At 36.9% G+C, this 130,287-nt stretch overlaps 3 protein-coding genes across 15 annotated transcripts; 2 read left to right on the top strand and 1 right to left on the bottom strand.

The window, feature by feature from the left end:
* The first annotated feature begins 31,408 nt into the window (after window positions 1–31,408).
* On the top strand, window positions 31,409–54,429 carry POLI (DNA polymerase iota). 7 transcript variants are annotated; one of them, XM_032882464.1, is made up of 10 exons: window positions 31,409–31,607; window positions 32,973–33,083; window positions 35,010–35,174; window positions 37,944–38,096; window positions 40,133–40,369; window positions 42,726–42,904; window positions 44,035–44,126; window positions 46,747–46,877; window positions 47,289–47,319; window positions 51,558–51,701. In XM_032882464.1, exons 1-10 carry the CDS (start codon window positions 31,460–31,462, stop codon window positions 51,586–51,588), a joined length of 1,278 nt encoding a protein of 425 aa, XP_032738355.1. In that variant the 5' UTR covers window positions 31,409–31,459; the 3' UTR covers window positions 51,589–51,701. The 7 variants fall into 7 exon arrangements, with proteins under 7 accessions (XP_032738355.1, XP_032738349.1, XP_032738348.1 ...); XM_032882458.1 differs by lacking the exon at window positions 47,289–47,319 and adding an exon at window positions 53,344–54,429 and having other exon boundaries at window positions 31,411–31,568; window positions 51,558–51,763; XM_032882457.1 differs by lacking the exon at window positions 47,289–47,319 and adding an exon at window positions 53,344–54,429 and having other exon boundaries at window positions 31,411–31,607; window positions 51,558–51,763.
* Window positions 54,430–58,385: 3,956 nt separating this feature from the next.
* STARD6 (StAR related lipid transfer domain containing 6) lies at window positions 58,386–94,904 on the bottom strand. 5 transcript variants are annotated; one of them, XM_032882468.1, is made up of 9 exons: window positions 93,460–93,989; window positions 92,547–92,630; window positions 90,842–90,935; window positions 90,606–90,655; window positions 84,523–84,649; window positions 81,479–81,596; window positions 78,447–78,540; window positions 74,236–74,482; window positions 58,386–58,444 (listed from the first exon to the last, which is right to left on the bottom strand). In XM_032882468.1, exons 3-8 carry the CDS (start codon window positions 90,929–90,931, stop codon window positions 74,281–74,283), a joined length of 681 nt encoding a protein of 226 aa, XP_032738359.1. In that variant the 5' UTR covers window positions 90,932–90,935; window positions 92,547–92,630; window positions 93,460–93,989; the 3' UTR covers window positions 58,386–58,444; window positions 74,236–74,280. The 5 variants fall into 5 exon arrangements, with proteins under 5 accessions (XP_032738359.1, XP_032738362.1, XP_032738363.1 ...); XM_032882471.1 differs by lacking the exon at window positions 58,386–58,444 and adding an exon at window positions 94,889–94,904 and having other exon boundaries at window positions 74,107–74,482; window positions 93,460–93,752; XM_032882472.1 differs by lacking the exon at window positions 58,386–58,444 and adding an exon at window positions 94,329–94,418 and having other exon boundaries at window positions 74,107–74,482; window positions 93,460–93,519.
* On the top strand, window positions 94,354–116,560 carry CUNH18orf54 (chromosome unknown C18orf54 homolog). 3 transcript variants are annotated; one of them, XM_032882467.1, is made up of 9 exons: window positions 94,354–94,533; window positions 95,217–95,283; window positions 97,302–97,627; window positions 98,661–98,966; window positions 99,783–99,933; window positions 103,042–103,144; window positions 108,390–108,521; window positions 110,408–110,478; window positions 115,866–116,560. In XM_032882467.1, the coding sequence occupies exons 3-9, from the start codon at window positions 97,345–97,347 to the stop codon at window positions 115,936–115,938; spliced, it is 1,119 nt and encodes a 372-aa protein (XP_032738358.1). In that variant the 5' UTR covers window positions 94,354–94,533; window positions 95,217–95,283; window positions 97,302–97,344; the 3' UTR covers window positions 115,939–116,560. The 3 variants fall into 3 exon arrangements, with proteins under 3 accessions (XP_032738358.1, XP_032738356.1, XP_032738357.1); XM_032882465.1 differs by having other exon boundaries at window positions 98,661–99,452; XM_032882466.1 differs by lacking the exons at window positions 94,354–94,533; window positions 95,217–95,283 and adding an exon at window positions 96,499–96,624 and having other exon boundaries at window positions 98,661–99,452.
* Window positions 116,561–130,287: the final 13,727 nt, after the last annotated feature.

Below are 130,287 nucleotides of genomic sequence, written 5' to 3'. Positions count from 1 at the left end.
CTGTTCCTCATGTTCACCATGGCATCCCCATGCAGAGTAATAACAGCTGTTCTGTCAGAAAATATGATTCGGTTTCCACGTCCCAAGAGATATTTAACAATAAATTTGACTTAATTAAAGGTGAGGGTTAAATTCACTTTATAAACATGTTTGATGATAAGAAAGTTATATCATTTTCTTTACAGTAGTCTCTTCTACATGAATTGAAAGTAATTTTATTCATTGGTTCCTCAAAAAGTTTGTGGGATGTGTACCGTAAAAGATTTAATCACAAAATGAGAATTTACATCTAAACAACCATTTCTGAATTTGTGTATTTCTCTACATTTATGTTTCTGCTCTTTGACTACAAATAAGTTGATTCTTAATATTCTCTAAAATAATGTACACACACATCTATTTCGATGTCTTTTGTTTATTGTGGAATCTTTTACAAAGTTTTCCTCTGAGTATTTTCATTTTGGCTTTGCTAATTTCTAAATTACCCCTAGTCTATGTTTTTAGCATAGCTTAAAAAAAAAAAAAACTAATAGATAACCCATGATTTGGCCTAACGATCCCATTCTGAATTACTTTCAGACTTTACATCCCAACCCTTCATCTACCTCAAGACTTCCTAACAAGTTTATCACAACTGTACAGTTATTATATAATATACAGGATATGTATTATATAACATATCATATTGCTTATTTCCAAGCATCTATTATTATTTATGTCACATATTCATCTTCATAGCTTGGAAGTCCCTCTGCTGAGGTGGAAGATGGGAAGAGCAGTGAGCGGGCAACTTTCTCTGTCACCATCTGTGAGAGACATATTGCTTAGTCTAGTCCAGCACCCACTACCAACCTCACTATAGAAGCGAGGAAATCTAAATACTCACCCTCCCAGGCTGTCTTAGGTGAGAACAGGGGCGCGCGGGGAGTGATTCTGAAGAAAGTTTTTATTTCTCTATTAAAACAAGACAAAATAAAAGAGAGGGTTGATAGGGTTGGCTCTATCCTCTTCCCTTTGTTCCTCCCTTAAATATGGACATGATTTCTTGAGCCATGACAGCCATCCTACAACTACAACGTTTGATTAGTGGAAAATCAAAATTTTCCATTAATTTCCAAAATTATCATGTTTTACTCTTTAATACAGGCAGCCTAGAATCTCTAAAAAAAAAAAAAAAAAAAGCAAGGAACACAAAGATAAAAGGCAAGCACCATAAGAATAGGAGAGCCAAAGGATAGAGAATTTGAAGAAACTTCCTGAACAGCTGAACTAAGTCTTGCAACTATTTATCTCTGAGCTACTGTATTACATGAGAAACTAGACCATTTTTGGATTAAGCCCCTGTTGGGTTCTTAGACAACTGCAGCAGAAAACATTTTTTACTGAGGTAAAATTCCTCCCCTCAATGGGTATATCTTGCTGAAAAATCAGGCAGCTCCCAAGCTTAAAACCCCTGGGTAAGAGATTGCAAAGAGTGAAGGAGAGAGTCAGAGAGAAGGGAAGAGAGCAAAAGCGTAAAGGAGAAAAGTTGGTCAACCGGGCCCCTGGCAGTAGCAAAACAAGAACAATCTGTTGGGGCACCTGGGTGGCTCAGTGGGTTAAAGCCTCTGCCTTCGGTTTGGGTCATGATCCCAGGGTCCTGGGATCGAGCCCCGCATTGGGCTCTCTTGCTCCTTGGAGAGCCTTCTTCCTCCTCTCTCTCTCTGCCTGCCTCTCTGCCTACTTGTAATCTCTGTCTGTCAAATAAAATAAATAAAATCTTAAAAAAAAAAAAAAGAACAATCTGTCTCTCATACCCTGCTGGAAGGAAAAGCACTCCAAGGGACCACCTATAACTCAGCTCTAATTTTTCTTGTCTTCTCATTCAACATGCTCTCCCCTGGCAATGGCATCTACTCGACAGTTTTAGCCACAGGAATTGAACCCTATGCTTGATGCCTAGCATGGCTTAGGCAGCACTGGCAAGATCATCCTATTATGTAGTTCTTCACATGAAAAAGAGAATCACACTTGTTGGCTACCTTTGAGGTCTGAAGGATCCAAACTTGGCACCCCATCAATCATTCGTGAGTAGAGAATCTAATCAAGAAATAAGGGAATAACCAGGGTCCTGAGATCGAGCCCCGCATCAGGCTCTCTGCTCAGCAGGGGGCCTGCTTCCTTCTCTCTCTCTGCCTGCCTCTCTGACTGCTTGTAATCTCTGTCCGTCAAATAAATAAATAAAATCTTTAAAAAAAAAAATAAAAGAAAGAAAGAAAGAAGGCAATAAGAAAGGCGATGCCCCCCTCCAAAAAAAACTCCTTTCTCACTGAGAAAGATTAGGTTCGAGGACACATCATCATATGAGAGGTGAATGGGCTTTTTACTGAACCCAAAATTCAATATACTAACCTGTGAGCTTAGGACCAGACTATGTGGTCTCTCCATCTACTCTCTAGGGGTCCAGGCTTTACTGTTCATCTTTATAACATGACCAGAAATAATCAAGAATAAATGGGCTGGGCAGGCAACAAAATGCCAGAGAAAAAGAGAGAGCAGTGGCCGAGCTGCAAAGATTCTATTCCTTTTCACATTCCTCATTCATTCTATCTCTTCAGAGAATTAAAGCAAGAGACCAGAGTGCTTAGGAAAAACAAAACAAAAACATCTCTCTGTTTAAAAACTAAAGAGGCATTTCCTTCTAACAGTAGTATCATTTGTAAATGCTGAAAATTGTCCCTTTCAGTATTACATTTCAAAACCATACTTTTTTTTCTGAGGAGTTTGGAAAATATTCAAATGAGTTTATCCTAAACTTAGAATAACTACATTACAACATCTGAATGGTCTAATAAGATAGAAGGACAAAATACTGCCATAATATTTCTGTAAAGGGAAGCAAGTTTTGGTGTTTCGCTGGGGTATGTATTGCAAGGGCAGGGGGAATGCAAGGAAAGAAATGTAATTTTATTCAGGTATAGCTTTTGCCTAGTCTTGCTTTATCATGGAATGGATGAGATAAGGTAATAATCTCTGAACATACTTTGAAATGTAAGCCTCTTGTGACCAGCAAGAGAAGGTGAATTTTCTTTGCCAGAGAAATATCATTTTGGAGTATATGCTATTTAATCATTCAAAGATCACATGAATGGGGGTGGGGAAGAGGGGGAGTTGCAGGTAGAATTTTTGCATGTCCCTTGCTGAAATAATTGGATTACTGAATATAGAGGGATAATCAGAATACCAAATGTTACTATTCCTTTTACTCTATTCCTACTTTGGGGTTAGTCTTGTCTTCCAAACCAGAGGCAGACCATGTCATATGTCATTTCCACCCCTGTAGAAGCAGTACAACGACCAGATACTGACTTTTCTTTCTTGCACTAAGGTTATAATATTATCACTGGATTCTTCAGCATAACAGCCTATCCTTAACTCACTTCCAAATGTTTTTTCTCTCAGTATCATTTTGACCAGACCACCCCATTCTTAGGTTCTTATGGTTCTTTTTTTTTTAAAGATTTTATTTATTTATTTGACAGAGAGAGAGATCACAAGTAGGCAGAGAGGCAGGCAGAGAGAGGGAGGGAAGCAGGCTCCCTGCTGAGCAGAGAGCCCGATGCAGGACTCGATCCCAGGACCCTGGGATCATGACCTGAGCCGAAGGCAGCGGCTTAACCCACTGAGCCACCCAGGCGCCCAGTTCTTATGGTTCTTTCTCACTGCATCTAATCAGGTAAAACCCTTCAACTGATTACATTTCAACTGTTCTGTGAGGTTGGTCTAAGCCCCAACCTGTTTTCTGCCTATCCTATTTCTTCTCAAAAGATTCTATTTAACTGTTCAGCACTTCTTTCCAAGTCGTCTTCCAGGTATATAAATGTCCTATTTTCTGTGTATTATAGTATTTCTTTTTTTTTTTTTTTAAGATTTTATTTATTTATTTGACAGACAGAGATCACAAATAGGCAGAGAGGTTGGGGGCGGGGGAGGCAGGCTCCTTGCCGAGCAGAGAGCCCCACCGGGGCTCTAGATCCCAGGAGCTGGGATCATGACCCAAGCTGAAGGCAGAGGCTTTAACCCACTGAGCCACCCAGGTGCGCCTATTATACTATTTCTTTATTCTATCAGGACAGTCTTAAAATCTTTCCTGTCCATGAGCATAGAACTTCCAAATAGCATTCTCATGTTTTACTCTTTAATACAGGCAGCCTAGAATATCTAGACACTTGAAGAAAGCCCTTAACAGAGAAAAAAGGTGGAGAAAATAATTTTGGAAGAAACACGCAATAAAATTAATTGAATAATCTTTTTTTAAAAATCTAATTAATATACTAATGTTTCAGGATAAACAAGATGATATTAAAGAGAAAAAATCAGAGAACCAAGAATGAGCTCTTAGAAATGTGACTGTGATTACAGAATGTTTTAAGAATTCAATAGAAGTACTGAAAAATTAAGTTAAGAAACTCTTCCAGAAAAATATTGAAAAAAATGAAACTAAGAGGTCCAATATCTGAACAATAAGAATTTTAGAAATTAAGATTTAAGAAAAGCAAAGAGGTGCAAATAATCAAAATGTATACATTTAAGAACATTCCTTGGTCATGAACCTCCAGACTGATAGGCCCCAGTACAATAAAGAAAAACATAAACTCATCTCTACATAGAGCATTATGAAATTTCAGAACACCATAGGTAAAAGAGAGGTCCTAAAAACTCCCAGAGAATAGAAAATTTACATACAAAGCACTGAGAATAAGAATACCATTGAAATTCTCAATAGAAAGCTACAAGGGGAAAAAAAAAAATGCCTTAAATTTTTTTTTAATTATTTTCAAATGTGGAGAGAGCCAAGATGTCCATCAACAGATGAATGGATAAAGAAGATGATTGTAATCACATCTTCTTTATGTGATTGTAATCACATCTTCTTTATATATATAAATATGTGTGTTTATACATATACACACATATATATACATACACACATACATATATGTGTGTATACATATACACACACATACACACACACACACATACATACATACAATGGAATATTACTCAGCCATCAGAAAGGATGGATACTTATCATTTACATCGATGTTGATAGAACTGGAGGTTATTATGCCTAATGAAACAAGTCAATCAGAGAAAGACAGTTATCATATGGTTTCACTCATATGTGGAATATAAGAAACAGAACAGAGGATCATTGGGAAAGGGAAGTAATGAATGGGAAGTAATCAGAGAGGGAGACAAACCATGAGAGATTCAGCTATAGGAAACAAACTGAGGGTTCCTGGAGGGGAGGTGGGTGGAAGGATGGGGTAATTGGCTGATAGGCATTAGGCATTAGGGAGGGCAAGGAATGCGATGAGCACTGGGTGTTATATGCAACTGACGAATCACTGAACTCTACATCTGCAACTAATGGTGGACTATGCGTTGGCAAATTGAATTTAAATTTAAAAAAAAATTTCAAACTACAATTCTATATCCAGTCAAAGACCATTTTTCAGAACTGCAATATGGGTATCAAAACATGAATTTCCTAAGGGGTCTTTCCCAGGAAGCCACTGAAGGATGCACTCTAGCAGAATAAGAAAGATAAACAAGACTGAGAAAGATGAGCCAGGGAAGGATTTCAGTGAAACAGGAGAGAAGCCAAAGAATCTCCAGGATGATGGGAAAGGAGCTCCTAAGAACTGTACAAGTGCCCAGAGAGCAATATTCCAGGTTAGAGGGAGAAGACAGAGGTTATAAGGAGGCACATCTCTGGTTGGGGAGGGGGGTAGTGGGCACGGAAAGAGGATTGGTTATCTATGCTGTTGCCTAGGCAGAAATTATATTAAAAATCTCTTGGAGACTGTGGAGGGAAATTCAGTGGAAATTACACAGAATATAGAGAAGAAAAGGAATAGAATCATCATTATAATATTATGATACTATGTAATTTATAGTAACTTTTGTATAGTAACTTTATAGTAATTTATAGTAACTACCAATTGGGGAGGTGAACTATATAAGAGGAAGCCCCTAAGAAAGCAGAAAATTGTTGCCTCTGAGGAGTGGGACTGAGGAACAGAGAGAGATGAGAGTAGTCCTGCATGTTTTCTTTTCATACTTCTTAGTATTTAATTTTTTGAACCACGTGCTTGTATGATTTTGTAAAAATATAACCATTTTTTAAAAAATTATATTGTTGCTGCTTTTTAGTACCTCACTCACAACCTCATTGACATAAGGGATAATTACCATTTTTTTCCTGGATAATTTACCATTTTCCCCTCCAATTTATAGATGAAGAAACTAAGCCACTCAAAGGATAAATTACTCATCAGAGTTTACCTAACTGGTAAATAATAAAGCAATTCTAAAACCTGGACTCTTTCATTTACACATTGTGGTGAACTACAGCTTCACCTTTGTGAACATATAATTTTAAGTTTTTCACATGGTGATTAATGATTCCTGGTGAGGGCTTTATGCATGTGCGGGTCAGTGTTGTGCATTATACTGTCATTCTTTAAGTTGACATGTTCAGCATGTAGCTTACTTACCTTCCTCAGGCTCCTAGTATATAATTTTGACTAACTCTTCATATGTTTCTTTGTTAGCTGATCTGAGTTTCAGAGATTACTCTCAGCTCTAACTCTGAGCTTAAAGATATTTTTAGGACAGAATGATAGACCCGAACTGTTCAGTGTCAGTTTTCCAATATGACTGCTTGGTAAAGTATTAGTTGAAGGTGAGGTGTTTCTTGAAAATCAGAGTTTCTATAGGCTCCCTGTCTAAAGGATCAAATATTATAGTGGCAGCCTCAGGAGAAAGAGTAAAGCTTGCTCTCTTGATGTCATTTCTTTCCCTTAGTCATCTCTATCTCTTAGTCAGGGAATAATTATTCCAACGTAGAGGGTATCATTAGAGTAAAAATGTATGAAAGTATTAAAGAAATGTTAAAAAATTAATGGGAAATATTTTTCTTTGAAAGATGTATAAACATGAAAATGTTTATAAACTTTTCTGTGCACATAACTTGTCTCTAGTAATTATATATGAAGAAGGTATTTCTTGGAATCTAATTAAGAATAAAAGGAATTTTGTATTGATTTTTTTGCATCTACACCTATGTCAAAATGAAATGGTTTTCCAACTATATTTTTTGTGGTTTACACTAAAATAACATTGGAATATGTACAATAGAGTTGCTATTAGCCACCACAACTGCAGAATTCTATAAATAACTGGTCCTGAATAATAAATAGCGCTGGAAGAAACATAAAGAAAATATCCCAAACTACATTACATTTTACAGAGAAGTGGAGAACTAGTGCATGAAAACATAACAAGAATTTTTTTTTAACATTTATTTATTGTAGAAAGAAAAAGAAAGGGAAGGGGCAAAGGAAGAGGGAGAGAGAATTTTAGGCAGACTCCATGCTGAGTGCAGAGCCCAACTCGGGCCTCAATCTCACAACAGTGAGATCATGACCTGAGCCAAAATCAAGAGTTGGGCACTTAACTGACGGAGCCACCCAAGTACCCCAAGAGAAATTTGTTTTCATTCCAGCAAATACCTCCTGCAAATTTTTCAAAGCTTATGATTATACAAATCATGATCTATTACAAAGGGGGAAAATATTAAGCAATTAGCAAAACCACAGAAGAGAAAATTGACAAATCTTTCATTTTTTTGTAATAAATAGGAAAAATTGTATGGTTGCCAGGTAGTTTAGTGATAGTTTTAGTTAATATTGCATCCATTTTGGACAAAAAAAATAACAGATTTTTAAAAATCAGAACTCCATGAGAAGCACAAGGATTCCCCAAATGCATACTTTCTTAAAGGTCCAAGTATATAGTTTTCTGTGTACCTCTTATTTTAAAACAATCTCAAACTACCAGAAAAATTGTAAGAATATTTGTTTCCTCACTATTTGGAAGTAAATTGCTAACATAATGTTCTATAGCCCCAAATATTTTAATGTGTAATTCTAATAAACAAGGACATTCTCCTTTATGATAACCACAATAAAACCAGCAAATCAAGAAATTAGCATTGACAGACAACCATGATCCTCAGACAGCATTCAAGTTCTGCCAGCTTTTCCAATAATGTCCTCTATAGCAGAAGGATCTAGTCCAGAGTCACACAGCACATTTGGTTGTCATTTGAAGATTTCAGGTTGGTTATTTTGTAGAATGTCCTTCAGTTTGGGTTTGTCTGATGTTTCTTCATGATTAAACTCGGAATGTGCATCTTTGGTAGGAACGTCACAGAAATGACACTATGTTCTTTCTTCTCCTTACAACTTATCAGCTGACACAGGATTTCTTTTTGTCCCATTACTGGTGGGTATTCACTTTGATCACTTGACTAAGGTGGCATCTGGAAATCTTCAACATGAAGTTACATTTTTTAACCTTTGTAATTTATACATATTTAAGTATGTAAATTAAACTTTTAAAAATGATAATAAAACACATTTGATGGTAGGGAGACAAACCATAAGAGATTCTTAATCTCTCAAAACAAACTGAGGGTTGGGGGGGGTAGTTAGGGAGAAAGTGGTTGGGTTATGGACACTGGGGAGGGTATGTGCTATGGTGAGTGCTGTGAAGTATGTAAACCTGGTGCTTCACAGACCTGTACCCCTGGGGCTAATAATACATTATATGTTGATAAAAAATTTAAAAATTTTAAAAAATACATTTGAATATGTTTTAAAACAACTTTTAATTCATTGGAGGCCATTTCAACTTGGTGGCTTAGCTCATTTTGCCCAGAGCTCAGAACATTGCTTACTAGTTCCCTTAGGTTCCTACCATATAATTTTGAATGCCTCTTCATATTGATTTTTTTTTTTTAGTTGATCTGAGTTTTCCGAGCTGACAGAGATTATTCTCAACTATACTTCTGAGCTTAAAGAATGTTTACACCAAATGATAGCTCTGAAATATTCATAGTATTTATAGTATAGTATAGTATTTATTTGCCTGGGATTAAAGCATCTGCATTTGATTTCTATTGTGGGATAACAAATTACCACAAGTTTTGCATCTTAACACACATTTATGACCACATAGTTTCCATGGATCAGGAGTCTGGGCACAATTTAGCTGGGTCGTCTGCTCTAAGGGGATACGGAAGGCATTGACTGGGACCAGCGTCTCAATTTGAGGCTTAGGTCCTTCTCCAAGCTCACTTGGTTGCAGTATTCCTTCGTTGTAACTCAGGGAGGCCTATGCCTTCAAATACAACAGAAGAGTCTCTGATTTCTGCTTCTGATCTCTAGACCCTCTTTTAATGGGTTCAGTGGGTTAAGTCAAGCCTATCAATTATAATATCTCTTTTGATTAACTCAAAATAAACTAATCAGGGATATTCATTACATTTGCAAAAGCCCTTCACATTTGCCATCTGAATTAGATACTTGAACTTCTGTTATTTCAGTGGCTATTGGCTTTGTTACTCAGTTCTGACTCACCTTTTTCTTTTTTCAGTTTTAATGTAGAGTTTCACATGTCTGAACACATAAAACTGTACAAGTAAAAACACTGTTGCAACATTGTGAAATACCAGGTGAGACTTGAAAGTGTCTGCTCTATGTGTGCTCACCACAGAATAAAAGTTGTACAATAATAAATGCACAGCACACTGAGTTGTGATACTTTCATAGTAAATAATTTTAACACTTATTGTAAATTATTGTGAATTTTTAGTGCTTCTTGCCTGGTTTTTTTTGGTAAGGAATGAAATCAGGTGTCAGATACTATTGGGGGTTCCATTTAGAGGTAAACATTTATTAACATCCTCTCTAGTTTCTGGATCAGTTCAACTGAAGAGCGTACTCAGTTTACAATGGGCACTGATCAAAAATATATATACCATTTGAAATTGCTTATCTATACGATTCTGGAATTTCTGAAAACTCTGTGATCCAAACCAGATAAAGAAATAGGTGCTGAGGTCGATATATGAACATCACTCACAAACCTAAATGGCAAATCTATGGTTACCATTTTTTAGTTACTTATTGGTAAGAATTTAAAAACACAACCTTATAAAATAGAGTCATAAGATTCTACTTTATTCTACAGCAGAGACAATGATTGAGGTGGGTGTTTCGGGTGAAATTTTACTTGATTAAAGAGTCTATTGCTCTAAGATTATTTATTTACTTATTTATTTATTACAGAAAGAGATAGTGAGAGAGGGAACACAAGCACTGGAGAGCTGGAAAGGGAGAAGCAGGTTCCCTGCTGAGCAGGGAGCCCGATATGGAGCTCGATCCCAGGAGGCCAGGATCATGACCTGAGCCGAAGGCAGAGGCTTAATGACTGAGCCATCCACGTGCCCCCAAGAGTCTATTGCTTTAAAAGAAAATTTGAAAGTCACAAAAAAGTTTGAACAGAATAGTAAAGGGAAAGTTGGATCTACAGTTAGTGAATGAATCCAGGAAATTCAGAGCTTAATTAATTAATACTTTAATTCAATTATTTCTTGCCCCTTGGTAATCCCTCCCTAACTTTACCCCTTTCCACAGAAAGCCACTGATCTGCTTTGTGTCATTATGGATTAACATTTTCCGGAATTTTATATATATGTTATCATCCAATTGCTCTTTTTTTTTGCCTGGCTTCTTTTACTCAACTATTCATTTTAAGATTCACCCATGTTGTGATGAATGTCAATTGTCCATTCCTTTTTACTACTGAGTAATGTTCCATTCTATGGATGTATCCCTTTTATCTGTTCATTACAGATGGACATTTGGGTCGTTTGCAGTTTCAACTCTTTCAAACGAACCTGGTAAAAACTTCCATGTACAAGTCTTTGTGTGGGCATCTGTTTTCACTTCTCTAAGTCAAATAGTTAGGAATTGAATGACATATGGCAATGCTATGTTTAACTTTTTAAGAAACTGCCACACGGCTTTCCAAAGTTATCACATCGTTTTGAACAGTGTATGAGAGTTTCAGTTGCTCCACATCCTCATCGACACGTGGGATAGTCCATTTTTCTTGAGTTTTCTCAATGGGTCTGCACTGGTTTTAAGTTACATTTCTCCAATGACTCATGATGTTAAGCCTCTGTGAAGTGTCTGTTCAAATTTTTTGCCCATTTTCTTGCTAGGTTGTCCAGTGTATTTTTAATGAATATGTCTGGAAAAGACTTGGGCTTTAAATAACCCATTTCCATATGTTGGCTCTGGAAATGATACATCAACCGTTTTGATTTCCAGCAACTTCGAAGCAACTGCTACTTTCCTCTCCTATAATAGATCTGTTCCTGCTGCAAGAATCTGTTCTATGCTGCTTGACACCTAGTATATCAGATGTCCTCTACCTCTATATTTTTATCTTTCATACCCTGTGGCAGATAATATTTTTGGAGATATGAGTACTAGAATTGGTACAGAAGCTATTAAAAGCCTCCTTACGATCAATGTAGAATGGGAGAAGGGTTTTGTGTCTTGATTTATGATTATCCTTCCAGGGAGAGCATGCCAACTTAAATGGAAAACTTTTCTCTAGTTATCTCAATAAATACATGAGATATTGCCAGTAGAAATCTAAGGGAAGCCTTATTTTATTTACCCTTAGACTTAGCATTCCCTATTTAAAACAAGAGAGGTTGATTGAAAAAATTAGTTAAGCTCTCTTTGCTCACTACTATCCCAGGGGAGATATTTTGGATTCTATAGGCAGTGATTGATACCACTTTACTCTAAATCTTGAATAGTTGTCTCCAAAGGAAGCTGTGTGCATAACTGGACTTTGAAATCAATATTGTCTGATCAAACAAAATACAGATAAAAGAATGAAGTCACACCCAAAATAATCATGGTCATCTCTTTTTCCAACTGTTGTCGACAATGGGGGGAGGGTGTTAAACATTTGCTCTTAATATTTTAATAATGAAAAGGACCTCTGCTCTACTCCCCCAGAGGCAATGTATTTACTTTCTCTCTCTCTCTTTTTCTTTCTTCATCCTCTCTTTGCTCTTCCCCCAGGCCAGAATAGGTATTTATTTAATTAGTGAGGAGGAGGGTCTGACAATCATAAGGCCAGGTGGGGTTAACGTGCTGTGGCTCAGCCTTCAGAATCCCTCCTGGCTCGCCCCCGAGGAGGCATTGCTGGCGTGCGGTGCTTCCAGGTTCTAACCAGGCATCCGGCAGGTGAGTTGGGCCTCCTGCGTGCCCGGACAGGCCTCTGCTGTCTTAAATCTAGCTTCTTACCCTGTTACTGGGTGGGAAAGTCAGATTGGCTATTCACATGGGACTATTTATCTTCAATTCATGGTGGGGAGGGCGATGAGGTAGAGGGGGAAAAAAAAACTTTTCCCTTCAAACCTAGTTTTGTGGGGGCACATGGGTGGCTCAGTCAGCTAAGTATCTGCCTTCGGCTCGGGGGTTCTGGGATCAAGCCCCATGTCAGGCTCCCTGCTCAGCAGGGGAGCCTGCTTCTCCCTCTCCTCCTGGCTATGCTGTCTCTCAAATAAACAAATGAAATCTTTTTTTTTTTTTTTAAGATTTTATTTATTTGTCACAAGTAGACAGAGAGAGAGAGAGTGAGAGAGAGAGGAGGAAGCAGGCTTCTGCTGAACAGAGACCCTGATGCAGGTCTCGATCCCAGGACCCTGGGATCATGACCCAAGCTGAAGGCAGAGGCTTTAACCTACAGAGCCACCCAGGCACCCCTAAACAAATGAAATCTTAAAAAAAAACCCACAAAAAACAAACCTACTTTTGCCACTAATAAAGTTGAGAATGAAAACATCGTCTGTGTCCTTGGGTCTATTTCTGAGTTAGTAGATTTGGAGGGGATGAGCTATGGGCTGTGAGATTTAAAAAAAAAAAAACAAAAAACTTGAACTGACTTATATAAATGTGTGACTCGATTCAGTTCCTTTCATGGAAGCATTGCCCAATTCAAAGGACGTGTGCATGATGCCGTTTGTGGTGAACTCTGTTTTTTTGCTCCACACTCTGTACATTTCTTCAAGACTAAGCTCCCTTCTCCCAGCTACTCCTAAAGTATTGAGATAATTTGTAAAAAAAAAAAAAAAAAAAAAAAAGGGTGTGTGTTACACAAACATTTACTGAGATTTGCAAAAAACAAAGGAAATCTTAAGTAAAAAAGTGTAAGTAAAAGAATTTTCAAGGTAGAAAGAGCTGATTCAAAAGCATTAAATACAGTTACAGTCTGATAACACAATGTTAATGTGAGAATCTGCCTCAGCAATTTTTCCCGAACCGTGGTTAAAGGTGACACAGGGCAAGGGTGACCCCACTGGAGAAGGTATTCAATGCCAGCAAGTCTGGCTTGTTGCTGAAGCAGATGCATTCTACTTTATTGAATTAAACACATACATAATATTTTTATGGCATGCATTTTCTCCTCACCCTCTGTGTTCTTTGTGATTGGGGTTGTAGCAATACTTTAGTAAATGGCCTGATCAAAATTAATGGGCTTTCAAATTCTATTATGTCTTAAAATTTGCCTTAGATATAGAAAAACAGATAATAGCAACGTAAAGCTGATTTTATCTTTCTCACATTTAGTGAGCCAGCTAGAGGCACAGACTCCAATGAGACCATCAGAGAACTCTACAATTTTCATTTTTATTATGAATTTATTATCTATAAAAATATGTATACAATCCTGAATCTGGCCATTAAAACTTCAGTGAGGATAGTGGAATAATGCTGGTGGATGAGATTATAGAAGCTCACCTCTAATAAAAATTTGGGAGGCCTTCTCAGTTCTAATATCCTAGGACAATTATCCTAAACTTTGTCCACTGAAGTCTTTTCTCTAATTTAACACCTAATAATACTTCCTAATCCACTTGAATAAAAAGTTTGAATTAAATAGGTTATACAGAGAAGATTTTTGTGATCAGAACAGTTCAAAAATTTGAGATACATGAATTTGGAGGCTTGCCAGCTATATCTTTCTTAAATTCTATGAGCAAAATTTTGTCCGAAGGTACAGAGAATGAACTCAACCCGATGTCCAAGAAAGTATTCTTCCAAAATTCAACACTGTAAACAAATTAATCTGTTGCCTATTTCATCTAAAAATTATGTCAGTATCCTCTTCAATAATTCCAAATCTAAATTTTTACATCAATTTGAATTAAACTTTAGGCAGAACCATTCCACAATTAACCTGTTACTCCACGATAGCGTTTGTGTAATGAAATCATTTGAAAATGGTGATTATTGACAGCATATGTTATCCATTTGTTGACCCTGAAGCAAGGGCTAATCTGTTTAAGCTTAATGTAAATCCTTGTTATTGAAGCTTTTAAATAACCGCCACCTCAGTGAGCAAGAATCATTTCCAGACAGATATTTCAAATAATGTCAAATAAAATTCCAAGTCATCTATAATCCTTGTGCATTTATCTTTAAATTGTCCTGCTCTTTGTAAGCTTGTATATTTAATTATACTCCGCAGACCTGGCACTTGAAAAGTATTTGGCTGGGTTGCCTGGGTGACTCCATTGGTTAAGCGACAGCCTGATCCCAGGGTCCTGGGACAGAGCCCCACAGCAAAGAGCCTGATTCTCCCCCTTCTATGCCCTCTGCTTGTGCTTGCTCTCTCTCTTTGACAAATAAATAAATAAATATGATATTTAAAAATAACATAAGAATAAAAGTATTTGGCTCTTGAGATTGTGCTTTTCACATCATCAAAGCATACAGCTGAACGACCTGAGAGGTACACGCTCTACCTAGGAAGAGTATGCTGAGATAAAAAAAAGCACTGGTTTAGGAACCAGGAAACCTGCTCTGCTCAATGACGACAAGCAAGTTATTTAATCTTTCTGGGTTTTACTTTCCTCCTCTGTAAAATGACCCAGTTGGACTCCATAATTTCTATGATCTCTTCTAACTCTGAATGTTCAAGTGAATACGGTTTTAAAATATTTTGGCATTCATTTGCAAAGACGTAGATGGAACTAGAGGGTATTATGCTAAGCAAAATAAGTCCATCAGAGAAAGGCAATTATCATATGATCTCACACATATGTGGAATTTAAGAAAAAAAACAGAGGAGGGGCATCTGGGAGGCTCAGTGAGTTAAAGCCTCTGCCTTCAGCTCAGGTCGTGATCCCAGGGTTCTGGGATCGAGCCCCACATTGGGCTCTCTGCTCAAGCAGGGAGCCTGCTTCCTCCTCTGTCCCTGCCTGCCTCTCTGCCTACTTGTGATCTCTGTCTGTAAAAAACAAAAACAACAACAACAAAAAAACCCAGAGGATTACAGGGGAAGAGAGGGAAAGATAAAATAAGACAAAATCAGAAAGGGGACAAACTATAAGAGACTCTTAATCATAGGAAACAAACTGAGGGTTGCTAGAAGGAAGGAGGATGGAGGGATGGGGTAACTCGGTGATGGACATTAAGGAAGGCACGTGATGTAATGAGCCCTGGGTATTATATAAGACTATTGAATCACTGAACTCTACCTCTGAAACTAATAACACATTATATGTTAATTAATTGAATTTAAGTTTAAAAGATTTTGAAAGATAAATAAGAGAAGAAGCAAAGATGAAAGGGGGGAAAGCCAGAAATAAAACCAGTAAGTGTTGGCGCCTGGGTGGCTCAGTGGGTTAAAACCTCTGCCTTCAGCTCTGGTCATGATTCCAGGGTCTTGGGATCGAGCCCCGCATCATAAAATCTTTAAAAAACAAACAAACAGTAAGTGTTGCTCCTTGTATCTAAAATAAAAAAGAATAAAATAAAATATTCTGGCATTTGGTATAAAGCCCCTTCACATATACTTTAGCATTTATCCTCAAACGAATCCCTAAAGTAGACAAAGCAGGTCTTTAGAGGATAGAGGAGTGGGTATCATTTTATTTATTTATTTAAAGGTTTTATTTGTCAGAGAGAGAGAGAGAGAGAGAGAATAAGCAGAAGAGGGGCAGAGGGAGAAGCACCCTCCCCACTAAGCAAGAAGCCCAACACGGGACTCGATGTCCAGGACCCTGAGATCATGACCTGAGCCGAAGGCAGATTTTTTTGTTTTTTTTTAAGATTTTATTTATTTATTTGACAGACAGAGATCACAAGTAGGCAGAGAAGCAGGCAGAGAGAGAGAGAGGAGGAAGCAGGCTCCCCGCTAAGCAGAGAGCCCGATGTGGGGCTCGATCCCAGGACCCTGGGATCATGACCTGAGCCGAAGGCAGAGGCTTTAACCCACTGAGCCACCCAGGTGCCCCCCGAAGGCAGATTCTTAACTGACTGAGCCACCCAGGCTTCCCGGGAGTGGGTATCATTGTAGGTGAGGTGACTAAGGTTGTGAGAAGTTTGGTGATCAGAGATTACCTGTGTGAGAGATTACCTGTGTGACAAATAGCAGGACTAGAACACGAGCTCAGGTCTTCCAGTTTCCACAAATTTCTGTGTAGGCCACAAAAAGACGTAAGAGAAAGCCTAACTGTTTGGAATCCCTAATTATATGCATGAGTTACTTCTACGATCCATACTGACTTTAGTTACTAAGACCATGCTAAGCTCAAAGTAAAGGTAAATAACAGAAAAAAAAAAAAGTAACAAAATTACCAGTGCTCTGTTGTGATAGGAATATGGGGGTAATTACAAGAGATGGAGAGATAGCAGCTGTGCTCTGGGTGGGTAAGTTTGAGACGGCAGTGTAGAGCGAAGTTATGATTCAGTTATGGCCACTCCTTCCCAGAAATGTAGAGATAAGCCACAGGAGGCGGTAGGGGAACAAAGCAATGAGCAAAGACAAGGAATTGGGAAACCCTCACTAGTCAGCTGGTTAAAATGCAATATGAGTCTAAAGAAAACTCATAGACTAAAAGTATTTGAACAGCAAAAGCATATGAGAAACACAAAATATGTACCATGTTGCAAGGAATTAAAATTAGGAAAGGATATATATTCAATGGTTATATTGCAATAAAAAAGATTTGTGAATACAAAATTATATGTCAATATGAGTTATAGGATTTAGGAAATAGATGCTGGAATATTAAGAGGTAAAGGACGTGATGTATGGTTCCCCCCTTCTTCAATACAAAAGTTTTCTCCCAAAGCTGCCAAACCCGCTGATCTTTAAGGATGATCTCAATTATGAATTGATGGAGTTCAACTCTTTGAGGGTAGTGCATTGTATTAGCTTTACAATGAGGACCCATGCACCAAATACAGCCTACAGAGGGCTTTGGTAGGACCAAGAGCTAAGAATGGTTTTGACATTTTAAAATGGTTTTTAAAAAAAAGAATATTTTAAGGGGCGCCTGGGTGGCTCAGTGGGTTAAGCCTCTGCCTTCGGCTCAAGTCATGGTCTCGGGGTCCTGGGATCGAGTCCCGCATTGGGCTCTCTGCTCAGCAGGGAGCCTGCGTCCCTTTCTCTCTTGCTCTTCCTGCCTCTCTGCCTACTTGTGATCTCTGTCTGTCAAATAAATAAAATCTTTTAAAAAATAATAAAAAAGAATACTTTATGACACAAAAATTATGAAATTCTGGGGGGCCTGGGTGGCTCAGTCGGTTAAGTGTCTCCCTTGGGATTGGGTTGTGATCCTCCAAGTTGGGGTCCCTGCTCATGGCGAGTCTGCTTTTCTCTCTCCCTCTCCTTCTCCCCCCTCATTCATGCGGGCTCTCTCTTTCGCTCGCTTGCTCTGCATTTTCTCTCTCTCTCAAATAAATAAAATCTTTTAAAAAGTATGAAATTCAAATTTCAGTGCTCATAGATAAAGTTTCGATTACAGCTATGCCCACTGTTGATGTATTGTCTCTGGCTGCTTACACTTACAAAGGCAGAGCTGAATATTTGTAATGGACACCAGAGAACTTATGCCTAAGAAACTTAGATATTTACTACTTGGCCTTACAGGAAAAGTTTGCCAACCTCTGTGTTATATAAAAACCAGTATATATTATAAAGTTCAGAAAACTCGGTGACTTTTGTGAAAGAAACTCAGTGACTTCTATGCAGATATTCAGTTCAAAAGGAAAGTAGTCTTTTAGAACAGCTAGATTAACTGGGGCAAGCCCTTTAATTCACTCAGGAGGTGACAATAAACTGCACTTACTCCTTTCCTGCATTATAAGTATCATTTTTAAGTTGGTTTTAATTGGACAGTTGATCTTTGCCCCTTCCCACAAGTCTTTGCCTTTTCCCATACAAACACGCAAAGGAAATTCTACTGTCAACTCTATAACTGCCCCAAGGGATATGTGCACTGCACAAAGGGCTCTTCCAGAACCCTTTTCCAGGGTGGGAATTTCAGGCACTTTGGTAGTACCCTGGAGGTGTGAGAAGGTATGATGCCCTTAGGTAGCGCCCTTCAGATCTCACCATTTCCATATAAAGAAGGTCTTAGGTCCATCTCTCCTTTGATTTGCCAGACAGCCAATCTCTGTACAAACCAGAATAGATATGTTCAGCTTTCTGTTGCTATCTGACACAATCATTCCTGACTGGGGGGGCATGGAGTGGGGAATCCTACCCAGTTCCATAAGGATTTGGGATGTCAGCAGGGCTTATAGACAGAATGTATTAGCAATGTTCTTGCTACTTGATCACATACTTGAAGGTAATATACTAAGCTCCTGTGTGGTTCAAGGTTTCTGTGAAGATCAAAGAATTAACAAATAAGAAAGTATTTTGTAATGATAATGAAATAATACACATGAAAGCATTCCTGAACTGTGCCATGCAATTTGACTATAATAGTTACTAGTTATAATAGACGTAGTTGTTATTCAGCTAAAAGCAAGCCAAGGTTAAACTGAAAAAAGAAAATATCAGAAGTCTTGTTGTTTTACATTATAAGCACATTATAGACAGTTTAGTGGCCCTAATCCTGACAAATACAACATCCCTTGCTGTTTGCTCTTCCCAGTGACTCATGAGGTATGTTAATTTGCTAGAGCTGTTGCAACAAAGTGTCACGAACTGGGTAGCTTAAACAATAGAAATGTATTGTCTCACAGTTCTTAAGGCTAGAAGCCCCAAATCAAAGTGTTACCAGAGTTTGTTTCTTCCAGGCCTTTCTCCTTGGCTTGATGGATGGCCATCTCCTCCCCATGTCATTTCACAGTCTTCCCTCTGTGAGTGTCTGTGTCTAAATTCCCTCTTCTAAAAAGGACACTGGTCATATTGGATTAGGATTCACCCTAGCGACCTCATTTTAACATGATTACCTCTGTAAAAACTGCATCTCTAAGTCACATCCTGAAGGTTGGGACTTCATCATATGAATTTGGGGACGATATAATTCAACCTCTACTATGAAGGATGGTTTATTTGGTGAATTTAGGTACAAAATCCTTTTTGTTGAAGACCTAATCCTTTGGTGACCCCTTGATCTTAGTGAAAGATGTTCTCCCTTACTTTCTCGATTTTGAGACATGTCTCATTTTCCCTGCTAATCTATCCAACCAGAATGGAAAAGAGCAGATAAGCTTGCCCTCCACAACACTGCAAAGGATGGGTAGTGAGTTCCAAGACCTACATGTGGAATTCAGGCATACTCAACTTGGTGTTCGGTCTTTCAATATACAGATTTTTTCCCCCCAAGAATTTAGGAATGACAGGTTAAGAGTGAATCTACCACCCTCTGCAGAGGGTAGAAAATGAGGGGTGTGGTTGTGGTTGAAGTCAGTCTGCTGGCTTAGCTACAGAGTATCGTGTAAGCAGAAGCCACTCAGGATTCTGTGTCATTCATCTGTGTCAAAGGGAAAAATCCAAAAGACTATTTTTATGAGAACATAGGAGTGATAGGACCCTAACAAAGACCAGACTTCAATACTTCAATACGTTCTGTTGGGGAGCAAACTCATTAAGAAACAAGAGGCATTGAAGAAGACTTTCTTTTTGTGCCTTGGGTATCTATGAATCTGAAAATTAGCCTATTTATTTTTAAACATTAAACTAAGTTTATTTGAAGTTTTAATGGAAGCATTTCAGCTAAAATGTTCATTGTCGCAGCTGGCCTTTTCCATTGTTCCCTGAGTGCACTCCCGATGTTTAAAATATAGTCTTCATTTTCATTGTCATGTACTAACATGTGCTGCTGCACATTTAATGCAGGCAATTACCGAAAATGTCTTTGATGCAGTAAGACAGGTTCTACCTAGTTCTCCTCCTCTGACATTGCAGGCTTCAGTGATGAATCTGGAAGAGGGGGGAAAAAAAAGGAAGCCCCAAAACCCTTTTATGAAACCTTATGAAAATTTATAAATAAATTTTTATTTAAGCAGCAGTTTAAACATTAACTATAGGTCTCCCCTGCTACCAATAGTTGCTAAATGTTAACAGAAGTTGAGAAGGAAGCTCCCACTGAGACACGTGGAGAGGCTTTGAAATAATCCTTAGAAGAGACTGTAAAATGACTGTTGTCAGCTACATGCTTGGGGGAGTGTGAAGGAGCAAAGGCAGAAATCCTCAGACTTAACCTTTTGTGGTAGCCTGGTTTCCAGCCCATGCATTTGTTTACGTATGGACCCCTTTCCACGGTGCAGGAGAGAGAAGGGTACCTTCTGGGCTGAAACCAGCAATAAGAAATGGTGGTGACAGTCACTGAGCTCCAGCTGAACTGGATTATTGGTACAACGACTATAATGAGGAGGAAAGAATCTAGCATTTCCTGAACACTCAGTGACTAGGTCAGCGTTTCAACGACATTAATGTGCCTATGAATCATCCAAGACACCCTCTTAACAAGCACGTTCAGAAATTAGTGGGTCTGGGGCAGAGCTTGACATTCTGCATTTTTAACAAGTTCTCAGTGACTTCTAGCTGCTGATCCTCAGACCAGAGAGCCTGGAGCCTGAGCAAGAGCCTGGATCCTTCATATTTAATACTTATTATAAATTTAAGAGATAAATATTATCATTACCTTTTACAATGGGCATTGAAGGATAGGTTAAAAAAAATTCATAAATGAGGAAAACTGAAATTTGACAGATAGCTGAGTTCTACTGTCTCCAAAATTCCAATAATACCCCATAGGAGCACCAGATGTTTTATTTTATTTTTAAAATTTGTGTCTCAAATATGCCTCATCATCTGTGACATTCGTCTAAAATTCAGAACCTTAGGCTCCACTACAATCTATAAAGTTAGAATTTCTAGGGGCGCCTGGGTGGCTCAGTCATTAAGCGTCTGCCTTCAGTTCAGGTCATGATCCCAGTTACGATGCCAGGGTCCTGGGATCGAGCCCTGCATGAGCCCTACATGAGCCCCACATGGGGCTCCCTGCTCAGCGGGAAGCCTTCTTCTCCCTCTTCCACTCCCCCTGCTTGTGTTCCCTCTCTCGCTGTGTCTCTTTCTGTCAAATGAATAAATAAATTCTTTAAAAAAAAAAAAAAAAAGAGAAATTAGAATTTCTAGAGAACATGCCTGGGAAAAGGTTTTTTAAGTTGGCATCTAGATTATTCTTGTGCTCAGGAAAGTTGAGGAAACAATGATCATGCAGCTCACACTGTAGTTCTGAAAACTCAGGTAAGGAATGCTGGTGTTGTTTATTACATCCCTTGGAGGGAACATTGTCTGGTCTGGCAAGGAGGATCTCAGAACCCCTTTACTGCATTTTGACTTCACTGAGAAGGGTTGCTGATGTGCAGAGAATGAAACTTGTTGGGTTTTGTGATGTAAGGGATAGGTTTAAACCTGTATCTTATAACAGGGAGCAAAAGTATAGTATCTAATTATGTCGCTTTAATTGTAAGGTGAAAGGGGAAATAGGCACAACGTTTTCCTTCTTTATCAAGTAAATGATCTTTTGTCTACCAGTTCAATTACAGAGCATCTGTATTCTAAAATAAAAGCTCAACTGAATAATGTTTCCCATGTCCAAAGTCCATAATTAAAATTTTTAGTTGGAACTGTCAGTGAGATCAGTGTAAGATTGGTTATTTATCTTTGCTTTGAAAGAGTGACTTTGTACTGAGGAGATTACCCATAAATTTTTCACTATGCTTCTGAATGATAAATAAAGGGCCAAAGAAGTAGACTTTTCAAAGTGAACATCGAGTTACTTCTTTTAGATCACTGACTTCTTTTCTGGCTTTAAAAAAAACACATTTATTATACTGCAATACTCTACATTATGAAAAAGCATTCTAGGATCTTGATATAGTTAAGTTAATGTACTTATGAAATACATAATGTATTAGCTTAATATATTCCATTACTAATAGAACCTATAACTTAATAACTAGAAGATGCTGGATTTTCTCATATATTTCTACATACTGAAGGAAATATAATTATATAAGACCATTTTCAAGTATCACATCTCCTCTTAAAATCAGCAGACTATTCAAACAAGTCATAGGACTTGTATTACCGAAATCTCACTATGACATAACTTCACTGAGGGTAGAATTTGTTGCAGGCTAGTCCAACCCATACAAATAATGAGACATTTAAAGATAGTCCAATCTGAGGTCAAAGCCTAGAGTGGGCCAGTTGCTTAACTCTTCTGAGCCTCCATTTCCCCTCCTCTGTAAAATAGAGACGTTTCCTTCTTGAGTTATGTATTAGATAGACCAGAGAGAGACCAATGGGTAAGCACGTGGTAGGTGATTACTGAATAGTAATTATAAAACGATATTGTTGCTGAAGTGCCAAAAGAACTTACTTTTAATGATTATCATTTACAAGATGATCTCAAAGAGTGAACTCCCCCAGCACTCAGATAGCAAAATTCGTGGGTACTTACTTCCTCCAATGGACCACAGTGAAGTCACATGATATCTACATTTTATTTATTCAAATTCAACTATATGCACTTGACAAGAAAGAAAAAAAAAATGGAAAGAGGAAAAAAGTTCCCCCAATTTTAAATTATCTAGGCATTTTAGCCCAATAGCTCACTCAGTGAACCAACACTCTGGCATAAACACAAGTTGAGAAATATGGATCTTTCTATCAGTTGGTCTTGTCTCCGATGGGCCTCTCAAAGTACAGACATTTCATGGTGCAAAGTATAATTTTGGCATCTTGAAACGTGTATTTCTGTACAAAATATTCCTAAAGCACACATCAATAATCGTACTTTATCTGCTGCTCAAATAAAGAAACAATGCTCTGTTTCAAAGCTGGAGGGAAAACCAGCTCTATTGGAACTATTGAGAAACAGTATGTTTCCCTCTGAAATAACAACTTCCTGAGGAATTTTCCAATGCAATTACAAAAAAACCTTTTTATTTTGCAATTATTATAGACTTAAAAATATTGGAAAGAAAGTTGCTAAAATAATTCAGAAAGTTGTTTTCTCCCTTTTACTCAGTTTCTCTGTCAACAATGTACGTAACCATAATCAAATTATCAAAAGCAGGAGACAAACATTGGTGCAAAACTGTGGACTGCACAGCTGATTCAAATTTGCCTGTTTTTTTTTCCCCCAACGTCCTTTTTCCGTCCCAGGATGCGATCCAGGATCCTAGCTCTCATTTATTTGTTTTGTTTTCTCAGTCTCCTCCCATCTGTGATATTTCCTCATCTTTCTTAGTTTTTCCTGATTCTGATCTGTGCCTTCATGAAGGGAAAGAAAGAAAGTCAACATTTTATAAACGTCCCAAGTAAGGATCGATTTCTTAGGTAATGCTGTATAAATCCCAAACCAGAATCTTTTCTGATTTTGTATTAAATTAAATTCAAAATCAGAATCTTTCCCCTTCAGTGGATTACTTATTGGTTTGTCATTATACAAGGGAATGTAACAGATGCCATTATCTGAATGAAGATAACAGCCTGAGTGAGAACAAAAGTAACAAAGTGCTTTTGCTCTTGCATAGTTACTACCTTGTAGGAGGAACGATTTCAGACCCCAGCCGAAGAATCTGTTGGTAATGCTCCGTGTCCCATCACCTCAGGTGGGTTGCATACTGAACAACTCTGACTTCGGGTTCTCATTACCACTGATTTCTTGATAATCTTTCTGGCTTTTACTCAAAAGAAAAATAACTAAAACTTATAGACAAGTAAGAATCATCTCATGTGGAAACTCTTTTTATGGAGTGATGATTTTAACAGCAGTAATTATCTGTCCGGTGCCAGTATGTTCAAAAATATCCTTCAATTATAAAAATTAAATGGGCATTAACTGCACAGATAGCATCTTTTAAGGAATTTTACAGTATGGTAATAGAAATGGAAAACAATAGTTGAGACCTAGGAAGTTCAAACATTTTGTAAACATGATTCAGAAGATGGTAGTTATCAATTTATACACGTTAACTAATAAAAAGGCAAAATGGTCATTGCACTTTTGGATATCAGCAGCAACTATGTAAGTTTTTTCCCCCAGCTTTATTGAGGTATAATTACAAATAAAATTATATATATTTAGGGTATGCAACATGATGATTTAATATACATACACATTGTGAAATGATTACTACAATCAAGTTAATTAACACAGCCATCACCTCACAGAGTTAGTTCCCTTTGTGTGTGTGTGTGTGTGTGTGTGTGTGTGTGTGAGTGATGAGTCTAGAGGACTCTCTTTTTCATTTTTGTATTCTTTTATTTGTAAAGATGTGAAAATAAAACATTAAGGTTTATTTAGGTTCTAGTTTGTGATTATTTTTTTAAAATAAGCATTGTATTAAATAAATAAATAAATAAAATCTTTAAAAAATAAATAAAAATAAGCATTGTATTTTGGAATAAATTGACACTTAGAGAAAAGTTGCAAAGATAATGAAGAGAGGTCTCTCTCAGCCCTCACCAGTTTCCTCAGGTGTTTGCATCTCACATTACCATGGTACTTTGGTCAAAACTAAGAAACCAGGGACACCTGGGTGGCTTAGTCGTGAAGCATCAGCCTTCGGCTCAGGTAATGATTTTGGCATTTTGGGATTGAGCCCTGCATGGGGCTCTCTGCTCAGTGAGCAGTCTCCTTCTCCTTCTGCCTCTATCCCCCACCCACTTGTGCTCTCTCTGTCCCTCAACTAAATAAATAAAATCTTAAAAAAATTTAAGAAACCAACATTGATGTATTTCTACAAACTTGAGATTTTATTTGGGTTTCACCAGTTTTCCCCATAAATGTTCTCTTTCTGTTCTGGAATTCGATCTACATTGTGTTTAGATGTCAGGTCTTAGTCTCTTCTAACCTGTAACACTTCCTTTTACCTTGCTTTTTGTGACGTTGCTGCTTTTGATGACTACTAATCAATAGTTTTGTAAAGTCCCTCAGTTGTCTGAGGTTTTCTTATGATTACATTGAGGTTCTATGTTTTGGGCAAGATTTCCACAGATGTGATATTATGCCCTTCAGAATGCATCTTACCAGTGGTTTATGATACCTATATGATCATTTGATTGAGTCAGTGACTGCCAGCCTTCTCCACTGTAAATTCGCTATTCCTCTCTTTCCATCCTCTATGCTTTGTAGTCCACCTATAAAAGGAAGAGATTAAGCTCCACCTCCTGGAGGAGCTTATCTACATATAATATTTAGAATTCTTCTATAAGGAAGTACTATATTAGTTTATATAGTACTTAAAAATCTAACATTATTAAGTTAGCCAACTGATGTTGAAATAGTGCCATTCATTTACTGTACATATGTTTTTGGTAGCTGTTAAAGTATAAGGCATACTAGGTCCCTGCCCTAATACAGTTTACATTCTAGTAGGAGAGAGAGATTAAAAACAAGTAAACAGCAAATAAACAGTTACATATTTGGTGTTATAAACAATACTTGGTATGTCAAGAGAGAATCTGATTCTGGGGGAGGCCATCTGAGAGAGTGTGGTTTGGAAAAATCCGTTGGAGGTGTTGACATTTGAACTGCGAACTGGAAAAAAAGAGCAAGCCAGTTAATATGAAAAAACTTTCAAATGATTGAGTGGTCTAGAGGCTGGAAGGTCCTGTGGTAATTTAATTCATCAATTTGACTGGGCCACAGGGTGCCCATATATTGGTTAAACATTATTCTGGGTATGTCTATGAGAATGTTTCTGGATGAGATTAACATTCACATTGGTAGAATGAGTGAAGTAGAGTGCCTTCCCCAATGTGGATAGCCTCATCCACTTCTGTTGAAGTCCTAAATACTGCCAAAAAAAGTAAGTGAGAATTTGTTTTTCTTTTCTACCTGTCATAGAGTTGAGACGTTGGTCTTCTGCTTTCAGAGCTGGACTCAAACTGGAATTTACACCATTGGCTCTCCTGGTTGTCAGGCCTTTAGGTTCAGACTGGAACTATATCACCAGCTCTCCTAGGTCTCCAGCTAGCTGATTGCAGATTACTATACACCCCCAGAATAGTAAGGGGGCTGGTGTGGCACAGGTGCAAGGAAGAAATGATAAACCGTTATGAGAAGAAGTAAGGAAGAAAGGTCAAGTGTGCCCTAGTGGTGCCGTGAAGACTATGGCAAGAAAGGCGTTTGATTTTTACTCTAAACGTTGTGGGAAGCCTTTAAAAGGTTCTTAACAGGAAAATGAAATGATAGATCATTAAAAGATCATTCTAGGGCCCACAGATGGTAAAACGCAGATGTATGTCGCCTGGACATGAGGTGTATCAGTTGCAAATTCAGAGGAGTGGAGAGTTTTGAGAGCATGTCCAGAAGCAGAACTGACAGGCCTTGTGTATGTATCACGGTATGTTTTCACATGGTGTTTTCTTAATATAAAAAGATAAAGATAACATTCTTACTAGACTTTTAGGTTAGATTTGTGTTAGGAAAGGGTGGATTTGAATTCCTAAAGAAGGGCAAAGATGTATGTACAGGGATGTTTATTACAGTAGAAAATAAGTGATAAGTGCCTATCAATATGGAATTGTAAAATAATGCAACCACTAAGAAGAATACAGTACATTTTTTTAAGGATTTTATTTATTTATTTGACAGACAGAGATCACAAGTAGGTAGAGAGGCAGGCAGAGAGAGAGAGGGGGAAGCAGTCTCCCCGCTGAGCAGAGAGCCCGATGTGGGGCTCGATCCCAGGACCCTGGGATCATGACCCGAGCTGAAGGCAGAGGCTTTAACCCACTGAGCTACCCAGGCGCCCCAAGAATGCAGTACATTTTTGTACATGGAAAATAAATGTTCAAGAGACACTAATTGAAAAAACATAGTGCAGAAAGTCTGTATGGTATAAGCCCACTCATCTAAATTAGAAATGATTATCACTATGTCTACCTTATACTAAGCATTATAAGAAAAGGTCTGATGTAGTATATCTATATATTGTTAATAGTGGTTAACTCTGTTAACAGTGGTTGTATCAAAGTGCAGCATGGTTATAGAAGATTTTCACATTATAGTCTTTATTTTTTGTCTTGCTAGAAAATCTTAAACAATGGATAAGAAGAAAAATAATTTTTAAAAATATCAGGGACACAAGCAGTACTTCTAGGATTAACAGGAACTTTAATGAAGTCTTTGAACCAGCTTTAAAACCTAAGTCCTATACATATAAATATTATTTCCTTTTTGAGTTTATAGTAAATTCAAATCAGGGACATGGAGATTATTGATTAAACTGAAATTATTAACATCTCCAAGATGATGCTGAAACCATATTTATTCATTTCCTCTGTATTAACATCAAAAGCAAGTAAATGTATAAAGGTTTTTCGATGTCATTTGTTCTGACAATGCATCTCACAATGGTTTTTGCGGTTTGGTAAAGAAATAGATGTGGAAATATATTTGTGAAATAAAAAAAAACCCTAAGTTGTGTTTTATGAAAAGACTATTAAAGTATGGTTATTTCTGAGCACCTGAATTATGGATTATTATGGATTATTTCCATTTTCTTCTTCCTTCCTTCCTATATTTTCCCAATTCTCCATAATAATCACGAAATTGCCTTTGCAATCAGAAAAAGAGTTCCCTTTTTAAAAAAATTGTTACATTAAAGTTAGGTGCCTATAAATGTAACAAAATAAACCCGATCTATTTCAGTTTGCTTGCACTTTCTATATGACATCCAGTAGTTCTCCTTCCCTCAGTGGCTGAAGTTTGCAGACCGTATTTAAAAGCTGGGACCTAATGACTTGTATTGTGATCACATTGGTCCCCATTTCTCTAAAATGACAAAGAAAGGTTCATTGAGCGCAACCTGACGAGCCATGTTTTAAATGTCATTACTAAAACAACTATGCAGGCTTTTCATCAGACTTCTACAGAACCACAAAGAAAGGTCAGAGCAAACAGAAGCTTACACCTTCTCATAGCCGCAGTCACATGGTTTGAAGCAAATATTTTTAGGTAACACGGAGAAAATTTGAAACTGCAACTTTGGTGTGCATTGGGATGTGCAAAGAGAGACAGAGAGGGAAGAGGTTTTCTTCATGATGATTAAAGTTTTTGCACAAAGGGTTTGAGATCCTTGGATGAAAGCTGTTAAGTAAATACTGCATGATATGCATATTGCATGACAGTGTGTCATAATTATAGTTTGCTTTCAACCATCTGAAGCCTTTCTGTGTTTTCTGGTTTTCACTTCTAAACCTTATAAATTATTTCTGAGTCATCAGCCTTTCACCCTTGGGGCAACTCACAAAATCCATAAAAATGTGGCTATTTTCTTAAATCTCTTTTCTAGCAAATGCGTTCCTCTTTAGCCTCAGAATGTAAATTCCCACAAAGAAAAGCAACTAAATAATACTTCTCTCCCTCTCTTATATCCTCCCTTCTCTAAAAATGTCCATTTTTAATTAAAAGCCCACATACGAAGATCAGTTCTTCATTCCAATTGGGGACCTGAATCTAATGAGAAGAGAGAGAGATGGTAAAATGGAGGAAAGGATGGTAAAAATGCTACTGCAAGGTCGAAGTGCCCAACCTCTGGTCAGCCCACCTGACACTTTGGGCTAGATAATTCTTTATTGTGAAAGGCTGTCCTGTGCATTATAAGATGTTCAGCAATATCCTTGGCCTCTACACACAAGACTACTAATTGGCTTTTGCCAATTCAGATTTTTCCTTTGACCTCAGAGTCAACCTCTACCTACCTAGCTACCTACCAACATAAAATACAGACACTCACAAACACCTTCACACTTTTCATGTTAAAGCCCTTGAACACTGTCTAGAGTTTCTCCTCTGAGCCATATGTGGCCAATTTGACTAGGAGGAGAGAAGCACCGGTAACTTTCCCACACTTCACTGATGTGTTTGTTCATACTTTTAATGTTCATGGTGTTTTTAAGTGACATGGTTGTGTCTTTTAATATTCATGGTGTCTTGACAACTGAAGCTTGTAAATGTCTGCATTTTTTAAAATATGCTAGTCACACGGCAACCCCATGCTCTCCCATGAATATTGGTTCAACCATAATTTTATTTAATTAAATATGTTTATATACCATCTAATTAAAACCAAGAAAGAGATGTATAGAATTAAAAAAGCACTTCCTAATTCATTCCACAACAAAGCAACACGTTACTCATATAAACTGTATTTTTATGCCTCTTATCATATTCAAATAGTGTTTATTCTTCCTACTTCAAGTTGTCTGATGTTTGAAGCACGAAGGAAAATGGGCAGATGGAGTGATTTCCTCTATGGAAGAAACATTATTAATAAATTCTTCTCTATGAAAAACCCTGACAAGTGGATTTACCATTACTAGATTCATAATCGTGAATAAGCACCTTAGTCTCTGCTGGCCAGTTTCATTTTTGGTAAAATGAAAATGATAATCCCTACCTTCTAGGGCATGTTGAATGAGATCATCTGTTTTAAGCTTTTAGCCCTGTGCCTGACATATAGGTGTTTTATTAATATCATTTCTGTGGTACTTCCCTCCTTTGTTCCTAGCACCAGCTAAATAATTTGTGAGATTCAGTGCAAAATAAAAATGAGTGCTCCCCTTGCTCAAAATTAAGAATATCAAGATGACAACAGCAAAACATTAACCCAGTGAGGGGCCCTTCCAAGCATGGGGCTCTCTCGGTGTTACTGCATCAGCTATATGCTCATAAACCCAGCCCTGCTTGCTCCCCTAGTGTTTTCAAGGTTCCATTTGTCTATTCTACTACATTAAAAGTCCCTCTTCAATTTGACAATTGACAGGTAAATAAATGTAACTAACCACGGAGGGCTTGACTGTGTGTTTTGGTTTTCAATGCTGGCTCACTTTTACTCAAGTTGTTGAGTGTTAGTGGGCCTAGAGCTATTATAAAGGAGCTATTTCACTCTGCCATGGCATTTCAGAGGTTTGTATCATTCTCAGCATGGAGGAATTAAAAAAAAAATACCTTAGTTTTCGATAAGAAATTGAATGCTTGGTGATAGCTCAAGAGGCACTTAGTGGCCAAAAAGGCACTTAATTGAAAAGTTCTTTATCCAGAGTAATCAAACAACATTCACAAAGAAACAGCATAGCTTTAATTATTTTAAATCCTAGATTGGAGACCTGGTTCAGAAGTCTAGAGCAAAATACCCAAAGAGGAAGACTTGGTCTCCAAACTGAGCCCCAGTATTACAGGTTACTCCTTCTTAAGGATGCATCAGCATGTTCTTTAAAGGGCTTGTCAAGGTTCTCAGATCCCACTTTTAAGAAGAGAATCCTGTAAAAAAGCAAAATATGTGTGTGAATGTGTACAAATACAAAGATACACAGAGAAATGTCCAAATTTCCTCTACTGGAACACACACACACACACACACACACACACACAAGCATACAAGCATCTTAACAGAAGGCAAAGAGAATTAACATTTATTGACCACCTTCTACATGGCAGGTGTTTTACATACATGGGAATACTAAGGTATATGTTAGTTTTCATTTGTTCATTCAATCTCAAGACACTGAAAACAACTTTTTTCTTTTTTTTTTAAAACAGCCTTGAAACTGAAGCTCAGAGCAGTTAGGCAAGCTGCCCAAAGTCACTCAGTTAGAAAGTTGGACTCTGCGATGGAAATTGCATCTGATTCCAAAACGCATATAATCACAACCCTATTGACATGATTAAGAATTCAGGAGTCTAATCTGCCACAGTGTCTTTGAATCAAACAACAAACAAAATGCAACAAACTTTAGCATACTTGCTAATCATATTAGTTTACGTGGCCGCCTTGCTCTGACCGTAATTCCCTCCCTTTCTCCCACTCTCCGCCACCACAAATCGTTCAGTGTCTAAGGGTTACCAATTGTGCTAACAGTTACCGGGAGAACAGGCTGGCATTTTTGCAAAGCTAAAAAGTTAAAATTTGTGGTATGGGACTAACTCCAAAGATCTAAAAAAAAAGTACAAAAACAAAACAAAACAAAACAAAAACTGCTGTTTGGGACTGCAATCCCTCACTTCCGGCCTCGACTGGGCGAGATGGAACCTCAGCACGTGGCACGACACGATTCCCAGCACGCGCGCCCCTTCGGGCAACTGCTCGGTCGGCCCGGACTGCGCAGGCGTAAAAACCTAAGCGGCTGGGGGCGGTCGGCTCGCGGTTTCCCTGGAGACCGGGCGGAAGCGGCCGGAAGCTGCGCTGCGGTTGGCCGCGACGGGATGGAGCAGCTAGGGGTGGAGCCCGAGGAGGAAGCGGGCCGAGACGAGGAAGAGGACGCGGCTCAGGCCATGGAGCGGGCGGAGGCGGGGGAGGCAGGCGGCTCGCCCGGTGCGCCCGGGCCTGAGGAGCCCGGCGGCCTCACTTGGTGTAAATAAGAAGGGCGGGGCGGGCGGAGGCCAAGGGGCGGCGGCGGCCGTTGGGGTGCGACGATCCCCGCCTCGCTCTGGTCCTTTCGTTTTCTCGGCTTGATGGAAAGAGCTGTTCTCCGCTACCTGGTGTTTTACGGCCAAGATCCCGAAAGGATGGCTTCGCCTAATAGGACTAGGGTGGGCGTGTCAATTATGATAGTCGAGGTTGCACTTGTGATCCCCCAAACCGCCTGGTGAAAGGCCTAAGAGGTGCCCGGAAGGTGTAACGTTGCAGAAGTAGAGAACCTTGTCGCGCACGTGGCAGAGGCTGGGGCTCAGGCTGGGCTCGGAACCGAAGATGGGGCACATCTGCAGTGGCCGTCTCTCCGTGACCCACTTCCAGCCTCTGGGCTCTACCTTGTACTGCCCAACCCCAGGGCCTGGGGCCAAGGCTCTACTTCCCGGCCTCCGCTTCCCCTTTTAACTTTTAAATTTAGGAATAATGTTAAACTTAAAGGAGTTGCAGAAGTGCCTTTCCCTAATGTTAATGTCTTCTATGACTGTAGTACGTGTGTCAAAACTGAGAAATGAACACTGGCATAATGCTCTTGACTAAAGTACAAACGTACCAGTTTTTTCCATTAAAGTTTTTGTGCCATATTCAGACCAGAATACCACATTGCACTTAGCCTGCCTTGTTTTTAACTGGGTAAAAGCTGGAATCTCCTCTCTTATCCCCCATCCCTTCCCCACCCCATGACATGAGGTACTTTTTAAAATTCGAGAAATATTTATTCCTTCTTTTAATTTAGCGAGTATTTATCGGTAGTCTGTTCTATACCAGGCACTCTTCCAGGTATTTGGGATTCAGCACTGAACTAGATAATCCTGCTATCATATGGGCACTAAATAGAGTCCGTTGGAACCCATAGGTCTGGCTTCTGCCCTTTTGTATTTATGATTTTTTTTTTTAATTTAAGAGCATTGCCACTTAGAATAATTTTTAGTTGGTTGAAATCAGTGTTTAAACTTCTTCCCCTTATGATTTATTCTGAATGTTGTTAGAAACTTGCAAGTGATAGGATTACCTCTTGCTTCTATTATTGATCAAGATTTTTTGCCTCAGAGTTATTTCTAGCCTGAGAAAAATGGAGTGCACAAAGAAATAGTAAACAGGACTGAAGACGCTACTGTAGATGGGAGTTTCTCTCGTGTCTATAATTTTTAGATGCTTTGATACATGAATCCAGGATAAAACTTAAAATCATTCTGCATTCTTTCTCAGTTACCATGTTTTAAGGAACTGCCAATTGCTCAGAGATGATAAGCAGCCTGAATATATTTTTCTGTTTCTTTGCATATTGTGCATTGGTTCATGATCAAGTGGTGCCAGAAGGAAGTTCTTCATCCAGAGTCATAGTACATGTGGATCTGGATTGCTTTTACGCACAAGTAGAAATGATTTCAAATCCAGAACTGAAGGGCAAACCTTTAGGTAATTTTGGACATTAATAATAATTTTCGTTTTGTATTAGAGTATTATTTATTTATGTTGATTATATTCTGATTGATTAACCATATTAAAGATTTTGGAAGCAATTCCTAAGGTCCTTTATAGACAGTAAACTTTCCTTCACTACAAGGTATAAAACTTACAAACCTTATTTAATAAATGGTGAATTTTATACAAGTAGTATAGCCAACTGAACATGTGAACAGAAAGACTATAATGAACTTTTAGTTTTGTTCTCAGTGGTTGAAACTTTATAATCTCTTATCTCAAAAAAAGCCATCACATTCTAATGGACATTTTCATTTATCCTCTCCAGTTTTGAAATTAACTCTTAGATTGTTTAACATGACAAAAAAGTTGGATTTTGAACAGGCCCTAAATACTTAAGGGGTATAGAGTCTAAGTTTTCCATAAAAATGCAAGAATCTTTTTAAATAAAAGGCAAAGAGAAACTTTACGTTGAAGATTTACTTATTAATATGTTGGCTTATTTTAACATTTCTATTACATGTGTATCTTAAATTGGAAAAGTCATTTAAATTTCCAAAGATTTCTTTTATGCATGTAGTAAGAATTTATCTTTTAGTATAAGCGTAAAGAGCAATTCTGATTCACCTGCTGCTAACCTTTGTGCCTCGATTGGTTTTGATAAATCCCAGTTCAGCACAGCTTAGTTGATTTACAAAAGAAGAGCAAAGGGAAGACTAGTTTTTGGTATGCCAGTATCAGTCTAGGATCTTTAAACTTTCCCAGGATGTCAAGGAGTTAGGATTAGAGGATGTAAGTTTTCTCCTAAAGGCATTTGTAATTAGTAGCAGTTTAACACAAGATGCTATGTAGATAATGCTCAATAAAAAAGTATTGTGTAATTAAGACACAGGAATAAATTATTATCGAAGTGAGAAATGTGATGTTGAAAGTTTCTGGGAGAAAGCAAAAGTAGTCTTTCAGTTATGCTCAACAAATGCAAATGTGTGACTATTTAACTTGGGCTGGTGACATAGTGGTGAGTCCATATAATTTAATTCTGTATTAAAAGACTGGTTTTTTAGTTGAAGAAGTTACCAATCCTATTTTTTTATACAGTTCACTGATGAATCTTTAATTATGACTTTTGATGCAGAGATTCTATTTTGGGGCATAATCTGATATATCACAAATCTTTATGTGAAATAATGTTTCTTTTCCTTGTTTATAATATCAACATTTTAGAAACATATGTCTTACATTGGTGAAATGGACATAACCTTTTTTTTTCTACTACATGTTTATATTTTACATATGTTAGATGAACATTACTTTTACAATGATAAACAAATGGTCAACTTCTGTAAAGAGAAAATTAATTTCAGTAATCTTAAGCCACCACTAGTAAACTAGAGTTTTTATAATCTGTAGATGATCATAATTTAATCATTATTGATAAGGAGGGGGCCCATTAATGATGGCTTGCTGTCTAATATTTTCTGCAAATTACTATGAAGAACAGTTCAATAATTACATTTATTGGGAGGAGATCTTTAATGATTATAGGTTAGCAATTGTAACAGAACATTGCTTTATATTCATTGGAAAGTTTTTCTAGCAGAAACCAGTAATTAATTGTACTCAGTTATTTTCATCTGCTTTATTTTTCTGGTAAAACATGGCCTAGACTTTATATAGAGAGTTAATTTAATAGAAATTAATCTGGTTTGTATTGTCTGAAAAAAAAAGTCCTAGAAGGATTTTATTGGTATTTTTTTTCCTGAAAACTCCAGAGAGTATATTGATTAATGATAATTTTTGTTAAATTTTACTTCATAGAACCTTGATGAATGGAGGCTATGCTTTTTAAATGAATAGAGCTTTTTATTCTTAATCAAAATAGATTGCATTATAGTTTAAAGTTATATTTGCTTTTTATAGGAGTTCAGCAGAAATATTTGGTGGTTACCTGCAACTATGAAGCTAGGAAACTTGGAGTTAAGAAACTTATGAATGTCAGAGATGCAAAAGAAAAATGTCCACAGCTGGTATTAGTTAATGGAGAAGACTTGACTCGGTACAGAGAGATGTCATATAAAGTTACAGGTATGTTGAGCATTAATTTGTATATAGTATGCTCATTCACTACATGAAATCTTTTAATTAGTAAAATGCCATAAATCACTTTCTTTTTGCTAATAACTTTTATTTTGGGTCTTACCTGCTTTTAAAAACATTTTATGTAAGAGGATGACTTTATATGAGTAATGTTGACCAAAAAACATATAATTGGAAGACATTTAAAGTCTCTTGTAACTGGTATTTATATGAATGTGAGAAAAAATGTAAAACAAAATTTGGAAGGAATAAAATGGAAAGATATATAAAAGATACATGAAAAAAATAAAACATTTTTTATTTTAAGTTTAAATACCAAATTTAAATGAATTAGGAAATATCTGTACTCTGATGCACTAATAGATGCACTAATAGTTAGGCTTCTGTAATGTTTGATTAACATAATTAAAAATTAGATTTGTTGAGAACTGTCAGCAGTTTACACACACACTGAATATGATAGTATAGATAAACTCTTCCCTATTAAGGTTTGGGTTTGAATCGAGTTTTAGTAAATTATAGGAAAAATGAAAACACATTTGTACTGGTATATTGCAATTATATATATAATTTAAAAATGTGTAAGAATCAACTGTTTATCTTTTCTGCTGTTGTTTTTGCTTGTTCTTTTATAAATTGTAGCAGTTTTCAGATGAAAGTGTTAACTGTAATATCCAAAGCCCTTACAAGTTTATAAGAAAAAGATACTTAAGAAAAATGGATGAGGGCGCCTGGGTGGCTTAGTGGGCTAAGCCGCTGCCTTCAGTTCAGGTCATGACCTCAGGGTCCTGGGATTAACTCCTGGCATTAGGCTCTCTGCTCAGCAGGGGGCCTGCTTCCCCCTCTCTCTGCCTGCCTGTCTGCCTACTTGTGATTTCTGTCAAGTAAATAAATAAAATCTTAAAAAAAAAAAAAAAAGAAAAATGGATGAAAGGTATGAATAGGCAGTTGACAAAAAGAATAAACCCAATGTCCACAATTCTGTGGAAAAAGAATACTCAAATTAATTAGTAGCTAAGGAAATTTGAATTAGTGAGGTATTATTTTATGTCCATCATACTTCAAAAAAATGTGAAAGTAGAAACAAAATAGTATACATTTACAAAAAGTAATATAGAAACATTTTTTTGAAATTAGAGATACTATTTAACCCTGTGATACTACTGCTAGGAATTTATTCAATAGAAATAAGGTCATGAGAACATATGTACAAAAATATTTCTTGTAGCATGGTTCATAATTGGTAAAAATATGGAATAAAAACAAATGCTCATCAGGATGAGGATGGCTAAATTACGACTTCTCTATGATGGAAAATGAAATAGCAATTAAAAAGAATACACTGGTGTTATGCAGTTTGACTCAGAGATATGTTTGCCTTGTTGAGTAAAAGGCAAGATGCAAAAACGTGTCATATTGTTCCTTATGTGTAGAACAATGGCCCAAACCCTTCCCTTTACACATACATATATGTCTGTATATAAACAGGAAGGGAAACATGAAAGGATGTCTACTAGGTTTTTAACATTAACTTCTGGAGAGAACATGGCAATGGTGAAATGGGAGAAGGGGAAAGAAGGGCTAGCCAAGCAAGGATAAGACTCTATTCTGAAAATATCACTTGTGCATCCATGCAAAATTGGATGTCTCAATATTAAGAAGTTAATCTTTTCTTTTTCTTGTTTATTCATCTTGAAAGAAGTTAATCTTTACATAGAAGAGGTTGTACATACAGTTGTGCCTCCTAGTGATCTTTCATATCCTTCATAGCTCTTCCTCATTCTTTTTAATGACTGCATAGTACTACATTGTATTTGATTCCATACGCATTTAACCAATCCTTTAGTGATATGAAAACAGTGTGTCCCACTTTATGCCTATTATCCCTACATAATTATTAAAGCACTCCTTTTCATTCAAAACGTGTCTTATGTTGGATGATAAATTACATGGTTTCCCGACAGTGATGGATTTATTTGGCTGTTACCAATTTTTTGCTCTTCCAAATATATGCTTCAGTAGACATTTTCATATAGAAATTTTGGCATATTTTTATGAAGATATCCATGAGGTGAGTTCTTAGAGGTTAATTTCTAGGTCAAACTGACTTTTCTTTGTGATTCAGTAATAATTGGAAGTTTTATTTATTTGAAAGAGACCGTGTGCACACACACTAGTTAGGGGAAGGGCAGGGGGAAGAGGCAGACTAGACTCCCTGTTGAACGTAGAGTGTGACGCTGGATCCCAGAACCCTGAGGTCACGACCAGAACCGGAGACACACGCTTAATCACTGAGCCGCCCAGATGCCCCTCAAAGTTTTACATTTTATTGCTTTTGTCTTTTTAAGACTTGTGGAAAATACAGCTAGAGTATGTTACGACTTGTCTCTGCTTTCCTAGGCTGACTGTATTCTTTGGAACCACTATTTCAAGATCATAATGAACTGTAAGCATTGATAGTTAATGTACTACAGGTATAGAAATTGTACATGTAGGAGATTGAGCTAAATATACTGGTGTAAGCATCTGTCCAGGGAATGTAATTTTGGACTTATTTTGTTGCAAAATATTGCCTTTACTCAAAATGTGGTATAGGAAAAAAATCCAGTTAATGGAGGACTTTATTTAAGATATTGTGGAAGTATGAATATATGTTAAACCTTTAGCATATTTGAAATATTTTTAAGCATAGACTAGTTAAATCCATTTTAGTTACGACTTTAGTTAACATCTGTGCACCAATATTATTCAATTTAGAGTTGTTGGAAGAATTTAGTCCAGTTGTTGAGAGACTCGGATTTGATGAAAATTTTGTGGATCTAACAGAAATGGTTGAAAAGAGACTACAGCAGCTTCAAAGTGATGAACTTTCAGCACTGACTGTGTCGGGTCATGTATATAATAATCAGTGTAAGTGGATTCTTACTGTATTTCGTCACTCAAAATACTTAACATCTTAATGTTCACTGAGTTCAATAAGTTCAATGAGTCGACTATCTTTCTGAAATTGTTATAGCTTTTGTTGGAGGTATAGCCTTATATCAGTGATCTGTCTCAAATGACTAAAATTAGGTGTTGGTGTTCCATATTAAGTAGGGAGAAAGTAAGATTTTGACGACATGTGTAGCTCAGTGCTCCATGCATTTTTCATTTCTGTGACACAGTTTGTGTGTAACCATTTTTAAGAGCCCTACCCCCTTAAGTCATTCTTCAGTTACAAGGGTTTCCTTAATGATACACTTTTTAGAATAATTTTTGCTTCTCCTGAAACTGTCTTTAAGCAAAATTTTGAGGTAAACTAAATTTGTGTTTTGTTGCCTCTTTTGCTTATTCCCTTCTGTTCCCCCCAGGCATCAAACATTCATGTTGCTGTCTGAGTTCCTGACTTACCCTGTGGAAGCTTTCTAGGCCTACCTGCCATCTTTTGCAAGCTGATATCCAATCAGTTTGATTATCTTTGCCAACTCTTAGCAAGAAAACAAAATAGTCCATCTCTTTCACATATTTAAGTATAAATGACTGATGGTATTTCCAGAGATATTTGCCTTTGGAAATAAGCTTCAGTAAGCCCCAGTGAATATCTGTTAGAGTTTAAAACATCTTGTAACTCTGTTGGTGACTTCCGTATCATATCACATGGAAGACATGCTACTCTGCTTTTGTATAAGACTTGCCCTGACCTTCCTGGCCTAGGTCTCAGCATATGTGTCCTCTTATCGCCCTTTTTTGAGAGCTGGTCATCGGTCTCCAGTCTAGTTCTCTGCCATCCTGATACTAAAGAAGAAAACGGGTAGAGCTACAGTTCTCTTCTAGAAGAGGACAGGAAGCTTTTCATATGTCTTCTGAACCTGCTCTTTTGTCACTTATAAGGACTGAATAGAAGAAGTTTCTAAGTATGTTTCTTTATAATTTTCAAAGCAAATCCAGCATTTGTTAGAACATATTACAGAGAGCTAGGTTTTTTATCCTAAAAAGAAAATGTCTGATTCTTCATGAATCCTTCCTCACAAGATTCTGTTAAAAATTTTTTTCAGGGGCACCTGGGTGGCTCCGTGGGTTGGGCTTCTGCCTTTGGCTCAGGTCATGGTCTCAGGGTCCTGGGATTGAGCCCCTTATCCGGCTCTCTGTTCAGTGGGGAGCCTGCTTCCCCCCACCTCTCTCTGCCTGCCTCTCTGCCTCCTTGTGATTTCTGCCTGTCAAATAAATAAATAAAATCTTTAAAAAAAATTTTTTTTTCAAACCCAGAGAAATTTGATTGAGTAGTACAGTGAGAACACTTTTTATTCCCTTCCTTGTAGATACACCCATTGTTTTTTCCTACATTTACTTTATCTTGCTCCCTCTTTATTGATTGGTTGGTTGATCGATCAGCCATTTAAAAGTAAATTGCATGACACTTCATCTGTAAATACTCCTGAGGATAAGGACAGTCTCCTATAATTCTTACACCATTTTCACCCCTAAGAAAATTTGTTTCTGTGTATTTTCCCTATACTTTTCATAAAAGATGCCTTAAACTATGTACAGATTTGGAATTGTTTTCAGTAGCACAATCAGCTAGTATGTATAAAGTTTAGATTCAGATCTTTAAAGCTGTAATGTTAGCTCTGTAATGTTAGAAGTGTAATACTTCTGCTTTTATGCTTGCTTACAGTTAAACATGAGTAAAAGTTTTACTAATATCAGTAGGAAATTTTTTATGAGATCAGTTTTCATAATCTGTTAATCATTAAGCACTCCCAGGATGCAGTCACTATCACAGGCACTTGGAATTCACTTGTGGAAGTTACTTACTTTACAGGATTCCCATGAAGAATGAGAGAGATGAGTTAAGTGGGTGACAGTATGGTGGTGGGGTTGGGGGGACGGTTGGGTTTTTTTAAACTCATTTGTAAAAAAGAAAAATTTTTTTTGGTGACTTCTAATGATATTGGCTGTTCTTATAGGTATAAACCTGCATGACATCATGCACATCAGACTGCTTGTTGGATCTCAGATTGCAGCAGAGATGCGGGAAGCCATGTGTAATCAACTGGGTCTCACTGGCTGTGCTGGTGTGGCTTCTAATAAGTTACTAGCAAAATTAGTTTCTGGTGTTTTTAAACCAAATCAACAAACAGTGTTACTACCTCAGAGTTCTCAAGTTCTTATTCAGAGTTTGAGTCATGTAAAGGAAATGCCTGGTAAGACATTTATATTGAAAAATATCCATTAGTTTTCTTGCATTTCTTTAATTTTAAAAATTAGAGATACAAGTTATTAATTCTTAGAGTCTGAATACTTAGCTCTTGGAGAAAACTCCAAACCCTGATGCGTCCTCTAGAGGGAATATGAAAGTACTTTTCTTTCTTTCTTTTTTTTTATTATTTTTTATTAACATATAATGTATTACTAGCCCCAGGGGTACAGCTCTGTGAATTGCCAGGTTTACACACTTCACAGCACTCACCATAGCATATACCCTCCCCAGTGTCCATCACCCAACCACCCTCTCCCTACCCCTCTTCCTCCAGCAACCCTCAGTTTGTTTTGTGAGATCAAGCATATCTTATGGTTTGTCTCCCTCCCGAGCCCATCTTGTTTCATTTTTTCCCTCCCTACCCCCTAAACCCATGTTGCCTCTCAAATTCCTCATATCAGGGAGATCATATGATAATTGTCTTTCTCTGATTGACTTATTTGCTCAGTGTAATACCCTCTAGTTCCATCCACATCATGAAAGTACTTTTCTAGTTTCACTTACTTTCTGTATAGTTTGAATATGATCATGAAAGTTATAACCTAGAATCACGTTCTTTTATTTCCAGTCCCTGCTTCATATTCTTACACCGCACACTGCATCCAGAGATGGGCATTGGCCTTTTTACTAACTCTACTTTGGGATTATATAGAAAATATTAGAGCTATGAGGGACCTTCCAAAGCAGTTAGGCCAAGTTCTTATTTTAAAGATGAGGAAACTAGTTTTCTTGAGGGGAGTAGTGACTAATTCAGGTCATGGGACAAATTTTTGTCTTTGAAGATCAAATATGGTTTTATAGACTATTAATAAGGGATATGTTAAGCTTCATTTTTATGGCATTGCTGGGGAATAAGATATTAGAATTCTGTAGAAGTGAATTTCTAAGTCAGCTGAACCTTTAGATGTCATAACTTTGTGTTTGTTTTTTAAGATTTTATTTATTTATTTGACAGATCACAAGTAGGCAGAGAGAGAGGGAGGGAAGCAGGCTCCCAGCTGAGCAGAAAGCCTGATGTGGGACTTGATCCCAGGACGCTGAGATCATGACCTGAGCCTAAAGCAGCAGCTTAACCCACTGAGCCACCCAGGCACCCATAACTTCTTATTTTTAACCCATGTTTGTGTGATTACAAAATGTTTTGTACACTGCCTTGCCTTCATTAATACAATATAAGTGTAGAAGTTTTCTGGATGACTCTGAGTCTCTGTTCTGAAGACAGTCACTATGTCAGGTTGTAATAAATTGAGGACTGTCTACTGATCATATAACATTACTACTTGGCTTTACTTTTTGAGTTCTTATATTTCTTTCTTTATTTACAGGTTTTCTCTTAGGGTTAGGGTTATGGCACCTCTCTTTTATTTCTGCTATGAAAATAACTGACACACTACTTTAGTAATTGCCCTCCCCGGGGTGGCTCAGTTAAGCCTCTGGCTCTTGATTTTCAGCTCAGGTCATGATCTTAGGGTCATGAGATCGAGCCCCGCATGGGGCTTCATGCTCAGCATGGAGTCTGCTTGAGATTCTCATCCTCTCTCCTTCTGCCTTTCCTGCTTGTGTTCTTTTTCTCTCTCTCAAATAAATAAATAAATCTTTAAAAAAAATTTCTCCTCCGTATCCATTGCCTTTGATTTACTTCTTTTACTGTGCAGGGAAATCAAAATACTATAGAATTCTTTTTTTTTTTTTTTTTTAATGAGAACAATAAAGGGGGTACTAAATTCCCTCAGCATCCCAGGTAAGGTGATAAAGTATAACTGAGTTTTAGTGCAAGAACTTTGGTAGTTTTGCTAATGGGTAGATTTTTTTTCTTTACTTTCTGGCTCTTATATTTGGGATAGTAAATATTGCCAGATAAGACTTGTGGATAAATGTGTGATATTATGTGTAGGAATCAGGTCAGCTGATTAGCACATGCTAATTAATTTTGTTGCTGTAATGAAGTCTCTCTTTGCATGAATCGTAACTATTATTCTTGAATACTTCCAAAGTATTATGTAACAGGTGGTTATTCTTGAATACTTCCAAAGTGTTATGTAACAGGTGGTAAACATTTCATTTTATCAAGATAGCATGTATTGGTTGTCTCCACATTCATTATGTTGTACTAGGGTTGTGAGGTTTTCAAAGTGGTTCATTTAAGATGCCCTGCGCAGAAGGAGGACAGCCTAATTTTCAGTAAAATTTAATCCTAGCAAAATATTCATTATGGAATTTAAAGATGTGTTTGTTATATACTGTAGTAGTTTTATCTTAAGGAGAAAAACTACTGTAATACAATAATTCTTTTTGTCTAGGTATTGGTTATAAAACTGCCAAACGTCTTGAAGCGCTGGGTATCAGTAGTGTGCATGATCTTCAAACCTTTTCACCCAAAATACTACAAAAGGAGTTAGGAATTTCAGTTGCTCAGCGTATCCAGAAGCTCAGTTTTGGAGAGGATACTTCTCCTGTGATGCCGTCAGGACCACCTCAGGTATAAGATAATGATACTTATTTTAATTGAATACTGTTTGTCACACTTGAGATAAAGATTTCTGGTTTTAGTACTATGTTCTTACTATTCTAATTTGCTTACTGGGTTAGTATATGATCTCTTTCCTATGAGAAGGTTAATTTATTAAGTTAGTAAAATTTTTTTAAGTAGGCTCTCTGCTGGAGCTTGAACTCATGACCCTGAAATCAAGACCTGAGCTGAAATCAAGAGTTGGATGCTTAACTGACCGAGCCATCCAGCTGCCCCTAGATTAGTAAATATTTTTAAATTTAATCTAAGAATTAATATTTGTCTCAAGTTGGCTACCTTGATTAAATATCACTTAATTTTAACAACCTATATTGCATACATTTGGCAAAATATTTTCATTTTTAAGAAATCTTATTTTCCGATTAGTCTAATGATTTAGGAAATGGAGACCGTATAATCACCTAGTTAACACTGATTTTTTTTTCCTATGTCATAGGCACTTTACTAAGTGTTTTATGTACCTTAGCCATTTAATATTCATAACAAAGCTTCAAGGTAGGTAGTATTATTATTTGTTCATACCCTTTTTCCTCTCTCCCTTTTGTTAAAGATGAGGATACTGTACTTTAGAAAGGTTAAATAACATGTCCAAGGTTAAACTCAATCTCAAGTGCTAGGAAATTAAGAGCCTCACTGTAATTGTAAGAATAAAGCTTGGAGTTGGTACTAGAGCTTTATAATTTTCTTGACTTTCTAGTGGAGTACAGTAACTTGGAGATAAAAAGAGTTATTGTAAAAGTGAACTAAATGGCTCAAATTAAGCATGAGAGGGAAGTTAGTAAAGAATGTGCTGAATATATACGTTAGTAAAAATAAGTAATAATAATTAAAAAAAGAGGAGCACCTGGGTGGCACAGTGCCTTCAACTCAGGTCATGATCCCAGGGTCCCAGGATGGAGCCCCATGTTGGGCTCCCTGCTCACTGGGAAGTCTGCTTCTCCCAATGCCCTACCCTGTTCATGCTTGCTCTCAAATAAATAAATTTAAAAAAAAAATGTCCTGAATATTTGGCACGCATCCACATAACTGGATATGCTTATTTAGGTTTACAATAATCCCTATTTGTGCTTGTCTGATAGTCCTTTAGTGAAGAAGATTCATTTAAAAAATGTTCATCAGAAGTCGAAGCTAAAAATAAGATTGAAGAACTACTTGCCAGTCTTTTGAACAGGTGATTTTCCATTTTGCCATATCATTCTATATATTCTGTACAAAGTATATGGAAAATACAGTTGATATTCTGTCTTGGAACTTATATATTAACTGGAGACTGAACAGTGTAAAGAGAGATCATTTATCTTTGAATTTCTCTACATTATAAACTATTGCAAAGATAGTAACAGGCGCCCTTAACTAAATTTAATTAATTTGTTTCCGTTAGTCTTGATTTTAGTAACACTGTGTTTATACTGTGGTTCTTAAGGTGCCTGTAGTTACTTAAGAGGGTTTTATGGGGGGGCGCCTGGGTGGCTCAGTGGGTTAAAGCCTCTGCCTTCGGCTCAGGTCATGATCCCAGTGTCCTGGGATCAAGCCCCACATCGGGCTCTTTGCTCCGCGGGGAGCCTGCTTCCTCCTCTCTCTCCTCTGCCTGCCTCTCTCTGCCTACTTGTGATCTCTGTCTGTCAAATGAATAAATAAAATCTTAAAAAAAAAAAAAAAAGAGGGTTTATGGGTACCTTGCATCTCGACACCTATAAGAGCACCAGTGATGGAGAAAGCAGAAGAACCCTCATTATCTTCTTTGCCTCAGACTATGTGAAAGAAAATGGACTCAGACAAAAAAATAACTCAGTGGGGCTATGTGTGAGCAGTCAGTGTGGTGAGTGCAGGGCACTGGTCTGTAAGTTTGCGGGGATTATGAGTGTATGAATAGCACAGCATAAACGAAGCAAGATGTTTAGTTTTCTGATGCTCCTTTACTATCATATATCTCTCAGTGTTCCTAGAAGAATATTATCTCTTTTCCTCCCATCTCTTTGATTTCTCAAAGTGTCAGGGGTCTAGCAGTTTTGAATAGCTATGCTTCTGTAAATGAGGGTAGGATAGCTAACTATGCCTGAGAAAAAGATTTCTAGATGACTCTAAATCTCAGTAAACTGGTGAGGTAAAATTTCCTACAGCTTTGGTCTCACATGCTACGTGGTTCTCGTGTCTTGAGTCGAGCTGTGCAGCTCATCATTTGCTGCATGCAACTGGGGCTGCTGAATGACCCAGCTCCAGTGATACAATGCAGGTCGGGCCTGTGAGTGTGCTTCTGAAACTGGGTCATCTGCTCTGCTTCAGCTAAATGTGAGACTACTGTGAAATGCCTGGCCATTGGAAAGAGTTCTGCATGTAGAGAAACCACAACAATTTTATAGGCTCTCATATTTGAAGCATCAACTCAGAGATGAGGCTAGGTGCTCTAAACCTGTAAATTACCAACTATGAACCATTTATCCTCACCTCTGCTTTCTACTCCCTTTCTACACCGTGGCCCCTGATTACGGTGACTGAGGTATAATACCATCGAAGTTACTGGCAAAAAAAGAATTGTGTTTGTGTGAATGTATTTGCCCTCTAGTTTAAGCTTGCTTAGAATATAACCTTTTCCTAATATGTCTTCATTAGTTATAGGAACCAAGTAACACTCTTTAAATTGTATAATGACTTAAGAGAAAAAGTTTAACTAGAAGATATTTAAACTAGTAACGTGTTTACAGGATATCACACATTATGTAAGATATCTTGTTATCTTAGTAAGGCAGGAATCAAGATGTTTTGTAATAAAGCCGTAAAGAAAAATTACTTATTATGGAAAATCTAAATTTTCCAGTTCAGAATCTTCAATTTGAGTGTGTTTAACAAGGTACAATATTTGTATTTTGTTTGTGATTTTTTTTTTAATGCATTGCCGTACATATAAGAAGGATAATATTATTTTTTTAAGATTTTAATTATTTATTTGAGAGAAAGAGAGAGAATGAGAGGCAGAGAGCATGAGAGGAGACAGGTCAGCTGGAGATAAGCAGACTGTCCCGCTGAGCAGGGAGCCCCACATGGGACTCGATCCCGGAACTCTAGGATCATGACCTGAGCTGGAGGCAGTCACTTAACCAACTGAGCCACTCAGGTGCCTAGGTGGAAAATACTATTTTTAAGGACATTTATTTTAGTAATTAGATTTTATGCTTCTTAAGTGAATTTCCTATCTCATTAAAACTTTTCAACACTAAAATTAAGACCATTTGAATAGAACACATTTTTAGATGCATGTACAGGTACTACTTAAATATTATATGTTGTTGATCTTTTAAGTTATTGCTCTTATTTGCCATATAATGGTGATATTACTGTTCCTTGGGTCTATTCAGGGAGTGCTCTTTGACAAAAGTTATCTCATTTAAAATTTTTTTCTTTTTGTAATTTTTTTTTTCCCTGTGTAAAAAAAAAAAAATCTGTCATTTCTCATGTATTTGCCTTCACCAGTGAATAAATGCATTATTTTCTTAATTTCCTGCTGATTTTAATAAGTTGCTTTTAATTTTTTGTGACTTTGGATCGTAAAATGGTTTGTTACAATTGTATCTTATTTCTCTTCTTTTCCTGATTGCACTCGATTCTGAATGAGTCCTGAGAGCCTTACACTTAAGATTTGTTTGGGCTATTCAGAAACTTGTATTGCTTACTGCCTAGGTATCAACCATATTTATAATTCTTTCAGTTACTAAATCTGATACCTCTAGAGATTAAAAAAAATCTTTAGGTAATACTTTTCTAATTCCCTGTTTCTGCTTGCTCTTTCCTTTTAGAGTATGCCAAGATGGAAGGAAGCCACATACAATCAGATTAACAATCCGTCGGTATTCATCTGAGAATCATTGTAGCCGTGAGAGTCGTCAGTGCCCTATTCCATCGCATGTAATTCAGAAGTTAGGGACAGGTATGGGCTAATTTTCTAATAATTTAATTGCAGGTTGAGCTCCTAAAAAAACAAACTTTGTATTAGAATTATGATCCAAAGATGGAGAGTCTTCATAGGGAGTTAGGAACTATTAAGTACCTTCGTTCTATCAGGAATTTTTACAGGAAAACTTTTTTGTTGTTTTTAAATAGATAATAAAAATAAAAATGCAGTTAACAGGGTTTCCCAAGTTCAGAGAAGATAAAATTACGATAATGTGTTATATTATCACACAAGATAAGTTATCTTGTTATCAAGATAAGAAGTTATAACAGGATAACTTCTTTATGGACACTTGTTTCCATTTTTTGCCTCTTATGAAAAACGGTGCTATGAGTATTTGCATGCAAGTCATTGGGCAGATTATATGTTTTTGTTTATCTTGAATAGATTACCAAGAGTGGAATTGCTGGGTTATATGATAAGTTGAACTTTAAGAAACTGCAATACTTTTTCCCAAAGTGGGTATACAATTTCCATTCTTACCAAGAATGTATGAGGGTTCCAGGCTTTCACATTCTCTCTCACATTTAGTATTGTCAGTTTACTTTATTATAGTCATTCTTGTGGCCTTGTAGTCGTATGGCATTGTAGTGGTATTTCATTTTTCTCTTTTATGGATAATGCTTTTGGTGCCCTATCTAAAAATTCTTTGCCTAACCCAGAGTTACAGATATTTCCTCCTGTGTTTTCTTTTGGAAATTTATAGTTTTAAGCTTTACACTTAGATCTACTTTGAGTAAATTTTTGAGTATGGTGTAATATAAGAGGCTTGTTCATTCTTTTGTATGTGGATATCCAGTTGTTTGAACAGAATTTGTTAAACAGATTATTCTTTCTTGAATTGTCATGGCATCTTTGTCAAAAACTAATTGACTCTAAAGAAGTTTATTTCTTGATTTTCTTATTTCATTGATTTATGTGGTTATTGTTATACCAGTTCCACCCTATCTGATACTTTGTTATAAGTTTTGAAATTAAATAGTGTAAATTCTTCAGCTTTGTTCTATTTTTAAATTGTTTTGGCTGTTCAGGATCCTGGGCTTTTGTGGAAAGATTTTAAAATGGGAAATTGATTTTTTTTTACTTATTGTAAGTTTATTCAGACTTTCTATTTATTTTGAGTCAGTTTTGGTAACTTTTATCTTCTAGGAATGTATCCATTTCATTCAAGTTGTCTAGTTTGTTGGCATGAAGTTGTCAATATTCCCGTATTATCTGTCTAATTTTTGTAGGATCTATAGTGATGTCTCTTCTTTCAGTCCTGATTTTGCTGTTGCATGTATTCTCCTTTTTTCTTTATCATTCTAGTAGAGGTTTATCTGAGTGAGACCTCACTCAAAGGTTTAATTGATCTTCTGAGATCCAACTTTTGTGTCATTGATTTCTCTGTTGTTTTTCTACTTTCTATTTAACTTATTTCTGCCCTGTGTTAGTTTAATTTGTGTTAGTTTAATTTGCCTTCTTCCCTCTGATTTCTTAAGATGGAAGCTTACATTATTTGTTTTATACTTACCTGATTTTCTAATAATTCAAGTTTAAGTTTTATATTTCCTTTTAGTGCTTTAGCTGCATTCCATAACATTTGTTATATTTCCTTTTCATTAAGGTCAAAATTGTTTCTAATATCCCTGGTGATTTCTTCTTTGACCCCTAAGCTTATTTAGAAATTTGTTGTTTAATTTCCAAATATTTGATGATTTCCCAAATTTCATTCTGTTGTTGATTTCTGCTTTAATTTCGTGTTGATCATAGAACATATTTTGAGTCATTTTGGCCTGTCTAGATTTATTGAAAGTAATTTTATTACCTAGCATATGGTCTATCCTAGAAAATGCATCATTTATGTTTGAAAAGAAAAATTGAGCATCACTATCAAACCATTCTACCTAACTAAAATTTTTGGAAGACTCCACCAAGATAACATTTTTGAGTGGCAATTTGTTTGTGTGTAGAATTCTTGACTGTTTCTCTTTCCATGGTTTTAATGTACGATTCTGTTATCTTCCAGTTTCCATTTTTTTTTTTGGGGGGGGGGTCCATTATTTTTTGACGAGGAGTCAGCTCTTAATAGTTTTATCAATCTCCTTCCAATTGGGAGAGAATAACCACACAAAAATTTGAATAGAGAAAGTTTCACAGAATTATTAAACTGTATTAGGGAAGTGACTATAAAGGTATAAAGAAGACTCTTTAGAGGTATTCAAGGGCTGTGGAAAAGTACCTGAAGAAGGACAACTTAAAAAAGAGAGTCCCTCTATCCCTTAAGGAGAGGGTATGGTTATAGAACATTTGATGGTAGAGAAATCCTTTGAATTACCTGGCCCAGAGATGATCCATAGTTATTAGACAAAGAGAAAGCCATCCTTTGATCTGTGGATGAGCTGAGGCTGGTTGGTGGGCACACAGAAGGAGTTGGGATGTTGGGAACTTGCTCATTGGTAAGGCAGTGAATAATTTGGAGCATTCAGTGTTTGTGTTAGGAGGATTTTTGTTAATAGCCCTTTAGAATGCAGGCAAGCTGAAGCTGGTGGGTGGTTGTGGTAAAGGCATCTGTATTCAGCTAGTTCAAAGGTGGAAGGTATGGTGCCTGCATAGGAAGACCTGGAGGAAACAACCCTCTGAGACAGAGGCAAGTCATTAGGTAGGTGTGCAGAATGAGTGGGGGCACTGCTGTGGTATGTACGGCATTTGAGTTGGTAGTGCCATGGTACATAGTCACTAAGCTCAGGCTGGGGTTTGAGGTTGCTGAGGGACTGAGTGTTCCACATGTGTGTGATGGAAAGCACTATTAGGTGTCCCCACACATATGTACTACAAATAAACCAGGTAATGGGAGAAAGAAAAATTAAATGACCGTACATTGGAAATTAGTGGAACCAGGTTCCTGGAACCAGGAAGAGAAAGGTGGTTTCTCTTCCTTCTTCTCTAATGACAAGGTGTAATGTCATATTCAATGTGAAAAATTTTAGAGTCTAGTGCGTTATCACAGAGCAGGTACTGATGGGTGAATTTGGAGCTGAGTTGTACTGCACTATAATGATAGTTGTACTGTTTGTATTGTTATTCTCCTTTATGGGATGAGTCTCTTTGTCTTTTATCAATTTGACCATGATGTGTTTTCTTCTTGTGGGCTTTTTTTCCCCTTTTCCTTTTCTAACTTCTTTGAACTTAAGCTGCAGAATCTACCTCCCCTGTGATGTGTGGCCTCTGATTTCTTTACTTAGCTTTCCTTTCTTTTCTTTTTTAATTTTAATTTAAATTTTTTATTTTGGCTTCCTAGGTTACCTCTATGTCTGCATAGTTTAGTGGTTAGCCAATAACTGGTCAAAGCTTTTGGGCAGATGCAAGAGCCTGAAAGGCTTATGCCTACTGTAAATGGATAAGTGCATGGGTTGGAGAGTGCTTTAAAAATTTAGGCCATTTTCGGGGCGCCTGGGTGGCTCAGTGGTTTAAAGCCTCTGCCTTCAGCTCAGGTCATGATCTCAGGTTCCTGGGATCGATTCCCGCATCGGGCTCTCTGCTCGGCAGTGAGCCTGCTTCCTCCTCTCTCCCTCTCTGCCTACTTGTGATCTCTGTGTGTCAAATAAATAAATAAAATATTAAAAAAAAAATTTTAGGCCATTTTCAACTCTGCCTTGGCTTTTATTTTCTGTAGCCTTCTTGCATCTTCCATGTATGCTTGTTGCCATTTCCGCCAGTGATGTGTAGAGAACTTGGGCCCTTTCTTCCCTCCCTCCCATGTGCATGCAGTCTCCCAGTCAGCTGGGGTTGTGAGGAGAGCTTATCCAGTCCCTCTGTGGTTCTCTCATTTCTACATCTCCTAGTTAAATTTATGGCTCATCCACTGATTTTTCACTCAACTCCAGCCACAATTGCAACCTCAGGCTAGAGAGAGCTGTGCGATTTCCCCTGTTGTTTCCTAAAGTTTATTCTCTTTACTGGAAGTACTGCTGGGAATGGGCTTTTGCCCTCTGCCTCAAATCAAATCTGTCCTTTCTGGCAGCAAAGCTACTGGCTCTCATAGCCAGCCTCACCATGGCAGGACTACTGCTAGAGGAAGATACAAACAACCCCAGCCAGTAAGGCTGCAGTTTCATCCTTTCTTATCTAAGTTCTACTGGCTTTTATTTATTTTATTTTTTAGATTTTTATTTATTTATTTGTCAGGTGGGTGGAGACAGCACAAGCAGGGGGAGCAGCAGGCTGAAGGAGAAACAGACTCCCCACTGAGCAAGGAGCCCGATGTAGGACTCAATCTCAGGTCTCTGGGATCATGCCCTGAGCAGAAGGCAGACAATTACCCAACTGAGCCACCCAGGCATCCTTCTACTAGCTATTATAAATCGGTGCTTCTCAGTTTATTTGCTTTTGGCCCACTTTCAGATCCTCAGTTTTGTCCAGTTTTATTATAGTTTTATGGGGAAAGCTTACTCCTATAACCAGAAGTCCCATATTTCAAATCATTTGAAAACTTTAACTCATTTGGCATTTAGTATTAGTGTTGAGATAATCCCAGGGTGGTATATAATGTCGGGTTGTCCCAGTGATATCTGTTTAGGATTTTAACTTCTTAATCTAAGCAACATGAATTAGATTAAGCTTTTAATATAAATTATGATATAATGTGCTTATAGTCTTCTCAAACATTTTGTTTAGGAAATTGCGATGTGATGACCCCAATGGTTGATATACTTATGAAACTTTTTCGAAATATGGTGAATGTGAAGATGCCATTTCATCTTACCCTTTTAAGTGTGTGCCTCTGCAACCTTAAAGTATTAAATACTGCTAAGAAAGGGACTATTGATTATTATTTAACACCATCGTTATCAACAACTTCACGGTCTGGCAAGCGCAGTTTTGTAAGTACACTCTTATTGAATTTGTGTGGTTAAATTACAAATCTAAGTTTCTGTTCCATTGATACAATTTAGAGATTCTTTTGGATTATATTATTTGAATGCCTTACTTGTGTATAGTACCTCTCATATTATGGTTGCTAGCCATAAGTGTACTGTACTGTGATCTGAAAAGAAAACAAAAGAATCACTGGATAAAAGAGAAAACTGTTATGGAGGTTCCTTGTTTTGTTAAAACAAGTGTTAAAACATTTTTTAGCAACAAAAATATGATTAGCTAATAAGTATGAAAATATTTCTAGATACCAGAAATAAAATCTTTGTCTATTAATTGTAAACTACCAGCATTCCCCCAATGTTTTTGTTAAAGTATTTAACTTTTCTTGGCTTTGAAATTACATTGAATTTTGATAGCAAGATTGATGTAGTATGAGTACTCATTCTACAATTGTAGAAATTAAGAGTGTGGCAGTAGAGAAACAGAGGCCAGTCATATTTTCCAGTGACTAAAATAAAACCTTGTATACGTGGCCATTTAGCAAATGTCTAGTAAATATGGGATGCTTTAAAAAATAATCATATTTTACTAAATTGTGCTTGCCTACAATTAACTCTTAATTACAGTATTTTTATTATTTTCTTTGTTTTAATGTTTGATCAGTATAATTTCAGTAGTATTTTCATTTACATTTCAGTTTAAAATGAGAACAGAGTATTGTTACAGAAGTAGTGAATCAGGACCCTCTTCAAAGTACTTTTTCCTGTGGCCCTTTTTATTCCCTTTATTAACTGAAATTTAAAAATGAGTTTACTTTTTGCCTTTAATTTATAGTGGTATTAGTGAGGTAAACATAAGCAAAAGTACCTTGTACAGGTCTGGCATACAGTATATATAGTGTCCCAAATCTCTTTTCCTTTTACTTTTTTTTTTCAGTTACTGTTGTGTTGATGTTTCCTGAGTTATATTTGATTGGGTATACATTTTCCTGGTGCTTAAAACCAGAGGGAAAATTTAAGTGAAAAATTTACGTAGAAAAATTATGAAAATTAGAACTGAAAGTACCTTTAAATTTTTATTTTATGTAAATATAAACAGTGTTATAGCTTCATATTGATGTTGGATTTTACCATAGAAATATTTTTTTTTGTCTGTTAACTGTTACACTTCAGAATAAGGATTTTGAGAAAACCAGCCCTTGATGATCTATGCATATATATTTTTTAGATAGTCATAGGCGAATCATTTACTTTTCTAGGCTACCTTTCCTTTATTTACAGAATTGTGAATTTGAAAACACCGTTGTTAAGGTGCTTTCCAAGTTTCCAAACAAATAACTATCTTCTGGCTCAGTGCTATCTAGGAAGGAAACCTCTCCCTAGAATAGTGACTAAAGATGCACACAATAGTGTGACTAATTTTGGTGGATTTATTATCTCTAGTAGTTTGGAACTGGCCAAAAGGAATGAAATTACTGAGTAGATTAGAAACATGTTAGTCAGAAAATGGCTATAGTACTCTTCAGCGGCATGAATATTTCAAAGATATCAGATATCTTAATTACTCTGTTATTCTTGTGTTCTAGAAAATGAAAGATAGTCATATGGAGGATTTTTCCAAAGAAAAAGAAACAAATTGGAATTTTCTACCATCCGGAAGAATTGAAAGTACAAGAACTGGGGAGGCTCCACTAGATCCTAATTTTTCCAAAGAAAAAGACAGTGATGAATCCCCACTCTGCTCACTTCCCGAAGGTATTGACCAAGAAGTCTTTAAGCAGCTTCCAGTAGATATTCAAGAAGAAATCCGTTCTGGAAAATCTGGAGAAAAAGTTCAAGGCAAAGGAAGCTTAAGTTGTCCATTACATGCCTCTAGAGGAGTATTATCTTTCTTTTCTACCAAACAAATGCAAAGTAGTCCCTTAAATCCTACAGATCATTTATCCAGTAGTAAACAGATACCTGTATCTCCCTGTGAACCAGGAACATCAGGTTTAAATAGCGGTAGTTCCTCTTCTCCATGTAGCCAAAAGGATTATTCACATTATATAGACAGTAGATTAAAAGATGAACGAATGAGTCAAGGACCTAAAGAATCTCAAGGATTTCATTTTTCAAATACAAACCCTGCTGTATCTATTTTCCATTCATTTCCCAATTTGCAGAGTGAGCAACTATTCTCCAAAAACCGCACTACAGATAGCCATAAGGAATCAGTAGTGACAGTTTCTCATCATGAGAGACTTACAGAAAATAAAGAGCAAGATTCTAGTGATGAGAAAATTACCTTTCCTTCTGACATTGATCCTGAAGTTTTCTATGAACTACCAGAAGAGGTACAAAAAGAGCTGTTAGCAGACTGGAAGAGAGCAGCATCAGATTTCCCCTTTGTACATAAATAAGCATGTTCAGAAAAAAGGTCTAGAAAGCAAAGGAAAGGCCATTGTTCTCAGATTTAGTAGTTTATTAAGCTCCTCTAAGTTAAACACTAATAGATATTCAATAATGTAGAAATCCAATATATAATGTTCTAGATAAAAGCAAGTGTAGTTATGGGAAGTAAATTCTGGCACAAAGCATAAAAATACTCATACCAAGAAATAATGTAAAATTATCCTCTTATTTCTAAAGTTATTTTATATTGCTTTTCAATAAAAAGAATATCATGGTTAGTACATTTCCCATAAATGGGGGAGAGGGGATACACCTGTATGTAGAAACAAATAGACTAGCCAAATCATTGCTATGACATAGCAAAGAGTCATGTTTTTTCTGTGAAATATGGAATGTCTCAAGAAATTCAGCCCATTAGGGGACGCCTGGGTGGCTCAGTTGGTTAAGCAGCTGCCTTCAGCTCAGGTCATGATCCCGGCGTCCTGGGATCGAGTCCCACATCGGGCTCCTTGCTCTGCAGGGAGCCTGCTTCTCCCTTTGCCTCTGCCTGCCATTCTGTCTGCCTGTGCTCGCTCTCTCTCTCTCTCTCTCTCTCATAAATAAATAAAATCTTAAAAAAAAAAAAAAAAATTCAGCCCATTAGGAAACTTCCAAATAAGAAATTCTGCCGCCAGCTACTAAAAACACAGAAGTACTCTTGTTGAAGTACTGTGTGCCATTTAATACGTTTTTTAAAAAATACCAAAGCAGTGTATGTCCTATTAATGCTTTTGAGTACACCAGAGCCTACTGCAGTGCCTAGTACGTGGAAAGCACTCTGTGATTATTGAATGAATGGTGTGGCAGGGGCCAGGTGGGAGGTTGGGCAGGGGAGTGTACATGTTGTAGAGAACTAGAAGGAACTCTCCATCCAGGTAGATTAAGGGAAGGATGGACACTAGAAAGGCAACGTGATAGGTTTTATAAGAAGGCTGGGTAGTTGGGTGCCCGGGCGGCTCAGTGGGTTAAGCGGCTGCCTGCGGCTCAGGTCATGGTCCCAGAGTCCTTGGCTCAAACCCTGCATCGGGCTCTTTGCTCAGCAGAGAGCCTGCTTCTCCCTGCTGCTCTGCCTACTTGTGCTCTGTCTCTATCTCTGTCAAATAAATAAATATATATATTTTTAAAAGATGCTGGATAATTGGAAAAGTCCATTTCCTTCTGGCTAGTCTGTGTAGTGTTTTAAAGTAATGATTAGATGTTTTTGTATCTTCTTATTTTTGGAGATCAGATTAAGGATATCATATCCACAACAAATATACAAAATTACTACATCGATAGGTGTTCTCTTTTTCCCATTGTTAATTGCCTTCCCCTTTTGCCTGCAAGGTTAAAAATTGGGTATAAGATTGTGGACATCTTACAATTTTTAAGATGTAAATTTCTAGAACACATCAAAGTATACCACAGTACTGATTCAGAAGAGTCCTGTTTTCGAGTTTATAACCTTTGCAGATACAATCTAAAGAAAAGATAATAAAAATACAGTATACAAATGTGAATAAAGAGTAATGGAAAGGGGCTTCTGGGTGGCTCTGTGGGTTTAATTAAAGCCTCTGCCTTCAGCTCAGGTTATGATCCTGGGGGCCTGGGATTGAGCCCTGCATCAGGCTCCCTGGAGCCTGCTCCCGGCCCCCCTCTCTGCCTGCCTCTCTTCCTACTTGTGATCTCTGTCTGTCAAATAAATAAATAAAATCTTCAAAAAAAAAAAAAAAGTAATGAAAAGATACTTTCTTTTAGGTAAGAAGTTTTAACTTAGATTTCTTGAAATTTTCAATTTCCTAACCAAGGATTTTAACAGGGGGTTTGGGGTTATCAGAAACAAAAACTTAGAGCAAGAACATCAAAACTTATTCATATGCAAATATTTAGTACCCTGGATCAAGGAGTATGGAATTTTCTACAGGTAGAATACTGGTAAGGTTGTTAAACTGGTAAAAAGGATATATTATTTTTTTAGATAATACATTTAAAAAAAAATTTCTAATAATCCTTGTATTATTTCAGCCAGAAATTATCAAACAGCTAGAAAGGTTTAAAAAAAAAAAGGTAAGAGTTAAACAGTTTTGGCCAGTTTAAAAAGGGAATAAAATAGTAGTTAAAAGTACATTTTTTGAAGGGAGTGTGCAGTGGGTATTATCACAGCCTTGTTACTTACTCTGTGGCTTTAACTTAGCCTTTCAACATCTTCGTGCCTCTGCACTCTGACTTTTTAGTCTATCTTTATTTCCATATCCTTTTAATCCTTGTTTTTTTTTCCCCCTATGGTGTTCTACAGATTTACTATAATGTTTGCAGATGTGTATTTCCTTTTTATCCTCAGTATATGCTGGCTCCTGTTTCTTTCAATTCATGTTAATTCTGTAAACTATTTGGCCACTAGGATTGCACAAATGATGGACTTCTTATTCCATCCTTCCTGTCCCTTAATCTCACAGTTTTTGTCATCTTGTTTATCTGCTGCATTTTGGTTAATTTCATCAGCTCTCTCACTCATTAGCTTGTTTTTCAGCATTATCTGGTCTACTGTTTAAAATACTAATGATGGTTTTAATTTTAATAATTATATTTTTCATCTGATTCTTTTTCTAATCTTCCCACTTATTTATTATAGCCTTTTATAAGTCTTTCTAATTTTTAAAAACTCATAACTACTTTATATTCTATTTTTTATAATTTCAATTTTTTAAATCTTTTATAAGTTTTTGGATATTGTTGTGTACCTGTTGATTAGCCTGTTTCCTTGAGTGTGTGGCCGAGCTTAGTCTGTGGGAAGAGGAAGGACCAAAACTGTGTGTGCTTCCCTCCAGACAGGATTTCATTTGCTTCCAGTGAGTCAGCACGAACCCATTTGGTATCACTGTAGCCCCTGAAGGTCCTTGCTGAATGCAGTTGTCTTAGTTTGTCTTATTTTCAGCTCCCCGACCTTGCTACTGTCCTAAGGTTTTGTCTCCAAAGGTTTATTGCAGGCATTTCTATCAGGGTGAGCCCTACCTTTGAAGTTTGCTTTTTGCCTGATGCTTCCTGTTCCTTTCCTGCTTTTGTTTCAGCTCAATTTTTTTCCTCCGTGATTGTAGGGGATTGGGGCCTGGAGATTTCCCTTATATAGTTCAACCAATAATGAATTAAAAAGTCTGTTTTCTCTGGAATCTAGTATTTTGTATTGAAGGAACTCTTAAGAGTATTTGTCCCACCATAGTGCAGAAGTGCAAATCTACTTGGATTTATTTTTTCCATATTATTTGTGCTTTCTGTTTTTCTCTTTTTCTATGCTATGATTCTTTCCCACCCTTTTTCTCATCTTGTTTTTATATTACTTGAATTTTTTCAATATATTTTCCCTTGACTGATTTGAGATGTAGACATTCTAAGTACTCTTGATTACCCTTAAAAATTGAACATGCCTAGCATCCAAAAATGGTAAATAGATGTACCTTCTCCCAAACAAGATAAAGATGTTAAATATGTTAATTTTAATCCTCTAGTTCTTTATTAACCTCCAAAATGGATTTATTAGTATTTTATAGAGTTAATGTTTAGGTTTGTGAACATGATTATCTTTTCTTTCTGCTCACCTTTTTTACTTGCATCTCATATATTCATTCCTTCCAGGCAGAGTTCACTTTCTGAAACTATGTCTTTGAAACCGCGGTTTTGAGCTGACTTCTTTGGACTCTTTTAAGATATTCACTGTTATCTTTGAGAGCTGCAGTTTTTATTACATGTCTAGCTACATGTTTGTTCTTATGGTGGTTGGGATTCAGACGCTTCCTGAATCTGCAGGTGTACGCCTTCATCAAATCTGGGTTAATTTCAATATTTAAAAATATTGTATTGTGAAATTTTTATGCAGAAAAGTGCATAAGTAAGTTAACGGGTAATTATAAGCAAAAATTATGTAACTAGGTCACGAAATAAAACATTCCAAGGGATCAGGAATTCCAGAGGTTTTTGTTTGTTTTTGGTTATGTGACTGAACTTAAGGGGTTCACTATTGGGGGTTGAACATCACTTTGAACACAACCCAAGGAAATGTTGAAAGCAAAGAACTTTTTATTGCTTGTTACATGTAAGAAGACAGGGAAGTAGCTCAGGAAGAGCCATCTCACCATGTTGTTAGTGCAGGAAGTGTTTATTCGGTGTAAAGGTGGGAGCAGGGAGCTTGCACAGGCACTTTTGGTTCAATTGCTCGTGCTTATTAGCACATCCAGGGGCTAGTGCATACATCCTATGTTCCAAAAATGGCAGAAACTCCACCTATAGGAGGAGATCTTAGTATTATAATGAACTAAAGGTAACTTGAGGACAACTCAGGGAGGCTTCTGCCCTGGTCTTTAGCTCCATTCCAGCTCAAACTAGCTCAGATACGGGGCTCACAGGTGAGACACACCTAGCAAGGGGCTGTGGGGTGAAACACCTACTCCAGCTTATACTTGGCTGGAACTGTTGGTTCTGCAAAACAAAACATACTCCTTCCCTGCTTTTGTCCCTTCCCCCTCCTCCCTCCTACGGAGAGCTTTGAGCTGTCTTTGAGTAGCTTTCCAATGCATCCTACCTAACTGTTGTTTTCTTATTAAATTTAGATATAATTGGCATGTTGTTTCAGGGGTACAATGAAATTATTTGGTATTTGTATATATTGCAGAATGATCACCACAGTAAGTCTAGCATCTATCACATTCATAGTTACAAAAATTTTTTTTCCCTTGCAATGAGAACTTTCAAGATCTAAGGAAGTCCAGAGTTTTTCTTAGCATTTTATCATGTTGGGAGGGTTTAGTAAATCATTGACCTTGTGGTTAAACTCAGTCTCCAGTTCGCTGGGGCTCATCCCTCCCAGGATGTCAGGATGGCTCAAGGTCTCAACATTCTAATCATGTGGTGGTCTTTCTGGTGTGGGCTGTAACAATCCTAAACCTTACCGTTGGCATAAACTATCTAGGGCCCCCCAGTGAGTCACCTCATTAGCGTATACCATGATGAATAAAAAAGATACATTGTTTGGGAAATTCTAAGGGCTTTAGGAGCTCCACGCCAGGAACCCTGGACAAGACCAGATAAATTCTACTGCAGAATATTTGGAAATAAGTCTTGAGATGTTTTATGACCCCAAATGTGCCCTACCTTAGTAAGTGTTCTGTGTACACTTGAATGTGTGCTTTGCTGTTGGATGGAATATTGTATAAATGTCAATTAGTTTTATTTAGTTAGTGTTCAAGTCTCCTGTATCCTTATGGATATTTTTGTGAATTATTGAGAAAAGAGTATTTAAATCTCCAACTATAATTATAAATGTATCTTTTTCTCCTTGCAGTTTTTAAATCAATTTTGTTTCTTGTTATTTGAAGACACATTCAGGGCTATTATGTTTTGAGGAAATGCCCCTTTATCATTCTGAAACGACCTTTAAACCTGATAAATTCTTTGCTTTAAAAACCAGTTTCTTTGTAAGAGCCACTATAACTTTTTAAGAAAGTAATGTTAGACTGGTGTCTTTTCCTAGGCTTTTAACGTATTTGTATGTTTATGTAAAAAATGAAGTTCTACATAAGAGACTCTTAATCTCACAAAACAAACTGAGGGTTGGGGGGAATAAGGTGACTGGGTTATGGACATTAGGGAGGGTACGTGCTATGGTGAGTGCTGTGAAGTGTGTAAGCCTGATGATTCACAGACCTGTACTCCTGGGGCAAATAATACATTATATGTTAATAAAAAATAAAGTGTTTTAAAAAATTATTTTTTAAGGGGTTATACAACAGACAGTTGGGTCTTGCTTTGTCATTCAGTCTGATATCTTTGCCTTTTAATTGAGGTTTTTGACCATTTAACGTGGTGACCAATATAATTTTGTTTAAATCTACCAGTCTGCTATTTATTTTCTATTTTTCTCCATGTGTTCTTTGTTCTCCTTTTTTTTTTCCCTTCTTCTTCTTTAGGGTTTTACTGGGATTGAGTATTTTTTTTTAATCATTCTTTTATCTCCTTAATTGGCTTGTTACCTTTGCTTTGCCATCTTAGTGGTTGCTTTAGGGTGGATATTATATATCTCTAACTACTACCTTATGTTTAGGGGACTTACACCAATATACTTCCATTTCTCCCCAACTGGCCTTTATGCTATTGTTACCATACATTTTACTCCTCCACACATTGTAACCCCATAATATATATTTTTATTATTTTTATTTTTGCCTTATACTATCAAATTTTAAAGATTTTATTTCTTTGTCTTAGAGAGAGAGCATGTGTGTGGGTGGAGAGAGGGACGAGGGACAGAGAGGGAGAGAGAAGGAAAGGGAGAGAATCTTAAGCAGACTTGACACTGACCGTGGAACCCAAAATGGAGCTCAGTCTCACAGTCTTAAGCTCATGACCTGAGCTGAGACACTTGCAGTAACCAACTGAGGCACCCCTATACAATCAAATTTTAAAAAGAGATTTAAAAATAGGGGGAAAATGCTGTTAAATATACCCACATTTCTGGTGCTCCTCATTTCTTTGTGTAGATCCATACCTTCACCTGCTATCTTTTTTTCCTCCCTATTAGACTTTCTTTAACATATTTTTCTAATGCAAGTTTGCCGGACATGAATTCTTTCAGCATTCCTATGACTTGTGTTTTTCTTATGTTTTTATTTTACCTTTTTTATTTTTTTTAAGATTTTATTTATTTATCTGACAGAGAGAGAGATCACAAGTAGGCAGAGAGGCAGGCAGAGAGATGGGGGGAAGCAGGCTCCCTGCTGAGCAGACAGCCTGATATGGAGCTCAATCCCAGGACTCTGAGACCATGAGCTGAGCCAAAAGCAGAGGCTTAACCCACTGAGCCACCCAGGCACCCCTACCTTTATTTTTTTGAAGATAATTTTGCTGGGTATAGAATTATAAGTTGTATGTGTTTTTTTAATGGGAGAAGGAAGGGGTCTGGTGGCCTTTAAGGTTTTCTCTTTATTACTGGTTTTAAGATATTTGATTGTGATATTCTTTGGTATAGTTTTATTCATGTTTGTTGTGCTAAGTATTTGTCAAGTTTCTGGAATCTGTTAGTTTATAGTTTTCGTCAAATGTGGATTTGTGAGGAGGTTTTTTGCTCTGACTTGTCATAACATAAAATATCTCTGATCCTGTGTGGGTTCAGGAGATAGCTCCCTCTGCTTTTTTCAGGTGGTTCCTTCCCCAACATTGGGTAGTTTCTTCATATGCATATACTAATCAGTATAGTTGAAGACTCAGGAGGTATTCTGTGCAGCTCTTGCCAGTACTCTGCTCTATTAACTCTAGTCACCTTGGTGCCTCTAGACTCCTAACTTTGTCTTCCCAGCTCATAGGAGACTGCTGGGATCTCTCTGACATCCCCCTTCCAGGACTCCAACTTGGAAACTACTTGAGAAAAGTAAGCTAAGGCAGTTGTCGGGCCTCATTTGCAGACTTTTCATTTCTGCTGTTTATATATATTTTTGAGAGTAATTTCTCATTCTCTAAATGTTCCTTTCTACAGTCTCCTGTTCTTGTTTCTTGGATACAGTATCTTCTTATCTCTCTAAAGTTGTTACTGATAGAGCTTTCCAAGATTTTGTCTTACTACCTAATCTCTCTTGAAGTTGATTTTGTTGATTAAGTGTACAGGACTAAAAGCCTAAGAGAAGCTCTGCTAGTTTTGATAGGACTTCATTGACTTTGAATTCAACGCAGGATGATCTGTCTGGGCCATTTTGGGGGGAACTCTTGATGTCAGTATCACTAGATCTTTCCTTTGGAGCTGGGTTATGTTTCTCAAAAATGATACTGAAGGTATCCTGCTTAGTTTAAGGCTGCCTGGCTGCCTGTTATAGGAACAAAGTTGGGGAGGATGAACTGAAAATTTCAGCATTCAGTCTACATAGGATTATTTAATCCTGTTCTTTGTATACTTCCTAGGTTCTCAACTAGGCATTGTCCAGTTCAAGAGAACATCTGTTTTACAGAATAAACCTCCAGTTCTCTGTTGGAATTAAGACAATATCAGAATATAATTTTCAGTTACTTTTTAATTACTCCTCTTTACCAAATGATGTTAGCATTATATTGTTAATATAGCATGAGTCCTTTGGGGGAAAATTGATTTTATCAGTTAGATGTAATCTCATGATTTTTGAAAGGTGAAAACTGCTACAAAATTTACATGGTGAGGGTGAGATGGAGTCCTGTCCATTTTGAATATTTTCTGCTGACAAGGCTTTGCAAACATGAGTCATTTTTATAATGATACTGCTCAGTCTGTTCTCTAGTTTTCTGGAGATGGAATTTTTATGGAGATGGTGACTGGAATCTTTGTTCCAGTGCCCAGTTACCAGTTCATAGATGTCAGGAAGCATTTGCGGAAGTAAAAGTAATGATTTCTTGATGTTTGAATTACAACTGTAATATATGTTCTTGCACCCGATACTTCCAGTGTAGACTTAGGGGTAGTAGCTCTTCTGGCAGGATGCCTCCCTAGTATTCTAGGAGACATCCCTTGGCCGAGAACCTGCCCATCCAATAATGTTCTCAGTACCAATTTAGCTGTTTTAAATCCATCCTTTTCTACTTAAAATACCTAGATTGTTTCTTTTCTGTACTGTTCCTAGAATGATACAAAGTTCATTTCATTTTCTTAAAAACTATTTGAACCTTTTCTTATGCTCTGTATTAAATCAGTTTATTAGTCCTGTCATTTTACTTATTTTAAACATAGCCATGTTAATTCTGTATTAGGTAGTACAAATGTTTGAATTCTTTGGTGGAAGACTAATTCTTTGTCTTATTTATTATTTCTTCTGGCAACCTATTCATGCTTGTCTTTTTTCTCAGGTATTATATGATTTTGGATTGTGGGCTCACACTTGTTGGGCTTTATTTGTGGAACTCCTATAAGGCCAGTGTGTCCCTCCAAAAAATATTTGCACTTGCTTCTGCCAGCCCTTTGAGAAACCATAACCTTGGACCATTTTAATTTCTCATCTGTACAGTTAAACCGTAGATCTGGACAGACTGTGGGCATGGTTTTGCAGGGGATGTTTTTACCTTTTCCCCTAAACCCATTCATTTGTCTTTTATTTTATGTTTGGGTTATTTTTTTTCTAATTCATGGTTTTATTGAGCGGATAGTCCTGTTAGGTTCCTGGCCCATCTCATCCCAGTTACCCGCCTTGGATGGGCCCAAGGTTTTGTCCTTTGTCTATAAACTTAGATTGATTTATTTTGTTTTCTTGTTTACCACAGGTCTCTCTTTTGCATACTGTTTCCACTTATAAATAAATGAACGAGTTGTGTGAAATTCACTCTATTTGTTATCTCACTGTATTACGTGTACTGTCTTTTTTTTTGAACAAAGAGATATAATCCCCATATATAATGAGATATAATTCCCCTTGTTCTCCTATAAAGTTGATTGACATTAACAAAAATGTCTTACAAAGAGCTCTGCTTTTGATATGTAAAGGTGAGCCTCTCATAATCTGGTGATATTTGGGTATCCTTTGTTTCTTAAATTGTATTTATTATATATTAGATATATTAAATTTAAGATACTAAAAAAATATTTTTTAAATATGCTAAAATATTTTGAGGAAACTGTAAAGTTCTTTCAGATGTGGTTTTGGTCAGAAGATAGAACTTCTGTAGATATTTTAGGCAAGAAGATTTAATGTAGTATATTAGACGCTTACAAAATCATTGCATTGCTGAAGGAGTGGAGTGGGTTCTAGGGTTGGCCTCTAGAAACTCATCTGAGAACCAGACAGAACCAGTCCACCAGGTAAGATGTCTTATTTGAAGCCACTGGTGAAACTATGAATTCAAGGAGCTGAAATTAATAGGCTGTCACCACTGCCACTGCTTGACATCTGGAAGGCTGGAGAATAGTTACAATTGTCCCAGTAATCGGGAACAAGAAATCAAGAAGATGCTGCTGCCTCTGTCATTGACACGCCCACCTTTTGGCACAGAAGAATCTGGCAGGTGGACACTGGAGCACAGAAGAAAAGCCTCACTTGTCCTTGTCCTTGCTGGCCAGCAGAAACAAAAAAAATAGGAAAAATGGCCTCTGCCTCACTCAACTCTCACAAGACTTCATCCAATGGATGTAACCTAATTTGCAACTAAAGACTAGGTGCAGTCAACTCCTGGGATACATGTTTTTTTTTTAGCTTTCCATCCTCTTTGATTAGAAGGAAGGTAGCATAAAGGTGAGCAAGCCAATACACAGGATCTGTCAGTTATGTGTGTGTGCGTCTGTCTGTTCGTGTGCATATATATAAAATAGTAATTTATATATAAAATTACATAATTACTATGGAATATATAATTGTATTATATAATTATATAAATTATACACATATATGTATATAATATATATATATATAATTATATACACTATTGAATTTTTTTAAAGTGGTTACTACAATATGTTTGTGTCATAGTGGCAATTTTTTTATATCCTACTACAAACCTGTACTGTGATAAAATTCAGCCTGCAGTTGACTTATCTAAACCAAACTTATGTGGCTACAGATATACTGAAGTAGAAAAACCTGAGAAGTTGATAGAATATTTAATCTTTACACTTAGCCAGATTATATATAGTATTCTAGTTAACTGTCATCAACTTTTTTGATATAATACCCTAGCAGTAAAAAGAATGGGGAGCCAGATACTCCCAGTATCTGTATTATTTAACTAGGGATACAAGAATTTAGCTTTAGGCTTGGTATTCAGCCAAATTCAGTTATTTGGTTTTGGGGCAGTTGAATAATCAGCTGCTTTAGCATCATTTGTGGCTTTACTGCAATTGTGCATGAAGTTACCATATGATTCTATAGGTTGTCATTGTATTTAATCATTGCAAATTATTCTAGTCATAAAAATAAGGTCATCATGTTTAGATTTATTATTAGCATCTGAGTATTCAATTTCAAATATAAGTAAGCTTTCCAGATACAACCAAATAAAATCTCATGAGCTTCCTCTTGTAATTCCATCAGAGTATAAATTTGTAATTGTTATTACAAAGTAAAATGTTGCAGTAAATGATGAGTATGAAAAGCATTTTATGTAGAAAACAATTTTCAGGGGTGCCTGGGTGGCTCAGTGGGTTAAGTCTCTGCCTTCAGCTCAGATCCTCATCTCAGGGTCCTGGGATTGAGTGCCACATTGGGCTCTCTGCTCAGTGGGGAGACTGCTTCCCCCTCTCTCTGCCTGGCTGCCTGCTTGTGATCTCTTCCTCTCTGTCAAATAAATAAAATCTTAAAAAAAAGAACAATTTTCAAGTTATTGACTAGGGAAAGAGGTTGATAATTAGAAGATGTATGTGTGTTTGTGTTTGTGTGGGTATACAGTATGCATACTGGATTATTACTCAGCCATAAAAAAGCACTAAATCTTGCCATTTGTGAAAACATGGACAGACCTAGAGGGTATTATGCTAAGTGAAATAAGTCAAGCAGAGAAAGACTAGTACCATATGATTTCATTTATAGTGGAACCTAAAAAAGCAAAACAAACGAAGAAAACAGAATCACAGAGAACAAACTGGTGGTTGCCAGAGGGGAGGGAGTTGGGGAATGAGTGAAATAGGTAAAGGGGGGGTGGTTAAGACGTAGAAATTGCCAGTTATAAGTCACAGGGAGGAAATGTACAGCACAGGCAATATAGTCAATAATATTGTAAAAATATATGGTGACAGATGGTGACTATACTTATGGTGAGCACTGAGTAATGTATAGAATTGTTGAATCACTCTATTGGATACCTGAAACATATAATCTCGTATGTCAACAGTACTTCAATAATAAATATTTTAAAAGATTGAGTTAATACAGATATTGAGAGAGAGTACATGTACTCAATAACTATGATGAACATACATTCTTTTTGAGTCAACAAAGAAATACGTGGTTATTTGTGTTGTGGCATTATTTGGGTAATTGATTACAGCTACCCAAATTGGTACTGAAGTTGGGGAGCTGTACAATAAAAACCTGAAGTCTATGCTATTGGCTCTTGGACAGTGACAAGTTGAGAAAACTGTTTGCTGAGGCTGGAATAATGGTGAGGAAACTGCTTTCTTAAGAAGTTGTAATGATGGGGCGCCTGGGTGGCTCAGTGGGTTGAGGCCTCTGCTTTCAGCTCGGGTCATGATCCCGGGGTCCTGGGATAGAGCCCTGCATCAGGTTCTCTGCTTGGCAGGGAGCCTGCTTCCCCCTCTCTCTCTGCCTGCCTCTCTGCCTACTTGTGATCTGTCAAATAAATAAATAAAATCTTAAAAAAAAAAAAAAAAGCTGTAACCATGCATTTGATAAGACAACTGTTTGTGCTATCTTAGAAAACAGAAAATAAATCAAATGAACTTTTTGGCTTTAGACAAGGATGTCTCCAGGCAAGGTGAAGAAAGTGCCACCTGGTGGTTTTTAGTTGCAAGGGCTAAAGTACTACTACAAGAAAGTTGAGCTAGGAAGGGAGAAAGGGAGGAAGCTGCCAGTTAGGTTGCAAGCAAAAGTAGAAGTTAAAGGTTATATTACATAGAGAGCCAGAGCTACTAAACTGGAAAATGAAACTGTTGTCTTATCTCCAGCCAACTCAGCAAAGTCTAAAATTAAGACATGGGCTCACATCCAACATCAAATCAAGATTGTGTCTATCAGATATTTTGATAAGACTGCTGAGTTAAGGTGGTACTGAGGAGATCTCGGGTGGACAAAAGCCTAAGGGTATCGTCCCACAGAAGCCTGATACAAAAAAAGCAGTAAGAAAATCTAAAAACGCTATCTTGATACCAATTACAGGTATGGCTTTTGGGTGTGTAATGGACCAAAACGAGACAAGAAAGCTCAAAAGTCTTAAACAATGTCGTACTAGCAAAAACAACAACTGCTTGGGCTAAACTAAAAGATGATGGCGCTCTAAAAATGTCTCTAGGCCCTTGACTTTCTTTGGCAGGAAGCAGCTGGAGAAAGTTACTAAGTTGCTAATAAAGATCATTTCTTCAAAGAATAAAGGAGGGTGATGGAAAAAGAAGGCGATCTCAGATAGTATAGCCAAAAGCTGTGGGGAGCAGCGAGTAAGGGAGCAACTCGCAGAGTGCAATTAGAGATTGGGCTCCAATCAGGAAACATTTCCCCATTGCCAGAGAAGTAGGCCCAGTAGGGTATCAGAATTGTGAGGAACCAGCAGCCACTATATGCTTCCCTAGCTTTCCCCTTTCCACTGAACTATTTATTTATTGCGGTTATTCTAATTATTATATATTGGGGGTGTGTGTGGGTGCAAAGGGGCAGGTAACTTGTTAATCAAGAGGAGCTGCATCTGGGCTTGACATATATCACGAAATCCTAGACTTGAGGGCTGATGCTCTGATTTTATGGGAACTTTGGGGGTCCTGGAATAAGCAGTGAATATATTATGCATGCATAAGGGATATGATTATGGCCAGAGAGTGAGTGAACCATCCTGGGACAGTTATTAATGGTCTCACTTCTCCACCTCTCGTATTCATACTCTGTTACCGTATGACTCTACGATTTCACTAAAAGGGCAGATTTGATTTTTTTGCTTATTTATTACAAGTTTGGCCATATGACTTGCTTTGCCAAAGGGATGTTAGACTTGAAAAAACACAATGTTTCCACTTCTTCCCTTTGCCTTCATCATTAGAACATCCCTGGGCTAGGCTGCTGGAGGATGAGATGAAGCACAGCCCAGGCTCTCTGGTTGTCCATCATTTTTCAGACGACTAAGAGCCAATTGCTGGACATGAAAAGGAGCCCCCCTGATCCCAGCCTAAATTACCCACAGACTTAACAGATAAAGGTAACGGTTATATGCCCCTAAGGTTTTGTGATTGTCTATTATACATTATTATTGTGGTATTGGTATTCATATTAATTTATTATACTTGATGAATCCTCTTCAGCACAGAGTATACAAAAGAAAGTGTTAGTGAAAAAAGTGGTAGTGAAAACATTTTTCTTCTGATCTATTAAATCCCAAAACAACCTTTAAATGGAAGATAAAACTTATTACAATGATTATTGTAGACTGCCACTTGATCTTGTATGTTTTATAGTATCAAATATGTAGTGTCTGCAGGTATAATCTAGTAGCTGACAATACTGAGAAATTATTTTCCCCTGCACTCTCTCAAACTTTAAAGTGTTGGCTTCTAAATTCTTTAAACAAAATTGTAATAAATTATTTTTGGATAAAACCTTAGATTTATCATTATATCCCAGTTCATTTTATGATGGTGATAATAGGAACTTGCCAACATTTATTTTTTATTATTGAAGAATAATTGATATATAATACTGTATCAGTTTCAGATGTATAACAGTGATTTAACATTTATATACATTATGAGATAAGTCACCACAGTAAGTCTAGTTGCTATCTGTCACCATACAAAGTTGTGACAATATTATTGACTATTTTCTTGCTGTACATTACATCTCTATGTCTTATTTATTTTATAATTGGGATATTATACCTCTTAATTCCCTTCATCTATTTTGTCCATTTCTCCATCCCCTCTGCTCTGGCAACCATCAATTTGTTCTCTGTATCTACGTATCTGTTTGTTCATTCGTTTGTTTTGTTTCTTAGATTCTACATGTAAGTGAAATCATATGGCATTTGTCTTTGTCTGACTTATTTCACTTAGCGTACCCTCTAGGTCCATCCATGTTACAAAAGTGAGGATTTCATACATTTTTTCTTTTGGCTGAGTCATAGTCCATTGTGTGTATGTGTGTGTGTGTGTGTGTGTACACACATCTTTTTTTATCCATTTGTCTCTCGAAGGACATTTAGGTTGTTTCCATATCTTGGCTATTATAAATAATGCTGCAATCAAACAAAAGGCTGCATATAGCTTTTCAAATTAGTGTTTCCATTTTCTTTGGGGAAAATATCTAGAAGTAGAGATACTGGATTTTATGATAGTTTTATTTTTAATTTTTTGAGGATGCTCCATACTGTTTTCCATAGTGGCCGTAGCAGTGGGCATTCCCAGCAACAGTGTACAAGGTTTCCCTTTTCTCCATATCCTCACCTACACTTATTAGTGCAGAATTGCTAAACTATTTTTATTTTTCATATTATTTGGATGATGGTGTTATCATCAAATTTTACATGGAATTTTTTTTATTACAGATGGTACCTTCTAAAATTCCTACCTGTTTAGAGGTAATCAAGATGATAAAACACCATAATATATGGGGATAATGACAGGACAAGGAGAAGGAATCAAAGATATAGTACTTAGTATTATTTCTTTGGTATTATTTACATTTTACCTTACATAGGGTACAAGTTCAAAAATATATTATTTTTCTGTAATGGGGAAACAGTTTAAAAAATCATTTGTCTTTCTTGGAAAAATTTACTAAAATGTGTAATTTTGTGATTTGTGTGTTTATGGATAAAAGGGTCACATTCTTCTGAAAGTACAGTCTAAACTGGAAAACAGTAAAAGTGGCCTATTCACAAAGTAAGGCACATTCTAAATCATGTATAATTGCATATTTATGTCTTTTGAAAACTTTGTTAGAAAAGGAAAAATGCTCAGAATCTGCCAAGTTTTAGGGAGACCCTCATCCAAGGAACTGGGGACGGAAGTCAGAGACTTCCTTTAGTTAAGCTGCTCTTCAACATCACAGTGGTTTTCTCCACACTTCCCAGAGTCTTTCCCACTATGCCCTCCCGTCCTCCTCCTTGCCAGGTTTCCGTGCATCCTTTCTCACACAAGGGAGGCTAGAAGGACTTCTGAAGCTAGAAGGTGATTATTAGAGGAGTTAGTTACTTTGCTATGAAAAATTTAATCATTCTTCCTGAGAATGGTATTTCTGCATCTTCTTACACTTGAATTTTGACACAATTTTCTGTAAAATATCAGAAGCTGTTCAAGCCACAACTCCCCAAAAGGTGTGTACCTCTCTATATATTTGACATTTGTTATATAATATTTATAAACAAAACCAGACTTTTTCATGGGGCTAAATATCTCCTTAACAGTCATTCCATACAACCAGACTGGAAACTCTTGACTAGAGGAATTGCTTATAAAGAGTGTTACACAGGGGCGCCTGGGTGTCTCAGTGGGTTAAAGCCTCTGCCTTCGGCTCAGGTCATGATCTCGGGGTCCTGGGATGGAGCCCCGCATTGGGCGCTCTGCTCAGCGGGGAGCCTGCTGCCCCCTTCTCTCTGCCTGCCTCTCTGCTTACTTGTGATCTCTCTCTCTCTGTCAAATAAATAAATAAAATCTTAAAAAAAAAAAAAGAGTGTTAAATAAGTACTTCTAATGTAAACATACCAACTTTATATTGGTAAAAAATGAGAGCTGTGATAGATAAAAAATCAAAATTTTAAAAACAAATGATACTATGAGATAGCCTTATAGTTTATAATTTTATGACCCATTCAATTTGGGGGGAGTTTGGATAGGTTTTTACATTTTTTCCTATTTTTTAATTTTGAGATAGTTGTATACTTGCAAGTAGTTGTAAAAAAAAAAAAAAAAGCAGAGATGCCATATTTCCTTCACCCAGTTTCCCCTAATGGTAATATCTTGCATAACTGTAGTATAATATCACAATTAGGAAATCCACATTGGTAAAATCCACTGATTTTAATCAGATATTTCCAGTTTTATGTGCTCTCATTTATGTGTATGTGCATGAATGTGTGTGTGTTCAATTCTGTGCAGTTTTATCACATGTAGCTTCATATGACCATCATCGCTGTCAACACACAGAACAAGTTTATCACAAGGATCCCGCCTGTTACCCTTTCAAAGCCACAGCCACCTCCCTGCCTGCCCTCACCTCCTTGATCCCAGCAAACCTCTGGTTCTGTTATCCATATCCATCATTTTGTCAGCTCAAGAATGTCATAAATTGAATAATATACTACTTAACCTTTTGAGATTGGCTTTTCTCACTCAGCAATATTCCCTTGAGACCATCTAAATTGTATCAATAGATTGTTCTTTTGTATTGCTTAGGCATAATCCATATTACTACAGTTTATTCACCCATAAAGGATATGTGAGTTGTGGCCTATTTGGGGCTATTTATAATAAAACTGCTGTGAATATTTGTGTACAGGTTTTGTTTTGTTTTGTTTTGTTTTTAGAAAGAGAGAGAGTGAGAGCTGAGGTGGGGAGAGGAAGGGAGAGAGGGAGAGAGAATCTCAAGCAGGTTCCATACACAACAGGGATCCCAAGACGGGGCCCAATCTCATAGCCCTGAGACCATGACCTGAACCAAAGTCAAGAGTCAGACACTTAACCGACTGGACCACTAGGTGCCCCTGTGTACAGGTTTTTATATGAGCATTTGCATGTCTCAGGATAAAGCATGCAACTGTTGGGTTGCATAGTAAATGCAATGTTTCATTTTGTAAAACATTGCTGTAATCTTTTTCAGTGTAGCTATACATTTTTCATTTCCACGTGCAATGTATTAGTGATCCAGTTTCTCTACAATCTCATTAGTAACCCTTGATATAATCAAGGGTTACTAATTTTTTTTTTTAATTTTAGCTATTCTGACAAGTGTGTATTGATAACTCAATGTGGTTATTATTTGCATTTACCTAATGGCCAGTGATGTTGGTTATCTTTTTGTGAACTTATATGCCATCTACATGTACTCTTCACTGAAATGTTTTTTGTTCATTCTTTAGTAAGATTTTAAAGATGTATTTATTTTAGAGATGCGGGAGGGGCCACTGAGGGGGAAAGAGAGAATCTCAAGCAGACTCCCTACTGAGCATGGAGCCCAATGGGGGAGCTCCATCTCATGACCCTGAGATCATGAGCTGAGCTGAAATCAAGAGTCAAGCACTTAACCAAGTCACCCAGGTGTCCCTCTAATAGGGTTTTTTTTAGTACTGTTGAGTTTGAGTTTTGAAGGTTCTTTTCATATTCTAGATACAAGTCCTTGACAGAAATGCCTTGCAAATATTTTGTTCCAGGCTGTGGCCTGTCTTTTCATTTACCTCACAGGGTCCTTCCTAGAGTATACATTTTAAATTTTGACTAAAGTAACTGGCTACTGTAACAAACTACCACCAATTTGGTGGCTTAAAAAACCCAGAAATTTATTCTCTCATAGTCTGGAGACCAGAAGTCTAAAATCAAAGCGTCAATTACCTCCTCTGAAGGCTCTAGGCGAGAATCTTCCTTGCCTCTTCCAGCTTCTGGTGGCTCTCAGTGTTTATTGGGTTGTGGCTGCAAAGCTCCAATCTCAGACTCTCTTCTGCCTCTACCACTTGTCTTTCTTATGCGTCTCTTAAAAGGACACTTAATGACTAGATTTGAACCCACTTAAATAATCCAGTATGATCTCATTCTAGGTCCTCCATTCTAGGTACCTGCAAAGACCCTTTTTCCAAATAAGGTCACATTCAAGGTTCCAGGGATTTGAAGAACGTGTCTTTTGGAGGTCATCATTCAACACACTGCAGAGGGGAAACCACTGGACTACACCAGGTGGGAACGGAGGTGCAGCATCCTGGGTCCTGGTGACACTGGGGATCAGGGAAGGGCAGTGAAGTGAAGAGTGACCCACACTTCTTTGTACTAGTTGGCTAAGTCTTGTAGTTGCCAAGCGGAAGACACGGGACCCCAACTGACACTAACCCAGGAGAGATATACTACCTTCTTTTGCTGGGAGGAAGATGGAAAATCAGCTCCCTGCTTGGTCAGCCTAAACTACCTGGCAGGGGAGTCATAGTGCTACTTCTCAACTCTGTCAAAGCACCACCAGCTGCTTCTGTGGGGTGGAAATAAGCTGGTTGTAAGATCATCTCTCTGCTTTGCCCTAATGAAATCAAAGAGGGAGTGGGCGCCGTTTTTAGGTTGATGTTTGGCTGCTGTAGATCTTGTTCCATTGGGCCACCCTTTTGTTCATAGCTACTCCTACAGCTATGAGGAACAGGCTTTTTCTTGAAGCTTTTGTTGTCATTCCTGCCTGGTGGTGGTTCCGGATTGCTGTCTGGAATATATGGAAGGCAATAAGGAGACCCTGACAATGACTGCTATGCCATTCCTCAAGTCCTAAGGTCCTTAAGCAGTTTGCCTTCTTCTTTTTATATAAGCTTTAATCTTCCTATGCTAACATGCAGAGTCTTTTGGTTTTAAGAGGAAGGATTGGGGTCACCTGAGTGGCTCAGTCGTTAGACGGCTGCCTTCGGCTCAGGTCCTAATCCCAGAGTCCTCGGATTGAGCCCTGCATTGGGCTCCTTGCTCGATGGGAGGCCTACTTCTCCCTCTCCCACTCCCCCTGCTTGTGTTCCTTCTCTCACTGCGTCTCTCTCTGTCAAATAAATAAATAAACATCTTTAAAAAAAAAAAAAAAAAGAGGAAGGATTTGGGAAGAATGGGTTACTACATCTTGGCCAGAACAAGAAATTGATTCATGACTCACTCAATTTTAAATTTTAGATATCATTCTTCATACATTCTATTGGAATTCTTTTCAAGTGTTATGTTCATGTCTCCTACAATGATCAATTTAAGCAGTAAGCAAAGAAAAAACAATTTAAAATATATCTTAATTTTTAATTAGTGCTGACTTCTGTGTATGTTTTCTTACTGATCTTTTTGCAGAGCATTTTCCAGGGGAAAAAAGGCAATAGATAAAAGGACATTAAGAAAACTTGTTATGGGGGCGCCTAGGTGGCTCAGTGGGTTAAGTCCCTACCTTCAGCTCAGGTCATTATCTCAGGGTCCTGGGATAGAGCCCTGCATCAGGCTCTCTGCTCAGCAGGGAGCTTGCTTCCCCCTCTCACTCTGCCTGCCTCTCTGCCTACTTGTGATCTCTCTCTCTCTCTCTTTGTCAAATAAAGAAATAAAATCTTTAAAAAAAATAAAGAACACTTGTTATGAACATCATTCTTACATGAGATTAAAAACTGTATTTAATGCTGTTCTCTTGTACAACTATGAGTTCTTATTTCCACAAAGTACCTTCTGTAATTTGGACAAGGATACTGTTTAGAATAGTTTAACAGGATTTATGCGTACTGACTTGGAAGTAAACTGCAATAACTGCCACACGTGCTTTTCTATGGCCTCACTTCTTCTTTAGGAATGATGCATGACCGCTATGATGGTATCCACGTCCTACTGGAGATCTGAGTGCCTTTATTCCATCCTTTGCATTGAGGATGAAGCTTACTAAGTTGGAAGGCATGGTTGCTTCAATTATTGATGGGGACAATTTTCCTCTCATTTCTGTCTGGATAAACATCACTAGTTTGGAATGCGCTGGGTTCCTGTAAACAAAGGAAGAGTTACAAAAAGAGATTTTTAGATTTATCTAATGAATTTACAACTTGATAGAAAGCAGGATTCTTGTCTCATTCACCATGGAGTCCCTCCAAAGTGCTTATGATAGGACAGTTACTGAAGGAAGGGAGGAAGGAAGGATACAAAAAAGGGCAGAGTGATTTGCACTCATAGACATTTTACATAAAACTACTTAGTCAGGTTATACGTTAGAGTCTTCAGTCACCTTTTCCTTTTTGTCATTTTGTTAACTTCTTCAAATTACAAAATTAATGTATGCTTAAAAAAATGTAAATACAGAATTTTCATAATTATTCTGTTCCCCAGAGCTAGTCACTATTTATACTTTTAACTGTGTTTTTTTAGATTGTCTCTGTATATACAAAGATAGCATACATGTATATGCATACCTACCCCAGATATTTTTGTTTTTACAAAAATGAGATAATATATTTCTGCAACTAGTTTTATTTTCCCTCTTACTAGGATATCATGCACTTCTTTCTGTTAATACATACGTATCTGTTTGTTTTTTATGACTGCATATAGTATTTCATTCTCTATGTAATCAGTCCTTTATTGATTATCATTTGGGTTTTTTCTTTACTTTTTGCCACTATAAATAAAGCTGAAATAAAACATCTTTGTAATGTATCTATTTTCACTTTACAAATACATGGAATTTCTAGGTCAAAGGTTTTGTGCATTTAACATTTTGAAATATTCTTTCCAAATGACATTAGGAAGACTGTAGTACTTTATATTCTAACCCAGTAATCTTCAAACTGGAGTATGTGAAGACTTTCCAAAGGGTACAAGAGGATGAATAACATTTAAAGGAATAAATTTTCAAATCTCTAACTTCCATATGTACCTCTTCCCTAAACTGATCTGAGACCATCTCTGATGGAAATGTAGGCTTTTCCTTTCCCAGTAGCCTGTTCATATCATCCTTCTGTTGCTTTACAGAACAAAGGTACTGTCATCTTCCTTGAATAGTACCAAATGATACTATGGTGTTTTACTCTGACATATAAAAAAGTGAATGACAGAAAGTGAAGGACTAATGATTGGGTAACAAATCCTTATCAAGTCATGTCAATTCTTTGTTTTCAATAAAATTTAAGGATCTAACTTGGTTGTCAGCTGAGAGGTCATTAAAAATATTTTTTGATTAGAGGTATATATATACTTTATGGTATATAACACAAAAGAATTCAAGGCATTTAATGAAAGTCCTGGAATTATACTCTTTTCATTTTAACCCACTTATTTATGCAAACAAATTTTCTCACTGCTTACATTCATAAAAATGTGACGTAGGAATAGACAATAGTAAGTGCTAGCTCATTTTTTTGTTTGTTTTGTTTGTTTTTATTTTTTCAATGTTCCAAGATTCATTGTTTTTGTACCACACCAAGCTATCTTATTAGTACTACCAATACACAATTAAATGAACTGTAATTGTTAGAAGCATGGACTCTGGAAACAGTTTGCATTGGTCTGAAGCTGAGCTTTGCTATTACCTATGTTTAACCTCAAGAAAATTACTTAATCTCTCTGGACTTCCATTTTTTTTTCTGCAAAATGGAGATAGTAGTACTACCTACTTCATGAGGTTATTGGGAGGACCAAATGAATCAATATATGTAAATTGTTTATAAAGTTCCTGGTACAATGTAAATGCTATCTAAGTTTTGCTAATAATAAAAGGTGTGTTTTCCATAACTTTGCTTTTATACTTAATAGTCACATCACATTTGGTAATATATTTTTTATTTTGATCATGTAATAATAATTTAATCTAGTACACACATATATTTTGTAACATTAAGATACTTAAGGTCACAGGAAATAAAATGGATTTTTAAAATTAAACATTATTTTCAAAGAAAAATGACAGGGTGATTAATAAAAGAATACAAGAACTCAAATAATAATATACATTCTATTAGGATGAAATTATATGAGGAAAAAAGAAAAAATGTGGGAATAAGGAGAAATCAATGATGTAAATTTCTGACTGAGGTTGTATGTATTTTGAAATTGATAGTTATTGTAGGTTTCTAGTTATTATGGTATTTAGAGTTTATTGGGTATGCTTACAAGAATGACAGAACACTTTTTTTTTAGATTGTCAATATTTAGAGTGTTGAAAATTGCACCCTCATAATTTAATCCTATGAAAAATTTTAATATCAACTTAAAAATGTGCAAGGCAGAGTACAGTTTTACAAAATTCTTTTGCAGGGATATGAAGATCACTCCTCCAGCAAACCATGTGTCCATTTTCCTATACCCTTGTCTATGGAGAGTGTAGACTATTTTTACAGCACCTCAGGTGGCTAGATTGAGAATATTCACTAGCTGTGGAAAAGGTCTTAAATCTCTATTTGAGTTTGCTAGGGCTTTACATGCTTCAAAAACCTTTCCAGTATTTACTAAACAGTACCTTTACTACTGATAATAAGTTCTATAAGTTTACTACATAACTTGCTTACAAATGTTGGCTGCCCAAAATATTGTGCTGCATGGAAAAAGAAGGTACAAGAGAATCACTTTTGTCAGTACCTTTCTCTGAGACCACGGATGAGACTGTATCTTTTCCTCTAACAGCATGCTAGGCAGAGCTCCCACCTTTGATGGGATATCCACATCAGAGCTTTTGCCCCATGTTTTTGCAGTGGAAAGGGAAAGTTGACAAGATGCAAGAAGGGGACTTAGCCTGTGAAACACACATCAGAATGTGTAGCTTTCCAACTACAGTCCCTGCCAACCACTGATTTATCCAACTGACCTGAAGCAGTAATCCTTCCCTTGTTTTGTTTTCTCCTGCTGTGAAGAATAAAGTCTTGACCATAGATTCAAAATTGACAGGTGGGTGAAAAGACCACCAATGTCACCATCTGCATCAATGATCCTGTCCATTAATGTACGTAATTGTGAATTTCTTTCAGTTCTCTTATTTGTAGAGAAAACATTAAGGAATACAGTCTAAAATGTAGTTTGATTTTGACTTTCTTTACATTTTTTTTTCCCACCAAATGAGAGGTTCATATCTGGCCAATATAAAATTTTATATGATTTTAATGTGCCAATAGCTATTATTTGTATAAAATCATTTAGCAACAACTAAAACTTAAGGAATGTATTGAATTAATGTACATACATTTACAAAATATATGTACTTTATGTTACCATTTATCCCTAGGCTGGTCACCTATGGGCAGTGACTCCTCTGATTTCTCTAGCTCTTTCCAAATTTACCTATTGTAAGTATTTGTAGGCAGTCAACTGGAAAGAATTCATTTAAGGTAAAGCATTCATTGCTGATAAATGTGAGTGTATTATGATTTTAGGGATATGTATTTTTTTGGGGGGGCCATTTTTTTAAATTTTAAATTTTATTTTTTTATTTTTATAAACATATATTTTTATCCCCAGGGGTACAGGTCTGTGAATCGCCAGGTTTACACACTTCACAGCACTCACCATAGCACATACCAGCCCCAATGTCCATAACCCCACCAACCTTCTCCCAACCCCCCTCCCCCCAGCAACCCTCTGTTTTTTGTGAGATTAAGAGTCACTTATGGTTTGTCTCCCTCCCAATCCCATCTTGTTTCATTTGTATTTTTAATTTACAAAAGTCCTTAATAATTCACAGAAGTAACTCAAACGGAGAAATAAAATTCATCAGGTTAAGGGGGTGAGGGGATAGAGAGAATGTGTATGTGTGACTAGTTGCAGAGACCTCAAGTCATACTTTATAGGGAATTATCCATTCTGGTGATGAAAATACTTATAAAAATTATTTTTTAAATTGCATTTAGGGGCAATTTTTTTTCCTGACAGAATATGCTGGCACACACTTCTACCAATGAGTTAGAAATAATAAATTGAGCTAAAAAACTTGTTAAAATAAAATAAATAAATGTAAGTAACACTTACTCTTGCAGAGGAGAACATATATAGCCGCAAGCATGGTTAAAACCACGGACATAACTTGAAGATGGAGGATATGCTGGAAAATCCACACTGTTAGCTACATGATTAAAAAAAATTAAAATGAAGCCTATTTCACAAAAATTCTATTTCAAGTAGCATATTTAAAAAGATAGATGATATAGCATTTAATTTTAGTTGTTATCAGTACTGATATTAGTTTTATACATATATACCTACATGTTTGTAATATGCTTGTATACAGACCAAAATTGAGAAAATGCCAGTATGAGCACTACTGTCCTCTCAAATTTTCTCATGCTATTATCTCTAAAGATACTGTTACCTTTTACATACAAGAAAAAGTATTAAAAGTATCATTTAGTCACTCTCTGAGATTTGAAGCAAAAGAAGAAATCACAAAGGAGAAGACTATTTCATTAAGATAGTGGGTTTATAGATACTTTTTTTGGTTAATCATTATTATTATTTTTTAAAGACTAGATTCTTTTTAATCTACTGATTTATAATTTAAGTTTTTATTTGAATTGCAGTTGGTTAACATACAGTGGAATATTAGTTTCAGGTGTACAATATATGTGATTCAACATTTATGTACAACATGTTAATCATCTTCTAAATAAAATATTTGACATGGTTATTTTGTCTATCAATAAAGATAGTTTAAATGCTCTTTTCTGCTGGAGCACCTGATGGTTAAGCATCCAGTTCAGGTCATGATCTTAGGGTCTTGGGACCGAGCTCTGGGACAGGCTCCAAATCCAGCATGAAGTCTGCTTGGGATTTTCTCTCCCCCCCCACCCCCGAACTCTCTCTGTAACATAAATAAATACATCTTTAAAAAAAAAAAAAAAAACTTCTTTCCTGCCAATTCCCTGTAGCTAATTCAAAGTATAATTAAAAATGAGTACAGCTTGTTTTAGGAATTACGCAGCATAACTATATTGTATGTGAATGTAAAAGGGAGGTGATTTGCTTATGATTGTTTATGATAATGACATACACTCTAAAACTATTTTTTTTAAAAATGTATTTATTTTTTGGGCGCCTGGGTGGCTCAGTAGGTTAAGCCTCTGCCTTTGGGTCAGGTCATGATCCCAGAGTCCTGGGATCGAGTCCCACATTAGGCTCACTGCTCAGGAGGGGGCCTGCTTCCCTCTCTCTCTCTGCCTGCCTCTCTGCCTGCCTATTTGTGATCTCTCTCTGTCAAATAAATAAATAAAATCTTTTAAAAAATATATACATATATTTGTTTTTTCTGTGCAACTGAATCCTGCTTTTGTTGGAGAAGATGGATTTTTCTATATGATTTTAACATAAGCAATCAATTCTCTGGGAAATGCAATGTTAAACACTAGCTTAGGAATAGCTTAAGAGATGAATGTGGCTGAATGCATTTTCCACATTTATGACGTATTTATCATCTTAACAGAGCCTACTGTGTTGGCATAGGGGTGCTGCCAGAGGTGATTTTAACGTATTTTTTTCTTTGTTTAAAATATGGAGATTGTCCTTGTTTTTCTTTAAAACTTTTTGTTGTTGTTGTTATATTCCACAAACAAGTATGGGTCTTTTGTGAGGCATGTGGTATGATAGCACAGATTTTGGAAAGTCAGAAGACTTGAGATTTAATTCTGGTTCAGGTGCTCATTAGCTATGTAACTTAATTTCTGTGACCTTTAGTTTCATAATTGGTGAAATAATGCACACAAAATATTTAGCTCAAAGCAAGCTGCATAGTAAGTTATACAACAACAAATGGAAGAACATTAAGAAGAAAACTCAGTATTCATCAAAAATTCGTTTAAAGAAAATTGCTCAAAGCAGATTGGTACTGATCACTGAGTCATTGAGTACTACCACTATTTGTTTATTTTAATTTCCATAATTCTTTCTTACCTTCTCTTTGAAACTAAAAATGAGATTGAAATGGTCTGCTTCAAAATACGGAAAATAACAGATCTACAATTCAGACATAGTATTTTGTGCTGTAGACGGTGAATAAAATTTATGTGCTCTCAGGTAAGAAGGAGACAGCTCAATGACAACTGTGAAACTACAAGACACACCTACAGAGAAGCGCTGAATCTCAGGCCTTACTGGCGCGCTGCCACAGAACTGTGTTTGAGTGAGCGCTGTTAGCAGAATGATGACGCAGTCTGGACTCTGAAACTTAGAGTCTCAGAGACAGAGCAGAGCAACTGAAACCTTGCTGGAAAATAATAATTAACAGCATTTAACTGTCCTATCCCCAAGAAGTTTACACTAGAGAAGGCTATTCAGATAGGAATGGTGACATTTAACTGAAATCTGAACAAATTAGCTCTAGGCTAATTTAGCTCTAGGCTAAAGCTGAAGAAATTAGCTCCAGGCTAAGAAAGTAGCTCTAAGCTACTGTCCTACCAAGTCCCTTCACCAGGAGTTACTGCATTTCTCTGAGTCCAAAGAACATTGTGGTATGAACTGGTACGTTTTAAGTGAATAAAGCAAGTTTAAGAAATGATTACACATTTGCATTTTACCTAGTGATACATTTTTGGGAGGGCAAAGGATATTATCAAAATCTCTAATTTCTAAAAGAAACATAAGCACATTTATGTAAAGACGCGTCTAATGAAAATTTCTTCAGGAATTTTATCACTTACTGGATACGCCCATTCTATACAATTCAAATATAACATAATATATCCAAAGATTAACTTTGTGTCTTAGTAGATTTTAAACATATGCTGTGAGATTTTTGCCTGCAAGTATCTGTCTATACCCAGTGTAGCATGGTAAAAGCTACAAAAAAACCAAGCAAGAGATGCCATAATTATTGACTGATGTAAATGGCACCTCCAGCATTGGGTAAAATGTCAAGATTCTTTGTATTATACATATGTTTATTGGTCTCACTAAGTAAATAAAGAAGTAAAAACTGAAAACACAGTATTTTCCAAACTGTGGGTTAAGGGAAAACACATTTATTAATGTCTCATACTAATTCTAAATGTGGGCAAAATGTTTCAACTTACAACTGATAATATCCATATTCCCTTCGTAGCGCTTGAAGTACACTAAGTCGATAAAGTCCCGGGGGGAAATTGAGCCCATGGCAAAACTCTGTGTAATGGTATGACATATGATTGTGTCCTGGAACAAATTAAACCATAAAGATTCCAACAGTTATTTGATATTTATTCTTTGTATCGCTTCCCAAAGAATTTCACTGCATACGGTTAGCTACTATTCAGAAAAAGCAGGGCTTTGAAGCTATAAGAACTTATCATCAAATCAGCTTGCATTTTCTGTGTTAGAGGAACATTAGATCTATTATTATAAGTGCAAGGTAAAAAAAGCAGAAATAAACAAGTGGGACTACATCAAACTAAAATGCTCTGCATAGCAAAGGAAACCATAAATAAAATGAAAAGGCAATGTACAGAATGGGAGAAATATGATTTGCAAATCATATATCTAGTCAGGAATTAAGTACAGAAAATTTAGAATGGAATCTTGTCATCTACTCTAAATTTTTAGATGAAGAAATCAAAGACTAAGAGATTAAATCATGCAAAACTAGAGGTAAGTACAGAACTAGAACCTTGTTCCTGATTCCCAGGACAGTACTATTTCTACCAGTCCACACTGGCTACATAATATATTCTGAAAAATACATTGGTGGAGCACCGTGGTGCCTCAGATCCTACCTCTCTGCCCGCACCCAGTCTTGACCTCCCCACGTGGCTCCTAGAGGTGTGCCATGGACTTGTTAGTAATAAACTTCTCATTTCGATTTCTCTTGTGGTCTTTTGTTGAAACGTGGCTCACCATCTGAGCCTCTGCTCAACATCTGGGAACCTCTGCTCCATTTAACAAATGCCAATTTAACAAAGTTGGAACAGTCCTCCTCTCCCAGGCTGTGACGAAAGATTAATGCACTGCTATTGATCGGATTTGTCCAGTGTTGGATGACATGTGTTTGATCACCCCCATAGCCCTAGAGCAGGAATCCTTCCCTCACCAATGTGGGTGAATCAATCAGTTAAAACACATGCCTGGAGACTCATACTATCATATTCATAGGAAGGTAAAGTATTTCTTACAGTGTAATGCTACTTAGAGATACGTAGCATATTGGAAACGGCACAGAATTTAGAATCTGGAGATCAAGTGTTAAGCCATGATTCTACTACGTCCTGGCTGTGATGACCTTGGGCAAATCACGTAATTTCTCTGAATCTGTTGCCAGGTTTTTCTGATGCCAAATCTAGTATTCTTTCCATTATTAAAGCTGACTTGCAGCAATAGTAGAAATAAATGAAGTATGAATTGAACTGTACAGTCAGTCATGAAAGAAACAGTCTGTTTGAATTTTAATTTCTGATGGACTATGTTTTACAAACTGAATGTTTAAATCCCAAGAGGGTAGTGGAAAGGTGTTTTTTTGTGGATAAGAACTTCAGGATCCTCCTACAAAATGAAACATTTACTTTCCTTGGCTTTTCTACAACCTCTCTCTACTCCCAAGCTTTAAAATAAATTTAATAAAAGGAGGCAAAGGTAACCTACAGAATTTTTTTTTTTTAATTTGTCAGAGAGAGAGAGAGGGAGAGAGAGTGAGCGAGCGAGCACAGGCAGACAGAGTGGCAGACAGAGGCAGAGGGAGAAGCAGGCTCCCTGCCGAGCAAGGAGCCCGATGTGGGACTCCATCCCAGGACACTGGGATTATGACCCCAGCCGAAGGCAGCCTCCCAACCAACTGAGCCACCCAGCCATCCCCAGAATTTTTTTTTTAAAGATTTTATTTATTCATTTGAGACAGAGAGATACAAAGAGAGATAGAGCAGGAGCAGTGGGGAGAAGCAGAGGGAGAAGCAGACTTCCTGCTGAGCAGGGAACCCAACGTAGGGCTCCATCCCAGGACTTGAAGAACATGACCTGAGCCGAAGACAGATGCTTAACCATCAGAGCTACCCAGATGCCCTCACCTACAGGATCTAAGTAAATGATAAGGTGATGGCAGATATGTGAGACATTTGTTTTGATGTGTGGAATGTGGCTTGGAGACACAAAGGACCAAAGACCTGGAATTTCACAAATGCAATTGTTTGTGAAAATCCTAAAAGTTTGCTTTATGACTCAATTTTTCAAAAGAGTTTATTGAGGGGCACCTGTGTGGCTCAGTTGGTTAAGCATCTGCCTTTGGCTCAGGTGATGATCTCAGGTTCCTGGGATTAAGCCCCACACTGGGCTCCTTGCTTGGCAGGGAGTCTGCTTCTCCCTCTCCCTTTACCCTTTCCCACTGCTTGTGCTCCCTCCCTCTGTCTCAAATAAATAAATACAACCTTTTTAAAAAATCAGCTTATTGAGGTATAATGTACATACCACAAAGAACAGCAGTCTTAATAAATAAGAGGTCTATAGTGTGCTGCCCTAATTTTCTCTTAAACTCAGTCTTTTCTCTCACCTCTATGACTTAAACTTTCTACTCTAATTACCTGTATTTTTTTGTTTGTTTTTATTCTTCCTCTTCAACTATTTAATTGAGATAAAGTATTTGAGATAAAGCATTGCTGAAACTACAATCATATTACTTTATTCCATACTGTATCCTTACTCTTGAGAAAAGTTACATGCTGTTTGCTCTTAAGTCCCTACAGTATGTGTCTGCATTATTCCTGTTATCTAATGTATTAAATTAAGATAAATCTACTGACTTCCCATCAACAAGGATAGGAAAATCAACAATGTTTTTCCACCTAATGGAGGAGATGAATACATAAAGTTCAAACCCATCAAGACCAAAGACACACATCTGCAAAAGCCAGCTAGATTCAGGACGTGCTAAGCCTTTACAACAGAATCAAGCTAATTAGAATTAAACTTTTAACTAATAAAGAGGGAAGTTTTAAGACTTTTATAAAGCTTTCAATGCGAGCCTATATAATATGAAGGGTCTACATCACACTGATGTAGACATCAGTGTCTACACCATACAGGTTTGATATGCTCAAATCACCAGTAAAACTAAACATATACTGATATAGTAAAAATCCACTATCGGACAACAAATTACCGAATCAATCCTGTGTACCATATTGTACACTTTCAATGATTTATCCCATGTAACTCTGTTTTCAGGTTTATAGAGGAAATCAGACAGTTTAGCTGTTGATTCTGGAATTATTCCTTCGACACGATATCTGCAGTTAACAAAATAGAGAAAATCAAAATTAAACCAGCTTTGTCTTAAGCTCAAAATATAATGTTATCATAGTATACAGGAGGCTAATTTCTCTGCTTTCAGCAGGGAGCCTGCTTCCTCCTCTCTCTCTGTCTGCCTCTCTGCCTGCTTGTGATCTCTGTCTGTCAAATAAATAAATAAAATTTAAAAAAAAATAAAATTATGGGCGCCTGGGTGGCTCAGTGGGTTAAAGCCTCTGCCTTCAGCTCAGGTCATGATCTCAGGGTCTTGGGATCGAGCCCCGCAGCATCGGGCTCTCTGCTCAGCAGGGAACCTGCTTCCTCCCACCCCTTGTCTGCCTCTCTGCCTACTTGTGATCTCTTTCTGCCAAATAAATAAATAAAATCTTAAAAAAAAAAAAAAAAGGCTAATGTAGCAAACAGGAAAGGACACTTGAAAGTAGTATCAGCAATTCAAAACACTAATATTCAATTGGAAGTAGCCAGGTTTATTTAAATAATCACTGTAATAATTAATATAAATTATTTCAAAATATATTTTTCTACAAATCTTGTTTATACTGTTTATAGTTGTCTTTTTAGAGGGGGCTACTTTCTTTTAGGATTTTTCTAAAATCTTTTTCATAAATATTTGCCTGCTGTATTTTATCATAAGCCAAAGTAACTGATGAGAAGTTTGTGTGGTTACACATTATCTTGTAGCCCCAATTCTTAATTTAAGGATGTAATGTGTCTAAAGCAGTAGTCAGCAAATTTTTCAGGCCAGATGGTAAATAATTCAGACTTTGCAGGCCACATGATCTGTGTTGCAACTATTCAGCTTTTTTAGGGTGGCAGTGAAGCAGCAGAGACAATATAGAGTGAATGGGCATGTCTGTGTTACAACTGAACCTTGGTCATAGACAGTGACTTTTGAATTTCATTCATTTTTAAGATGTCAGGACTTGGACAAGTCCATCACTCAAATTAGATATGGTTATCCATCAATGGAATTAAGGCAATGTGAGAAAACTGGATTAAAACTCACTATTTAGCAGAAGGTTGTTGAATAAAAATGAAGTCTGAATGATACTGGCTGTCCTTTTCTCCCTGTTAATGATTCTTTTCAAACTGAGAGGATAGGTTTAAGTAAAATCAAAATTTTTAAACCTCTAAAATGTTAAAAGTCCTGGGGGAAATGAGACAAAACTAAATACTATTATTAGTCTAAATAATTGTCATATTTGTAAATGAAAACTGAAACTTTGTTTTTATGATTTGGCAAACAAAGAATTCATTTGACTATCTCTTTGTATGTTAATTTCTCTTTAAATCTCAGTTAGTCCTTAATTTTCTTTATGAGATAGCCTCAAATTTCCTTTTTTTTAAAGATTTTATTTATTTATTTGTCAGAGAGAGAGAAAGAGCACAACAAGCAGGGGAACAGCATGCAGAGAAAGAAGCAAGCTCCCTGATGAGCACGGAGCCTGATGTGGGACTCGATCCCAGGACTGTGGGATCATGACCTGAGCTGGAGTCAGCTGAGTAACCACTGAGCTACCCAGGCGCCCCTCAAATTTCCTTACTGTGTAATGTTTCCTTTCTTCAGATCTATAAAGCTTTTAGGAGTTTATTATTAAGCTCTGAGTAAGATGTGAGAAAACAACCTGAAAAATTATCAGGTCCTGTGAAAAAGAAGTCAAATATAATACAGTTAAAATTTAAGTACAAAACTATGAAGGGATTTGTATATATTACCATGGATTTTTTTATTAATCTGCTCTCTCTTTAATTATACTATAAACTTTGAAGATAAAAAGTTTTGAACCTTTTTGTATTTTTTTTTACCTTTTTATATTTCTAACTAATATATACAGATCTTCCTTGACTTACAATGAGGTTACACTGAGATAAACCATTTTAAGTTGAAAGTTTCTTAAGTCAAAAACACATTTACTACACCTAACCAACATCATAGCTTAGCTCACTTGTGGTAATCTAACACAAAGCCTGTATTATAAAAAAGTGTTGACTATCTCATGTGATTTAGGGAAGGGTCCCTAACATATATGTAAGTTTATCAGCATTTGAGGATTTGAGATTTTTCATATCTACTGTTTAGGACAGGTTTCGGCAACCTATGGTCTATGGGTCAAATCTAGACTACTTCCTGTTTTTGTAATTAGTTTTACTGAAACACAGCTATACTTACTCATTAATGTATTGTTTGTCTACTAATGTTAGTGCCTTTGTGCTATAAGGCACAAAAATGTATTTATGCATTGTGCTGCTATGCTATAATGGCAGAGCTAAGTAGTTGCAACAGAGACCAGAGCAGCTGCAAAGCCTAAAATATTTACTTACTCTCTACCCCTGGTTTATGCCGTCTACTCAATGGCTGATTTGTTTATTTTCCAGTCATTCATAAAGGTTAGAAAAGTATAAGTTACAGGTATTACATGACTATAAGGCAGAAATTATTTTGCTTTTTGGAAGATTATAAAACATAGTTAAAGTTGTGTCTTGGGCAGAGGATAGGCTTCTACTCAAAAATTACCTTTTCTTAATTCACTAATTGGAGGTATATTAGAGTTTGTGGCTTTTAAAAATATGTAAATATCAAGCCTCTTTGAAAAGACAAAACATTTATGTGTATTGAGTACTTGAGTCTAATCGCTTCTCGGCCTTTTGGCTAAGATCAAGTGGAATACTTGAGTCTATCACTCAATGAACAATTCAGTATCTACTGGGTTCAAGGCTCTTCTGAGATATCAATTTTGTCATACTTGAATCTAAGAACTATATTCTTATATATATTGATCATTAAGATGAACAGCTCATTAGATATTTTATTATGATCTATAATAAAGCTCTGTTCTCATTATACCATGAAGTGACTTCAGGTCAAATTAAAAATATTTTAACTATTTTCTCTTGTCTTTTACAGTTTCCAAAAAACTTTAGCTGGTATATGGAATAACTGATAGATTGGTATACATTAAGTTACACTTTTTACAGACCATAGATTTCACGAAGCTTTCAGGCTGCAGCGGAAACCTTTAAATGTGTGGATTTGTATCAACATACTAATTTTAATGTCTCCAAGGCACTTTATAGTCTTTTGTGATTTTTGTGAATGAATGACAAGAAAGTAAGAAGGAGGATGAGGGAGGAGGAAAAATAATGTAAAGTGTCTATTTTGGCACACTAGAATTGTAAATTTGGGGAAGCGCCTGTAAGATGATAAAATAGTCACAGGTTTTTAGTGATCATATTTTTGTCATATCCTATGTGATTATTAGGGTTGTAGGTGGGAGTTCCAGAGTAGCTGTGTAAAGATTTTAGTAAACCCTCCTCCTTAGTGAAAAAACTGATGAAAATTAAAGAAACAACTCTTTAAATTCTCTAGAAAATGACCTAAGGGCATGTAGGAAATGGAGAAACAATTATTCAAGAAAATCTACTAAATCTAGGTAGGAAAAGACTGTAGCATTTGAGCCACAATCGGCTTCTAGCCAACACCTCCTCACCTCTGGAAGCCAAGGAGGACCTCCCTCTCCCACTAACTCCCAGTCTAGGGCTATGGTTTCATCCTAGGAGAGGCAGGATACTGATATCTCTCATTCTCGCACTCCTTATCTCAAGCTATTATACTCTATGCCCAGAAGGCACTGCTGAGAAGACTGGAGCTTCCTTATCCCTACCCAGAGTTTACTGATAGGGTGAGGGCTCTGTCCAAGGCAGTCAATACAGGGGCCTATTTCCCCTTCCCCCCACAAGAGGGGCAAGCTGAAGCCATGGTACCACTTCTCCCCAAAGCCACCCTCACGTCCCCTTTCTGCTCATGGATGGAGGTGTCACTCAGCTCCAGCAGTAGTGCATAGGTTCTGCTCAGGGGCAAAGGCAAGACAAAATGAGCTGGCAGCATCTCAGCTGTGCTGAGATGGAGAAAATGGATTTCATTTGGAATAAAATGTGGAGAAATTAAAAAAAAAAAAAATTTGTTAGTGAACAATCAGAAGAATTACGTGGAACTAATGCAAAAGCCCACGAAGTCCAGAAGTAGGGAGAGATACAATTAGATGAACAACATGAGGTCACATTCATCTCTGGCAGGGGGGTTGGGGTGTGGAAGGGCTGTGCATATGCAGCAGACTGCTCTCACTCAGAGCAAGAGGAGTGGATATCTTCTGTTGCACCTATTCAAGATATCAGAATGGAGGTATGAGGATGCTTTTACTCAGAGCCATCAGAGCAGACACATTAGGCTGCCCCTATTAGAGTCATTAAAATGGATGTACTAGGATACCCCTACTCAGAGAAATCAGAGAGCCAGGCTGGGTCTACCTAAAGAAGAGGGGATGTACTTAGCAGCCCCTACTCAGAACAATCAGAATGGAGGTACTAGGATGCCCCGGTTAGGAGTTATCAGATTGTATGTCCCAAACTGTCCCATACAGAGCAATCAGGACGTACTGGGATGTCTCTAATTAAAAGAATCGGAAGGGTGTTATACTAGGTTGCCCCTCTCTGAGCAATCAGACTGGATGTACTAGGCTGCTTCTCTGCAGAATAATCAGAGTGTATACACTAGGATGTCCTTACTCAGAGCATTCTTATTGGATGTACCAGGCTGCCACGACTATGGAGTAATCAGAGTGAATGTAAAAGACTGCCCACTCAGAATAATTATACTGGATGTACCAGACTGCTCCTATTTAGGAATAATCATACCAGATGTTCTAGGCTGCCCCTGCTCAGAAACAATCAGAGTGAATGTACTAGGCTATTTTAGAAGCATTCAATGCAAGATATGGGTTGGTGACTTACAAGCATTTTCCAAGCTGAATACAGATTAATCAACAAAGAGCTGAAGTCTTACTGGCTTAAGAGACTGAAATATAATCTCTGACACATAAAAATTCTGACCATTTTAAAATAAAATCATACTCCTTGCCGCTGTTCTGGAAGACTATCTATATGCCCATGACTGTTCCTTCTGAGGAGTGACTAGCTACAGAACTTCAAGCTAGCTGTCCCTGGCTAAGTGCAGGACAAAATCATAAAACTGCTGAATTGTGAAAGCAGGCTATAAGCCACACACAGATCCACCTGTAAAGGGTAAAATTTATCAGTTCGGGGGTCTGAAGCACAACTTGCGATCAGTAAACAGCTTATGCTGACCCTCCTATAGGGTAAAAGATAAAAACAAGGAAAAAAGTGATTCCGATAACATATGATCTATTTGCATTAATGTGATATCATGAGCTGTGAATGAACAACTCTTAAGAATAAGATTAAAGGGCACCTGGGTGGCTCAGTGGGTTAAGCCTCTGCCTTCAGCTCAGGTCATTATCTCAGGGTCCTGGGATGAGTCCCGCATCAGGCTCTCTGCTCAGCAGGGAGCCTGCTTCCCCCTCTCTCTCTGTTTGCCTCTCTGCCTACTTGTGATCTCTCTCTCTCTCTGTCAAATAAATAAATAAAATCTTAAAAAAAAAAGAATAAGATTAAAAATGTCAGCACAATTTCTCTCAGTGTAATTATATTTGAAATAACATTATCCTCAAAAATATCCTTAAAAGCAGCTTTCAGAAAACAATACATAGATCAGCCAAAGAAGTAAATTGGGATAAACTTTACTTAAAGGTGAAATGTTTGAAGGGCCACAAAATACTCCTATGATCAAGAAAATACCAATCTGCTTTTATAGTAATTATTTCTTGAGTTAGACATTTTCTACCTAATGAATTATTCACTTGACTTTTTTTTTCCTGATTGTCTTCAAGTTTGAAAATGATTAGTTGGTATATAATTGCTCTAATGTATTAATATCATATTTCAACCCAGTGACTTTATAATTAATTTCTATTTCCTGATCACTATCAAGCAACGTTATATCTAATGAAGTAGCACTGAGTTCTAGATATATCAATGCCACCAAATTCAAAATGGCTATAAAAGGGAAATTGTACTTACAGATTTCCATGGAATTTTTTAGAAGCCTTGCTGGAAACAGTTATCTTTTTCTCAAAGGGGAATAAAAATCCAGAAATAAATTAGCTGTCAGATACGGAAAAAAAAGAAAAATAAAAACAAACAAAAAGTAAAAATACATTTTTTTGATTCATTAAAGAAAGTATTTTTAGAAGTCTTCATGAATCGCTTCTCATTAAAAAATAAACTCTTGAAACATATTTAACTTGTTTTCTTACTGAAGTCTTAACCACTTTCCAGCCTGATGTGTCTTGACTGTAGTCTAAAACTTCTTGAGCAGTTTCTTGGGCAAGTGCCTTATAGTCCATCTACCTGCAAAGTTGTAAAAAGAGACAACTGGTAAGAATATAGCCATACAAAACAATTTTAAAATGTTGTATTACATTTTAGCACTATTTTTATAATATCTGTTACATTGTAATGAACAATACTTATTTTTATTAAGTTTTTACTTAATAATTGCTAAGTGTATGAATGAATTGCTTCTTCCCTAATCATAATCTTTCAAATGAGAAAATGTGGTATAGTACAAAGAGTAGGTTTTGGACTCAAGAAGACCAAGCTCAAGTCCTGTCTCTGCCACTAATTATGAACCACATTACTTGATATTTCCATTTTTCCATTTTCTGGGACAATAACTAACTGTAAAATTAATGTGAGGATTAAATGAGATAATGCATTTAAATGTCCTATCCCAATACCTGGCACATAATAGTTATTCAAGAAATCATTGATATTTCCAACAGCTTCATCATGCTTCTTTTCTCTTATAAAGCATCATAATCTGTTAATCATGTGTTCTTCAGAATTAGTCTTTTAAAAGTGAGGGCAATGGCACTACATGATCTGACGTTTGGCTTCCACTCCAAAGGCAACTCGTCTTCTCTTCCACCTCAGCTCCAGTCATATTGACCTGGCTGTTCCTCAGACACAACCAAGCATCTTCCTACCTCAGGATCTTTGTACTTGCTGTTCCCTCTGCCTGTAACATTCTTCCCAAATATGACAGATTCCTCTTCATTGGTATGTTTGTTTAAATGTCTCCTCTTCAGACAAGATCAAGTTCAAATCAATTCAATATGAACATATTTACAAAACTCTTTACTAGTGATTAGGTAGGTGTGGCAAAACAGTTGAGTAAGATACTATTTCTGTTCTGAATGAGTTCAGAAAACTGGAGTCTCATTGGTCCTTTGGTTCATTATCTAGTTTTCAGTTAGGGGAAGCTGGCTTGGATGGTGGAAGGAATGTGACAACACACAGCTGGATTCAAATCCTAACTTGGCCACTCACCACCAGCTATATTATTTTGAATAAATTACTTAACCTTTGAACTTCAATTTTTACATGTATAGATTGGGGATAGTAATACCTACCTCATGGGGTCATTATAAGGATTAAGTGAGTTAATATATGCAAAAGTGATTGAAACAGTGTGGGACTCCTTGATAACCAGAAACATTAGTTTCTTTTCTTGAAATGACACATTTAAATCCAACTTTTAAAAAACTCTCCAGGGGCACCTGGGTGGCTCAGTGGGTTAAGCCTCTGCCTTCAGCTCAGGTCATGATCTCAGGGTCCTGGGATAGAGCCCCGCATCAGTCTCTCTGCTCAGCAGGGAGCCTGAGTCCCCCCACCTCTCTGCCCACTTGTGATCTCTGTCAAATAAATAAATAAAATCTTAAAAAATAAATAAATAAAATAAAAATAAAAAACTCTCCAAAGAGCTGCCTCAATAAACCTTTAAGTTCAATTACCAAAACAGTGTCTTAATTAACTCTCACTTAAAGCTCTAGGTTGGATCATAAATCTACTTTCTCTTGTTCTCCAGCAAGGCATAACACCTACTTGACATCAGTATTTGAAAAGCTTTTGTAAACCATTACAACTCCTTTTTCCTAGTAAGACTTTAGGTTTCTTTACCTTTCCTAATAGATCTAGTCCAGAATTTTAATAATTATTGGGACTCTTCTCCAAATCCTTGTGGAGATCTCCATATCTCTTAACCTGTGAAGGAGAAGGAACAAAGTACAATTATTTTGATCCATGAATTAGGTCAATATATTTGATCACTTCCTTTACATTTTCTCAGTGTCTTTTATTTTTACTTTATACCCTCATTAGGAAACATTTGCTATATATGTCCACGATGAAAGAAAAAGATAGTAAGAGAAATGTTAATAATAGTGTTTATGAAAAGAACCTTTAAGAAATTATCTTAAAGGGGCGCCTGGGTGGCTCAGTGGGTTAAGCCGCTGCCTTCGGCTCAGGTCATGATCTCAGGGTCCTGGGATCGAGTCCCACATCGGGCTCTCTGCTCAGCGGGGAGCCTGCTTCCCTTCCTCTCTCTCTGCCTGCCTCTCTGCCTGCTTGTGATCTCTATCTGTCAAATAAACAAATAAAATCTTTAAAAAAAAAAAAAAAGAAAAAAAGAAATTATCTTAAAGAAGGACAGGTTAAAAAGACATTCAGGTGGAATGTAAATAAAGATGTCTAACTTTTTAAGCTCATGCCAGTAACAGTCCGGGCTAGTCCCTGACTTGTGCTTTTCCCAGCACATATAACACAGTTCTTTATTTTCAATCTTGATATTGAGTGATCTAGAAAAGGCATCAATTATTGGCACATAGCACTAGACTATAAGCTCCTGCAGGGCCTTCTACTCATTTTCAAATCACTAGCACTTACTTGCACAATAAATGTGTTTAATTGAACCCCTTAACTGAATATTATAGCTTGTGGACTTTTTCATTGGCTAAGAAAAAAAAGAAAAGTTAAGTTTAGTGGGCTAGAGAGGGTGAGAAGAGAACAAAGAGCAAGACTACAGTTGCATTACCTGGTGATGTAACGTCGGATGAACTGGAACATATTCAGGTGGAGTAATGGTCAAGGATATCTTCACCCATAGGGTCAGTGGAAAATAAACATAAACCAATATTGAGACAGCATCTTTTTTTGATACACCACTTGGTTGAAACTGGATTCTTCGCACCTCATATCCTGTCCCAGCCTCGTAGACAAGATTCACACATGTTGTTACTGGGTCTTTACATCTGTTTGTATAATCTCCCTTTTTCTGGGCTGCCTGACTGGGTCCCCAAATCCGTGCTGGGTCACTGCCATTCTTCCCTGGGAATCAAGGTCCCCAAGGAATTTGTTAAATCCCATCCCTGGCCAAACTCCCTCCTCCAATCCCGCATAGGCTGAGTGTGAGGGACTGGCTGCAAGCCCAGGAGCGCCGGGCTCAGGAACGGGATGTGGGAGGCAACTGAGGAAGGGGGTGAGGAAGTGGTCTGGGGAGCTACCCCTCCAACCCCAGCTGGAGATGGTGTCTTATCCTGGGAGGGGGTGCTCCGAAACCCGGAAGGCTGAGGTCAAAATGGCAGCCGCCAGAGCCCTTCAGTCTCCTTCCGCACCTCATCCCCTTACTCCCGGGGAGCGCGCGGAGGGACGCTCAGCCTGTCGTCAGCGCTGAGTGGCCCTGAAGAGAGGTGACGGAGGTGGGGAGCGCGTGCGGGGGAGCGACAGGGATGCAGTCCGGAGACCCCCCCCACCCGCACCCCCATCCCCATCCAGAAAGATGAGGAGGGAGAAACTACACTTCCCAGCATGAAGTGCTACCAAACGCCCCGCAGCTCCCACTTTTCCTGGCGGCCTCCTCCCCTGGCCCAGCTGCCCCAGGCGCCGAGCGCCACGCGTGCGCACCGCAAGCCAGCGCCATGTTGGATCAGTTTGAAAGTGAGCGCGGGCGTCGTGCTCCGCTGTGACGGCGGAGTAGGCTTCCAGCAAGCGGAGCCTGAGGCGGGGCGGTGTCCGGGTCGGGGATGCTTTGTCGCGTCTTCCGCACGGTAACAGGCGCGGACTTTTGGTGGAGAGTTGTGGACGTGTGCGTTTTTATCTCTTTTGGTCGGTGAGTTTGGCCCCCAAAGGGGGTGTATTTTCAAGAGGCTCCCCATCCCTCAGCCCGTGGGAAAGGCTAGAATCAGGGTGGCGCGGAGGGGAGAGGAAGACGTCTCCTGAGGGAGAGCGCGGTGGACGTTCCGGGTGGGAAGAAAACACCTTTCTCGGGAAGCTCCCGAGTGGGGCAAGGTCCCGGAACGAGACGGAGGGGACTTGACGTGGGCCTCTTGAGACTCCAGGCGTCTATTGACCAGGGCGGGGCGGGAGGGGAGTTGGGCTTTACGCGGGGTCACCTCGGAAAAACTCCGTCCGCCCACAGGGGAGCTCACGGTTGCTGCCTAATAAATGGTTCTGAGTGGAAGTACCTAACTGAAGCCTGTGTCTGTGACTGCCGGGGGTGCTGGAATCCCGAAGGGGGGGGGGTGTCGCCTAGGAAAGGGCGGAAGGGTTGAACCCCAACGCGTCGGCTGGGGAGAGATGCTCTCGTGCGGGGGCGCCAGCGATTCTCGCTTCCCGGGCTCAAGAAGGCTTGTCGTTTTGCTGTAGAATAAACAAATGTTCGGTTTCAAAACAGAAATCACTGCGCTGTTGGTTCTAGGAAGGTGCTCGTTTCCGGTGAGCTGTACCCATTGTTTAACACTGAACATTGTTTTTGAATCAAAGGTAGTTGAAATTTTTTTGCCATACGTTTAGCATTTTATTCTTCGGAATGATGGATTTCCTTTTGGAGATAAGAACGGAAGTGTTTGCGGAAGTAATGGTAAGATACATGGATTTGCTTCCAAATCGTCCTGTGGCGGAAGTGGGGAGAAGTGGCTGGATAGAAGTTGGGGTATGTTAGTAACTGAAGAAGGGTGATGGGTGCATGAGGTTTTATTAAACTCTTCGTTGTACTTCTGTATACTTTTGGAAGCTTTCCACGATAAAAATTGACTGTGGATTTTCTTTCTGCCTTCTGTGAATTAAAATAAATGTTATTACCCGCTTAGAACTGTAATCCAACAGCTTAAAACAAATTTGTTTTTGTTTTCACAACTAAATTGGTGACCTGTACTGTGTTGGAATAAGGGTGAAAATGTTTGGTAAAGCGATGTTTACTTGAGAAAATTTAGACATCATTAGTGAAAGGGGTAAAGAAAGAACAAAGCTGATTTAGTCGAGCTATTCTTCAGAGATACACCAACATCACAGCATTCCAGGAAATCAAAGAGGCTAAATAACTGTTGTGTTCTGCTGCTGCTGCCCCTGACTGCTGTTCGCTCTCTTGCAGAGGCAGATGCACGCTCTAAAGCTGAGGAAGGATGATGTTTTACTCTGTCTTTGAATGGAAAACTTTCAGTATTTTAAAGTCAAATTTGATAGTTATTAAGACTCCATTAAAAGTTGTTATAACTTAAACGTTTATTCCTAAAATTATAGCCGAAAGTTAAACATAGTAACTTTAGAGCATTATAGGGGTGTATTGAGTCCTAGACAATAATTTTTCATTTTTAATACAAAAAATCCATTTCCACTGGTCTAATTTTTTAAAAGAATGTCACATGTACTGAAGCCTTGTTATCTTTTACTTTTTCGAATGTAGATGCTATTAGTATCCTAAGGTAGGCAGGAATTCTCTCAATGTTAGTAATGGAAAAACAATGAGAGGAATATGTTGTCAATTTCCAAATTCTCTAAGTCTCTTGAAAGAAAGGGTGAATGTGTTTAACATAAGTGGAAATGGTAAGAGTATTGCCATAAATGGTGAGAGAATGATGACGTCTTAGGAAAAGAGCATTTCGCTAGCTCAATGAACTTGGTAGTTTATTTCTTTATACTAAATACTATAAATTATTTTGTTCTTGAGTTTTGCTGGGGGAGAGATTTGGCTAAAGTTACATATGGACATTTACAGCATTGAAAGTGAATATTCTTCTTTTGTTTCTAATACCTCATCTGATGCCTTTAAAAATTTATTGAGCACCTACTATCTGTAATGCATGATAGTAGGCTTATGAAATGAAAAATATTCTATATAAGGGAATGTTAGGTATTGTGATGTCATAGAATCTATCCCCATAAGAAAAGACTGTACCTCAGAAGTTTTTAGGGCTTAAAAATTGTGAGTACTCTTCCCTTGATAGTATTCTCAGATAATTATGTATAAAAAATTCCAGGAACGTAGTAGGTACTCAATAAATGTTTCTAAATCAATGATGAAGGAACTCACAATAATGACAATAATAGAAAATCTATAATGTTCATTGCCTTAAAAGGATGATAGAATGGATTTTATTCTTTATTTATTTATTTATTTTTAAAGATTTTATTTATTTGACAGAGATCACAAGTAGGCAGAGAGCAGGCAGAGAGAGAGGGGGAAGCAGGCTCCCTGCTGAGCAGAGAGCCCGATGTGGGGCTCAATCCCAGGACCCTGGGATCATGACCTGAGCTGAAAGCAGAGGCTTTAACCCCCAGAGCCACCCAGGTGCCCCTGGATTTTATTCTTTAAAGATTATAAAAAGTTGGGGCGCCTGGGTGGCTCAGTGGGTTGAGGCCTCTGCCTTCGGCTCGGGTCATGGTCTCAGGGTCCTGGGGGCATGGGGCTCTCTGCTCAGTGGGGAGCCTGCTTCCTCCTCTCTCCCTGCCTGCCTCTCTGCCTATTTGTGATCTCTATCAAATAAATAAATAAAATCTTAAAAAAAAAAAAGATTATAAAGTTTACATATTTAGTAATTTCTCTCTGTATGGCTGTTATTCCTTTTAATGGAACCTTAACCTATTGTTTTTGTATTACAGATATTGAGAGAAATGAATAGAAATAACCCATTTTGAGGAAGCCATGGCAAAGTCAATTACAAAACACAGAGTTTGTTCTCGGCAATCTTCAGTATCTTCTCTGTTAGCAAGCTGCAGCCTGAGTGGTAGTAATTCCTCTAAATCTGATGGCTCTTTTCAGTATAAGGATAAACTGTATAGTTCTGCCTCTCAGGCTCTACAGGCCTATATTGATGATTTTGATTTAAGCCAAATGTATCCTGGTGCAAGCACTGGAAAGATTAACATTGATAGATGTTCTGCTAATATGCCCGAATTCTCCAATTATATTTATAAACCAAACAATGGTATGCTTTTATTTCTTATTTTATTTTATTTTTGTCCACTGATTTGAAGTATTTGAGAGATGTATTGTAGTCTTGAAAAGCTAGACACTTCTTTTCTTCCTTTGGGGTAAAAATGACTTTTATAATATTGAGGTCTGGATGTTTTTCTTAAATGGTTCTGTAATTCTCTTGAGTCTCATGAATTTTCAGCTAAAATCTTATGACCTTGGAGGGAAGGTGATGAATATAACTAATAACAGCAGGTGGTTGATCCTAAACCCTTAAGCTATTTTATTACAGCATAATGGAAACAGCATTGACATGGTGGTTCTAGGTTTCGTTAACTAGGTTAATGACTTTAAAAAACCTGTCTTTCTGAATTCATTCTTGATTAATCCCAATTAATAAGACTCTATTAGTCTTCCTGATCTGTATTCTGTGGGATAATATATAAGATGTTAAGAGTTTTACCTTGATAAGCCTTCCACAAAGACAAGTTTGGAAAATACATCTGTTGATAACCCAGGTAACACTTAAATAAGTACTTATGGAATGGCCCTTGTATGGAAAAAATTTGCGTTCAACTCTTAGAAGTATGTGGGCACTATATTCCACAAGAGTATTAGAACAGCTGTTCTCTTTGTGTTAATGCTGTTGCAAGTTTCGTAGGCAGAAAGCAAACTATTTTCCCACCTAGTTTTCATATTTTTCTTCAAGGTTGCAGCCAATTTTAAGTGACCAATATTAATGTGAGTGTATTAGTACATCAGGTATGATGAGAAAAGTTGAAGAAACAGTAAGTTAAAGAACAAGGGAAAATTTAGGAGTTGGAGAGAAAAGTGTAGAACTTAAAGTAAATTAGAGAGATATAAAGAAAAAGCACATTGTATTTCATCAACCTATATCTTTTATACTTTGAATCAAAGCTTTAGTGAAGATAAAGGGAAGCAGCAAAAATGATTCTTAAATTCTTAATTCTATTTACTCTTGAGTATTATGAAGTATTGTTATATGTAATGTAGGAAAATAAACAGAACTGTGCTTTGTTTTTCAGCTTTTGAAAATCTTGATCCCAAAAAAAGCTTCTCATCCTTACCGTGTAGAAGAATGACTGTTAATGACATAGACTGCATTAGCCTAACAACTGATGATCTATTAAAACTTCCAGCAGATGGGTCATTTTCTTTAACTTGCATTGGATCAAGTCACCGAAATAGCAAGAAAAACAAGAAATGCATTCGAAGACTAAGCTATTTGGATACTGAAAAGAATCAAAATTTTCAAGAACCTTCCACTCCCATGTGCAAAGATAACTTAGTTACTCCTGTTGTACACATAAATAAAAATGGAAAGCAACGTGGTAGGCTAAAAAACCCAAAACTTGTGAATAAGACTAATAAGTACGTTTCTGATCCATCTTTATCATTTTCCAAGAAGTTGTCTTTCAAAGACAGTTCAGAACACAAACTTGAAAAGAATTACCCAAGATGGCTCACTAGCCAGAAATCTGACCTTAATGTTTCAGGGATAACTAGTCTACCTGATTTCACATACCCAGTCTGGCTCCACCATCAAGACTTGCTACCTGATACAAATAGTCAAAAAAGGATTTCTAAAATATTTAAAGAAGATCAGTGTTCCCTTAGACATAGTTACCAGGCACAAAGAACTTCTCGACTTATGAATAAATTAGATAGTTTTGAATATTCTTTTGAACCCTCAAACATTTCAGACTCCTTGAGTACTGATAAAGGATTAGTTAATGAATATAAATGTGATTCTGAACATAGCCAGTGTCAGTGTGAGAATCCACTTCTCCCAGGACAAACCAAAAAGCCATTCAGTGGTAATTGTTTTGTTTTGTTTTGCTTTGTTTTTAAGAACCAAAGGAAGTGCTGTAAATTTGACCTAATGTCTAGGAGCTTTTATGCTATATTCTTGATGTAATGATGAGATGATAAATCTTTTGAATACTTATGGCCGTCTTTTGTGTAGCATTTTGTGCCTAGGAAATGTCTTTTCTCCCCTTTTCTTTGAAATGTCATATTAAAAAAGTTTATTGTTACAGTTATGTATATATTCCAAATTAGTCTGAATTCTTATTTGTTGCCTTTGAGATTTTGCTGGGCTTTCTATTTGTTTTTTTCTTTTAAATTAATTTAATCTTTTAAATTAGGTGACAAAATTGAATTGCTTATCCTGAAGGCCAAGAGAAATCTAGAGCATTGTACTAAAGAGTTACAGAAGTCTACAAAAAAGGATGATAGTCCTTGTTCATTAGATAAACTTGAAGCAGAAAGATCATGGGAAAATATTCCTGTTACTTTGTACGTAAGTTACGATGAAAAAACTTCTTAGTTTTCCAAATGAAAAATGTCATGTGAACAGCTTATTTATTTTTTAAATAAATGAATGATAATTAACAACAATAATGAATGTTAATTTTATAGAACATTGCTTTGTGTTTTCTTTAAATTGCATTTTTCAGTTGTTACCACAAGATGGTGTAATGTTTCATAACCTTAGGCACATTATATAACTTGTCTTTATTACATGTTTCTTGTGTTGCACTATAAAATAGTGATTTATGTTTAATATGAAGAATCATAGCCAATAAGTTCTTTCTCTTTCTATATTCTCTCCATATGTGGAGTTACGCAGCTATCCACTTCTTTTCATTTACCTTTTACTTTTGCTTGTTTTCTTTAAACAGTGGTGCAATTTTTGTATGGTCTGTGTTATAAATTTTTGTAGTTTCTAAGATTATTTTCATTTGTATGCTTAACCTTCCTGTGACATAGCTTCTCAGAGTAATTTAAGCAGTGTTTACCTAGATACCTACGAGTGTGAGTGTGGAGTGAGAATTGAGCTTAGGTAGGAGAGTTTTTTCCCTAGTAATATTTTTACATCTGAACTCAACAGAAATGCATTCTTGGTAACCCTGTATCCTGCCTTAGGCTCTGAAAATTTATCATCTTTTGTTGTCTAAACTTTCATTCTTTTATAGTCTGTTATAGACAGAGTCTGTTAATTCCTATATCCATTTTTTTTATCACTTCTCAGGAACGTCTTTTTTTTTTTGAATGTGGACACTGAGTATAAATCTGGTTTGGAATCCCAGCTCTGTGACTTCTTTGCTAACACCTTGTATAAGTTATACTTCTGCTTTTAACAAATTACTACTGCTTTGTACAAATTCTACTTTGTACAAGTTACTTCTACCTTGTATAAGACCTTATATAAATTATTTTTCTATTTGGGGTTGCTATGAGAATTTGTTTGATTAGAAAATATATATAAGGTACTTTAGACAATTTTTTTTTTAAGATTTTATTTATTTGACAGAGACACCGTGAGGGAGGGAACACAAGCTGGGGGAGTGGGAGAAGGAGAAGCAGGCTTCCTGCTGAGCAGGGAGCCTAATACAGGGCTCGAACCCAGGACCCTGGGGTCATGACCTGAGCCAAAGGCAGACGCCTAACAACTGAGCCACCCAGGCGCCCCTGCTTAAGACATTTTCTGACTTATGATAAGCTTTCTTGTAGTTGTTAATAGTGGTGATGATTATCCAGAATATTTTTTTCCATATTTTGCTTCATTTCTCAATTGTTGGTTCAGTAGTATCTTTATTTTTTAAAACTTGGGTTAATAACTAGCTCACTTAATTCTTAAACTTATTTTCTAATTTCTTTCTTGTGAGGTCGCCTTTGTAAAGTACTATAACTGTAATACTTTGCTTTCACTTGCACTCAAAATGGGTGAGCAAACAGCATCAGAGGTATTTAAGAGTAAAATTTTGGAATGTGTGTAGTGTATTATATAATTAGATAATATAATTTATGCTTGTATGATTATTATTACAATCATTGATTTGGTCCAGTACTTTATGTGTAGATGTTGACTTTTGGAAAATTTAATTCATATTGTGATGGATATGTTTGTACATAAAATGAATGAAGGATTGTGAGGAGAAGGAATAGACCTGACCTCAGTCAAGTGTGATGTTGACAACTTATTGTCAATCTATCATCAAAACAAAACTAGGAAGTATTCAAGGTAGTATACCAGAAGGTAGAACATAACCACAATCAGATAATTACTTTTTGTTTATTTAACATTTTTATAATGAAAAATTTCAAGAAAATACAAAAGTAGAAGAATAGTATAGTGAATCCCTATGTACCCCACACTCATCTTCAGTAATCTGGTAAATGCTTTTTGATGGTACTGGATGGATGTGCAAACTCCTTTCATAAAAGATGGGCAAAAAGATTACTTAGGAGCAAGAAAAGCTCATAGTAAATTACAAATCAAATGAGCCAATAATGAAGTAAGAAAAAAATGGAATTGTGACATTTAAATGTTAGAGAAGGATTCTTAGGTATCTGAGCACTTGAGTTAGAAACACTTTTTTTTTCTTTTTTTGAGTATTTATTTATTTATTTATTTGTCAGAGAGTGCAAACAATCCCGCACACATGAGCAAGGGGAGCAGGGGAGCGGTGAGCAGAGAGAAGCAGGCTCCCTGTTGCACAAGGAGCCCGATGTGGGACTCCATTCCAGGACCTTGGGATCATGACATAAGCCAAAGGCAGACGTTTAACTGACTGAGCCACCCAGGCATTCCTAGAAACATAGTTTATATTGATGTATATATTGAGTGAATAAGAGAATGAGTTTATTTATTCTCCGTGACTAATAGAATTTGTTTTGGGAAAATTCTGACTTTTGCTGAGGTTACCCTTTGTTCTACTATGCCTTGAAACATCAAGAAATAAACATATTTATTGAGCATTTAGTACATGTTCCAGGTACATAGAGTTAATTTATGCAATACTTCTGTAAGATAAGTGGGACTATAAATATAAAACTGAAATTTAGATAAATTATATGTAATCACATAGTGGGATTGGGATTTGAACTCTGGAATTTTAATTTCAAAATTAATATTTTTCCCACAGTAATTTGTCCTCTTTGTAAATGCTAGTTCTGGAGGGTAAGTCCTATTTCTTTGACATGGAAGAGCATGTAACTGCCATTCCAGTAGAAACTCATATATTTGTGGGGGTTTTTACTATCATTGGGTAACTAACTGTGTTTATTTAGGAAAGTGTTCTGCTTATTTTGAACAAACCAGCTTTTAGAGTATAGCCTATAGTTGAAGGTTTATTTATTTAAAGACTAATGTTTTTACTTTCTTCATAGTTTTAACTTAAAGCTTTAAAGGAGAAACAGGGAGATAGGAAGGGTTAGATTCTGGTATGAGTTCAGAGAGAAGATGAGGGAATTACCAAGCAAAATCAATATGAATCATATCTATAATCGTTGTTCCTTGGAGACTATTTCTGTTTAAATGATAACCATTCAGTTATACATGAATTTTATAAATTGGGCACTTAATTAAATTACTATCTTATATCCTTAAATCCTATTTAGCAAATCTCCTGTTCCTGTTAACTCTGATGATAGTCCTCAACAAACTTCAAGGGCAAAGTGTGCTAAAGGGTTCCTTGATGATTTTTTAAATAATGATAATCAGGTGGGTGAAGTTAAATCTTTTTAACTTATTAAAAGTTTTTTTAACTTATTAAAAGAGGATTTATGACTAATATACAAATTTTAATTTCTAAGATGTTAAAAAACAAAAAATGATCCAAATTTCCTTTTTCTTTTTTTAAGATTTATATATTTTATTTGAGAGAGAGAGATAGAGAGGGTATAAGCTGGGGGAGAGGCAGAGGGAGAGGGAGAAGCAGACTCCCTGCTGAGCTGGGAGTCTGAAGTAAGGCTCCATCCCAGGACTTGGAGATCATGACCTGAGCCAAAGGCAGACGCTTAATCATCTGAGCCACCCAGGCACCCAAATTCCCTTTTTTTTTTTTTTTAACACAAATGCGTAAAACCATCGCTCCTAGAATTATTGATAATTTTGTTTTAATATTCTAAAGTAGAGGGACCTGGGACTGAACTCTACAGAGAGCTTAAATTATCATGTTTTTGGGGGGGGGGCAATATATAAAGCATATCATTATAGAGTAAGTTATATTTTCCCATACAATTGTTAATTATTGAGAGTTCTGTTTCTAAGAAAATATGATAAATCTATCATGATAAAATTTAAAATAGGAAAATTATTATCCAATTTTGCAAAATCAGCATTTGTGCATCTTGTAAGTAACCCCAAAATAAAGTATAAATGTGTATTTGTGCACATAAGAAATTATATATCATTTGACAGAAATATAGCCATGGCTGTTAAATATTGAAATCATACTTTTGGAGTCTTAAAATATGGAAGACTTGAGAGGTTAAGTACTCAAAAGTTAGCCAAAAAATGTAATAAAATGAACTCCTTCTGTGGAATTCACTAGAGAAAGAGGCTGTCGTAATATGTTTGACCCTAGAATTTTGTGTAAGATATAGCAGATATTGGGTAAGTTAAGCTTAATTATCAAGTATTTATTTGGCGGATATTTGAGTACTAAGCACTTTTTTAGGAGCTGTATCCCTAGTAGTGAATAAGAGGAAATCCTTGTGTCTTGGATTTTTTATTCCAATTAGAAAAACTAAACAAAAATATAATATGTGATATATAAGGGAGTACCGTAAGTGTTGTGAAGAAAAATTAGTTTGGATAGGAAAATGAGGGTATAATTTTAGCTAGGGTTGTCGGGGATGACCTCTAATAAGTTGATACTTGAGCAAAAATCTAAAATGAGTGAATAAGCCAAATACACATGGGGGAAATATCTTTGCATGTAGAGGTAATAGTAAGTGCAGAAACCCCAAGGCAGAATTGCATTTGGCATGTTCGAGGAATATTAGAGTCCAATAGGGTAGCTCAATCAGAATGAACAAGGGAAGGGATGGTAAGACGTAAGGTGGAGAGGTAATCAGGAACCAGATTATGTAGGGTCTTATAAGTGATGAAATAAAGATTTTATGTTTTATTTAGGTGAGATGAGAAGTCACTGTAGGGTTTTGAGTGGAGGAATGAAATGATCAGATCTACATTTTAAAATATAAAATGGCAGCTGTATGGAGAACAGAGAAGGAGCTGGTAAAGGAGCAGGGAACCCAGTTAGGAAACTTGTAGTCTTTCTGGATAGGATTGGCTTAGGGTGGGTGCATTGAAGGTAGTCAGAAATGGGCAGACTTGGCATGTATTTTAAGGTAGACCTAGTAGGATGGGGACAGAATTCAAAGAATAAATCCAAGGTGTTTGAGTCAAGCAGCTAAAAGATTGGGTGGTGGCATTTACTTAGGTAAAGAGCACTGGTAGAGGAACAAATTCACAGTTCTTTTAAGTTTGAGATGGATGAGTGTTAAATACTAACCAACTGGTCCCTTTTCCCCTGCCACTACACGCATAATCTCACTGCCAGGTTTTTATTTCATTTTTAATAATTTTAGATGTACAGAAAGTTCTTATCACCCTTCTTTCAGCTTCCCTAATGTTATCTCACATGCCATACTATAATCACAAACAAGGAATTAAGATAGGTACAATTCTATTAACTAAACTACAGACCTTACTCTGATTTCACTAGTTTTTCTACCAATGTCCTGTTCCAAGGTCCAATATTGTATTTAGTTGTCATGTCTCTTTAATCTTCTTCAGTCTGTGACAATTCCTCAGTCTGTCCTTGTCTGTCATGACCTTGACTGTTTTTAAGAGTACTAACTGGTTGGTTATTTTGTAAACAGTTCCTCAAGTTGGATTTGTCTGAAGTTTTTTCATGATTAGAATGAGGTTATGGTTTTGGCAAGAATGCAACAGAAATTATGCTATGCCCTTCTCAGTACATCATACCAGAGGGTTCACGATACATTGATATCATTGATTTACTGATACGTGTCTTAGTCAGGCTACTGTAATAAATATGCCATAGACCTGGTGGCTTAAACAACATTTATTTCTCACAGTTCTGGAGGCTGAGAAGTCCATCATCAAGGTGTCTGGTGAGGTCCTGCTTCCTAGTTTGCAGATGGCCATCTTCTCCATATGCTCTCCCACAGGCAGAGAACAGGGACGAAGCAAGCTCTCTTGTGTTTCTTATGAGGGCACTAATTCCATTCATGAGGACTCCACTCTTGTGACCTAATTACCTCACAAAAGTCCTTTTTCCAGATACCATCACATTGGGATTAGGCTTCAACATAAGAATTTTAGGGGGACACACATTGAGTCCACAGCAATGTGTTAATGTAATAATATATGAAATTATGTTAACACTTGTGATTTTAACCTTGAACACTTGGTGTTTACTGGCCCTCTCTCTAGTAAAATTATAGTTTCTCCTTGTAATTAATAAATATGGGGAGATACTTTGACACTGTGCAAGGAGTCTCAAAACTTCACTCACTAATTTTAGCATCCATTGGTGGATCTTCTTTTCTTTTAATTGAAATTCTTGTAGAATGAAGACCTGTTCCCTTTTTTCCCCATATATTAATTAAATTATTTGTATTGGTAGGGACTCATAAATAGAAAATTATTTTAAGTTTTTAATATAATATTGTTATTTTGTTGCTCAAATTGTTCCAGATTTGGCCATAAGGAGTTCCTTAGTTCCTTCAGGTTGGCCCCTGTGTCCTTCTGACATGTTCTTATCCTTTTTTTTTTGAGCACTTTTCTGTGGGGCCATGGTGGTTGTTTTTTTTGTTTTTTTTTTTAATTGGAAAATGGCAGTTAGAAACTAAGATCTGGGCACTAGTTGTGCTTATTGCTACTGGGATGTTATTCATTCTAGACTTTCTCAGCAGGCAGATCTGAAACATGTATGTTTACTAATCCAGACATGCACATCTGTATTTCTATATCTGTATATTTTATATGTATGTATAAAATCATGCATTCATACTGATACCTCTGACTCCAGTCCAGTTCTACAGGGTTTGTTTTAGCCTTTCCTGTTCCTTATTTGTAATTCTTTCCACTGGTGAGAATCCCATCTATTATCCGTAATCCCTTAACTATTCACGTATTCTTAGCATACACCTACTTTGACAATTGTTAATCCATATACTTATAAGAAACAATTTACTAACTAGATCACATTATTTATGTATAGTTCTTTTTATCTTAGCCTTACTATATCCAGTCAAAGTATTGCTTTCCAAAGTTACCTTGGTTAATTATTTTCTTCCCAACCCATTTCACTGTGGTCATGTTGTTCAATTGTAATACTGTTGGTGGTTCACTTTTATTGTATATATTGAGTTTAAACCACATTGTATTTGGTTTAAATTATTTGGTTATTAGAATATGTGAAACATCACTATAGTTCTGAGAGAGCTATACAAAAAGCTATACAAAAAGCTAAGACATTCACTACCAGGTTTTAATGATGATTCTCAGGACAAAGTCTTTTTTTTTTTTTTTTTTTTTTAATTTGTTTATTTGACAGAGATCACAAGTAGGCAGAGAGGCAGGCAGAGAGAGCAGGCCAAGCAGAGAGCCCGATGTGGATCTCGATCCCAGGACTCTAGGATCATGACCTGAGCCGAAGGCAGAGGGCTTTAACCCACTGAGCCACCCAGGCGCCCCTCAGGACAAATTCTATCAGACATAGCAAAATTTATTAAGTATTCATTAGTGAATAGTACAGTTCTATAATCTGTTTCATTGTTTTCTTTTTTGGAACTCTGATCACTAGTTTGCATGAAAAACTCACTCCAGAGGCAAGCTTTTGTAACCCTTACGGTTGGCATCAGGCAGCCAGAAATTCTTCTAAGTCACTGCTAGATGGAGGTAATTTAGAGACGGTGCTTCAGGTGGTATCCACAAGAGTCAGAATCAGGAGTATAAGACTAATTGGATCCTTTTTTGTTGTTGTTTTTTAAAGATTTATTTTTATTTGAGGAGGAAAGAGATAGAGGTAGGGAAGGTCAGAGGGAGAAGGAAGGATGAGAATCCCAAGCAGACTTCCTGACACAGGGCTCAATCCCATGGCGTAGAGATCATGACCTGAGCCACAACCAAGAGTGTGATGCTCAACCAACTGAGCGACCAAGGTGTCCCAAGGCTTGTTGGATCTTTAAGCCCCATTTATTTTCCTTTATTTTAAAAATTTTGGTGAAATATGTATAGCATAATATTGAACATATATGTAATATGTACTCTGGACGATTTGTAAAAATATTTGTTTGGTAAGAAGATTTTAAAAAAGAAGTTTAAAAATATCCCTTATAGATTCTCTTAAAAGAATCCTGACCTGTAGTGTTGTTGCCCTCCTTGGACACAGGTAAGATCAGTGATAATTGAGATATGAGTGTTTTTTAGGTAGCAAGGAATGTGTGGTCAATGAATAGGTGATAAACTAGCATTCTTTGTGTGAAAGAATTATTTATTCTATAAATAAAATTATTTATAGAATGCTGTATTTGAAATTCTAGTCCTCATTCCGCTGATAACCAGCTTCACTTACATACCCAAAAAGCATGTTGACCTACCTGAGCTCTGAAGATCTTTCATTTCTAAAAATCTATGATTTTAAATGTATGAATGAATGCATTGCAAATGTGAAGGTGTACTGTTTCTTTGAAAAGAGCAGAGACTAGAAAGAATATTGCCAAATTTTAATAATGGTTGTCTGTAAGTAACTCATCTGGGGATTGGCTAAGGGGAGGTGTTGAGTTATAATTTTGATTTTTTCAAAATATGTTATTGACTTTTATTGTTTGTTTTTTTGCACTAATTTTATATTGGGGAAAAATAATACAAAATATGACTTTTTCCTCCCTGAACTGCTTGGTTCATCATTCATCTATTTTAATCTCAGAGCTGTACCCTTTCTGGAGGGAAACATCATGGTCCTGTTGAAGCCCTGAAACAAATGTTATTTAATCTTCAAGCAGTACAAGAAAGTTTTAATCAGCATAAAACAGCAGAACTGGAAGAGGAGATTAAGCAAGTAAGTACAAACTTGACTTATGAATTGAGACCTGTGAATGTGAATTGAGATCTATGAAGATATGATTTCGTTCTAGATCTTTTTCAGCTTGACCACTATAGTTTTATGTTAATAAACATACCACATAACAACATGTTGTAGAATTGTGCTATTATTTTTTTCAGAAATTAACTCACTCAAATTAATACTAATAGATTTCTGTAGTGTGTAACCCTAAATGGAGTGTTCTGTTTAGTTCATGATTGGTTATAAATACAGCATCTTATTTAGATCTAACAGTGTTACAACTGTAGTATGGGAGAATTAGAGAAGTTGTTTTTTAACGTTCTACAAAATTCTCTGTATAATCCAACTCCTGTATTTATATTTGGGGAGGCCTTAGAAAACCTTTTCACCTTTAGGCGTCTCCACATAACTTTTGTTGTCTGAAATTTTGTTTTGTTACCATGAGTTTGGCTCTTCTTATAGTTGATGTAAAATTTTATCATTTAAAACCATTGGGTTTTTGTGTATTTTCTAGGAACTTAGAAATTCTTTGTGCTTTGGACTGCTGTTCTGTAGGGATTGAATTTTCTTCACAGTAGTACAGTGTTTACAGAGGGTTTATATTCTCCCAAATCTGATTGTGAATTCTAATTCTACCACTTAACTAGCAAGTGCAGTATTTGTACAGATCACTTAACCTTTTTAGTTTCTGCTTCCTTTTCTGTAAAATGAGGTTGAGAAGATAAATTGAGATAAACTATGTGAAGTACCTATTATATAGTACTTGGCACCTGATTAAAAAATAGCTGGTATATACTTAATAAATATTTTTATTGTCAATGTTTTGTTATTCTTATTCATTAGAGCTTTATGAAATTCAGTTTTAATTACAAATGAATGGATCAGCTCTGGGAAACTGTCACACCCTGAATTGTATTAACTTAATTTTTGTCTATACATTTAATTGATTAATAAATACAGTGTATTCCATCCTTTTTTAGACATCATTGAGATGTAACCTTGTTCTTACAGTTATAATTTCAAGTCAAGGTTTTATTTTTATTGGACATACATTTAAAAGCATACTTGAAAGATGAATCTTAAATAGTAGTTACTTTTTAGAATCAAGAGAAAATATTTATTTATTTTTTGAAACATTTTATTTAGAGGGGTGCCTTGGTGGCTCAGCCCTTAGGCATCTGCCATCGGCTCCAGTCATGATCTCAGGGTCCTGGGATCGAGCCCCTCATTGGGCTCCCTGCTCTGCAGGAAGCCTGCTTTCCCTCTCCCACTCCCCCTGCTTCTGTTCCTCTCTCTGTCTCTGTCAAATAAATAAATAAAATCTTTAAAAAAAATTTTTTATTTAGGGGCGCCTGGGTGGCTCAATCATTAAGCATCTGCCTTCAGCTCAGGTCATGATCCCAGCGTCCTGGGATTGAGCCCCACATTGGGCTCCCTGCTCAGCGGGAAGCCTGCTTCTCCCTCTCTCACTCCCCTTGCTTGTGTTCCCTCTCTCACTGTCCCTCTCTCTGTCAAATAAATAAAATCTTTAAAAATAAATAAAAGGTTTTATTTATTAGACCACAAGCAGGGAAAGGGGAGAGTGGGGAGAGGGAGAAGCAAGCTCCCCACTGAGCAGGGAACCCAACATGGGACTTGATCTTAGGACCCTGTCATCATGACCTGAGCCAGAGTTGAATGCTTAACCAACTGAGCCACCCAGGCACCCCTAGAATAAAGAGAAAATAGGTAATGCTTCATTGAAAATTACTTGCTAGAATTATTTCCTTGGTAATACAGACAATATTTTTTATTGTTCTTTTTATTCACATATTAGATGGTATTTAAGTTTATAGTTACATAATATTTTCAATATCTTGTTATATTTGGTATTTTTATAGGTTTCAGAAGATAATTTCTCTAAATTACAGTTGAAAGAAAGTATGCTTCCTATTACTAGATCACTTCAAAAGTAAGTATTCTCTACTACTTTCTGAATATACTATGGATACATATCGGTTTTATCTATTTCTCTGCAATCAGAAGATGATAGGAGGAATTAAATTGTCTTAGGAATAGATACACTTGGTATATTTAAGCTTCATGGAACATTGTTTAATCCTGAAGTTTTCTCTTAAACTTGCACTGTTTTCTATTAAAATGTTCTTAGGACCTAATGGCATAATCTTAGACACCTAAATATAATGGATGTGAGTGGCTTAGGGAGATTTCTCTTTTTATTTTGGACTAATAGCAACAATTTGAGATAGTATTGGTATATCATGGAAGAACAATTTGTTCATGAGATGTGTTTTTATATATTCCCTCTAGAATAAATATAATAATCATAAGTGTATCATTATTTGACATATCTCCACAGAGACTTAAAGTGAACATAATGTCCTGGATATAAAAGTAGGTCTAAATGCCGGAAAGGTGTTAATCAACTACTTTCTTAGTTACATTATCTTAAGTAAAATGGGGAGATGAATACAAATGTTTCCTTTGGTCGAGGTATTTGTTGGCAGAGGGAATGGTCTTTATGGGTTTGGTTGAGTGAGTATGAAATACACTCAGAAGATGGAATATTGAACTTTAGGACATGCTGAGATTGAAATTTTTTACTTTAGTAATATCTTTCACTTGGCCATAGATGGGGCTAAACAAATATTATCTACCTTTTGTCCTTTTAGAATTTGCTGAGGATTTGGTTTCTAAGGAAGTGGTGGAAAAGTGAAACACTAGACATGTAAACTTAGGACTCTAATTGCCACTCAGGCACCCCCACCCCCGCAGAATTTTTTTTAATAGTAGTAACTTTTGGGGCACCTGGGTGGCTCAGTGGGTTAAAGCCTCTGCCTTCAGCTCAGGTCATGATCCCAGGGTCCTGGGATCCAGCCCCGCATCGGGCTCTCTACTCAGCAGGGAACCTGCTTCCTCCTCTCTCTCTGCCTGCCTCTCTGCCGACTTGTGATCTTTGTCAAATAAATAAATAAAATCTTTAAAAAAAATAATAGTAACTTTTTTCTAGCTTAAACAACCAATAATCTTGCCTACATATAGAATGCCATTCAGAGCGTAAGATTCATATTTTGTTTAGCTATTGATTCTGGTGGATAAACTGGGGCAATCTTAATTTGGTTTTTACTTACATTTTAAAGGTATTATCTGTAAGACATTTATACTGTTAAGAAGTCAGTTTAAACTTTTAAAAGTTACATTAGTACATGTTTTCATTATTTTTAATCTGTAAATAATTTGAGGACAATTTGAAATTCAAATATTTCTGGTTAGGTTTATAGTCATCTTTTCGTAATTCAAAATAAACAGACTCAGCTGCTTCAGAAGTTGCAGATTGTACCTTGGGTGCTTTAATGACCTCTCCTAAGAAGGAAAGTCTAAATAGGTCTTCCCCCACCCCTCAAATAATAGTTTTTGTTTTTAACAGTTTGATTGCTAACCAGTTTTAAAATGTCTTTCATTAGCCTTAGGAAACATCAAGCTCTAGTATGGGTTCTGTTTACTCTGTTGGACACTCAGTTTTCTTATGTTCTTCCATTAGAAATAACTGCTCTCTAGGAAGACTCATTGGACTTGAAGTATAAATGATTGAGTAGCTTAAAATGGTTTGTTTTTTTCCCATAGGGATTTTGCTTTTAGTAAGAATATAAACTGTAATTGTTTTGTATCCCTGTAATTCTTAGCTTTGTCCTATGCAATTACATATTAGGAACTCATATTATTAACTAAAACCTTATTAACTATTACTTATTAAATAAAACTTATTAACTAAAACCTCAATAAGAGAAGCTTGTCATCTTAGCAAATGAAAAACTTGTGGTTTTTGAGTAGGGGTCTTTTCTAGAATCTTATATGTCATGTAAGCCACCAGCTGCTCTAACCAGGCTGGCTGTGAAGAATGAGCAATAGTATATTGCTCATATGGTATAAAGGATTGTAAAATCATCAATCATTCAAAAATAATTTGTATTGGCTTTGGAATATATTGTTTTATATATAATTTGGAAAAGAATGTGTAACGTTTTATAGTTCTCAGTATTAAAGGCCATGCTTTGAAGACTTAATAATAGCTAGAAAGTTGTCCTGTTTCTCAGTTCTCTTCTCTTGCTCAATTTTCTGGTCTTCATTATATGCTAGAAATAGAATTATCTCTCAGATTTGCAAAACATTATCCTAGAGTAAAGATTTTTCTCTTATTCTAATGTACTCTACTAAAACCTAGGGACTGGTCAGCAGTTTGTTCAGTTGTTGCTGGACACTAGGCTGAATATAGGCCAGTAAACAGTATTTAAGAACAGCCATTATAGCAGTACTAACCGGAAACCACATGCAAGATATCAGTGAGTAAGTTGAAATATAGTTAAATTGCCTTCATATAATCAGTCCATTACTGAATTTCTGTGGGTTGATTTCTGCTTATTCTAATGCCCATTGATAGATACTTTCTCACAATAAGACATGAGTTTTTTTATTTCAACTTTTAAGATGAATGACTATTCAGTATTGTATGTAACATGACTCTTAAATTGATATTTTCCCCATTAGCTTGCTTTTTCACTTTTTTAGAGAAGAAACTCAAGAATAACTTCCTTCTGTAATTTTATTCTGCACTTGTCCCTACACATAATAGCAAATCACTTCTGATAGCCTGTTGTCTAAGTAGATTGATTGCCTTATTCTTAGCAGGGCAGATAGAGGTTAAATCAAAGGAACTGCTAACTGATTGTGTAGGGGGACTGAAGGTTTCACATTTCTACATAGCTTTTTTTTTTTCATTCCCATCATACTACACTCTTCCCTTTCCTTCCCATTGTTCTTCTTTCTCCCTAACATTGTTTTTTAAAGACATAAATAATGCATTTAAATAAGATATTTAAAATATAGGTAAGTTAAAGTTCATTTTGTAAAAACCTATTAGTATGAGGGCCTTTTACATCACTTGAATAAAAGTGTTAAACCATGCTGTGGTCTTTTATTTACCTTTCACATGTTGATCAGCAAACAGAGTAAGGGAATATTGGAAAGTATCAATCTCAGGGTCACCAGGAAGACTTCACTCTTCAGTGGATGAACAATAAGGCTCAGAGTTGTCTAATTGTTGGCCAGTTATGTCATAAAAACTTTTGGACTGTAGGGAGAAAGACTTAGAATATATATGTTTTAACAATTGGGTTAATAATCAATGTAATTTTATAACTATTGTATATGACTATTGTAATTTTTAAGTAGTGGTAAATATAAAAGGTATTTTGAGATACCTGCAGTGACTACAATGTGATAAAAAATACCTCTGATTTCTGTGGCAGATGAGGTCACAGATTTTGGTCTGTTGCTTACATTCATAATGGAAGGAAATACTAATTTACAGATAGCTTTTAGTGAAAATAAAGATGAGATTCCCCCCCCATCCAATTTCATGAACCCTCTAAATCCAAGGGGTTTGTGGCCCTCAGAGTTGTAAACAGTAAGATAAGACTGTAGCTGCTTACCCCTCCCTCCCTCTCACGCTTCCTTCCTTCCTTTTTTTATGATTTTATTTTTAAGCAATCTCTACACCCAGTGTGGGGATTGGACTCGTGGCCCTGAGATCAAGAGTCTCACACTCCACTGACTGAGCCAACTTGGTTCCCCTTCTTCTTTTGAATCACAGGTTGCTAAATGATATGCCTGAAAAGAAAAAGGTAGATCTAAGTCCAAAGTATATTCACACATTATCTTCTTTCTGATAAATATATGTCTCTAGGAAGAAAATAATTTTTGATAAAGAGATATTACTATAGGCTGTAGAAATGATAGAGTCTAATTAATTTTACCTCTGACTGCATAATAACTTTGGGTAATTTGTTGTCATTTAGTTAATGAAGATGAGAATCTCAAAACTTAACTGAAGTTAAGGGTGGCAAAATCCACCAAAATAAAAGATTTTATTTATTTATTTGACAGACAGAGATCACAAGTAGGCAGAGAGGCAAGCAGAGAAAGAGGGGGAAGCAGGCTCCCCGCTGAGCAGAGACCCTGATGCGGGGCTCGATCCCAGGACTCTGAGATCAGGACCTGAACCAAAGGCAGAGGCTTAACCCACTCAGCCACCCAGGCACCCCCAAATCCAGATTCTTATTACATTTGAGTAAAAGTGTCCAAGAAGTAGAGTACAGGAAAATAGATATAATGCAGTAATTAGCAGTACTAGTTTCTTCCATCTCCGTATCCTGGGTCAAGTGGAAGATGTATTTTATTTACCATACATTTTACCAAACCTGTGTTAGAGATCATAAAAATAGGGTATTGTAGTCATCACCTTTTAACTCAATTTAGAAATTACTAACAGTTGTTACATTACATGTTTTTGTTGGTCTCTTATTTGTCAGAGACCTGAAAAATGGTTAACTAACATTTTCTGGATGGTCTTTAGGGATCTGAATGAATAATAAGGGAGAGGAAAAAAGGAATATTTTTAGAGCAAGACTGGAAAGTTAAGGGCCCCTCTTTTCTTGGTTTTATTTGATGGATTATTAAGTTTTCTCTACTGAGACTTGACCTATAATCTTAGCTTTATTTTATTTTATTTTTATTTTTATCTTTTAAGATTTTCTTTATTTGACAGAAAGATACAATGAGAGAGGGAACACAAGCAGGGGGAGCTGGAAGGGAGAAGCAGACTACCCACTGGGCAGGGAACCTGATGTGGGGCTCAATCCCAGGACCCTGGGATCATGATCTGCGTGGAAGGCAGACACTTAACAACGGAGTCACCCATGCACCCCCTTAGCTTTATTTCAGAGGGAAAAAAAACAGGTTGTTGGTATGATACCATGAAATTTTCATTTGTTTCTCCTTATGCTCATTAAAAATCAGTTTTCCTCAACTGTAATTGATCGTTTAGTGCTATTTTTTAAATTTTAGCTATCCTGAATATACATCTTCATGAATGTACTTTCTTTCTTAAATGATATAAACAGTATTCCAAAAGAAAAGGTATAATTTCACAAAGCTGTTGTAAAAATGACATGAACAAAATGTTAAGTGTGATGCAAACAAAGCCTATTATTATTAAACTCCTTGGCAAACTTTCAAAAAAAAAAAAAACCCTTGGATGTCAAAAACATATTTCTTAAAGTAAATGTTTATAAAATTTAAATGAATTATTTTAGCCCTCGGTTATTCAGATCTCAAGGTTTTATAAAGAAAAGTTCTAAATGTTTGATACTTATTCTATGAATTCATTTTTCATACTAATTTTGAAGTTAATAAATAATGTAATCACCATTTGTTGCTGTCTGCATTGTCTCTTCAGTCCTTAATATTGGTTTATAATGTGTTTTATACTTTTTAATGAAGGGCTTTGCACCATTTATCTCGCCTGAGAGACCTGGTTGATGATACCAGTGGGAAACAGTCACCGAAAATGTGAAGAGGAAAATAAAACGGTCCAACAAATAAATAGTCATCACAGAACAAAGATGTATTTTTTTTTCCTGTTGCTTAAACTGACAAAGAAAATTATAAGCTATGCATTATTCTGTGATTGGTTCAAGTATTATATATTCTTTAAAAAACAAACTTGAAAATGTATGTAGGTTTTGTGACCTATCCTCATTTTATGCCAAAATACCAGAATGTGAACTGAGAGGACCCACACTGTGTCCTACAGTCTGACTTTGGTCTTCAGGCCAGCAAATGTCCAATATTCAAAGATGGATGATGTCTGTTATTGAAGCTTAATGTGGACTTAATCTTCTCGAGCATCCTCATCATTTTATCTTCTGGTTCTGGGTTATTAGGAAACTCTTCCTGGTTTCTATCCAAAATCTCTTAAGTAGACTTTTTGATACAAGTAGCATCTACTTTTAAGTTGGCTAAAGGAATATCAAAATTGTTATGGTGTAACTTCTCCATATATGTTACCTTTAATTTTTATAAATATTTTAAGGTATGTGGTATATGCAAATAACAGTTTAATAATGGGATGATACAGTGCTAAAAGGAATGTTTTATGTTGTGAAATCCAAAAGAAAAACTCATTTAACTAATGCTTTGATTTTGATTCTGTGTAAGATAATCTTTTGTGTGTGTGTGTGTGTAAGATAATCTTGATATCACTTAAGAGTTTACAAAATATTTTTTGGGAGTACATTTGAAAATTTAATATTTTGATATTCTCAGATTTTAGTTTTGGGGTTAGCTCAAACTAGTAAAAATTCTAAGATCAGTAGTGACCAATTGCTTTATGTAATTTGTTAAGTAAACTTAAAGTGAATGTGGAAAATCCAGAAGCAGCTCTGTATTATAAAGCTGTTTTGTAAGAGCTAAACATGGTTTAAAGCAATCTACAAAATTTGTCTTTAGCTGGGACTCAACAGAGCTCTATAGATTAGCATTTTCTAACCAACTAAACTTATAAGCAAGAAAACGCCTTTACTAACAAAACTAGGAAATAAATCATAAGGCATATTTTAAAAGCCTGATGAAATGAAAGAATACGAGTGTCTGTATACAAACAGTACAAATTAACACTGCCCAAATTGTAGCATCTTTGCTAGATACCTTTACTGTCAAGTAGGAATTTCTAAGAGTACATTGTGTTGAATATTTTTTCCCCCTGAAGTTTAGAGCACTATATGATACCTTTGCTGTAGAACTTACATGTCAAAAAACTATAGAATAAACCTTGTTTTTTTTGTTTTGTTTTGTTTTGTTTTGTTTTGTTTTTGACCAGTGAGTCAGAGTTACCACCATGCAATTGTTTTTGCCCAGTTTGAGACTCACTGGCCGTTAAGTTTGTTTTGTTTTCTCTGGAGGTATTTCTGCTACCAACATTCTATTTTCTGATTATTGTCTTCTGCTTCAAAACATACAGTTTGCATGTAATCAAATAAGGTGTTACTTTGATGATGAAAGTATGGCTGGCTGTTAAAAATGCAGATTTTAAGTAGGTGAACACTAGGTGGGTCTGGGTTAATCATGTTCCAGGCTTAGACAAATCCACTGTCACAGAAATTCTATAGAAAGCAGAGAAGATGAATACATCATAATAAACTTCTAATTGCATATATGTTGATTAGTATGCTTAAAAAGCATTTGCAAAGGGATTATGCTATAATGACTGAACAGCACTGATTTGGTTAGTACTGTCATTTGCAAGAAAATATCTCGAGTGGTAAATAAGATAAGACTTCTAAGTTTTTATATTACACCTAATATTTTAAGAAACTTGATTATAGTTACTAAAGGAGTATTTTTCCTTTTGTGTTAAATATGGAAGCTTAGTCATTTACCTAAAAAGGGAATTTAAAATGATTAATTCTAACTTTTTTAAAAAAAGAAATGTATAGGAGAGTCAACTGAGAAAAATCTAAATGATAAGTGTTCATGAAATTCTCCAAAGAATTGATTTAATTACATGTGAAATATTTTAGTATTCTTTATTTTTTTTCTTTATTTTATTTTATTTTATTTTATTTATTTATTTGTCAGAGAGAGAGAGAGAGAGCGAGAGTGAGCAGGGGCAGATAGAGTGGCTGGCAGAGGGAGAAGCAGGCTCCCTGCTGAGCAAGGAGCCCAATGTGGGACTCGATCCCAGGACTCTGGGATCATGACCTGAGCCGAAGGCAGCCACTTAACCAACTGAGCCACCCAGGCGTCCCTAGTATTCTTTATTTTGAATTTCCTAGGAGTAAAAGGGTGACAACAGTATTTAGACTGCTGAGCTGAAAATTAAAAGCAGACTATGGGAACAATTACAGGTTTTAAAAATTGCTGTGAGAATATAAATTTTTTATCAACCCCTTTTAGGTATATTTCAAAGTGTTACGTAGAAAAGGAATTTTTAGTTGAGTATGAAAAAATTTGACAAACCTAATTCCAAAATTCCTTTGAGATCAAAGGATAAAGGTGTGATGAGTATATAAAGACTCAAAACTCAGTTGTGTGTTCTTTATTGTCAGTAGGAACTTTATTTTCAGTTTTTCTCTGTTAGCACATTTCAGCTTCATAGAGAGTTCTGACAAAATCGAGGAGCACTGTTTTGGGTTTGTTTGGGTTATATGTCTGTCTAGTTGTGTTATTTCTTGTTGAAATTTATAAATGTTGGGGGGGGGTTGGTGTTATATTTACTGTTTAGGACAACATCTTATTAAATTATATACAGTTCTACCAAAATATTTTTTAAAGATAAATCATGACATGATCCCCCCACATGTTTTGAATGCATGGAATCACTCATGGATTTGAATTTTTATTTCATCTTTCCTTTTCCAATGTTAACTGTGTCTCAAAACCCATTTGGTGGATGTATTATGGAGATGTATGGAAGTATGGAGATGTGCTATGGACAAGTGAACTTGCCAAAAGGCAAGTATTGTGATAAGAGGCAAAAGACCAAAAAAAAAAAAAAAAACCGCAAAAGGCTAATAAAATTGGTAATTTCTAAGCAATTGAAGTTTCTTCAAAAGTGAAAGACTGTGTATCATTCTATTCCATGTATCCATTGGGCGTTTTATACAGGGTTATGTGTCCTATTGGGTTGTAGTGCCTGTCATATAATGATTGGTGCAAACCTAGGCCTAAACCTGAACATATGTTCAGGTTATATTGTTACATTTCCCCCATGACATTTGAAATTATTCTTTTCCTGTTTGGTTTTTTCTTCTTTATTTTCACCTGTGACTAAGATCATTTTCCTATTTTGAACAAAAATATCTTTTTATCCTCCCAGTTTGTTCTGTATTGTCCTTACTCTAGACCAGACTTGTTTAACAGCTTTTCTCACAATGTAGCAACTTTTCTAACAATGTAACAAATATAACAACTATCCACCCTTCATTACCTTAACTAAGAGGTGCCTGTTGCCTCCTAATATCTATTTCAATGTGAAACATTCTTTCCTTTCACTTTCAGCCCTTTGGAGACAGGCTGACTGGTCTTTCAAGACACTGTTGTTAACACCACTGCTATAACATTACTAATTTATTTCAGGAATTTCCTATAACTAAATTGCTTTACTCATATTCTCCCAGACTTTCTGGCTGTATTCTCACCTTTGGGCATATTATTTCCTATACTTGAAACAGTTTTTTTTTTTCATTCAATGTTCTGACCGAATGTTATAGTTTCTTTTCCACATATTCTAACATTTTTCCAGACTTGATAGGTTGGCTTTCCTTTTTCCATACCCATCACTCATTTAGCTATTATATTTTTTATTCTTGTATTAAATTGTGTCTCTTTACCACACTGTATCTCCAAGGGAGAAAATGTCTCAAAAGTTAGAGGATTTTTTTTTTGATTGTATGATACTTCTATTTTTAATTTTTTAAAATTTTTATTTATAAACATATAATGTATTATTAGCCCCAGGGGTACAAGTCTGTGAATCACCAGGTTTACATACTTCACAGCCCTCACCGTAGCACATGCCCTCCCCAATGTCCATAACCCCATCACCGTCTCCCTACCCCCCTCACCCTGGCCCCCCTCAGTTTGTTTTGTGACATTAAGAGTCTCTTATGGTTTGTCTCTCTCCTGATCCCATCTTGTTTCATTTATTCTTTTCCTACCCCCAACCCCCGCCCCCCGCTGCAGTTCCACTTCCTCATATCAGGGAGATCATATGATAGTTGTCTTTCTCCGAGTGACTTACTTCGCTAAGCATAATACCCTCTAGTTCCATCATTGCAAATGGCAAGATTTCATTTCTTTTGATGGCTGCATTGTATTCCACTGTGTGTGTATATATATACACACACACACAGTGGAATACTATATATATATATATACATACCACATCTTTATCCATTCATCTGTTGATGGACATCTAGGTTCTTTCAATAGTTTGGCTATTGTGGACATTGCTGCTGTAAGCATTTGGGTGCACGTGCCCCTTCGGATCACTATGTTTGTATTGTTAGGGTAAATACCCAGTAGTGCAATTGCTGGGTCGTAAGGTAGCTCTATTTTCAACTTTTTGAGGAACCTCCAGCCTGTTTTCCAGAGTGGTTGCACCAGCTTGCATTTCCATGAACAGTGTAGGAGGGTTCCCCTTTCTCTGCATCCTCGCCAGCATCTGTCATTTCCTGACTTGTTAATTTTAGTAGAGGATTGATTTTTATCTCCTTTAATGATAGCACCTTGGGGCACCTGGTTGGCTCAGATGGTTAAGTCCCTGCCTTCGCCTCAAGTTATGATCTCAGGGTTCTGGGATTGAGCACCACATTGAGCCCCGTGGACTCTCTGCTCTGCAGGGAGCCTGCTTCCCCCTCTCTCTGCCTCTTGTGATCTCTGTCAAATAAATAAAATCTTTTTTAAAAAATGATAGCACCGGGCACCTGGGTGGCTCAGTGGGTTAAGCCGCTGCCTTCGGCTCAGGTCATGATCTCGGGGTCCTGAGATCGAGTCCCGCATTGGGCTCTCTGCTCGGCAGGGAGCCTGCTTCCCCCTCTCTCTCTGCCTGCCTCTCTGCCTACTTGTGATCTCTCTCTGTCAAATAAATCAAATAAAAATCTTAAAAAAAAAAAAAAATGATAGCACCTCTTACATTGTATAACCAGGAGCATGTAAACTTAAAATGACTCATGATTTTAAGCCTAGCTCTCTGTAAGATTATAGGCTCAAGAAAGGAGAAACCGATTTTTTTGATTATGTAATGTTCTGCAAATCCTTAAAATGAAGTAAATTAAACCTATTTTTTGATAGGTTTAGTTTACCTATAAACAGATGTTTCACTGTTTACCAAATAGTATCAACATATGTGTAAGTATTTTGGATGACATATCTATAAACCTAACCTTTTGAGCCCTCAAAACTAAAAGATTTTTTAGTTTATATTTTGCATTATTATATATATATTACATATTTTGCAATATTTTATATATTTTGCATTTCATCAGATATAAAAAGTATTTTACAGGTTTAGGACTATGTGTAGGAAAACTTTCAGTAGCTGGTTTTCATTGTGTTGCTTCTTTGATCCTGGCTTGATGGTTTTCATTGTGTTGCTTCTTTGAGCCTGGCTTGATAGGAAACTCAGTCTGGGTCCAATCTAAACAGAAACCATGTAGTGATTATAACAAGGGAAGTTTAATGTAAAAAAAGTTTTAAATTGTGGCAAAAGTAAAAAGATATGAGAATTCTATATGGTAACCCAGAGCTAAGGAAGAGTACCAAATGAAGAAGTACTTGAGTACCTTTTGGAAGCAGGGGGCCTAAGATTTGGGTTCAGGTTTCCCTGAAGAAGGGGTAGCTGCAGCCCACAGGATGACAGTTTACTGGTTTGCCTAGGCCAGAGTTGGCCACTAGGCAAGTAGGAAGCCACCCTCCAATGTTCAGGGAAGCTGTAGCTAGTTACTGGGTGTGTGAGCACACAGAGACAGGGAGGGGTCTCAGTGTTAGCGGGAACATGAGGTGTTTGTGTTGGAAGGGTTGAAAGAAGGTGATCACCAGCCTGGCCCAGGTTTATGAGTGTCATGGAGAAACATATATTCCGGGATCGTGACTAGGAAAGGGCATCGCCAGATGTCTTCATACCCACCTAGTTTACTGATGGTGCAGCTGCCAGGAAGCAGTGGGAGAGCCCCTTCAGGGTGAATTTGGAGCTGAGAGATTGTAAATTGGTAGATTCTAGAAAGGTTTTGGTAGGAGAGAGCATCATACAGAAAATATGCTTTCCTTGTTTTGCAATGTCTTATATAGCCTGTTCAAACCAAGAAGGAGGCATAAAGGTAAGGTAGCAAAAATGTCAGGTTGTTTAGAAAACAGGCAAAATGAGAAAACTTGGGCCAAGGTTTTAAACATCTCTTTTTTAAAAGATTTGTCTATTTTAGTGATAGTGTAGGGGAGTGGGCCAGAGGGAGAGGGAAAGGGAGAGAGAATTTTTTTTTTAAGATTTTTTATTAATTTGACAGATCACAAGCAAGCCGAGAGGTAGGCAGAGGGAGGTGAGGAAGCAGGCTCCCCACCGAACAGAGAGCCCAATGCGGGGCTTGATCCCAGGACCCTGAGATCATGACCTGAGCTGAAGGCAGAGGCTTAACCCACTGAGCCACCCAGGCACCCCAAGGGAGAGAGAATCTTAATCAGTATCCATGCTGAGCATTGAGCCTGGTATGGGGCTTGGTCTCACAACCTTGAGATCATGACCTGAATCTAAACCAAGCTTGACATTTGACTGCACGACCCAGGCGCCCCTAAGCATCTAATGAATTTGATAACTATAAAACAGTTCTAAACTGGAGATCTGGGGCTATTATAAGTATTCTGAAATTACATGAATTATACTCTTAAATGTCAGAGATGGGAATTAGTACATTCCTTCCATTATTTTTCATCAAGGTAGCCACATAGCTTTTACATTAACTTTTCTGGAAATGGGGAGTTTCCTGTAATTGGAATGCTTTATTTTATAGTCTTATTTTTGCTTCAATTAAATTATTTTTTGCTTTGCTGTGTCTTCTCCATATTGCTTTTAATTTTGCCGCTCAAGACCATCTCAATGGATATTTTAGTCTTCCAAGTGTTGAAATCAACAAGAGTGGTGCTCTTTCCATGTTTCAGGCTGTTTCTAATTTCTAAAGTATTTTTTTTGGACAAAGTTTTGTTTCTTCATTGTTCACTTTTTGGATGTTCTCTAGCTTTCAATATTTTGTTTTTTAAAGCCTATATTTTGCAGATGATCCAGAGCTCTTCTTAATAGCAAAACTAGATTATATGCTTTATTTTTTATTTTTAAAAAATTGAGTTATAACAGTTTCATGTGTACAACATAATGAGTTGATATATGTGTATTTCACAATAAGTCTAGTTAACACCCATCCACTTTTTTTTTTCTTTTTTTTGGAATTTCAAGTCCAGTATAGTTAACATACAGTGTTATATTAGTTTCTGGTGTACAATATAGTGATCCAACAATTCCATCACTCGGCGCTCATCAGGACAAGTGCACCCCTTAATCCCCGTCACCTACTTCACCCATCCCCCCACCCACCTCCCCTCTGGTAACAATTGAGTTTTTTCTCTACAGTTAAGAGTCTGTTTCTTGGTTTCTGTCCCTCTTTTTTTCACTTTATTTTTTCTTCTTGCCTCCTCTGGCTAATTTTTTTAAAAGCTTTGTTGATGTATAATTGACAAAATTGTAAGATACTTGAAATGTCCATTTTGATGATTTGATATACATACACATTATGAAGAGTTCACCATCTCATATTTATCTTTTTTTTTTTTTCCCTTTTGGGTGAAATTTTTTAATTGTGGCACCAATATGCAAGATGCAAAGAGTAGAATGGGCACTCTACATTTGATCCTTTAATAGTTTATTACTCCAGCAAGCATTTATTTGGCTCCTGGCACTGTACTAGATGTGTGTGGAGGTGGATGGAGGAGGGTAGGAATGGGATGGGAGAGGTGATGAATAAGAAGGCATAAGTTTATCATGAGGAGCTCAATGGTGGGAAGCTATAAATGGACACAATTATACTATAACCACTAAGTATTGTTTCAGCGAAATGAAGATGGAGAAACTGCTATAAAGGCACAGAAGATGCAGCAGCTAAGTGGCCTGGAAAAGATCAGGAATGATTTCACTCAGGAGGGAAATTGTGTTCATCTAGAAAAATGACCAAGTTTGTCATCAAAGAAATTGGGTGGAAGGGTATTCTAGGCAGAGGGTCCCGTGCAAATGTACCTGAGCAGTAAAATAGTCTGATTCCGAATTCACGGACTGGGGAGCATATGTTCTGGAAGAACAGTCAGAGAAACCTGCACGATAGTATCGAGTGTAGGATCCCACCATTTACTAGCTCTTCACTGTGAACAAGCAACTTGACTTTGCCCGAGTCTTTTTTGTTTTCTCTTCCATTTGCAACAGCTACTTTGTAGTTTTAAGGATTAAATGGTATAAGTTACGCCTAGCACATATGACACAGTAAATACTAGCTGCTTAGGTAATGATACCTCTAGCTGGGGAGAGGCACTAGGAGTAAGACGTAAGTCTGCTCCCCTCGTGCCTCGCTGTTCTATTCGCCATACTATTTCAAGGCTTAGTCTTTAAAAACATGTCAGAGATGTGCCTCTTCTCAAAATTTCCAGAGGCTTCTCAGTAAGTGTGACGTTTTCTACGATAACCTAAGAAGTCCTATGTAGTGTACCAGTGCCTCTCCCTTCACTCCCCAAACCAGAACATTTCCTGCCACTGGATTTGCTCTCTGATTAAGGCACACTGGTCTTGCTGTTCACAAAGAGCGACAAATGTCCTTTTGTCCTCAGGCTGTTGCACCATAGTCTCCCATTTGGTTGTCTTTTTTTTTCTTTTTTTAAAGATTTTATTTATTTATTTAACAGACAGCGATCACAAGTAGGCAGAGAGGCAGGCAGAGAGGGGGTGGGGGGAAGCAGGCTCCCCACCGAGCAGAGAGCCTGACGTGGGCTCCATCCCAGGACCCTGGGATCATGACCTGAGCTGAAGGCAGAGGCTTTAACCCACTGAGCCACCCAGGCGCCCCTTCATTTGGTTGTCTTTCCTGAAATACCCTATGATTCCCTCAGATGTCTGCTCAAATGTCATTTTATCAAAAAGGTCTACCCTAACCCCCACCACTCCCTTACGCCATTTTTTTGCCCCTCTACTTCTGCTTCATTTTCCTTAAATTTGAGGACAGAGACTTTGTTTTTTTATTCACTGTTTTCCTCCCAACAACTAGAATTATGTTCAGCATTAATTTAAAATGATATATAAATATTTGCTTCTCTGGATAAATGAGGCCGAGGAAGTGGCCTGGGGACCCATCTAAGACTTTGGAATGCTCTGCTAAGAATTTTGGATTTTATCCTGCAGGCAAAAGGAAGGGAACCAATATTCTTGATGCAGCCTAAAGTGAATGCTAATATTTTGTGTTAGTCCCTACATTAATTTATGGTTGCAGTCAAACTGAACTTTTTTCCAAATACTAAAACCAACTATTTTCCTTTTTTCCAATAATTAGTCCTTCAAATCTGATACCATGGCATAAGTGCATTATGTTAGCAATTCTTTAGGTAATAAAATTGAATGTGGGCTTTATTTAGCTTTTGTTCAGAGGTATAGAGTGACTTACCACGGCTCCTATGATGTTTTAGTGTAAAGTTGTCAGAATATAGGTTTCATTTTTTATAATGTTTAGAGGTCTATTGATTTGCCTTAGGCTGTGCTAGTAGGTGCCATTTAATTTACTGAATAATTTAGTTGGGTTTTTGGACAAGAGATAAGACAAGAGAAATAAGCATAAATAAGTCTTTTGGAAGGGGACCCAGAAGTCTAATGACAGAGCAGAATATTGTGCATAACTTGTCTCACCCAGGACTAGAAGGAACATGATGATGTCCCTGACATCAGCACCCCTTCAAATCATTTAAATCTTCAATACTTTATGAGAGACTTAGGGGAAAAATGAAAAATTTTATTCATATACAGGCTTGCTTACCCCATTTTTGCAAGTTAAATACAATATGCTATTAAAAATGAGCAAGTTGTAGCAAATATTTTCCAAATTTCTGCCGTAGTTCTTGGCTTTTCCTTGTGAGCATGTAGTTTTCTTAAGACAGTTTAAAATTTAAAAGTAATTTTGTCCCTCGCCCCCACCACTTGCCCTTACCGGCTGGGTGCCTTGGGCAAGTCGTAGTTTTAAGTTCAATTTATAAAGCAGAGTTAATGGTACCTACCTCACACAGCATTTAATGAGGTAATACCTTGTAAAATGCTTGCTTAGCACAGTGACTCACACGTAGTAAGTGTCTCGTGTCAGATAGTATTGGTAAATACAATTATTTCAGAATTTCCGCGGATCACAATTATTGCCATGTAGCTGCTTGTGTGGATATTTTGTAGAAATAGATAAGGCTCAGTGTTAGTAATAAGGGCTGCTTAATTTTTTTCCCCATTAGAAGGCACTGTGTCCTTTGAAGACAAGATTAAGAAACTGCCCGATTGGTTTACTGCCCCTAATCTGGCTTTGAGCTCAACCCCTGGCATTCATTCTCCAGTTAAAACTCTTGAAGACTGTGTGGGAGTACATTAAGAAATGATCTTTCTTATCTTCTCCTTCCTTCCCACTTCAAGGTATAATTTTTGTCTTTTTTTTTTTTTCTTGAGGAGGGAGAAGCGTCTTTCTCCATTCTGTAAACTGGATATATTCTTTAGACATAAGAAATTATTATTCTGACCCTGAATCTCTTCTCTTCAGTATAGGTTAGCCCCAGGATTCCTGTTAGACCACTAATGAACATGTATCGTACCAGGTCTCTTCCTTGTCACCCTCCCGAGGAGTGTTTGAGCCTTGGCACATACTTTTGCCGTTGTAAAGGGGTGGCCCTGGAAAGAAAATTGGCTTTGGGTCTTCAGCAAGACATAGGCTTGACCTCATGAACTGGGAGTGGAGGTCCAAGGGAGGTACCCTCGTTACTTATCATCCTTGAAGCCTCTTCCCTCTGCATATGGTTATAGAACATTCAGTTAGTTGACTAAACCAGTGACCAACTTTCCCAACACCTCTTCATTTCAAGTCAGGGAGAGAAGAGGAGAGGTGAAGTGTGGAAAGAGCAAGAAGGTGGGAAGGGGCAACAAAAAGTGAAATACAAAGTTTGGTAACATCGCTATTTTGAACTAACAGATCCTGCTTAGGTTAATCTTTTCATGGATTAGATTGCTCCCTGGTGCCTGTGTCTACAAAGTAACTTTGTAGAGGATGATATAACATATGCATCTTAGCCTGTGTGCAACTTACCATTTCCTCCCTATTTCCTTCTGTCCCTCTGTATACAGTGGGATGTCAGTGTGAGGGGCCTCCACTTAGCAATGGCGGCAAGAGGGAGCCCCTAAACATGAAAGGGTGAGTCAGGTGTAGAGATAAGGGAGGAGGAGGAGACTAGAGGATCTGCCAGGATGACGGGAATGCTAGGGATTTCTTTAGTGGGAATGTTGAGGGAGGGGTTCCCCTTTGAGTCATTTTTGTATGGTCCTGAAATGTAAAATCCTATTAGGAGCTGGAGTCCCTCTAGCCCAGTTTTAGACATTCTAGTAATGTCTAGATTTCATAGAATATGTTTTTCACAGCATTCTCTGTGACCCACAGTGTCAGATTCAAATGAAAAAATCCGAATTTAGCATTAACATAGCAGGGGCTTCTCTGGCTGTTGGAAGGCCTCACTTGTCGAGAATGACCCAAACCAGGGCTTTGGTTCAGCAATTGAAACAGTATCTCATCCAAGGACCATACATTCTGACCTCAACCGAAAAGGGCAAGGTAGGGATGCTTTTAATATTGACAATTGAATAAGGGATAAAATTAGAAACGACTAAGGAGTTTCTTGAAAGCTACTGACTCAAAAGGGAACAACCACTGCTTCTGCAGGAACTAGAGTATAAACAATCTAGTAGAAATAATCATCCTTTTAATGAAACAGTATCTACCGCTCCTGGAGGAGAAAGCAATAAATGGTGATTTTTTAAAGAGAGGGAGAGAGAGAGTGAGTGAGTGTTGGGGGAGGGGCAGAGAGAGGGAGAGAGAAGATTAAGCGGACTCCATGCCAGCACAGAGCCTGTTGTAGAGCTCGATCTCTGAGATCATGGTCAAGAATTGGACACTTAACTGACTGAGCCACCCAGACTTCCCCAATAAATGGTGATTAACTGATTCTTGTCATATACCTTTCTAGATGATGGAGAGAAATAAGTATGTTCTAGAGCAGGGGTGAGCAAACTATGACTCACAGGTCAAATTTTAACCAGCTGCTGGCCTTTGTACAAGCTAAGAATGTTTTTCACATTTTTAAATGATTCTGTACAACTTAAAAGAGTATTTTATGACAAGTAAAAGAATGCAATCTACGTCAACATTATTGACTAAGTACTCATTGTAATATCTCTAATTCACCGAAAAGCAGCTGTCAAATTAGAAAAAAAATTTGTAACAACTACAGCAAATTTCTTCATAAAAATAAAAAATGAAAATGAGGTTGAAGCCATTTTTTTTAAAGATTTTATTTATTTGACAGAAATCACAAATAGGCAGAGAGAGCAGAAGGGAAGCAGGCTCCCCACTGAGCAGAGAGCCTGATGCGGGGTTCGATCCCAGGACCCTGAGATCATGACCCAAGCCGAAGGCAGAGGCTTTAACCCACTGAGCCACCCAGGCGCCCCAAAGCCATGGTGTTTTAAGTGGCTTATTTGTTAGCCAAATAAGGGAAACTTATTTATTGATAGTGGGTTCGTTAAATTGTGATTGACTCCAGCAACTGAAGGGATGTGTCCAGAGAAAATAAACTTGTATAAGACTGTTGCCTTTGGGGGGAATAGTTGACCAAAGAGTTGACGACTTTAAGAGCAATATCAATAATAAATTAAAAATCAGGGCAAATGATGGGCACCTGGGTGGCTCAGTCCATTAAGCATCCAACTCTTGAATTCTGCTCAGTTCATGATTTCAAAGTCGTGAGATGGAGCCCCATGCCAGCTCTGGGGTGGGTTAAGATTCTCCCTCACCTTTGCCCTTCCCCCACTTCTCTCTCTCTTTGCCCCCCTGCCACCTCTCAGGAAAAAAAAAATAATAAGGGCAAATGATTTTAATGGTTTTTTTTTTTTTTTGGTTCTTGAGGAGTCCAAAAGATGAAATCGATACTAAGTTGTTTTTTATTCCAGAAGTCAGTGCTGACTTTGAAGTGACAAAAGAATTAGTCTCCATGAAGAGTCTTCATGTGTTGTAAATAAAGGAGGAATATTTCAAAGAAACTGAGAATAATTAATCCTGGTAGTTAAACATGAAGTGGAATCTGCTAAGATGTATTACAACTTAATTAAAAAGATGCTTGAAGTGGGAAGAAAAAGCTTAATAGTACAAATCTACAAATCTTGTGAAAGTGTAAGATGTCTAAAGCTTATTTTTGGTTATTATGCATAAGCAGGTGCTCTGCAGGAAGTGTGCGGGTCTACCGTGAGTTACCGAACCAGCCATGTTATGGTGTACTTCTTTATTCTTGTGGGCTTACCCATCAGTTCTGTGAATTTTTGTCAGAAATTGAAGCTAAATCTTCTCTCTTGCTTTGCCACACATGAGTTTGATGGCTCCGCAGTGGTAAAGTTTTCTCGTGACTTTTTTGATCTTGGGACCAAAATTGATATATTTCTTAATGAGAAGAACCAGCCTCAAACGTAATGGAACACCAAATGGCTTTGGAAGTTAGTTTTGAGGCAGACTTCAGAATGTTTCTTAATGAATTCAACCTAAAACTGCAGGACGAAATATCAATTATATGCAAATCATATATATACGGTGGTCAAATCATTTTGATAACAATTCATGTTCGAATCTTAAGGAATGTCAAACACTTCTGTACTTCCAAATGTTAAAATAAGCAGCAAGATTTCCACTCCCACACACATTTTCAGGGAATGTATTTGTGAAGCTCAAACTAGTTTTGGCAACATATTTTGGACCTCCCAGCAAATACAAAGAAGATTTACATATTAAAAAATCCATTCATGTGCAGTTGAAGAACTTTCACCCTACTTTCAATTGGAGGTGATTAATGACAAGCTAAAAAGGGCAAATATCCAGTGAAGAATCTAATAGAATTCTGTAAATGTGTCCCAAATGATAAATATGCTCAACTAAAATAATATGCTTGTGGGCTGGTATCAGTGTCTGTCAGTCACTTTCTGTGTGAAAAGAGGTTTTCAAGGATGAGATATGTAAAATCTCATATGGGTCAGTACTAATAGATGAACATGTGCAATTAGTTT

The sequence above is a fragment of the Lontra canadensis genome, unplaced genomic scaffold, assembly GCF_010015895.1.
Source record: "Lontra canadensis isolate GAN:19392208 unplaced genomic scaffold, GSC_riverotter_1.0 scaffold82, whole genome shotgun sequence".
NCBI classification, from domain to species: Eukaryota; Metazoa; Chordata; class Mammalia; order Carnivora; family Mustelidae; genus Lontra; species Lontra canadensis.
Note: the sequence above shows the minus strand (reverse complement) of the source record. Positions and strands in the feature narration are given on the sequence as shown.

Coding starts and splice junctions, on each gene's coding strand:
- POLI (XM_032882457.1), top strand. CDS start 31,460: ATGGAGCAGCTAGGGGTGGAGCCCGAGGAGGAAGCGGGCCGAGACGAG. Junction 31,608..32,972: donor GCCCGGCGGCCTCACTTGGT/GTAAATAAGAAG, acceptor TTCATGATCAAG/TGGTGCCAGAAGGAAGTTCT. Junction 38,097..40,132: donor TCATGTATATAATAATCAGT/GTAAGTGGATTC, acceptor CTGTTCTTATAG/GTATAAACCTGCATGACATC.
- STARD6 (XM_032882471.1), bottom strand. CDS start 90,931: ATGGACTATAAGGCACTTGCCCAAGAAACTGCTCAAGAAGTTTTAGAC. Junction 84,650..90,605: donor AAAAAATTCCATGGAAATCT/GTAAGTACAATT, acceptor TGTTAACTGCAG/ATATCGTGTCGAAGGAATAA. Junction 78,541..81,478: donor GAATATGGATATTATCAGTT/GTAAGTTGAAAC, acceptor TTAATCATGTAG/CTAACAGTGTGGATTTTCCA.
- CUNH18orf54 (XM_032882465.1), top strand. CDS start 97,345: ATGGCAAAGTCAATTACAAAACACAGAGTTTGTTCTCGGCAATCTTCA. Junction 97,628..98,660: donor TATTTATAAACCAAACAATG/GTATGCTTTTAT, acceptor TTTGTTTTTCAG/CTTTTGAAAATCTTGATCCC. Junction 108,522..110,407: donor TGGAAGAGGAGATTAAGCAA/GTAAGTACAAAC, acceptor GTATTTTTATAG/GTTTCAGAAGATAATTTCTC.